Source organism: Quercus lobata, chromosome 1, assembly GCF_001633185.2.
Source record: "Quercus lobata isolate SW786 chromosome 1, ValleyOak3.0 Primary Assembly, whole genome shotgun sequence".
Taxonomy (NCBI): Eukaryota; Viridiplantae; Streptophyta; class Magnoliopsida; order Fagales; family Fagaceae; genus Quercus; species Quercus lobata.
Window position 1 is genome coordinate 1,282,943 of NC_044904.1, and position 122,234 is coordinate 1,405,176.

Below are 122,234 nucleotides of genomic sequence, written 5' to 3' on the forward strand. Positions count from 1 at the left end.
CTTTTCAACTGAATCAACCACCACCTTCTTTCTTCTCTCATATCACTACTCTTATTCTTATATACACACACAAACCCAACCCCATTGGTGCTTCTATCCTCAGCTTCACCAGGTTCTATCTCTGTCTCTCTCTCTCTCTCTCTCTCTCTCTCTCTGTGAATATATATATATGTGTATGCATGGCAGTTGGTAGTTTAATATGTTGATATTCTTATCTATATATGTATGTGATGTTGCTGACTAATTGGACCCATCTAAGATTTTGTTTTTGATTTCTATTTTCGCTTTGTGGGTCTTTCATAAAAGAGATGAATTTAAAGATTGAATGGTTTTTAGGGGGAAAAAAAACAGATTAATGGGTTTAGTCTTGAGTTTGTGTTGGTGGGGATAAGGAAGTGCTTATAACATGTTCGACAAAATGCGGCATAGTGATCTGAAAAACACCTTTTTGAAGAAATCATGTGGAATTCTTAAAATTTGGGTTTTGCGTATATGGGTGGGTGTTGAAAAAAGTTGCATCTGGATTCAATTTATATTGATTGATTGGATAGCTGAAGTTTGACGTTGCCAACAGGCAACTTTGTTTCTTAGTACCTCGTTCTCCCTTTTATTCTTTCAAATGTATCATTCTAATCAAGGCACACACTTCATTAGGAATGTAAAGGCTTATTTGGTGGGTCATACGATTAAATTTGAGCTCAAAAGACCAACTGTTCGGTTAGTTTCTTATGTAAAAAAAATAAAAATTTTAATTTTCTCTCTTCCTTGAACAACCGTAATCGATATATAGTGAATTGTTGATTATGTTTGTATGTCTGTATCATATGTTGTAAGTAAGCCATAATTTTAGGCCCTCTACAATTCAATAGTGCTTGTGGCAGCCAAACAATGGTGGAGCCATGTCTAGCTTTTCCAATGGGCTTAGTTATGATTACAACTGATATTTTGAACACTGAAGCAACTATATAATGTACTTCTTTGAATAGCAAAATATTACATGTTACAGTTCATTAATTAAGTTATGGAATATTGGATATTACAGAACTTTTGACTTGCATTGTTCAATTGAAGCTCTGGCTAATTTTCAATTTCATTGTGTTCTGCTGTATTGTATCGTTACAGAGTCAAGATCAAGCAATACATTCAGTTGCTCTGGGCACACTTGTTCCAATTGATGCCAGCAAGCTCTGTCTGGCAATTGAATTGATTCAATTTATTACTGGAAAGCCTATGTGTCCACAGAGTACATTGAATACAAGTAGAGCCCTAGAGGGCGTCCATGGGGTGCATGTGGTGCCTCATTCACCATTTGCATTGGAAGAGACTACTAAAGATGGAGACTTTCCTCAGTCAAACAATAGAACTTCGATTATTGAAGTGAATCAGAGCCTATTGATGCAGTGAGTGAAAATTTAAGGAATAAAGAGTTGGTTATTGACATATGCTTTAAAGTATTCAGATATTGTTGAGTAATTAGAATAATTTATCAAAGATAGGAAAACTAATTACTAATATGTATAAGTAATTCTTGTGATTCATTCCCCCATTTTTGAAGTCTCATTGCTATCTGCATTTTCCTTTACATAGTGGTTTGCATGCAAAGTTGATGCAGCATGAACCACACTAATTTTTTGTTTACATCTCCAGATGGGTATGGCAGCATAGACCAGCCTGTTTGAGGCCTATCCAGGGATGTATTCAAGGTATTGCAAAGAGAAATACCCTTTTCTCTTACTTTGTTTTTGCATGTCAGGCTGCCCAATCTCTTGTGAAAAAATTAATATGTTTGCTACCTTTTGCTAGGTGATCAGAATCTTTCAGAAACAGTGGCTAATGTGCTCACTTCACTTCCTTTTATAGCTCTTGGAATCCAGGCCCCAAGGTGAAATTTTGCTGCAATTTAGTTGATAAGCATAAAAAAATATATAAAAAAAATTAAAAGAATCTTCTAATATTTGTTTTATTTGCTTGACTGGAATGCAGAAAGAGTATGAGCACTAAGCTGTATGCTAATTCATTAATCGGAGTTGGAGTTGCCTCAAGTTTGTACCACACTTCAAGAGGAAAACTGAGGCAGTATATGAGATGGGCTGATTATACAATGATAGCCACAGCAACAGTAGTAAGTCGAAGTTAATTTATAATTTGAAAGACAACATAGTTTGCTAATCAATCAGAATTTTCAACGTGAAAAAATATGTGGCCGATTGATGTCATCGCATGATTCTATAACATCAGCTAGAATGAAAATTTAAAAGGATTCCTATGCAGAAAAAGTATTGCAGCACACCTGCTTTGAATTGTATAATTTTTTGAGATTCATGAATCTTGACCTTGCATATCAAAATTAGCGGAGCTAATGTGTGTATCAGTGTGTGTATACTTGATGATTCAGTCTTGATCTAGTATTTTCTTTTGACTGATCTGGTTTAGTTTGTGCTAGTCCACATACAAGTTGCTTGTGTGTGTCTCAAAGTAGCGAGAAACATCAACTATAATGCTAAATCAATGTGCCGCATCAACCTATGTGAATTACTTTAACAATTAAACTCAACTTCAGCTTTGAAGTTAACTTAGATCATGCCTTGTCAGTTCTCCCATATGTTAAGTCATTCTCCTTATTTCCTAGAAAAAGATGACTTTCATGATTAATTGCACAAAAATTATTTTATTATGAAAAATGAAGAAATTGGCTTAACTTACCAATGCACATATTTGTACATCTATATAAGAAAACTGAAATAATTTATGCATGCACGTATATGTATGCACACATCACACATTATAAATTTTTTTTTTTTGTTTTTTGCAAACAATTAGCTCCACCAGCTCACATTTTTCTTCAAGTTCTTTCAATTGCTCACTTGTCCATAAAACTGAAAACTGGTTAACATTTTGTCAGTGTCTATCAAGAGCCCTCAGAGATGACAACCCAAAGTTTTTGATGGCAGCATCAGCATTTCTTCTACCTGTCCAGCCTCTAATGGTTTCGGCTGTTCATACAGGGATGATGGAGGTAATTCACCGATTTTGATCTTTGACACTCTTTTTTCATATATCAGACCCCATAATTTTTAGGCTAAATACTATTTACACCCTTAAGTTTGGAACCACTTCTAAATCAGTCCTTTGACTATGAAAACTTGTGTGTTACACGCTTGAGTATTACAACAATGTCAACATGCCTATTCCATTGACATCCATTAGAATCTTTTAATTTCATTAACCAATCCAAAAACAACATCTTTTGGAACCAAAAAACAGGGGAAAAAAGAGAGTCAATTTTAGGCTGGTTAATGGCAAAAATGTGACGGAAAATAATGGAAGGGGCACATGACATCATTATATATAATATTTGATGGAGTAAATTGCAAATTTTGAAAGTTGAGGAACTGAAAATGTAAAGTGCATTTTAGCCTAGTTTTAGTTGTGTGGCTTAGCTGATAAATATCAGTGCTCGAGAGCTTGTTAATCATTTTACAAGGTAATGCAGTTTGGATTTGACCATATTGTTCTGCTGTCAAAGTAACTTCTTTTGGTGGATTACTTATTAATAAAAAATTTGGTTACTTCTTTTGGTGAATTTTGTTTTCTATAATTTTTATAAATACTGTCTAATGTATTCAAAATTAAAACTTTCTTTGTTTAATGACAATCAAAATCCACGTGTAACTTCAACATTTAGGGGTTCATCCACTAATTTGGAACCACAATTTCTGTCGAGTTTTATTTCTGACTATGCACTGTTTTCCTGTGACCTGACCAGATTATAAAATATTTTTGTGATCTACCATCTATGATAGGCTAGTGATCAGTAATCACTAGAGCTGAACATGATTAGCACATTTTGAATGGTATGAAATGTTACACTGAGCTCAAAACCTGACCAGAGAATGAATCCTTGTTGTATGCTACATGGTATGATAGCCTAGTCATTACTACAACTTAACATGACTAATATTCATTATTCAAACAATATGAAGTCAGTTTGAAAAGTGAAAACCCACTACATGCCTCTTAGTTTGTTCACATAAAATTATGTATCCCATATCAGAACTAGCTGACTGAAATGTAGTGGCTATGCATTCAGCATCCATTCTAAAATCTCTACTAGACATAATTTACCAACGTCATCTCATATATTTAATATCCAAATCAGATTATATTTTTATAATTATTATTATTTTAAAATTTCCATCCCCCTGAGCGTTTACTTTCGTTTAGCTAGAATAATTTTGCCTTGTTTTATTCCAGGTAGTATTTGCAAAAAGAGCAGCAAAAGATCCAGATTTGAGGATGGCCCACAATGTGCATAAGATGTCATCACTGTTGGGCGGTGTTCTTTTTGTTGCTGATGATGTTTTTCCTAGGACTCCATACATTCATGCTGCCTGGCATCTCGCTGCAGCAGTTGGTGTTGGCACCTTGAATAAGCTTCTTGAATAGTTGTATATTTTATATATATGAATTCTTTGTATCTAATTCATCCATTGAGCTGCATCATATGTTTAGGAGAAATATTTCCATCTTCAATTGTGAGTAAATCTGCAGGTTGAGAGGGAATGGAGGGATTTGTCGTCTTGATCAGTTAAGTGTAGTCCATGAATTTAAACTGCATCAGTTCTATTATCTTTTGCTCTCCAAATACACTTCCATTTTACTAGAATAGCAATGTAATTATACTGGGATGGAATATTTCTTGTAAAACAGTGGCAACTATTGTACTTAGATCACCATTGACCAATGTCAAAGAGAAGAAATGTTTCTTCTACTTTATTATCTCTTGCAAATTCGGACTATCATTATAAGTTCATCTAGAATATATATTGTATCTATAAGACTGTTAACTCCTAGATGGAAGTATGTCTGTTACATCTTGCATGCTTTTTTAAGACTTCTATGTGGATTAAGGGCAATTCTTCCTCACCATCAAAGATAATAGACCTCCTGCAGAATCAAAAATAAAGTTCAAGGTTTCTGCAAGCCCGCTGGGCAAGTCTATTGGGGATTGAATAGGATCAAATTCCTCCTTGTCAAGTTTGGATTTGAGATTGGATCAAATTCCTACTTTGAAGTGAATGGTATATTTTTTGTAGAACAGTGGCAACTATTGTACTTTAGGTCACAATTGAGCAATGTCAGAGAGAAGAGATGTTTCATCTTTTTGGGAATTCTGTTATCTCTTAAAAATTGGACAATAATTAGAGCATCCACAGCAGCTGTGGCAAAAATTATGCCATTTTACCACACCAAACACCTACTTTATTATTTTACCACATTATTTTACAACATCCTATTTATCAGATGTTTTATCCTTCAATTTTATATATTAAAATAATATATACTACACATTAAAATAATATATTATCTACTCCCTCTCATTACCATCAACAACAACGGCACATCACCACTGCCGCAACAACAGCCACCAACAACCACTGCCGCACCAACAGCCACCACCACCCCACCATCACACACACCCCAGCAAGGCAGAAACCACCAACAAAACAGGAAAGTATATATTGTACATGTAATTGCTAAATGAAAGTATGCTTGTTACATCTTGCATACTTTGTTGAACCCCGCAAAATGTTCTAACTTCTAAATTTAATGTTAATTTCCTTAAAAATGGCCAAGGTTTGGACCCACGACTTCTATATGAATAAAGGACATGTAAATAGAGTCCGGGTCATATTTTATTTCTTGTATCTAATAGAATGTATATGGTGTTACATTATGTGATATTAAATATACATTTAGATTTGTAAAACTTAATTTGAAACTTAGTAAAAATAAATTTATAAAGAAGATCCTGAATCGAAATGTAAAAGCCAACTTGCAAAATCGAAAGGTAAAAGCCAACCTGTTGGGTAGGTCTACAGGGGATTGAATAGGATCAATTTCCTCCTTAATCAAGATTGGACTTTTGAGTGTAAGTAGGGGCTATCTCACGTGCACAAGTTATTAATGGCTTATCATATTCAATTTTATCTCTATGATGCCAGCTCATTCCTAGAGGCTAGGCTAAGCTAACCTTTCCAATAATTTTCTAATCATGGTTTGCGTCACACAAGAGCGTAGACAACAAGTATATATATACATATATGTCAACTATATTTAAGTTAGCAAGTACAAATAATTCAACAGTTATAACGTCCAACCGGAAAAAATCCAACAATAATGATTTCCAGAGATGGTCGATGGACACCAAGACAGAAGCATGCAAAATCATTTTGCCATATTTATGAGTTATGAGTTATGACTATATATAGTTAAGAGTTGGGGAACAAGTCAGGTTGGTGTTGGCTAAGACAAAGAGATAATAAATATGACGAAACATATGGAGTAATGGGAAAACCCTATATGGAACTAATTAGAGAGGCAACACGATCGACAACATCATTGTGTGATTTGGTACCAAGCTTTCCTTTACATTGGACAACCTTATTGCACGGTTAAAAAACACACGTATAGACATTATTGTGAGGATGGAGCTAGCTAGCTCTTTTAGTTCTCAACTTAACACACGTACGCATAGACATTATTGGGATGTCCTCTCATGATTATTTGTATATATATATATATATATATATATATGCCCTCCTAATTCCATATATATATATATATATATTGTACTCCTAACATGGTTATCAAAAATCAAAATTCTTAGTTAAAAATCTTATAATTCAATGACATTATCTGATTCTCTCAATAATAGAAACTTGGATCTGAGTCATTCTTTCTCTTTTATTATTATTATTAGAGAAATGCTAACGGATGTCATTAAGGTAATGGTTAACAATCCATTTAAAAAAAGTTTTTGTGGGAAAAAAAACAATTAATATTTCGATAGTTTTTTTTATTTCCCATAAAAGTGGTGTTAAAAATTTCTTAAAATAAATTGTTAACTGATGATAAATTGATCGTCAGTTGATTATGATCGTCCAGATGAAGCCGTTCCTCGCCAGACCAATCTTCTGCAACCCGTGGACGAACGAAAGGAAGTAGTTCGCCGGCGTTGTGCCTGCAAAAAAGGTCTCCGATGCCAAAGTCAGAGGGATCGACAAAGGAGAACAATGGAAGTGGTTTTCTAGAGTGTTTTCTTACCCTACCCCTTTCGGGGTTCAGTCTTTATATATGTGTGCTTGCAGGTCCTTTCTTCTAGCCGTTGGTGGAGTCTTGATGGAGGCTTTAATCTTAGCCTGGTAACATCCTTGCTGGGTGTTAATGATGAGCTGCCATTCCCAACGGTCTGAAGGTTGATTAATGTCTCGTAACCGTTCCGCGAAGAGTGGGAACGAGTGTTCGGATCTTTGAGAGACGACCTTTTCTCTCTGGACGATTTTAGTAAGATCGTCCCTATCTTGCATTGTATGGACGATTACCATTTTGGTCGGGCTTATCAGCTGCCCCCCTATTCCATGGTCGTCCATTATTTGGACGATTATAGGAATATGAAAAGATTGTTATTTTTGATTTATTTATTTTTCAGTAATGGCGCTTGGAGTTCTGCTCCGCATTGATTGCGTAGTGGCGGCTGTGGCTCCTCTCAGTGCCACGTGTTTGATTTCTACTGGTGGGAGTGCCTCGTTTTCGGTGAGTGCCTTTTCAGTTTTCCCGCAATTTCCAAGGCAGAAACCTTTGATTTCTTTTGGCTTTTCTTTTTTTCATTTCCCCATTCTTTGTGCAGTTGATCTCTCCTACGCGTATTTTGCTCCTCACCTCCTCGGTTTCCTTCCTAATTTCCAGGTACGCCCACCCCCATTTACGCTTCTCTTTCCTTTTTGGTTTTTCCTTGCATTTGTGTCACTTAAGTTTCCTTTTCTTTCTGCACTGGTTTCTCTGAGTAGTGGTGTTAGTTTTCCTTTTCTTTTTCTTTAATGGTGGACACTTTCGAAGTTAGGCGTAACTTCCCTTCCGTAGCTTTTCTCCTTGCCCGCCTAGGTTCTTTGGTAGAGCTTTCTGGTGACCTATTAGGTGCGCCTTCCGTCGCCGGTTCATACCCAGTAGTTGAGGAATTCGTTGATAGGGGTACCGGGTTAGGTCCGGCGTTGGGTGTTTTATACCCTCTTCTGTTGGAGTCTCAGGCTTGGTTTTGGTCTATTAGAGGGCACCTAAGAGAGGAAAATATGGGTTTAAAAGAAGGGTTAGGTGATTTAGAAACGGGTTCGTCCTTAAACGTGGTCGAGGAAGAGGCCGGGATCGGTGCTATGACCACCACTCCTTCCCGTGCTCCCTCGTCCTCCCATTCCCCTGCTCCAGCGACGGCCCGTCGATTTCATGCCCTGAAAGAAAATTGCTCCTTGAAAGTTGAGGTTTTTAGTAAATTTAAGGACAAATTCCAATTTCCAGAGGGAACTAAGGCTCGTCTGCCCAGGAAGGGTGAAAAGGCCTGTGCCTTCGCCCACGGAGAAGTTTGCTTTTACGAGGTTGCTTTTTCGTGTGGCCTCCGATTTCCCGTCCATCCATTCATAATGGAGCTTCTTTACCATTTTAACCTTGCACCGGGGCAACTTATGCCTAACACCTGGAGAATAGTGGTTAGTTGTATGGTGATCTGGACGACCGTTGCCGACAGGGATATGATCTCAGTTAATGAGTTCGTCCACTTGTATCGTCTGAAGGAGTCCAGAGAATTTGGGTACTATGAGTTCGTACCCTGGAGTAGGAAGGCTCGTCTGGTAGCTGACTTTCCATCGTCCTTCCGCTATTGGAAATCAAGATACTTTTTTGTGTCTGGGGACGGTTGGGAAACGTTGCCTGATGATCTGTGGGGGAACGTACCTAGGTTGCTGTGACGATGGGAGACCCCTTTGATTGGTGCGTGTATCCCACTGTTGTTGGCCCCTTTTCTTTCTCTTTTTTTTTTTTTTTTTTTTTTTTTTTTTTTTTTTTTTTTTTTTTTTTTAAATGTCGTCCTTTGCAGTGAAAGACCGTCCAGAGCTAGAGGCCAAGTTTGCCGAGCGAGTGCAGGCTGCCATCAGGTACGCAAGGACGATAGAAGATTTTGGTGAGCTGATTGATCCGCGCACCTTAGCTCGTCACTGTCTGGGCCCAGAACCTTCCCTCTACGTACTCAGTACCCTCGACCGTGAAGAGAGAAAACGTAAGTTGTACTTCACGTCTTTTCTTCGTGTTATTTGAGTTCTTTTTATTTGTCCTCCCATCTCTTTAATTCGTCCTTGGCCTTTTCTTTGTAGAAATGACGTCGAAATTCAACAAAGAGATGTATGACAAAATTAAGGGCAAAAAGAATAAGCCCCTATCCAGCATAGGCCAGAAGAGGCTGAGAATCACAAATAAGGAGAAGGAGAAAGAGGCGGTGGAAAGAGGGTCGTCCACACCTACCCTTGATCTGGAAGAGGGTCTGGTTGCATCTCCTGGGATTTCAATTGAGGAGGTCGCTCGTCCTTCGAAGAGGCAGAAGGCTGCTAATAAAGGGAAAGGGAAAGTTGATGCCAGCGTTTGGTCGGACGCAGGGATGGCCATGGACCGTGCCACCGAGCTTTTTACTCCTGGTGAAATGAGGGAAGTCACGAGCATTCCCTCACACGAGATGGTGAGCCGCCACGTCCATAAACTTGTGCAGGTGAATCATCATATACCTTGTCCCTTTCTTCGTTTTTATCTGCCTGACCATTTTTGTTGTTTTTCATTGAGCTAATTTTTACTAACTCTGTATTCGTCCATAGGTGTTGGGGGAGACCATGCACATCACCACTCAATACCTAGCGAATGAAGAGAAGGCCGTTGTGGCCAACTCGAAGGTAGAAGCTCTGGAGGCTGAGGCTTCTGGTTTACGGAAGGATTTGATCACGACCATGGACTCTCTCAACGTTTCCAAGGAGCAAGTCCGTGTGCTGACGGAGCAGTTGGACGTCGAGAGACAATCCGTGAAGCAGAAGGACGAACTTCTAGCGACGGCTGCTCAGAAGATGAAGGTTGCAGTGGCCAAGGCCGTCACTGCTTTCCAAACCACTGAAGAATATAACACTATTCTCTTCCAGTGGTACTTTAAAGGGTTCGAGCTGCTGCGAAGGTATTTGGTCAAGCATGGTACTGCCGTGAGTCTTGATGATTTAGACTTTGATGCCGTTGATAAGGAGATTGAGGAGGACGAGGCGGCTCAAGCAGGGGCTTCTACCGGTGTTGACCCACCTCAGGCCACTCAGGACGATGATATTGCCCCTCCAGCTTAATTTGCCTTAAGAAAATTTCTCTTTTTTTTTTTTTTTTTTTTTTTTGCACCAAGTCAAGAACAGCTTTTTTTTCCTGTTTTTGGGGCCCCCTATTTTTGCTTCTAGAACAATTAACTTTATGTTTGATTTTATAAATGTCTGTGTTTGCGTTTGCTTTTCTGATTTTGGAAATGTTTCCCATAATCTGACTTTTTGGTCGTCCTGTATGGACGAGATTATGTTGATCAACTTGAAGGGTTTGGCCCTCTTGTTTCTGTACAGACGAGATCATGTTGTGTGATGCACATGGACATCAAGGAAATTTAGCTTTTGAGACGACGTGCATCTACTTAAGGAACTTTTGTCGTCGTGATGCTTTGATGTAATTCGTTCAAAGAATTTTTCCGTCATTAATCTTTTTTAGAGACGATGTACATCCATTTAAGGAATTTTATCGTCATTAAGCTTTTTAGGGACGATGTACATCCATTTAAGGAATTTTATCGTCATTAAGCCTTTTAGGGACGATGTACATCCATTTAAGGAATTTTATCGTCTTTAAGCTTTTTAGGGACGATGTACATCCATTTAAGGAATTTTATCGTCTTTAAGCTTTTTAGGGACAATGTACATCCATTTAAGGAATTTTATCGTCGTTAAGCCTTTTAGGGGACGATCTTCTGTGCTTATCTTTGAAAACAGTGGCGAATGATTTGCTCAATAACACTCAAGGGATGCTGGATAATACTTATAATTCGAACAATTGCTTACATAAGATAGAAGAATCAAATTGGTTTTACAATGAAGTTTATGGTTCCTTTTCGTAATACCTCTTTAGATGTTCGACGTTCCATGGACGAGGTAGTCTTTTTCCTTCTGAATCCTCCAGGTGGTAGCTGCCCTGACGCGAATAATGGACGACTTTGTAGGGTCCTTCCCAGGACGGTCCCAATTTACCATGTGCTGGGTCCTTTGTTGCAGGGGTGACTTTTCTAAGGACGAGGTCACCAATGTTGAATCTTCTTAGCTTCACTCTTTGATTATAGTATTCTGCTATCTTTTGCTGGTACTTTGCCATTCTTTCAGCTGCCTGATCTCTAATCTCGTCCAGGCTGTCTAAGTTTTCCTTCAATTGGTTCTCATTGGTTTGTTCGTCAAAAAATTCCCTCCTTAAGCTTGTGAGACCAACTTCGACTGGTATGACTACTTCTGTGCCGTATGTCAGACTGAACGGTGTTTCTCCAGTTGGTGTCCGTGCTGTCGTCCTATATGCCCATAAGGCGCTTGGCAGTTCTTCAGGCCACATACCTTTTGCCCCCACTAACCGGGACTTGATGATCTTCAGCAGGGTCTGGTTGGTTACTTCCGTCTGTCCATTGGCCTGGGGATGGCCTGGTGATGAATATTTATTTTTGATGCCTAAGCTCGAGCAAAATGACCTGAAGCTTTGGCTGTCAAATTGACGACTGTTGTCTGATATGATCGTCCTTGGTATACCGAACCTGCAAACAATATTTTTCCAAACAAAACTTTGTACCTTTGCTTCGGTGATTGTTGCCAGAGCTTCTGCCTCCACCCATTTTGTAAAGTAGTCGATAGCGACGAGCAGAAACTTCACCTGTCTCTTTCCCTGAGGTAGGGGACCCATGATGTCGATCCTCCACTGTGCGAATGGCCAGGGAGACGATATTGTGGTCATTTTCTCCCCGGGGATTCTTTAAACATTCCCATATCTTTGGCAACTGTCACACGTCCTTACGAAGTCAGCTGCGTCTCGTTGCATTGTTGGCCAAAAGTAGCCAGCTCTCATGATATTTCTAGCGAGGGACTTTGCCCCCGTGTGATCTCCGCAGATCCCACCATGCACTTCTTCAAGGATGTACCTGGCTTCCTCCTTTTCAACACATCTCAAATACGGTTGGAAGTAGCCTCTTTTGTACAGTTCGTCATTAAGTATCGTAAATCTAGCTGCTCGTCTCCTTATCTTTTTAGCTTCCTCCGGATCGTCCGGTAGTCGTCCTTCTTGAAGGAAAGTGACTATCGGGCTCGTACATCCCTGGTCTGTGTGGACGGAGGAAATCTGAAGTTCCAGTATGCTGGGATGGTTTTGTTCTTCCGTCTTCCAATCGGACCTCTTACCTCCGCTGTCCGTTGAGGCACTTCGGGCCACCTCATCAGCTTCTGTGTTCTGGTCCCTGGGGATCTGGACGAACTCTGCGTAATTGAAGGAACTGATCAATTGGTTCGTCAGCTTGAGGTATTTCTGCATCCTTACCTCCTTTGCTTCGTACTCCCCTCTTACTTGTCCAATGACGAGTTGGGAGTCGCTCCTGAGCACAACATTCTCAGCTCCTAGTGCTCGAGCTACTCTCAATCCTGCCAGTAATGCCTCATATTCTGCTTCATTATTGGTCACCGGGAACTTAAGTTGGACTCCATACTTGATGACATTCTTTTCGGGAGAAGTGAGGACGATGCCAGCTCCGCCTCCGCGTTGAGTGGACGACCCGTCAGTATTAACTGTCCAGATGTTCTCTACGTTTTCAGGGACGGTGAACTCTGCTATAAAGTCTGCCAGTGCTTGTGCTTTTATCGCCACCCTTGGACGGTATTTTATATCGAACTGGCTGAGCTCGATTGCCCACTGCACCATTCTTCCTGCTGCTTCGGGCTTGTTCATTGCCTTTTTTATGGGCTGATCCATCATCACGACGATGGGATTGGCTTGAAAATATGGACGAAGTTTCCTTGAAGCCATAATCAGGGCGAAGGTGATCTTCTCCATATGTGGGTACCGTGCCTCGGCGCCCTGGAAGGCCTGGCTAACGTAATACACAGGAAGTTGCAAACCACCATCTTCTCTAATCAATGCCGCGCTGACAGCCGTGATTGAGACAACTAAGTATAGGAATAGCTCTTCACCTTCTTTGGATGGGCTCAGGAGGGGCGGGTTGCTAAGATACCTTTTCAGCTCTTTGAACGCCGCTTCGCATTCTTCCGTCCATGAAAACGCCTTCTTCAAAGTCTTGAAGAACGGGAGGCATTTGTCCGTTGCCTTCGAGACGAACCGATTGAGGGCCGCAATTCTCCCTGTTAGGGACTGCACTTCTTTGACCGTCCTGGGTGAAGACATTTCCAGGATGGCCCTGACCTTCTCGGGATTTGCTTCAATCCCTCTCTGCGATACTACAAACCCGAGAAAATTTCCCGAGGAAACACCAAAGGCACATTTGGACGGGTTTAGTTTCATGCTATACCGTCTGAGAGTATCGAACGTCTCTCTGAGGTCGTCCAGATGGTTTTCTTCTTCCTTGCTCTTGACGAGCATATCGTCAACATAAACCTCCACATTTCTCCCGATTTGCTTCTCGAACATCTGGTTTACCAATCTTTGATAGGTGGCCCCTGCGTTTTTTAGCCCAAAAGGCATGACCCGATAGCAGTAAAGTCTCTGGCTGGTGATAAAAGCGGTCTTCTCCTGGTCTTCTTCAGCCATTTGTATCTGGTTATATCCTGAAAACGCGTCCATAAATGTGAGAAGTTTGTGTCCTGCTGTGGAGTCTACTAGCTGGTCGATCCTGGGCAGCGGGAAGCTATCTTTTGGGCATGCTTAGTTCAGGTCTGTGAAGTCGACACACATCCTCCACTTCCCATTTGACTTTTTGACCATGACTACGTTGGCCAACCATTCCGGGTAGTGGACTTCTCGGATAAATTTTGCTGCAAGCAGCTCTTTTTGACCATGACTACGTTGGCCAACCATTCCGGGTAGTGGACTTCTCGGATAAATTTTGCTGCAAGCAGCTTATTTATCTTGTCCATCACTGCCTTATTTTGCTCGGGAGCAAAGACTCTCCTTTTCTGCTGGACAGGTTTCTTTTCCGGATCAACATTCAGATGATGCTGGATGAGACTTGCTGGGATTCCTGGCATATCCTTGTGGCTCCAGGCGAAAATGTCGAGGTTGCTCTTCAGAAAGCTGACGATTTCGCCTTTCGCCTTTTGACTCATGCTCGTCCCTATTTGGGTCGTCCTGGGAGGGTTCCCGTCAGCCAGATCTACCGTTTCAAGTTTCTCCATAATCTCTGGCGTCTTCTCCTCAATTGTCCACGTATGGTTTTCTTTTAAGGCCAGGACGGCATGGTAGCATTCCCTGGCCAGCACTTGATCTCCCTTAATCTCCCCGATTCCATGTTCTGTTGGGAACTTCACCTTTAAGCAGTAGGTGGAGATAACAGCCTTCCAGCGATTAAGCATTGGTCTGCCAATGATCACATTGTAGGACGAGGGTGAGTCTACTATTAGAAAATTGTGCTGGTTGGTTACCTGGAGGGGGTATGACCCGGTTGTTACTGTTAAGGTTGTGATTCCTCTGGGGTACACTCTGTCCCCGCTGAAACTGACTAGGGGAAACTCAAAAGGACGAAGCCTTTATGGGTCCAGCTTTAGTTGTTGGAAAGCAGGGAGATAGATTATATCTGCTGAACTTCCGCTGTCGACCAGGACTCTTCGCGTGTTGAACCCCTCGATCATGATCATAATGACGAGCGGGTCATCATGGGGTTGCTTCACACTTCTGGCATCTTCCTTAGAGAAATGCAAGTCTTCACTGGTGCGTCTTTGCTTTGACGGTGGTACATTGTGGACGCTGTTTACCTGTCTTTGATATGACTTCCTGAGAGACTTGAATGATCCTCCGGCGGTTGGTCCCCCGGCGATGGTCTTTATCTCCCCTAGCGCGTTCTGTGGACGAGGTTGGGGACGATCTTCGTCTCTTCGTGCACTCACTGGCTGGCTTTTCTGCCCGTACCTACCGAAATCCCCCCTTTTTACATACTGTTGTAGCTTCCCATTACGGATGAGCTCTTCAATCTGCTCTTTTAGGTCCCTACAGTCCTCCGTGTAGTGCCCATGATCCTTATGGAAACGGCAGTATTTCCTCTTGTCACGTAATCCAGGTGCTGAATGGAGTGGCTTTGGCCACTTTAGGGATGGTTCGTCCCTTATTTCTGTTAGAATCTGATCTACTGGCATCACCAGCGGGGTGAACTTTGATGGACGATTGTTTTTATCGTCTCTCCTTCTATTTCCATCGTCATTCCGTCTGTCAGCCCGTTCCCGTTTTAGCCCTCTTCGATCGTCCTCCTTTTCTTTCTTCTTTTCCCTATTCTTATCTGCTCCATCAATAGCTGCCAGGGCTTCCTCCGCGTTCATGTACTTCTGAGCCTTTAACAGTGCCTCGGCCATCGTCTTAGGGGGGTTCTTTGCCAAGGATGCCACAAAATCCCTGGACTTCAATCCTGCTTTGAAGGTTGTGAGATGTACCTTGTCATCTGTCTCGTCTATTTCCAACATTCCTCGGGTAAAGCGTGTCACGTAGGACCTCAGTGGTTCCTTCTCTCCTTGTTTGATGGTAAGTAAGTGGTCGGCAGTTCTCTTAGGTCGCTGTCCCCCCACGAAGTGACGGACAAAGGAGCTGCTCAACTGCTCGAAATTGTCAATGGACGATGTTGGCAACTTGTTGAACCATTCCCTGGCTGCTCCTTTGAGGGTCGTAGGGAATGAGCGACAGAAGATCTCGTTAGGGGCTGTTGGAGGCCTAGGGTCATCCTGAAAGTATTCAAGTGATCCAAAGGGTCTTTCAGCCCGTCGAAAGGTTCCAGCTGGGTTAGACGAAATTTGGAGGGTACAGGGCACTCCTGGACGGCTATGGTAAAGGGCGAATCCGTCTTCCGGACGATCCTCTCCAAATTTTGGTCCGTCTTTCCTTTTATGGCGTTTCTTAGTTCGTCCATCTCTTTCCTCATTTCTCTCAAAAGATCTGAGCTTGCTTCCTCCGGAGTGCTGGTTCGCCTTCTGTTGCTGTCTTCGTCGTCTCCCCTTTCTGCACGATTGCTTTCTTGTAGTAGTCGTTGTTTCATTTCTTGGTTCTGTCTCGTGAGTTCTTCCACGGTTGCTGATAGCGACTGGATTTGTAGGGCCAGCGCAGCAGGATCTGGGTTTGTACTGGATTCCATTTGGACTGGGGACAGATCACGGTTTGAATCGTCGTTCCCACAGACGGCGCCAAGCTGATGATGAATTGATCGTCAGTTGATTATGATCGTCCAGATGAAGCCGTTCCTCGCCAGACCAATCTTCTGCAACCCGTGGACGAACGAAAGGAAGTAGTTCGCCGACGTTGTGCCTGCAAAAAAGGTCTCCAATGCCAAAGTCAGAGGGATCGACAAAGGAGAACAATGGAAGTGGTTTTCTAGAGTGTTTTCTTACCCTACCCCTTTCGGGGTTCAGTCTTTATATAAGTGTGCTTGCAGGTCCTTTCTTCTAGCCGTTGGTGGAGTCTCGATGGAGACTTTAATCTTAGCCTGGTAACGTCCTTGCTGGGTGTTAATGATGAGCTGCCATTCCCAACGGTCTGAAGGTTGATTAATGTCTCGTAACCGTTCCGCGAAGAGTGGGAACGAGTGTTCGGATCTTTGAGAGACGACCTTTTCTCTCTGGACGATTTTAGTAAGATCGTCCCTATCTTGCATTGTATAGACGATTACCATTTTGGTCGGGCTTATCATTAACCATTATCCTAAGGACATTCGTTACCCTAACACTTATTATTATTATTATTATTATTATTATTATAATTATAAAAGGATACACATCCTTGTAGAATAAATTCACCCTCATTTATATGACTGTCGATCTCCATATGTTTTTGGACAATTGTCATCTCAGAAGTCAGAATACCTCTATTATAGCATATTAATTACTTATCTTGTGGTTTGTCGGTTTGAGTCCAAACTTTGATGTTGGAAAGGAAAAGAGATATAAATGTTGTCAGTAATAACATTTCTATCATTATTATGTAAACAATAATAATAATAATGATATGATGAAGATGATATTGAAGAAGAAAATTCAAAAAATTGACTATCATTTGTATGATATGTTTTTTTGATGAAATATCATTTGTATGATATGTGAAAAGAAAATAGCCACAAAAATTATAATGCATGGGGCCCTATCAAACAATTGGGGGGGGGGGGGGGCAATCATCCAACATTTTGTTATACAATATATGGACACAGGCAGAGTTCATGCCTTCACGGATACACGTACAGAATATACTATTGGTAATCTCTGTATGTGTGTGAGAGAGAGAATTGAAGGAGAGAAAATATTGAAGGAAACAGTACGCTGGATTGAGAAGAGTGAAAGGCACAAGACAGTGTAATTAAACAATAATAGTGTGGTGTGTCTTCGAATAGGGCTTTTATGATACAACACTATCATAATGGTCACGTCCTTTTTATACCTCCTCGCCTCCCAATATCTCTCTCGCAGAATTCCAGGCTTCACTGCACCCATTCTTTAGCTTTGTCCTCCTATTGCACACCTCTCTTGTCTCTCTCTCTCTCTCTCTTTTTCTTGTATGTACGAGTTTTGAATCTTTTCTCTCTCTCTCTCTCTCTCTCTCTCTCTCACACACACACACACATATATATATATATATGAAAGCTTGGTCAACCTTGCTACTGTCTTGCTTGCTACTTTACACTTTCTTGTCTCTCATTTGAAACCCAACTTTTTTCATTCTCATTCTTCTTTCTCTTATATACTCCTTTCTCTTTTTTTTGGGGTTGCCAGGATTCATATCTTTTACTCAAACCTTGGAATGTATATGACATTTCTCTAGAGAGAGAGAGAGAGAGAGAGAGGGCACAGCTTCATTGCAGTGATTCACAAAGTGGATAATGGGTTGTGGTGATGGTAAAGAGTTTAACGTGTCTAACTCATTCACTGGTCTTAAACTTCGACCCCTTATTCCAAAGCCTATGTCAGTCAGTCCAATATTAACCCCTCTTTACTGTGATTCCACTCATTACACCAATCTTTGCTCACTGAATCACCATCCAGGTATATGCGACATTATTTTTCTCAATTCTTTCCCATTTTTGTGCTTGTGTGAACAGAACAAAAGGGTTGAATCCATGTCTCTCTCTCTCTCTTTAGAATAATGGTTGAAGAATATAAGTTTCTATAAAAATGGAAAATACCCTAATTTTGAATGTGGTTTGAACTATTAATTTATGTAATTGGAAGTAACAAAAAATTTATTTTAAAAATTTTGAGATAAGTGGTAATTTACTATTCTACAACAATGGGGCATGTCTGTCTTTATTTTTACACGTTCTTTATTCCTACTTTTCCTTATATTTGATGTACTTACATAGTTGTAGCAAGCATTGGTTATTTTCTTTCACTCACATATGACTTTGTTATCCTTACAGCTTATGTAACTCAACAAATTGAGACAAATTTTAACACAAAACCGCTGGCAAGTTCACGGTGGAATCCAACTCCGGAGCAGATACTAGTCCTTCAAGAGTTGTATCAACATGGAACACGAACTCCAACAGCTGATCAGATCCAACAGATTGCAGCATATCTTCGAAGGTTTGGTAAGATTGAAGGGAAGAATGTTTTCTACTGGTTTCAAAATCACAAAGCGAGAGAGAGGCAGAAACGCCGGCGTGAACTGGCTTCACACTTACAAGTGCAACAACATGATTGTAAAAGTCTAGTTAAGAAAGAACCAGGTACCAATTATATATACATTTTTTTATAACCATATCCAATTTTTTCGTCATTTTCTTAGATACCATACCCTTAATGCTCACACAACAATTACATATATATATATATATATATATATAAATTATTGGTAAACAATAACTATCATAGTTTAATATGGTGGTAAAAGTATGAGTTAGAAGGTGATGAGGTTGGACTTATGAAAATCCAAAAATTGAGAAAAAGAAAAAGATGCAGAACTTGTCATTCAATTATGATATTTTTATTGCACCATATATTGATCTAGAACATGGCATCCATCACAATAGTGACCAAGTAAATACAAGGGAACAAGAGAGAGAGAGAGAGAGAGAGAGAGAAGCTAGGCTAAAGGGCTTTCGATTTCCATTAAAAAAAAAAAAAAACAGAAAGTGAACTGTTTTGAGATAATTATTCTTGAAAACATATGCATCTTATTTTCAAGAAAAAAGAATCAAAATAAATAATTTTCCTAAAATAGTTTTAAATTAATAAAAGTATCTTATTTGTGAGTTTTCCTTTTGTCCTCCAAAAATAGTGTTTAAAAACTATTTTATGAAAACACATTAATCCTTAACTTCTTGTCGTTTTTATTTTATTTTATTTGTGGTTTTAATCTTTGAGATGTGTAAAATTGAATTTGCTTTGTTTCTGATTCTGTCTACAGTGATGAGGAGGAAAGTTTATAAAGTTGAGCAGGCAAAGAAGTGGGCACCTCTTTTAAACTGCAGAAGACTTATAGAGGTCCGCCAGTCATTTTTATCTATGTACTTTGTGTAATATTCTTGACTTTAGCTGAAAGTTATACCCAAAAGAAAATTAGATGCCCTATAAATTTATAATTAGAAGCTCAAAGAATAAGAGAAAGAAACAAGACCTTTTGGATGTTGGGAAGTAGAACCTGTATTCCTTACTTTTTGTTGGGGCTGTGTGTAAGATTTTAGAACTTTTTTGGACTAAGTTTTAACTTTTATTGATAAACTATCATTTGTCCAAAAAAATTAAACCATTTAAAAGGAGTAAAAAAAATCAAGATTAAAATATTATTATAAATAATCTATTCTAACCCTAATAAACTATCACGTGCTCCACAAGTTTAAATTAGGTTAAATTGTATATTCGATCCTTAATTTTTATCTTTATTTCAAAATTGTTATTATACTTTAAAATATTTAACTTTAGTCTATATACTTTTGAAATTGTTCAAAACTTTCTTTATTATCATTTGATAGATGAAAAATAGGGTCATATCAAATAAAATTCATGCCGCATAATAGACTTCACATCATCAAATTGACTTAATATCATGAATTCTGTTTTGTCAGTATTTTCTATTCAGCAAATAGCGGTAAGAACCTTTATAGAAATATTTTAAACTATATGGTTTTTGAAACAATGAAAATTATTCATTAAACCATTAACTATCATTCTAACATGTATTATTCGTGATTTTCAGGAATCTGCTTTGATGCATAGAGCAGCAACAGCAGAGAAAATATCACTTGGGTGGATTCAATTTGAGGGGAGAGTATCACAAAAGAGTAGAACAGTAGAAAGGCAAGCTACGAGTCAAGATAAGGAGATGGCTCATGATTTGTCATTAAGGGAAGCTTTCCCCGACCCTGAGGATCAAAGAAGAGAGTTTAAAACCCTTAAACTCTTTCCATTATATGGTGATGATCAATGTGATTGTGATTCCAATATTGGTGTCACAGAAGAGGACATCAAACTAGTGCCTAACAAAACTAGGGACAACGAGCTTGCTCCAAGCCAGTACTTTGAATTTCTGCCTCTGAAGAAATAAACAAAGCTAAGAAGCCCACGTCAAGTGGTCAGATTTGTATGTTAGATTAGATGCATGGTTAATATATATATATATGTGTGTGTGTGTGTGTGTGTGTGTGTGTGTGTGTGTTAGATAGTTACTACATAATGGTGGAAATGGTAACTGGTTAATATATATATGTGTGTTAGATAGTTACTACATTATGGTGGAAATGGTTACTGTTTTTCCTGTTTATTATGGTCTGCATGGTGCACGAGTGAATGACAAAGACATGGGAAAATAATCCCTAGCTGGTTGTACCAAGTTGTAGAGCTCCATTCCATAAAATAAATATATAAAAAAAGAGTTGTAGAGCTCTATCATTTTCTCAAAATAGCATTTTGTTCAGACCATGTTTTTGTTGTGTGCACAGCTGCACATTCGCGTGTTGGAATTGACAGTGAATGTTTCATTAAAAATACAAACAAACAACCAAACAAAGGAAATAATTACAATGAATGTGATAGTACAGTACTATTTGTCTCATGAATGAATAAATGGTGTTGTTTCCTTTGCGATCTTTTTTCCTCTTGGTTTGTGGAAAACGAACCCACGAGAATAATTACTTGCAAGGTAAATATGTGTAGAATCTTTTTTTATGTAATCTTCAGTTAGAGTTATCAGATGGAGTACGTTTTGTCAAAGCTGAAGAAAGATGGTACGAGATAGAGTGATATACTGCGTAAACCTTTATTGGAATTAAATGCCCGGGGGGTGGGGGCATATAAAAAACACTTTCTTTTCCAACCCAAACTATAATGTTAATAGCAACCTTTCTCTTAATTTAGCGAACGCATATAAATAATCTTTTTCTTTATGACAATTGAAAACAGAAAATGTTATAATTATTATCAATTTTACTTTTAAGTTCACAATTTACTAATTTCATGATCAAAATGTGATTGAGTCAGCTATCCAAAAAATAGAAGTGATTGAGCCACTTCAACAACAACATAATATATAAATACTTTAATTACTCTTTTTCTAATTGGTGACACATTATATTGTAAGGTTTATGTAGTAAAATTTGTAATATTTCTAATACAGTCATTAAAAACTATGTATAGGTATATATTGAACATAAGAAATGCTTACATATATAGTCATAAAACCCTAGAGTTGACATTGCTATATAAATCTGCCAATCACCCCCCCCCCCCCCCTCAAACTTAAAATGGGTTACCTAAAATCAACTAGAGTTTAGATACAAAGTCATGAACATGACCTTGATGGATGAGACTTAGTGAAGATGTCTACAAATTAATCCTACAAAGAGACAAAATGAAGTTGTAGCATGCTCAATAGGAGATGTTGCCAAGCAAATGACAATTGATCTCAATATGTTTGTTATACTCATGAAAAACACCATGATACACAACAAGCCATATCTTATAGTAACCAACATAACCGAAGAAACCCAAAGGCACCCATGTATGGACTTTGGCTTGTTATACTATTACTAGCAACGTTAGCACTAGGGTTTTGTGCATATGCTGCCATCATCCAGCAAATTGTGACACCTTCATTTGCCAATATCACCATTCTAACCACGGTACAAACATCCTTCGGCCATTCCAATCATCCTCTGGCTATTATTCTTCGCTGACTGCCACCATCTAGTGTCATCAAAACTCAAGGTCCATCCTGAAATTGAATAGGGATGATAAAAATATTAGTCTAGATTCAACATACATGCACAACTTGTACCATTGCAATACTTATACTGAAATTGAATAGGGATGGTAGAGATATTAGTCTAGATTCAATATATACATTTTATAAGAAAAAAATAATGTTTTTTTACAATTTTTTATATTTCCTTAGTTTCAAAGCTTTTTAAAAATAATTTATTACTAATTGCCCTAAAGAGACCGATTAATATAACCATAATAATAAGAGAGAGGTATTAAATTGGAGATTGATTAGCCCGTCTTGGTGGAAAAGTAATCTGTTGAGAGTTGAGACTTTCGAAAACAATCATGATAAAAGTGCCACTTCAACTCTTGCTGGGTGTCCAGACAAATACTTTGCGGTGATTGCGTACTTAACAAGATAAAAATCTGGCAATCAGTATGTTTGTGAAGACGTCGGGCAATGGGCATGATGAGAAACAGAGAAAGTACCCAAAAGAATAAAACTAACGAGACAAAATCCATGATACAATCAATAAAAACGTAATGTTCCCTCTCAAAAAAAAAAAGAAAGTAACGTCCTACTAGGAAAAGTAATAAGAAGAAAAGAATTTCGGAAGATAATTCAAACCTTTTACATAACAATAAATCTTAGAGAACCAAAAAAATAAATTATAGAAGTATTATTGAACTATTTATGATTGTCCAAGTAGAAATTATTATAAAAAAGTGGTATCAATTATAAGCCTAAATGAGAATCGATAAAAACTTATTAACTCAATTATTATGAAAATTATTGTATCTATGGGACTACTCTTTATGTGATGGAGTCAAAAGACATTACACATCTTCATTAGAAAAATATACTCCAAAAAAAAAAAAAAAAAAACTCTTTTTTGCTTCACATTCAACAAATTAGCTATTGAAAACTAATATATGCCAAATTCACTAGAATTATTGGATTAACAGAATCATTATCATATCATAGATAGAAGTTGAACATGGCTCAAACTTGGACATTTTTAAAACAAAATGATCATTAGAGAGAAAGAAAGAGAGATTACCAGTAATGTACAAAAAAAAAATTATTTGCTTAGTTGTTGAAATTTTGTAAAAGTATAATAATATTTTAAAATATAATATATATATATAGTGGTACTAGCTTCCATTGGTTCGTGCCTTATAAGGCATGAAGAGGAAAGCTTTCCTTCCAATGTGGGACAAGGGAATTCAAGCCAAAAGCAAGGCTAGGCAATCAAGCCAAAAATGCCAAAGCCCTTGGCAAAGAATTCTTAAACTCCTACAATAAAAGGAGAGTACCACTAGCTTGGTAACCAAACTAGTAGTACTCTTCATCCATTGGTTTATGCCTTATAAGGCATGAAGAGGAAAGCTTTCCTTCCAATGTGAGACAAGGGAATTCAAGCCAAAGGCAAGGCTAGGCAATCAAGCCAAAAATACCAAAGCCCTTGGCAAAGAATTCTTAAGCTCCTACATATATATATATATATATATATATAACTTAAACAAAATAAACTTAAAAATTAAAGAGAAAAAACTACTCCAAACAAACAATTGTCTACCATTTGTAACTAAGTTAATGTAATTACTACCTTAAGTTATTATAAAAGTAATTTGATAGCCGCTCACAATTTACAAAATCTCGACAAAGTTTGTGACTTATCTCAACTGCATGGATGAAAGAGATAAACTGTAAGAAGACGGTACGCACGGTACAGCCGAGGGACCAAAGAGACCGACCATGATCTAGGTGAAAATCTTAAGCATTGTCATAAACACTGCCCAACTGTCATTGCCTTCTTCAAAAGTAGGGAGAGGCTGTCTCAGACCTTGACAAATATCTCTCTTTTACTATCTGTACTGCCCTGTCTCCTCAATAAGACAAACAACACCTCACATTTTCAATTTACAGCAATAGAGTTGTTTTGTCCTCTTCATCATCTCATGTACAAATGACACTGTTTACACATTATAGAACTCTTCTATTAATGGGGCCATCTCTGAACTTCCATGTCCCCAACCAAGTCTCAGCTCATTCAAGTTGTTTTCTTTTAATTATTACTCATCATATTAAAGAAGTACTCTATAGAATTACGCTAGCGACACAATTTTTGATACAATTTTGTGTCATAATTCGTCATACGATGAGTTATAATTGGTAAGAATGTGTGCCTACATGATCTACTGACATACTCTTACCAATCATAACTTATCATACGGTGAATTACAACATAAAATTATACCAAAATTTGTGTCTCTAGAATAATTCGTACTCCAGACTGTAAGAGCTAAAAATATCCACCCACACACACAATAATTATGTCCAGTACTCTTTAAGATATTATTGTTGATGTCACCTACAACCAGTGTCCCTTGGGTATTAGATTTGTCCATCCGTACCACATAAATAGAATGTACAGGCCCACCTTGCAGGATCGGAATACTTTTTTTTTTTTTTTTGCTGAATTGCAGGATCGGAATACTTGTGATTTGTGAATCATGATTTATTATGTTTAATATGTTTATCTAATTCTGAATTCATTTTCCACTAAAAATTATCATGAATTACCTTAATACATAGTTCTCGCGGATGAAATCGTATATCCCTGGTTTACTCCACAAGGGTTAGAAACTTAGGATAAGCTATAGACTATAGACATCTTAAAATTTTCTTGAATTATCTTAATACGTAATTTTTTTTTTTTTTAAAGAATCTTAGTACATACTTCTGGCCGATGGAGTTGTGTATCTCTAGTTTTCTCCATAGGGATAGGTCTAAAGGGCAATGGTGAGTTGGGTTTAAGTTACACTTAGGCTGCGTTTGGTTCGTGTAAAAGCATTTCTGGAAAATAGATATTTTCCGGAAATGCTATTTTCCGGAAAAGAAAATATTTTCATGTGTTTGGTTGCATTTCAAAAAAATTTTCGGAAAATATTTTCTGATGTTTGGTTGTGTTCTTGAAAATACCATAGAAAATACATTTTCCACTTGTTGCTCACATTTTCTCACATTTTCTCGATTACCAAACGAATACATTCCTCAAATCACAAACAAAGCCCAGAAAAAAATCATCAAATCCGGACAAACGAAGGCGAGATCGCAATCGGTGAGATCGCAATCTCGATCGGCGCGATCGGTGAGATCGCGATCTCAATCGGTGCGATCGCGATCGGCGAGATCGCGATTGCAATCGAAGCTTCGCGCGATCACGATCGAAGCTTCGTGCGATAGCGATCGCGATTGACGCTTCACGCGATGCGTCGATCGCGATCACGATCGACGCCGATCGGCGCGGTGTCTGGATCAGTCTCTCTCTCTCTCGCTGCGAACGATCTCTCTCTCTCGCTGTGTTTGGTCGTGTGTTTCAAGTGTTTTGGCTGAGTGTGTTTCTCTCACAGCTACGGAAATCGTTTGAAGGTAAAACAAGTATGTAAAATGATTTCCGGGTCAACAAGCGTAAATTTTGGTCAAACGGAAATGATTTTCCGGAAAATCTATTTTCCGTAGCTGCCAAACACATGGATTTTACGGAAAATAATTTCCGGAAATGATTTTCAGTCAATTCAAACACAGCCTTAGTGTAAAACTTTAAGCAATGTTATACTTCTCAATAACTTATTATTGAATTCATATTTTGAAAATACAACTGTTGAACTACATATTCTATACGTTCTTAACATGCATGCCAATTTTTATGCCAATCAGATATAATTTACCATTCGATCCATACACTCATCTTTTATGCATTATTTTAAACTACAAAAACTTGAATTTAAACAATTGATTGATAACATGACTATTAATCTTTGATCATCTTTAAATTTTGTAAGCATGGAGAATATACAAAGATAAAGTAATCCAACAGTAGATTTATCAAAATTCACATATAATTAAAAAAATTAGGTAGTGTAACATTATTTAAAATTACACTAGGTGTAACTTGAACTCAATATATATATATATATATATATTGTAGGCTCAAAAGGGAAAGAAGAAGAACAAGACAAAGCTAAGTTACACAGGCATTGATAAATCATTGAACCCTTCACCTATACTTACAAGGAAAAAACGTATCTTTGAATTTGAATTAGAACTCATTAACATTGATAACAACAAGTTCATAAACTAAAATTGTCTACAATTATTCTTACAAGGAAAGAATGAATCATTTGAATTAGAATTGATCACTATCGGGTTCATAAATTAAAATTTTCTTTCTAGCCTAATAGAATTATACCATAAGATTTAAGTCGTGTTTGCAGTTAATTATTCTTCTTCCTTTCTTTGTTTTGGGGGAGGGGGGAGGAGTTTAGTCCTCATTCAAACCAAAAAAAATGTCTTTTTTAATGTACAAAACTCATACTTTTGATTTGGAAGAGGTCATGGTAGACAATTTTACCCTCAATTTGTTTTGAAGAGGTCGATTTCTAAACTTGAATCCACATGTCAGTTTAGGTAGAAGCAACTTGTCATCACACCAAAATTTGACCTCTAATTCGCAATCAATGATAGTATTCATGGAAAATGGAAAAACCAAGCAAAAAGTCTAATTAAGGGCAAAAAAATATGATAAAGAATCTTCTCCACCCCCCCCCCCCCCCAACAAAATGTCCCCGCTCTAAAAAGCACAGCATAAAAAGGCAGCAGTTGACATGAATAGCCCTTGCTGTCTTGCAGTAGCTATTTGATTTGCTGGATTCTAGAGAACTACCCTATCAAGCCAAAGACATGGAGTACTAACTGATTATCATATATCACGGTTGCTTGTACATCTGATGAGGGTCTAGGATATGTTCAATCATATAAAATAGATTCCTTCGTATATTATCAACAAATGAATTCTAATCTCCACCAATCCTCAGGGTTTTGTGAGTACTCTTTAATTAAGTTCTTGCCTTCTCTGGAGTCTCTAAGAACTAGTTAAGCTTTAACTTTTAATAATAAAACTTTTGCGATTCAGATATTTTTTAACAATGTTTGACAAATTACAATAGATATAGTGTTTTAAAACTTTGACTTTACAAAGCATGAAAAGTAAATTATCGAATTTTTTCCTCCCTAAAAAACTCCAAATTTCAACTTTTCCTTGAAAAGCTTTTGAGGAACTTTTAAAACTCTTTTGTAGAAGCTTTTACAAGACAAACAATGTTTTTTTAGCACTAAGGCTTTGGTTTTACACAGAACAGCATAGCTAGATAGAGCCTAATACTACTAAAATTGGAAAAGATCTGTAAATAAGACCAATAATAGAGAACCAACACACTGCAGGGTTCATCACAAAGGGTTGGCAGTAGGATAGATACATTAGGTACATATTTGGAACGAAACACTTATATGATAGGTACATGCATACAAAATACTTATTGGAAAGGAACATTACAAGACCAAGCATGGCAAGTAATGTAGTATAATGTAGACAAATTTATTCTGATTTCTGGCTACATCTTCATGCGGAGACAGTATGTCATTTGAAGGGAGAGCAAAAATAATAATGAAGAGAGAGAGAGAGAGAGAGAGAGAGAGAGAGAGTTGCTGATGGCCACAAAGACGAACCTAAGAAAACATTACAATTCTTACCAACAAGTATTATAACGATTTTGTTCATGATAATCTTAAATCTTCAGTATCACATTACCCCATTACAAGAAGTTTACTACAGCGTATAAATTATTCTGCTTGATATGCAAAGGTAGCCATTTGTAAAAGACTGTTGATGAAGTGTCTGGAGATATTAAGATACATAGAGGGGCTCTGGCTCCACTTTTCTTCTGATCCTGAAAAATAAATTTAAAAGAAACAACAATGTTTAAAATAAAGTGGTTATAGCTAGGGGTGAATAATTCAAAACCATCTTGTTAACCAGGTGGTTGAGTTCAATAGTGTGTTGAGAAACCAGAGAATTGGGCAGCCGTGAATGGTTAATTGATTTTGACGTATAGATAACACCACCACACCACCACCAAGCAAGCCTTAGTTCCAAAATTTTAAGATCGATTATGAATCCTTAACAAACTAATTAGGGTCATTCACATGTATTCTTTTCCGTCATTCAGAACAAAGTGACTAAATTTTACTCTAGTCATTGACCTACTACAATTTTCCTTTTTCTAGGGTTAGGATTGGCTGTGAACAAAATATACAATAATACGAAGCTATACCAAAGACACTTAGAAAAATATAGAATTGGTTCTTTTTTTTTTTTGAGGGGGGAGGGTTTAACTGACCAATGCAAAAGAAGAAGCAAAAATATTCTGAATATAAATACTGTCCAAACAATCCAAATGTAAAAACCAAACAGTACTGCTTCTTAGTTTAAGTTACACTTGGTGACCAGAAATTGTTCAAAGTTGAACTGGTATTTATTCTAGGTTTGGTTCATTACTAAGTTTATAATTCACTGACAGCCACTTTAAGATCTAGTTGGATTAGTTTATTTCCTCTTTTGTTTTTAGCAATTGGAACAAAGTCTTGCCTCTTCCACCAGAAACAAACCAATAATTTTAGGATGTTTTTAACTATCTTGAATATTTTTCTGTATAACTTCCAATTCTCTGTTGATTAGAAAATGAATTAATTTTATCACCATCAGTGCATGTATTACAGTAAAGGAGACCTCAGAGTGCGTACCAATTATCTGGGGCCCATTTGCAGCCATCAGTATCCACCACATGCAAGCTGTAGGCGTGCCTTGATTTTGGGGACTGATTCTCAAAACTGTAGTCCAAATAATATGAAACGAAAGAAGTAAAAAGAGAGTTTTGAGGCCATCCTGCTATTGGGGAAAAAAGTCTTATTCCATTGTTTCAAAAAGAGTTACAATGAGAAATCCTAACCAACCTTTGATGAATAAGATCCCCATGAATCACAACCATAGACCCAGCTTTCACTTCAATAGGCACAAAATCTTTCTGGTCATACATCGGCAAAGGCCGGTCAAAGGAAACCCCCTCTTCACCTCTAATCATCCTTCTAACAAGCCCATCTGTAAACAACACAAAATAGAACATTAGATTACACCAAACATTTGCCAGGGTTTTTTTTTGCCCTTGTGGTAACGTGTTATCACACTGCACTTTTTCAAAATACAACTTTTTCAAGGTATGGCCTTTTCAAACAACTCCACTTTTGAAAAGCTGAAAAATAACTTGTACCAAACAGGATGGGGGAAAAGGCTACATAGAAGCAAGAATTTTACTTTTTTGAGACCCAGGAATAGCCCAAATGCAACCATTCGTTATTGTTGCATCTTCAAGTGCAAGCCACAGCCCGGTACATGTTGGTGGTTCAGTATAAAGAAATGAGTTATCCTGGTGTGGCACTACTTCGCCTCCAATACCCGGTTGCTGCCAATAAAATAATGCAGATTACTTTGCACATGAATTATACAAAATATGAGCACATTTGAACTCTAAATATGGTGCCAGGGTGATTAATAAAACTATCTGTAGCATATTCTGCTACAAATCTGCATGATAAAGTTTGGAGAAATAAGACTACTGTAGCCTCAGTTTATTGTGGTGTTAGCCTTTGAAACATATCCCAACCAATTATGTACAATATAGGTGTACACATTTTGAAGCATCCACTTGACACACTTGTTTAGAAATACTCAAAAACAAAAACTTAACAAGCCCATTAATCACAAGATCCATCTGATGGAAGGAGAAATGTTCATTGCCAAAAAATAAGCTCAGAGCAAATACTTGTTTTGTTTTAAAAGGTAAGTGTGTATTATCATTGTAACCAGTCCTCTTTTATTGGGGGTGATATCATGTTTTAGGACATGAGGTTTGGCCTTTTCTCTTCACTGGGTAAAAAAAATCTAGAACCAAAAACCAATCAACTATAGTTGCAATTAAAGAAATTATATTGAAAAATAAGTCAACGAATCAAGAACATAGGTGAAATTCATATGATTAATGCTCCACGAAGAAAATGTTCAAAATATGGAAGAAAGAGGTGTTTCCACAACTCGCCAATCTTGTCATTGCATAAGCTCACAAATTGCGGTTAGGGCTGTGAAACAAAGGGAATTAACCAGCCTGAACCCAGCCCTATTAATGCATTCCATCCTCTAAAACAGTTTATATATATATATATATATATATATAAACTTGTTTAAGCAATATAGAAACTTAATAAGAAAAAATGTCCAATGATAGGATATTAGATTAGATGGCAAGTGGAATGAAAATATCTATACCAACATTCAGTATTAAATTCCAAATTCAATTGATGAACCCAAGATGTCTAAATGAAAAGAGCAGGTTAAATCATCAACCCCCACCCCGCCCAACTTCTTTTCCCCTATGGCATAAAGATACACATATACTCATACATATATATACATGTAGAAACATGAATATCAATGTACATCACCAATTTTGGCACATGCTAATTATTCACTTCAAATAACACATCATGAATCATGCATCAACTATCTTACTTTTAACAAGCAGAGAAAAAAACTTGCTTGCAGAAAGGGGGCATACGTTTCTCACTCTTAATTTAAGTTCCCCTCTTTCAATACATAGCATACATTAAAATAAATAAAAAATTAATTAAAAAAATTAAAAGAAAGAAAGAAAGAACAAATAAATTAATTTTCCATCTATTTTTTATGTGCATATAATGTGTTACACACTGCAAGAGCTAATAGTGGACTTTAATATGGAAATGTCTTTCTATAAATTAAGCCTTCTTGATATCTCAACTAAGAAGCCAAAGAGTTTTCATAATGACATCATTTCAAATAAACTCCAAATAGTCAACAAGAAACTGGAATACCTTAAAAATGTACATGGACTGAATGATCACTGGTCTCTTGTAACCCAGGGAGAACATCAAACTAGAAAATTTCTCAGAGCTGGAGAATTTTTTAAAGGCTGGTTCAATCTCATGCAACGCTGCACATATAGATATACAATATATACCAATACCCCATTCATTACAAGATTAGTTTTGATGAAAAAATGAGTAGGCAACTTCCATATAGAAAATATGTCTAAACCGCCACAGAAAATGAGTAGGCAAAAACTTCACAACTTACCATGGCCAACTTTATTGATGGAAAGTTCTTTTGGTTGCCTTAAGTTTCCATCATCCCCAAAAGCTTTCTCTGCCAAAAGTAACAGATACCAATCAGAATAGCATAGTAACAATACCCTTCCATGAGCACCAAACCAAAAGCTCTTACTAGTTAAAGCAAACATAATTTCCAATAAATAAACCTATCAAAAAAAAAAAATTTTGTTATAAAACAACAATTATCCACTAAACTATGAATCTCTCCTCTCCGAGAAAAAGCAATTCAGCACATAACTTAACAAAACCTTTCTAGCCTTGCCAATAAAAGATCAGGACCTAATATTTGGGACTTAAAAATAAGGATCCATAGCGGACCCAAAAATTTGGACTTAAAAAGTACCAAACTCTTTTCTTGATGAACACTGTTCACGAATTCCACAAAACGGAGTACTAAGTGCTCTAATTGTTACAAAATAGAAAACACCAAACTACTCAACTTCCTTTGCAATATTGTCACATAGACAAAAGGCAGCCAATGAAACAACAACCCGAAGGTGCATTTTTTCCCAAGTTTGGTCCCAGGTTAATATTGTAGCTAAAGGTATTTTGAATGCTAAAGTTTCAAGCATACTAAAACAGGGTTCTTGGCACTTCCCTCCAGCAAGTTCTGAAGCAATGGTGCATTTCCAATCTGGGTTACCACAGATTGCTTTTGCTGATGAAGATTCTATTCAGTGGATGATTTCAACATCTAGGAGATTCACTTGCTCCTCTGCTTGGAATGAAATAAGGGTCAAGCATGAGGAGGAGGATTGGTGGAAATTGATATGGCATCATACATCCATTCCTAAAAACTCCTTTATTTGTTGGTTGGCTACTCTAAACAGACTATCAACTCGGGAAAGGCTGGTTAAATGGCATTATGATGGTGAATTCAATGTGTTTTCGGTAGAAACACAATGGAGAGTTGTGATCTTTCTTTTTTTTTTTTTTTTTTTTTAAATGTTAAATGGCCTGCGGAGCTTAATTGGGGATTAGATTCTGTTAAAATGAAAGGGTTCAAATCCATCCTTTGCAGATTGGTGTGAGCTGCATCAATGCTTCAAGTTTGACTATAAGGGAATGCTAGTGTTAAATGGTAGAATTTTATCAGAAGACGCTATCATTCAACTAATTAAGAATGATGTGAGGCAGCATCACGTGTAAGAGGTTGTAAGGCAATTACTAAATCTCTTTGTAATAAAAATCTATGTGGTAGATGGAATTCCAGATTCAGTTGGTATTAGAACAGGGCATGTTTTGTAATTTGGGTTGGTATGGTCCCTGCTGTATGAGTAGCCGGCTTCTGTTGTGGATTGGTGTATCCTACTTTGTTTGATCAATACTATCACTTAATCATCCAAAAAAAAAAAAAATCACAACCAAGTCTTAGTCCAAAATCTCAGCCGGCTATATATTCTTAACAGACTAATAAGAGTCAGTCACATGTATTCCTTTCCACCCAAAAAGGCAACTAATCAATACACACAAAAGCTGAAGATTAACAAGCCAACAACATACATACCCTCAAAGAAAAACGAAACATTCTCAGCACTTTCAAAGAAGTAATTGTCGGTCGACTGTTGCTGAAATAAAAGAACCCAAAAAAATGGTTTTGAATTATTGAGTTCATATAATCAAAAAAAGAATTCAAAGTTATGAAATTGATTTATCAAAATTGAATAAAGAACCTGGTTTTTGGTAGAGAAAATTGAGGTGGAGGAGCAATCAAACTCATGTAACAACTGCTCCATTCTCTTCATCATGGCATCGATTTCTTCGGGGCTCGCAAACGATTCAAGCACAATAAAACCTGCACGAAATTAATATTAAAAAACCAAGTTTTAGAACAAAATGAAAAAATATATATTAAAGGTTTTTTTTTTTTTTTTGGTTTGAAGAAACCAGTTTTAAGGATTGGGGAAGTGGGCTTTGGTTTACCTTGTGAGTTGAAGGAGTGGAGCTGGTCGGAACTGAGGTTTCCGATGATTCCCATGGTGTCAGTTTTTTCTGTGAGGTCAAACGCTTGAACTTTTACGGTATCGAATTAGAGTATGAAATATCTCACATATGACTTTGTGTTTTTTAACGTTGCTATTCAAAAAGGAAAAGAAACAAGGCTTTTTGTTAAATGATTACGTTCTCAATGGAATAAGTGTTACATTAAAAGTTGCGCAATTCTTAAATAAATAATTTAATAATAATAAAAACTGATTCGATTGTAATAAAAAAAAAAAAAAAAATTTACTGTATCCATAAAAAAATAATAATAAAAATTTTACTTCAAGCAATGCAGATGGCTTGTGGGAGTACAGGTTTTATCTAGCTATACTTTGCTTTCTCTTTTTATTTCTTTAAAATATCAATTAAAAATTAAAATTGAACTAAATGAAACAGTAATTTTATTGGATGGATGATCTTGTTTTCCCACCATCTTGCTTTGCATATTTCAAGGATTACTGCGTGAATAACATTTTCCATTTTGCGTGATATAAATAGAATGATGTTGATAAATATTGAATAACGAGTACAAAAATTGACTTTTCAACCATTTCTTCCATGGAGAATTCCTATAACATCTTAATTTTTTTTAAATTAATTCATTTAATAAACTAGATTCATTTTTCGTACATTATAATATACTAATTAGAGCAGCACGTGACTTGCCGTGAAAAAAAATACTAATTAGAGCAGCACGTGACTTGCCGTGAAACAAAAGTAGTGATTAAGATCAATTCTAGATTTTATTTATATCATAAAACGAAGATATAAATCATTTGACTTTTAAAGTATATAGAGATTTACATTAGTCAAAAGAGACATTAATTTTAAAAATTTTGATAATTATGTCATAAAAAGTTATTCTCATTCTTATAAGAATTTTGATCACACAATTTTTTTTTTTTTTAACAAAAGAAATACGATGAACTTTTATTAAGTAATTTCATCTAAACCAGATTGAATGACAGAAAAACAATGTGGTGGAATACTCTCCATCCACACACAAAGTTAGTGTGGGGCCCAATAATTTATGGGCCAGGCACATTTGCTCGTGGAGAGTCTGAAGGCCCAAGCCGAGGAGAGCTATGGCCCAAGCCCGATAACATAGAGCACAAGACAGTTTTTGAATACAGCCGAGGACAGTTCAGTCCTCGGCAGATCCAGAATCCCACCGGAAAAAAAAAGAGTAAAACTGGTATAGGACTAAACTTGAAAAGAGACCTAAAATGTCTTGGAAAAGTTACCCTTATGACCCTTCCCAGATAAGACTCTGCACCTAGCAGAGCCGTATTCTTCAGCTTTATCAATCATCCCCAACAATTCCGGGATTAGACTGATGGGACAAATATCAGTCTTGTAAAGGTTGACCCTACACGTGGACGAAGGACAGCTAACGCAGGCGAGTATAAAATCAAGACCGAAACATCGCCCCGTGCCCAACGGCTAGTTTTTCAAGCTCACTCTCTACAAATCATATTGTGAGGGATCTTTCATGTGCGAGCCCAACATCATTATTAGGCCGCAAAAGAATCGTGTCCTTACAATTGGCGCCGTCTGTGGGAAAACTTGCGCGTTGGCGCAGGTGGCGTTGGAGTCAACTCTCTAGCAAGCAGAAATTCCTGGGGTTTCCTCCGTCTCCGGCGACATACAATTGCTGCTCCGGCGTAAACTTCTGTTAGGAGCTACGCCTTGCAATGCCAAGGGCGTGGGCATCTCTAGGGGCTTCCGACCTCAAGCCAACTTTCCCCGCCCTGGTATAGGGGCTTATGGTCGAAAAATAAACCAAATAAAAAAAAAAAGGGAATCTTACAAGTTTTGGACAGAACCAAGGCCTTGCATGGTCCTCGAACTCAAGCCTATAGGGAAACCAAGTACAAAAAGGAAATCTTACAAGTTTTGGACAGAACCAAGGCCTTGCATGGTCCTCGGACTCAAGCCTATGGGGAAACCAAGTACAAAAAAGAAAAATTACAAGTTTTGGACAGAACCAAGGCCTTGCATGGTCCTCGGACTCAAGCCTATGGGGAAACCAAGTACAAAAAAGAAAATTACAAGTTTTGGACAGAACCAAGGCCTTGCATGGTCCTCGGACTCAAGCCTATGGGGAAACCAAGTACAAAAAAGAAAATTACAAGTTTTGGACAGAACCAAGGCCTTGCATGGTCCTCGGACTCAAGCCTATGGGAAACCAAGTACAAAAAAGAAACTACAAGTTTTGGACAGAACCAAGGCCTTGCATGGTCCTCGGACTCAAGCCTATGGGGAAACCAAGTACAAAAAGAAAGCTCACAAGTTTTGGACAGAACCAAGGCCTTGCATGGTCCTCGGACTCAAGCCTATGGGGAAACCAAGTACAAAAAAGGAAAAATTACAAAGTTTTGGACAGAACCAAGGCCTTGCATGGTCCTCGGACTCTAAGCCTATGGGGAAACCAAGTACAAAAAAGAAATTACAAGTTTTGGACAGAACCAAGGCCTTGCACGGTCCTCGGACTCAAGCCTATGGGGAAACCAAGTTACAGAAGAACCAGAATAAAGCTCTACAAGTTTACAAGTTTGGACAGAACTAAGGCCTTGAAACTACAAAAAAGCAATCTTACTCGGACTCAAGCATGGGAAACCAAGTACAAAAAAGAAAAAATTACAAGTTTTGGAAGAACCAAGGCCTTCCTCGGACTCAAGCCTATGGGAAACCAAGTACAAAAAAAATCTTACATAGTTTTGGACAGAACCCAAGGCCTGCATGGGGAAGTGGGGAAACCAACTATTTAAAAAAAAAAAAAAAAAAAAAAAAAAAAAAAAACTATGGCACATAAACCTCAAAATCCATCCGAAGAGAACTCCTCGTTAACAGTTGGGTTAATCCCTTAATCGCACGGATTCCCCGGTCTACCCTCGGATCCCCAGTACCAAAGGGGTTGATGCGATACGGTGCAAGATATTACCCAAAAGCACAATCAAAGTCCCTCGCTACTCGGCTACCCTCTCGGACGAATTATTTAGAGTTTATCGTTCTCGGACATTGGTCTAGCATGCATCGCGCAGCACTCAGCGGTTATCCCGGTTAGTTCCAAGAGTTTAATTTATTGAGGATTACCCTTGTTATACTTGATAATATTTGTGAGTTTAAACCAGTAGGAATCTGTGTTAAGGCATTTTTCTGCCCGGAATATCATTAAGGGCAAGCTTACATTTAATATTCATGCACAAAGTAGTTGTTGCAGAGAAGAAAAGTATGTATAAAGAAATAAACACATCTTTTATTAAGACAAAGGAACAGTACAGTGTACAATGAAAAGATGAAACAAGCTTACATTAAAGCTAACTACGTAAGTAAAGAAAAATACAAGAGAGTGAAGATAAAGCCGAGGAGGTAGCACAGAGGAGAGGTTGGCTACTGCTTCAAGACCTTATTCTTCCTCAATACTTTTGCATGCCCATAACTCAAGCAGCCAAAGAACCCAACTTGAGCCTCACACCGCTGAAGGAAAGGTGCAGGGAGCCGGAAGTTGAGTAGCCTTCACCAAAAATTTGCCTGCAACAAGGCAGAGGTGCTGGTGGCGGAGAATTTTTCTTCTGACACACCAAAATTCTAGCATGAACAGAACCTGCTTTGGATTTTGACTAAAAGAGGGAGAAACGCCCTTTCCCCTCTGTCGAAACGGAATATTCCCTTGGATTTATGCCTCCTTTGCCCGTACCTCACTATCTTGAGTCTCAGGAGGACACGACGCCTTTGTGGCGGAGAGAGTTCCTTTTCCCCAACCCTCGCCTCAAACATGATGTACTAAGGGAGGAAACTGAAGGATTTGTGCGTAGGTAAAGCAACTTTCTCTCCTATTTATTTAAAAAGATAAGGTGGTGGCATTTAATTCACGCATCGTCCCAAGGAACGCTACAGACAAAATGTCTCCGGCTCGATTTCCAACGCCGTCTGCAACCCTGGGATTAAAGGAGTCTCATGAAGGCGCACCTCGAACACTGGGACGCCAAAAAGTACCGCGTGACCTAAGACTACGAAAATACCTCTTAATTTGTGGGCCCAATAAATTCGCGGCCCAGACCCGTTCTGCATGGGGGCCCAGGGATAGAACCAAGGCCTTGCATGGTCCTCGGACTCAAGCCTATGGGGAAACCAAGTACAAAAAAGGAATCTTACAAGTTTTGGACAGAACCAAGGCCTTGCATGGTCCTCGGACTCAAGCCTATGGGAAAACCAAGTAAAAAAAAAATCTTACAAGTTTTGGACAGAACCAAGGCCTTGCATGGTTCTCGGACTCGAGCCTATGGGGAAACCAAGTAAAAAAAAAAAAAAGAGGAGAAAAATTACAAGTTTTATAAATGCTTGGATGGGGAAAGTTCCCGGCTCAAATACTGTAAAATGTTAAGGCCAATAAAAGTGTTAGGATGATGGTGGGGCACTCCACTATTCGGTAGCCTAAGGGGGCTGTTCATTTTTGCGGGTGATATGTCTTCGAATGATTACTTCCTACACCGAATAGAGCATCCAATTCTAATCTCGGCATTGTTTCGGGCAAGTATCGTTATTCACAGGTACGCACTGCTATGTCAAACAATTCTGTTAAAGTTGTGGTGACATCTTTTTATTAGCAAGTATTTTGGCCTTAGTTGTCATCGATTCAAATGCTATATTATTGTGCCGAGCAGTGTTTGCAAATTTGTAAAAACATAGAGACAGAACATGCGAAGTAAAATAACAACAATTTTTATTAATATGAAAAATTATTACAACGTACAAAGAGGGGCTCAAACAAGCCTATACAAAAGGTGAGCTGCCGAAACAATACTAACATCCGCAGTACAGATAAGCAAACAGCCAGGTGTCTTTTAAACTCGTCTTCAAAGTCTCTCCAATCTCTGCCTCAGTATTGCTCATATCGAAAGAAGAACCTTCTTTGGAAAAAGATGAAGGAGAAGGAAGAAGAATTTGAAGGAGAAGGAAGAAGAGGGTGGAGGAGATGGATGAGGAAGATGGAGGAGATGAATGAGGAAGATGGAGGACATGAGTAAAGAAGGAGGAGAAGAAGAGAGAAGAGATGAAAAGAAAGAAAAATGAGTAAAAGAGGGAGAAGTGAAAGCATCAGGAGGGATCTGGTACTGGGAAGACTAAAAAAGGGAGGTGGAGGGGGCCACCAGTGAACGAAGAGAGGAAGAAGCGGAGACACTTAGTCCCTGCCTCGGTCCTGACTCCTAACACGCTGGGGCCATATTAGGTGAGCTCATAAGAGAGCGGTTGGTTGTGATGACGGGAGTTCTCGACTCAGTTACGCCGAAAGTTAGACGTGATGAGCCCCTGCTTCGGATTTTGGCTGAAGGGAAGGTGAGACAAATCTTAAGTCTCCGCCACCCTTGCCCTGACCGAGCCATTTCGAGTTTTACTAGAACATGGTGCTTTGAGGAGGGGTATGGTTCTTTCATCACTCGTTGTGGTAAACGTATTCTGATTAGGTGTATAACAATTGGGTTAAGTAAACGCTAAGGAAGAGGGGCTGAGGATCTCGGATCTCGGAGAGGCAAAAGGGTCTCTGTACGAAAGTGATGGCCTCCTACTTGCCTTCTTATAGGGAGGCCAAAATGGAAGGTATTAAATTCGTTCTGGTTTCCAAAAGAATCTGAAAAACAAAAGGTGCGTCCGTTCCACTTCCCCACCTCATCAGATGAGCCGTCGGACGTAAATGAGTCTCTTAAAGGGAAGTCATTAAAGGCGCGTTTTGGCCAACCAAACGGCAGGAACGGGTCACGAGCAAATTGAAGGGAGCGCCTAGTAAGCCGATATATTTTCTGGGTAGGTGGAGAAACCGTCAGCATTAATGGAGGGCTAAATTAAAGGAGCTATAATAAAGGCTCGGCATTGCCAAAACCCCCCTTTCCAACTGGGAGGTTGGACAGCCGGGTTTTGAGGGGCTATTGTGGGGCCTAATAATTTATGGGCCAGGCACATTTGCTCGTGGAGAGTCCGAAGGCCCAAGCCGAGGAGAGTTATGGCCCAAGCCCGATAACATGGAGCACAAGACAGTTTTGGAATACAGCCGAGGACAGTTAGTCCTCGGCAGATCCAGAATCCCACCGGAAAAAAAAGGGTAAAACTGGTATAGGACTAAACTTGAAAAGAGACCTAAAATGTCTTGGGAAAGTTACCCTTATGACCCTTTCCAGATAAGACTCTGCACCTAGCAGAGCCGTATTCTTCAGCTTTATCAATCATCCCCAACAATTCCGGGATTAGACTGATGAGACAAATATCAGTCTTGTAAAGGTTGACCCTACACGTGGACGAAGGACAGCTAACGCAGGCGAGTATAAAAGAAAGAAGTAAGTAAATCTAAGGGGAGGCTCATTCCACCTCCAAAAAAAGGGGCTCCATGGGGGAAAACATCAGGAGAACACCTGCACATCACAGAAAAACCCACCGTCGGGTAATCGGGGTAAGACCTTAATGATCCTCGGATCAAGTCCGAGGAGTCCAACCTCATAGGATGCGACACTGTAGGGCTTAAATGTTCAAACCCAACTCCTCTTTCTATATGAATTCCTCTAAAATCAAGACCGGAACATCGCCCCGTGCCCAACGGCTAGCTTTTCAAGCCCACTCTCTACAAATCATATTGTGAGGGATCTTTCATGTGCGAGCCCAACATCATTATTGGGCCGCAAAAGAATCGTGTCCTTACAGTTAGGATAGCTATTTAACATATAAATATCTATTTTACTATAATAGTATGTTAGTACCTATTTGCTAAAAACAATCTATCCACTCACTAAAAACTTCTAAAAATGATAACAAATATCATCATCTTCCAACAATAAGTAACTAAGTTTTGTCAAGAAAAAAAAAATAAAATAACAAAAGGCATGTGTCATCGAATTTTCTATTAAATAAATTATAAGTTTCTAAAATTTATAAACCTGTAAAATCAATGTTGTTTAGATAATAAATAAAACATCTTATATCATCATCATTGGTGGAGCCACGTTGGGGCCGAAAGGCCCCCCCCCCAAATTCTTTCAAAAAAGAAATCATTTATATATATATATATATATATATGAGATCCCGTAATCTATGAAACCAATCTCCCAATATAAGCTCCCGACGCCCCAATCTTGCTATTAAAATTATTTTCCTTTCTAAATTTTCTTTAAAAATAAAAATAAAAATAAAATAATATATTCACAACATTTTTTATAATAAATCTAAGTGATGAGATATTATTGTTTCTAGCGACTGTAGCAAAATAATTTTATAATTTTTAAATGTGTGGTTCCGTGCGATCCATTTTTAATATTTTTAAATGTATGAACAGTACTGTTACAGTGCATAAATAGTACTACTACAGTGCGTAAACAATAATAATTGCCTCTGTGTGATTTTTCTGTTCAAGCGCTTAAAAAAAAAAAAAAAAGGAAACGTGAATTAGAAAACGTAAACTAGAAAACGTAAACGCACAATAATCTCTATCCAAACCGACACCTAATTTATATTTTTTTTACCCACCAATTACATCCAAAATGGCAAATTTATTATGAAAATATTGTGAACATAGTACTTCAAAAACACAAATACAGTAATTATCATAATATCTATACAATAAAGGCACGTATTTATTTTTACAATTATCTCATAAAATAAATGAGACAAAAAGGGGTTTCAATGTTTTGCACTTCCTCATTAACAAAAAATTTACTAGGCTTACTTTGAAATTAAGGTCGAAGGAGGCTGTGTTCCGTGCGCTAGTCTCCATCGACTTCAGAAAACAACACCAGTTTATTTGCATTTGGGCTGATAGGTGGGTCTTTAAAATCTTTTCAGTTTCTCTCCTTTCTGGCTTTCTCTCTCACTCTCTCTTATTAGCTTTTTGTTGTTTTAATTCTACAAGTTTTTCAGTACTGATTGCCAAAGCCTTGGGCCTTTTTACTCTCCAATTCTAAGAGGATGACCTCCACGTGTGGTTAAAATTTAGACACTTCAAAGGTACATAGTAAACACTATTTTATCTACTCTACATGTGGGTGATGTGACTCCTCTTCAATTTCTTATTTTTTTGGGGTTTTTTTTTTTTTTTTTAAAGAAGATCCTTTTTTGTTTTGTTTAATTGTGTGTGTGTGTATATATATATATATATATATATTTTTTTTTGTGTGTTTCCTCCAAACTTTCAATTAGAAACTAATCACTATTCGTGATGGGTGGGCCCATAGCGAGATAAATCGTTAGCCTAGGGAGTTTTTTTCAAAGTGCTGATATCCAGACTTGAATTAGAGAGCTCCTAATCAAACCCAAGACCGCCACTTTGAGACCAAGTGCCCAATTACTCGGCCAACCCCACTGGGTTTATATTTGTTTTGTTTTTTTGTTTTTTTTTTTTTTTTTTGAGAGAGAGAGTTTTAATTTATGGTGTCTGCTTTATATTTTTTTTGTTTAATTATATGTGTTCTATAATATAACATATAAATCACCTAATATATCATATAAGTATATAACTAGAAGTATACATACACAAATAATATTGATTTATATAGACTTATAAAGTACTTAAACTCTGACAAAGACTTTTGATGAAGAAAAAAAAATTATCATTTCATTTTCTAGTTCCCCCCCCCCCTCCACACACATAAAATCCTGGCTCCGTCACTGATCATCATTCCAACTTTCCAAGCATTACTACCATTTAAAACTCAAAATAAGTGAAGAAATTTTTTGGGATATTAAAATTTAGTGAGAGTATTTTAAACGTTACACAATAAAATATTTTCTTCCATGGAGAATTCCTATAATATCTTAAATTTTTTTTAAATTAATTAATTTAATAAACTAGATTCATTTCTCGTACATTATAAAATACTAATTAGAGCAACACGTGACTTGTCATGGAACAAAAGTTGTGATTAAGATCAATTCTAGATTTTATTTATATCACAAAATAAATATATAAATCATTTGGTTTTTAAAGTACATAAAGATTTACATTAATCAAAAGAGACATTAATTTTAAGACTTTTGATAATTATGTCATAAAAAGTTATTCTTATTCCTATAAAGATTTTGATCACACACAAAGTTTTTTGTTTTGTTTTTTTTTTTTTTTTTTTTGAGAAGAAAGACAATGAACTTTTATTAAGTAATTCCATCTAAATCAGCTTGGATGATAGAAAAACAATGTGGTGGAACACCTTCCATCCACACACAAAGTTAGGACAGCTATCTAACATATAAATATCTATTTTACTATAATAATATGTTAGTACCTATTTGCAAAAGACAATATATCCATTCACTAAAAATTTCTAAAAATGATAACAAATATCATCATCTTCCAACAATAAGCAACTGAGTTTTATTAAGAAAAAAAAAAGATAACAAAAGGCATGTGTCATTGAATTTTCCATTAGATAAATTATAAGTTTTGAAAATTTATAAACCTATAAAACCAATGTTGTTTAGATAATAAATAAAACATCCTATATCATCATTCCAACTTTTTAAGTATTATTACCATCTAAAACTCAAAATACGTGAAATTTTTTTTTTTAGATATTAAAATTTAGTAGGAGTATTTTAAAAATTACACAATAAAATATTTTAAGAATCATAAGCTTTCATTAGAGTTTAACTGAGTGAATAACATATAAAATCTTTTTTATTTTCCAAAATATTAAGGGAAAAATTGCTTGAATTTAAAGTTTAAGAAGAAATTGTAAAGTACCCCCAACATATATAAATGATGAAAAGTGTTTGTATCCTAAGTTTTTGTTTTTTTGTATAAAACTATGTGTTTTTACTTTTACTTAAATGGTATGTAAGAAAAAAAAAAAAAAAAACAAAAGTCAACCAAGAAAACTGTATGTGATATGGTGAATTTTGGCTCAACAAAGTTGACTAAACCAACAAAAAAAATTCTAGAAACACAACAAAATGACACAACATTTTCATAATACTTTTATAATTTTGTTATATTTTATTTTGACCTGTAAAGAATTGACTGCTTAGCAGTTTTGAAAATATTGTAATGATAACAAGACATCTTAACATGTTCACAAAGAAATATTATGTCAACAACATTTTCACAACAAATCATAAATAGTAGGTTATTATTGGTGGGCAAAAAAATAATTTCATTGGTAAGTTTAAATTAGAACCAATAACAAGTTATCACTTATGATTTGTTATGAATGTGTTGTGAAACATGTTGTGAATGTAGCACTTACCTTTATTTTTACACAAACCTTTCCTCACAATGCATCACCAAAGTTGACTGAATCAAGAACCTACAAACATTACACTAAGCAAATTATATAATTGTCAATGAAGTAGCTCCTCTTTCTATGCAAACATCTCCTCATAATGCATCACCAAAGTGAACCGAATAAACTAAATGGACTGAAATGGACCGCAATGGACCAAAGTGAACCAAAATAGACCTAATGGATTGAATTGGAGTGAATGGGCCAAAGTGGATCAAAGTGGACCAAATGAATCAAAGTAGACCGAATGAACCAAAGTGAACTGAAATGCTACATTGATGTGGCTCATCATATGCGTGGCAATAATAAATATTACATTTCAACTTTTAGATATATAAATTTTCACATCCTAATTGGGCATTTTGAAAAATAATTAGGAAAAAAAAAGTAAAAGTAAATTCACCTCAAAAATTCCATGTTAATTCACATTTTCTAGCCCCTAAATTTGTTTTGTTTAAGGTTGCCTCCATTGTGAAGTACAACCACGTAAAGCAACTTTCTTTAACTCATCCATTTAATCAAACAAGGGTAGTTCCTGGGGGCGATCCCGTTGTTACCTCTGTCCCTGCCCTATCGCACTAAAAAGCTTCTACTGCCAAAAGGTTTCATTTTCTCAATTCAGGAATAGCTACATGTTTGGACAAGGGCCACCACACAATTTTTACTACCAAGAAGTTGTAAAATTCATATTCTGCATGCTTAAAACAGAAATCAGAAATGCCTCACTTCTGCATGTGCATGGTACTTTCTGCTTTCCAGTAAATTGGATGTCCATAACTAGACATAACAGTATACAATCCTTGGATAATATATATATATATATATATATATATATACATAGAGAGAGAGAGAGAGAGAGAGAGAGAATTCTTGAAGGTAATCTTACGCACCGACAGACACACAGGACATAAGAAGTGTAGAACAATAACATAAAACTAAGTGTAGAACAATAACATAAAACTAAGTTACATTTGTGACCTTGCACAAAAAAGAATGAGGTTGTGATTAAAATAGAATGATAAGTGTGTTGTCTCTAACAAAAGGCATCCTCAAAAGAGGGAGGCCAAAGAAAAAGGAAAGAGCTACAAAAATGATTTTGGAACAAAAAGAATCGTTACCCTGATTTCTGGCAAATGTACAGATGGTTCAACCTGTCTTACAGTCTTACACATGCAGATCAAACTCCAAAAAATGTACAAACATGGCAAAACCGGGGTGTGGTGTGAAGGAATGTGATGCGTCATTTCGCAGCTTGTTAGATACAGCAGCTGCAACTTAACATATGAAACAATGTTCAGTCTACGTCCGGGAAGCTCTGCAATGGGACAACTTCTGGAATGGAAAGAATGTCCTTTCTATGTTCTTTGGCATCATATACAAAAAGAAGCAAGTCCCCTACGGCCCAATCCCGGGAAATAATCAGATCAATGTGACCTCCAACAAAATCCTTGAAGCTCCCAAAATTGATGTGTTTGCCCTCTCACCAAATGGAAAGGGGAAAAAATGAAAGAATTACAACATGGAAAAACGGGGTCAGCAGCAAGATGTGCTCAGAAAGTTACAGGGAGAAGAAACACCAATCGTATTCTCTATTTAGGCAGATCATGTGCTGATGATGATCTTGAATCTTCTGTTTTGTTTGTATGGCACATGCAATCTGGGCATGGAAAGGAATATATCGACTCATTTGGCTTTCTTAATTCAAATCCCTTGGAATCACTATGACCTCGCATATTCAGCATTTGTCGCCTAAAACTTTTCCATCTGGGAACCAAATAAAGAAAAATACATATCAGATAGTGTCACTTCTATTTATTGCAGGTTTAGAGCGCTTTGAATAAGAAAAAGCCAAAAAATATGAGTCCACACTCCACATAATCAAGCATTTTTATTACTGTCTTAGGAATCAATTTAGTATTTACTTAAGGGGAAAAAATTAAAAAAAGAAAGATACTCAAAATTTAGTACCTTAAAATTTGAAAAGCCTATCGAGTTTGTCACTCCAATAGTATCGTTCCATAGAAATGAAAAAAAAAAAAAAAAAAGAAGCTTTCTTAAGGAGTATATATGTCCTAACCAGGTTGTTGAAATTGAAAGATACGTGTGTTGCCTAAAATACATCATTACCCATAATTATTCTGTAAATCTTGGTTCTCGCCTAAACATTCAGCTAAAAACCTAATTTGGAAAGGCCTTTGTCTTGACTACTGAAGTGAAGTTTAGTAAATTTTTCCTCCTTTCAACCATTTCAGTCCACATGAAATGCATTGACCATTTGTAAAATAAAAAGATTAATAAATACATACCCAATATGGGGATTATCAAAGAGTAGCGCTAACTTTCGCTTGTCAGGCCTAATTGTCTTTGCATGTCCACCATACAAGTATCTCCGGTGGCCCATTAGAAAATGAGGAAAGTTTCCACCTTGAGTTGTTACAAAAACCTCACTGTGAAGACAGACAGTGTAGTCTACAGCAGCCATCCTGGAAGAAAAACTCTAGAAGAACTAACTCCAGTCAAAACAATGACATTAAATTAGACCTTAGAGATTGAAGGAGAGACAGAAACAACCACAAATCATTCAAACCTTAAATGGGGCAAGTTCCTCATTTGATGCCAGCATATCCTTAGTTTGCAAATTGGGAAACATTTCCAATAGTGGGGCCATGTATCTTTCAGAATTGTATATCTTTCCAGATGCCAAATAGATATATGTGCTTCTATCAAACCCCATTCCCCTAAGCATCAAGCCTACCTGATGAGATATAAGAAAACATGAGCCTACATTTTTTTTTTTTTGTTTGAGAAAACATATATATACATGCATACATACATATATTAAATACAAATTAAAATTAATAGAAAAGCTCATAATAGCATTCAATGAATTAACTTATGTTCTTTCATCTGTAGCATGAAGAACTCTACAAATGTCACTCTACAGACTGGAAAATCCAGTCAGTTTATATGACAACCTTTGTTTTTCTTCAATCCGGCTTGATAATCACATCAACTATGCTTTTGGCTTGTATAAAAGAGCAGCAAAGGCATTACTACTACTAACCAATGTCTACAAGGTTCATGAGCTTCACAAATGCATTTGTTTCACACAATTGGTCAACTAAAATCTAGCACATCAACCTTACATCTGTCCAGAGTTGACTAAAAATAAGGCACTTGACTGAATGTAGAATTCAAGCCTTCGCTTCTCCTTGGATTTCGTTCACTTTCTAAAACAATCTACAAATTTAAAGAATACAGACATTTCTCTCTTTTTTTGATAAGTGAAGAAGACAGACTTTTCAAGATTCTTGCAGCCTAAATAGTTTACACATTTACCTAAACAGTTTCTAACCAAATGCAATTGCCATGCAATAAGAAAGAATCCAATAGATCAATTTATCAAGATTTTAAGGGAAACAAATCAACATTTGATACATATTGGTTTTAACCCAATGTAGGTAAATCATGATAAAATGAACAATCATTTAAAGCAATTTTCTCTATTTTTGACCTGAACAGTGAACACAATGCATTGATAATAAAATTTTGAAGCATTAGCATCCTATGGCAGGGTAATGCGAAAAGAAGTCCAAGTCTATACATCATTAAATGTAAAAATAGAGCAAGAGATATTACCTCTAAAGGAGTAAGGGGACATTTGCCATTGATCCTGATTGCTCCAGGACGTATAACTCGACCAGGTTTTGTAAATTTCCCTTTCCAACCTTTTTCCCTTGCTGCTCTCATGTCATTCGTTTCTTCCTCTCCACCATCATATACACAGCAAGAGAAAGCAACCATATCCTGCACATGAGAGAATAATTAAAACTTGAAACCAAAATTGAGATGCTAATCTCAATGCTGATGGTTATAACATAAATCTTCTTATTTAACTGAATCTAACCTCCTCAAAGCGAAGATGCACAGAAATGTATTTCCCACCATTATTTGCACTGCGTTCTTTCATTTTTGCAACCAAACTTTCTCCCAATGTTCGTATAGGACTTGAAAACCTTAAGGCTTCATAGTTTGCTAAGCATCTAAGCCGTTGGACAGCTGGAGGAGCATCAATTGACAGTCGATTCGCAAAAGGAGATATTCTTATAACCCTGTTTTATTAAAAATAAATAAATAAACATTTGTTTCAAAGTTGTGCAACATTAAGCATCATTCTGTATTCATGACACAATGATAAGCATTGCATGAGCTCCATGAGTATTTGCCAATGCCATGCCATGACAATTGCTGCCGTTAAATTATCGATTGTCCCAAAAGCTTAGGCTATTAGGTACTTGTGATTTTTCTAATAAGTCAATTAGGATTTCCTACAACAAATAGAACTAGGGTTTAGCAATCCTTTATAAACAAACTATTGTACTCCTTTTTTGGAGTTAGTTGATATTTTTTTGGAGTTAGTTGATATTTTGATGAATGAAAAAAAAAAATGGTCTTTTGGTCAGGTGCTGAATCTAGTTTCATCCTAGGTGCTGACTCCTAGGTCATATCCCTTTTATTTCTTGTCTTTCAATTTTATTGTTCATTTTGTTCTGGTTGTCCTGCATCACCTAAGCTCTTCCACTGTATGCTAAATAAAAATTGGTGACCAATTAACTGAGAAACAAAATGCTCCAAAATCATTTTGTAGTAAAGTTATTAGATTCCATTTAATTGTGTAATTACCACCTAACACTGCCTGTAAAGAATACACCTATAAATATAAGAAAGAATTTTTTTGCAAATACAACTTCAAAAAATTAGTTTTTTTTTTTCCTCTTATGCTTATATAAGAATAGCTTATTTGAAAATAAACTTTCATTGTTTAATAAAATTTTTACCACAATAATAAAAGAAGAGTGGGAACACATGGAAATAGAAAAAACAAAGAGATAAGGATTGATATTTTAACTCACTGTTCTTCAAGTAGCTTTGGAAGGACTGTCTCCCTATAATACTGAATGGGAGACCATGCTTTTATTTTGAAGTTGAAAACATTGCTCAGGTTGTGGTCAAACCGTTCCATGATGTATCCAGGAATCTTGTTAACCACTTGCACATCATTTTCCAGGGCATTGACGAAATAATCATCATCATAAATGTCACTGAATTTGCTGCACAAGTAAAACCTAAAGTCAGATAATCTAGCCCATGTTAGAATAAACACAATGTGGTACTATAAAAGTTCAATGAACTACTGTGATGTTAAATTCATGATGCAACTATATGGTGAGCTGCTGTTAAGACTTATGAAGTAATTTTAGCTTGCAAAAAACAACATTGTAACTAAAGTATACCAACACTTCAATCTCATCATGACTGATATCCAATTAAACCCACTAGCTTAAAATGGTACCTAACAAAGGGTTATGTTATAACCAGTTTATCTTGCATGAAACAACTCCTGTGACATTAAAATGCAAACAGGAGTTGATACCCAATACTTCAATCTTGTCATAAATGGTTAAAAGCTACCAGCTAAATTTTGTAATGCAGTTAGGGTGTCTAACAATAAGAAACAATCCTAATCAACATACCAGGCCATCTATTGATAGATGCCTCTTTTATAAAGTTTAAACCCTCCCCTTTTAGTATAACACAAGTGGGACCAAATAAGAACCATGAGGCTATAAACATCAAAACAGTTTAAGATTATTATTTAAATAGATACTTGGCAAACAATATTACGGCCTATAACGAAGTCAGTCTAAAAATTAGATATCAATAATTGAAGAAGTAGCTTCAACGCATCAAAGAAACCGCTATATACATGCAGCACATGTATGCCTGCTATGTAACAAGAAAATTTCATCAGTTTCATCATGAGAGTTTCAGCCCACGAGTGAATTCTAGAGTCCTAAATAAATTTCATAAGAACAAATGCTTAGAAGTCTAATTCAGTAGCATTATTAATCAGTTACATTTTGCAGCATGATACTGTCATTTAATAGCATTCTCAAGGTGCTATTCTAGTACATGGGGTGTATAAATAATTACATGTAGATATTATATTTGCAATTATTAAAAATATATTACCATTTTAAAGTTAAATATCTTTGAATATTCATACTTCATTTACTACTACTGCACATCAGGCACCTTGGATCCACTCATCCACACACAAAATGTTAAAGAAACATAATTGCAGACAAACCTAGGATCTCTCCAAATGCTATGAAAATGAAAATTAGGGATTACAAGGGTTGCATTAAGGTAGCCCGCGACAGCAACTGCATTGCATATCTACAAACAACCAAAAACCATGTGGGGAAATGTGTCAACATAATTATAAATAAGCAATTTTTATACAAAGAAGCAATAATCGAATTTAAAGCCTCATAGGAGTAAACTACAATTTTGGTCCCTGAACTATATGTCAAAGTCCAAGTTGATTCTGAACTGTCAATTATGTCGATTTACTAATTATTACTTGAAGTTTTGAAAACAATGCGATGTAACCCTAAACAACCCCCCCCCCCCTTTTTTCCGTTTAGAAATTGATGAAATTGTTTTACAAAATGATTCAACCTGTAGTCAATTTTGATCCTTTATTTTGGCAGTAAACTTTGGAGGAAAGTGTGTTATTGAATTGCTTTTAAAACTGCATGAACTAAATTACGATATGGTGGGGATACGTGTATTAATTAATTATTAAATATATATTTTTATATTGTTAAGCATTTATTTTCCATATATTGTTAAGCATATATCAATTCAAGAGCAATAATGGATAATAAAGTGAATCCATTGCCCTTAAATGATGTTTAGAACACAAATCAAGATTCAGAAGAGTAAATAAATGATAGTTAGATGAGTATTTTTCATTGAAACCAATATATATATATATATATATATATATAATATAAATATAAATCTTCACAAATTTGGGCTATCCCTCACTTTATAAGGGGTTGGGTTATGACTGTATTAGGGCCGCATCACAGGTGTATCCCAAACATATTGGTGCCTAAAAAAATGGGACACGCATGCGGGTAAGGGTACATGAGTAAAAGTGGAGTATTTGTGTTTCCTAGACTCTAACTCATAGTTCTTGTACATAAGTTGTTTTTTTTTTTTTTTTTTTGGGTATATATTTCTTTGTCTACTTCATTTCTTTGATTGAGTAGTTTCTTTTTAATACAATTTTTCTTACCTATCAAAAAAAGACTATAACTCATAATTTAAGGACCAAAGTTGTAGTTTGACCATATATATACAAAAAATGAACTTATAAAAGGAATAAAACCAACCGATGTTCTCTGCTGATTCAGGCCACCGTTCGCCTCGACATATATGTAGCCATTTGTTTCAGGCAAACCTATAATGATGTACACAACCATAGATTCAAATTGGAAGAACAAACCACTAGACAAGAATGACCACGTGCATTATGTATAATCGTAAGGAAACATACATAAAACAATTACAGATATGACAAAGATGGCAAAGGGAGGGGGTAAAAATGAAGAATACAACATATTTTAATTGTACTATAAATCAATATGCATAATTTGAATCAAGCAGGATTTACAACATGTATATCAGCAGAAGCACATAACAAGAAATTCAATATGTATTCTGGAGCAGGAAATGTTTTTTGATTCATGATATCATGATGGAAACAGTGATAGTAGTCAAAGTAGTAATGGTAGTGAGGACTGTGGGTTGAGCTGCTAGTAGCTATGGCATTATAGGAAGAGGACAAAGAGATGCATGGTTAGAAGAAGAGGTGACAGGCTAATGACAAAAAGGGAGCTCAAGGTAGTGGTGATGACTGCAATAATAAAAGGTTGCACCTACCATGATGTGCTGGTATGTGGAGATTGTATTTATGAATTGCACATAAACATTGAGAGGCAGTCTGATGGTGGCATTGGCAGTGTAATGGTGAATGTAACAGTGCTTTTGATAGCAAGATGGTGGGTGTTATAAAGTTAAAAACAAAATTATTGTATCCAAAAACAGGATGCTCTTGGAATTTCTTCCTATATCTGACTATGAATGTTCATTTCAATTTGGATTACGTGGAAATAGAGAACAAAAAAACTAAATACAGGAAAGTTTATTGACACTACCCCACAATAAAGAGATGGTAAGCTAAACTTATTGCCAAGATGCAACATCAACAACCAGAAGTGGTCATCCCCAAATATAATATAAACTAGCCATAGAATAATGCTACTTTTCAATCAATGTAGTGAAAAAGGACCCAGGAACCCCCCATTATTATTTATTTTATTTTTTGATGAACAGGAACCCCCCATTATGTAGAAACTGGAGCAAGGGAATATCATCATGAACTCTCCAAAGTAAGAATACAGGTTTCATACCTCCAGAAGATTTTTTAATACATGGTCTCCACTCACCACCTTTATAGGACCGTTTCCATATAGTTGATATCTGATAGGATTTGTTAGCTTGTGTCAGTACAAGTAGCACATGCAAAAAACCAAATGAAATTGCAAAAAATCTATTGCAAAGATATCTAAAAACAAGCTAGCAACAAGCCAAAAGACAGGCTCAACAAAAATATCTACATCCAGAATTACCAGCCAGTATTGAAATGTAGAGAAGTATCAACCTTGCATCTTTTTCTCTCTATTTTTTATTTTATTTTAACTGTTACAACAAGTAGGGGAGGGGTAATTTGAACCCTGGTTTTCCTTATAAAGGAAACCAGACTATGCCACTACGCTACAAGGCTATTGGCTTTAGCCATGCATCGATTCCAACAAAGAATATTGATACAGGTCAATATCTGGATGGAAACCCTTCAATGGAATAATTAATTGTATTGCATTCAAATGATCTTGGAATTAAATATAATAACTAGAACCTAAAGCTGGCACATAGATGCTACCAACATTTTCTCTTCCAAAAATTAATTATATACTTAAGGCCACATGATTGGAAAGAATACATGTAACCGATCCTGATTAGTCTGCTGAGGATCCATAGTCAGACTCCAAAATTTTGGGACTATAGCTTAGTGGTGGTTGTTGATGATGACTGAAAATTAATGATAAGATAACACCAAAAAGTTCTCTGGCATTGTAAAAAAGAAAATGTCCCTTTTCTGTAGGTGTTTTGATAATTTAAAAGTAATATTCATTTCCACTTCCTTTGGAACTTGCAGCATTCCCCACTAGATCGACATGTTCCTACAATCCTCCACAAACTAAGCCTCTAACTCATTTCCATTACTCATTCCGAATTTCTCACAGCCAATACATTAGAACATGACCCAACTAAAGCATCACTACCCTTTTGCATAGAGATTATACTGTTAGTCAGATTGATAGAGTTAGTTGTGCTAGATTTCAAATACAAATCCGTCCACTACATTACCCTACTTTGAATGACCTTAATACAAACAGCTAGACACCCACCGGGCAGGGAAAGATTTCCCCTATTTCATCAGATCCATGTTCTAATTTCCAGCAATAACAGATTAAACTACAATAAATAAAATTAAAAAATCTGGCTTCTAAATCAGAAGTTTTCCATTTTCCTTGGAAAGAGAGACACCACAAAACTAGCTAATAAATTATCCCCTTCTGAACTAGATAACTAAAATCAACAGAAACACAAACGATCATAATGCACCATGAAATGGTACAGTTGAAATTCGTGCACTTCAAACAACTTATAAGAAGCTGTCCAATACAAACACAGGCAGTGCCAAACAACCAGTGCACCATTCCAAGTCTCTCCAAATCAAAATCAAAACAAAAGAAACACCCAAAAGACAAAAATCCTCAGCACCAAATCTCAACAGAAAACCTGGAAATTCAACAGACCCCACTTCCCAAATCCCATTGATTTCACCTCAATCCCCATAATTCACCAAAAACTTTTCCCAAACCAAACCTTACCCACATCCCCAATCCCCAAAAAAGCCAAAAATTTCCACAAACCAAACCACACCCACACCCACAAACCCAACAAAGTCATCAAATTTATTTCTCTAGCAATTGTGGCATTAGAACTAAAAGCTCCAAACCTCATAATTCACCCAAAAATACAATAAATTTTCACAAACCCAACAAAGGCATCAAATTTATTTTCACTAGCAATCATACCATCACAACTAAAAGCTAAAAAATAAATAAATAAAAACTCACCGCATCGGCGGAGGAGTTATCAGAGTCCATATCGGGTTTGAGCTTGAGATATAGTTCCGGGCTACGGTAAACGGAGCCGGTTGCGGGTCTATGAGAAATTACTGGAACGACATCGAAAGAGACGGAACCCATGTAGAGAAGCATGACGGAGATGTAGATTAGAGGAGCGAAGAGGAATATGCCTTGCCTTCTGAGAAGTACAGAGAGGAGCAGCCACGCGAGCCTCTGTGCCAAGGTCCGACCCGGTTGTGATTGGGCCGGCCCGAACCGACCCGACTTCGACGGCTTCCGGTACCGCGGCGAGCGCAACGGCGACGCCGGCGGCGACGGTGTGGTGTGCCCGCTGCTTGGTATTCTATTGTAAGCGTGCATCTTTTTTTCTTTTTTTTCTCTCCCACGTACTGTTTGTGTGTCTCTCTACGACGTCGTTGTATGAGCTGGCTTGGCTTTTCACTATCTCTCTTCTTCTCTCTGAAAGAGAGAAAGAGAGAGAGAAGGGAACGTTTTTTTGTTTTCGGGTTTGAAAAGGGGGTAGGGGGTGCACGTGGTTGTGATAATCATGTGTTTGTTTGGAAGGAAAGTATAATTTTCTCTGTTCTTTTCTGTTCTTCTTTCAATATGGGGGATTCACTCTTCATTTGCAATTGTAGTATTTTTTCTATGTTATCATTTACAACAACGTGATTTTTCCAAAAAAATTAAACAAAAAGTTTGGAAGAATTTTGCCTAACTCGCTTGCCGTGACTATTTATAAAACTGTTGATGTATGTATTATTTAAACAAGTCATTTGACTAATTTAAAAATTCATGTAATTCAAAATATAAGTAAATTGTCTCTTTTACTGCCACGTAGTGAGTTTGAAGAAGTTTCATTTGAACTAATTTTGTGGTAAATTTTCTTTAGTTGGAAAAACTAAACAAAGGTCATCCTAAATAAGTGTTGTGACTAAAAGTATACAAATAATTTTACCAACTGTCACGTAGCAAGTGGAGAAAATTGTGATTGATTTCATAAGGCATTGTGATCGTTTATGTTCACGTTGAGGTGGTTTCTCATCTTTCATATAATCTCTCTCATTCAAAACTAAGTCAAGTCTTTTTCTTCCATTACTAAGTCAACTGACTTTTTATTTTTACTAATCAAGTTGTCAAAATCTTTTCGAGAAGCTAATTACTTGAACCTTACCTATTTATACGAGTTCCACATAAATTATACTTTTTCTTTTCTTTTTAAAAGTACTAAACTTGCAATTAATTGAAAGTGTGTTGAAAGTGTGAAGAGTCTACACATACATCCTTTTTGGCTAAGTTATATATATATATACACACCAATATACCAAAGACCAAAAAATTATCTGCAATCTCATGCGTATTTTACATAGAGTGTGGAACTTATGATTTTATTTTTATTTTTGTTACTAATTTGATGGTCACAATAATAGAAGAAATGAGGACTTGAATCTTGAATGTCTTTTATTAGAAACATTAAAAGATGCCAGTCAATGGTAAAACCAGGATTTCGGCTCAGGAGAGCAACACTAAAAGACAATAATAAAAAATTCAATCATTATATTCATTGAACCATGTTGAATTAAATCAACACTATATTTTTTTTCAAATTCTCTTTGTGGAAGAGTATGGTCAACTAGTTGATAAGGTCCTCATTGTAGATACATTCTTCAAACATGATATCTATCTTAATAAAAACAATTTTTTCTTAAAGAAGGATCCGAAGGAACATTTGCAAAATTTACTTCAATATGAGTTCGTTTAGAATCTCTCGGACTCATTATTACATTTAGGATTCTCCACAATCTTAATTAACTACAAATATATATTTCATATATTAAAACAAATAAACAAAAATAGCTCATCCATAGTCACTAACAATTAAAGTAAGAGATTAATCTAATTTGATTGCTCAAAATAACTTTAGAAAATAGTTCAATCTAAAAGTGTTAAGGGTATAAATAGGAGACTGGGAGGGGCAAAGAACTCAACTATAGCAATACTAAGAGGAATATTCGGTAGAGTCAAGGGGTATACTAATAGATGCCCTTAGTATAAATAGTATTCACATAGTCATTTCTGTATTTCTATTTTATAAAAGACTCATTAGTGATGTAATGTTTAGGAATTCTATAAATGCATCAGATTCCGATCCCTATCAAAGCAAGCTCATAGAGTTTTTTTTTTTTTTTAGCTTGTTTGATCACGCATTTCATGGAGTTACAACTCGAGTACAGGCTGGGAAGGATACCAAATTGGTGCATAAATAAAGAATTGCATGCTGGTGAATGAGTGATGCAATTTCAATTGTCCTTTCAAAGGGTGCACGTGCCCCACCGCCACTGGGAGAGGATACCTCATCATGGGGTGGCCTATCCCTGTGGTTGTGGGTGTTGTTTGAAGACACAGATTTGAATTTTAATATTTTATTACTCTTTAAGTTATACTTGTTTTGGTATTATATATTTTATACTATATCAATTACCAAATGCAGTGTTCTATGTTTTTTTTTTTTTTTTTTAAATTAATTACTTAAAAAAAAATAGTGTTATAAGCCTTGATGGGTAAAATATGAAGTGAAAATGTGAAATAGAAAAATTATCACAAAGGATTTTATTCAACAAATATATGTTCATTTATATTTGGATTGGAACATCTCACAGTTGTCAGTTGACTATCTCATCTCCCCTAGTCCATTGCACATGTGGGTTGGAATGTTGTAAACCGATCTGACGGATTAATGTTTTTTTTTAGGATGTCATGAATATTCAAACCAATTTGTACATTGTGATTTGTGCTGCTACTGGATAAAGAGAATATAAGTTTTTAAAGAATTACCCTTCAGAAAAAAATAAAATAAACGATAAAGGTATATATGAAAGTTTAATAAAAATGTAAATTAAATAATGGTCATTAACTTTGCAAAAGGTGGGTAAGAGTATTGTAGTTTCAACTGGTTGGCATTATTTAGCATAGTTCTAAAAATCAGATCAAAACAGACAGTTCAAAAAAAAAAAAAACAATTTACTTTGGTCTACTTTGGTTCATTTGGATCAGTCCGGTCCATTCAGTCGAGTTCACTGTGATATTGTGCTGCTAGCATTTGCTTCTTAGGTTGGGCAATACTTGATAAAGAGAATATAAGTTTTTAAAGAATTACCCTTTTGAAAAGAAAAAACAAAAAAAATAAAAATAAACTATAAAGGTATAATTGATACTTTAGTAAAAATGTAAAATAACGGTCGTTTACTTTATAAAAGGCGGTTGAGAGTCTTGCAGTTAGTATTTCTTAATATTTACAATGGAGGCATTTAGAATTCAAATCCCCCATCTCCCCTCCCTGGTTGTAACCATGAATTATCAAAGAAAAAAAATACAAAATGTGTGACAGAGGTCATCAATAGCGGTGAAAAAAATATAGAGGTAAACAGGAGGGAAAAAAAAAGTGTTTAGGGATGTGTATATCCAAAAACATTATAAAACTTGAGGAATAAAAATGAAATTTTGTAATATGTGGAACCAAAATGAAAATATTCCAAACATAAAAGGATCAAAAATATAATTTAGTATTTAAAATTGATCCTCCATTTGCATCATTCAAATTTTATGACAAGCAATGGAAAAAAAAAAAATCAAGAATAATGTCAAAAGGTTATGATTAATTATAAAATTATTGCGTGTGAGTGTTTTAAACTTTTAATTCGGACGGCACGGCAACATATATGGAGAGAGAGGGACAGTTCAACACCTTAACTGAAAGCGTGGGCAATTGATTTCTTCGAAGGTCAAGAATCCTTTCTTTTTCTTTAATAATTAACAACTCTATAAGATTAAGATACCAATCCCAACTCTGCAAACTCTAGGTACAGTTTGTAAATTGTAGTAAACTGTGATAGTCAAGGCTTGAAAACAACCTCTCACGACTGATAAAGAGTCACTTGCCAATCGCATTGGCATTCTCTAGTCTCTGCTGCAATGATTTTTATTAAGAATAATGCCATATTACGACACCTCTTAATACATGCACAAAATGTTAAAAAAGTTCAAGTGGGAGGGTTCATGATGTAAGATCAACAACATATTAATGTATATATTTTTAATAACCTATAAAAATAAAATGTTGTCTCCTTGAATAATGTAATATTGGAATGATGACACCATTTCTAACTCACGCTTACCATTTGATTGAAAATGAGTTGCAAACGTAAAATCAACAACAACAAATCAAGTTTCTAAAGCCTGAGTATGCATGTAATATTGATGACAAGATTGCATGGGTTGAAGAAACCCCAAACTTAGTCTGCGTTCAAGTCCATCTTGATGAATATATATAAACCCAATCAATCAATCAATCAACATTTCAAGCACACTAATCAGCAAGCCATCTATTAGATTCTCTAATCAAAGTACACTGGAACACTCCATTCTATTCTTGAAAAAAAAAAAAAAAGTGCAGAGAATGTAGAGAAAAGACACTGAAAAAAAGACCGTCCTTGGCACATCAAGGCACTTTAAAGTGACTTCAAAGCTATACTATAAGAGCATTAGCAGCAGTGAGAATCTTGCTATTCACAAGACTGTAGTCTACAATCACCACTCTAATGATATTGCTATTCACATTTGGGATCAACAAATTTACTTGCTTTGTTATATCTTTGAGTTAGTTTAATCATTTATTTAGTTATGATTAATTTTGTTTCATTGGATGACATTCAAGATTCAACTTTTATAAGTCTTCTTAATTGAGGCAAAAACCAAACACTCAATTCTTGAATGTCTAAATTGAGAGCACATTATTGATTTTGAAAACACGATTTTTGCACTCTCATCATATTTCCAAAACACAATTTTAGTTATATCACATTTTGCACTCAAATCATATTTTGAAAACACAATTTTAGTATAAACACATTTTACACTAAAATTGAGGTACAACTATTATCATTCCAACCAATGACAGAGTCAGGAAGTTTTCTCAAGGGAAACGGTGAATACATTTTTGTGTAATTCTTAGATTTATTACCAAATGTAAATGAAGATTAATGAAAAATTTCAAAAGCTAAGGGGGCCATGCCCCCCTTGGCACCCCCTAGCTTTGCCTATGATTCCAACCAAAGAGGTTGGTGCCGCACAAAAGAAAAACATCAATGGATCTTCCGGTACTCATAGCATTCACCTCACCACATAAAAGAATTAACCTTTTAATCATAAATGTGAATTTGGGAGGAAACATGATGTTTCAACCATATCCATTGAAGGGAAACCAAAAAACAAGGGGGTCCCAAAATTAAAAGGTTTAACCATATCTAAGAATTGAGAATTCTATCATTTGGTAACAATCATCTAAACAAAGACATTCTCAAGACAATATCAATGTAAAATGCATCATATTACAACAATAAATCCCCTTTAACAGAGATTGCAACCCCAAAAACTTAAAATTTATTGAAGCCCATAATCATAATAGGTTCTCGGGATTTTGAGAATTGAGTGATGTAAATTGGAAATGAGTGATAGTTTTGACTAAACCAAACATAGCCTAGATTTCTTTAGTTTTTCAACTTCTTTCTTGTTTTGTTTTGATTGTCATATCCTAGATTTATTGAAGCCCATAATTAATTAATCATAATAGGTTCTCAACATTTTGAGAATTGAGTGATGGAAATTGAGAATGAGTGATGGTTTTGATTAAACCAAACATAGCCAAGATTTCTCAAGTTTTTCAACTTCTTTCTTGTTTTGTTTTGATTGTCAAGAGATGTAGATACAAATTTTTTCATAACTTCGCTGACTGAAGTGACAAGTTGTATCAAGTAGGTCATGGCAGCAATAATTTTAAAAAGAGTTGTAGAAAAAAAAAAATTGTGTCACAGACTTGTTGGTTTCAATTGCAAGAAAAAGTTTTCAATTGTCTTGTCTTGCTGTCTCAGGAACCTATTAACCTACACCATAGTATCATATTAACTTTTGCAACAGAGATCTAATGCAAATAGCAAACCCCAATCATGAATACTAAATTAGAGACTAAAAAGAAAAAAACCATTTCCATTAGCACATTCCAAATCAAACTAACACCAATAGGACAACCCGAATCTCCAATCTCTAATCAATAATCAGTTACATCCAATAAAACCACAATTCCTTCTAAGCCCAAAATAAAATCCCATTGAATGCCAAAAACCAATCAGTCATGAAGAGTGCCCAAGATATCCTCATCCCTGTACAAAATGAACCTGCACAACAAAACCCACATACCAAAACCCAAAAAAAAATATAAATATAAATCCTTAATAGGTTCAAAGTGACCAAAACAGAGCAAAGCAAATACAAAAACATACTCTTTTTCACCAAGCTTGACTTGGGTACCCCCAAACTCAGGCAAAAGAACATTGTCACCCTCCTTCACACTCACAGGTATCAAATTTCCAGCTCTATCACGTGCTCCAGGTCCCACTGCAACCACTTTCCCTGAGTTCAACTACACACCCCAATCACACCAATCACAACCGTTAGATCCCCCAAAAAAAAAAAAAAACAACAACAAAAACAAAGATTCACACACATTGTGTAAAACTGAAAAGTGGAGAGTACCTTAGCCACTTTCTCTGGGAGAAGAATACCAGTGTTAGTTTTGGTGGGGGGCAAGATTTTCTCAATCAGGACACGGTTAAGGCTTGGGATCAGACGCTTTGCCATGGTTTTTTTTGTAGTAAAAGCTCAAAGTTTTGTGCTTTTTCGGTGATTTTTTCACCGACTGAGAGTTGGGTTTGGATGTGCTTTTAAAAATGGGGGTTCAGATTTTTTGGGATTCAAGCTCTGAATGGCAATGGAAGGTTCTAGGTTCTAGGGTTTTTGAAGGGTTTTAGGGTTCGTGGACATGGGTGGGCTTTGTATTCAATGGGCCGTAATGGAGTATAAAGTTTGGACTTCATTTTCTAAATAAGGATGACCCATGTGTAAAAGAGGAGGGAGTGGAAAAAATATGTATGAATAGTGGAAATAGTTATATATATATATCTATTATTTTCGCCATTTGTCGCAACGAAAATTTTGAGATAACAGTTTATTGCAATGATGAATATATTATTACAATAACTTGATATGAATTATTTTTAAATCTATTACAATGACAAATATTAACATATCATAGGAATAACTTGATATAAATTATTTTACAATCTATTGCAATGAAAATTATTGAGATAACATTGCAATAATCTGATATCAATTATTTTACAATAATCTTCGATTTGTCTCTTTGATGACACGTGCTTTCTTTTTCTTTTCTTTGGATAAAAAGTTTTTCATTAAAAATTGAGTAAACTAAACATATGAAAAATTAAGTGAGCTAAACATAAAAGCTAGACGCATAAAATGTAAGAAGGTAAATGAGTAAATATGAATGAAAAATTGTTCATTGTGGATGGCTGTAGTTGTATAATGAAATTCTTCAGCCAAAGCATATATGATATCATTTATTCATGGAATTTAACAATATTGTGGATGGTTACAGATGTTTGATGGAAGTCTTCAATTGAAGCATATCATGTTATTCATTTTTGGTGTAATTATCGTGTCAATGTTTTAGCAAAACTCAACTACTCACAGTCCTGGGCTATGCCTTTTGTTATCACTTTTGGAAGTTTATGGAATTGTACTTTAAGCATATATACATATATGTTAAAATAGCTGCTCTAAGTTAGTAACGGAAGATAGCCTTTACTATCTAATTTCCATCAGCAAAAAGCCTTGTAAGAAATCATATACATGCTTTAGTATGTAAATGGTGTAAGACAGCTGAGACCTCAGAGAACTTGAACAAAACTACCATATTCAGCCACCAAATAAAGGCGATATAGCCTCTTGAAGATGGGAAAAAAGACGTATTATGCCAAATAACGTTGGCTAAGTGGGAGTATACAGGGTGAGGTTAGCAATGAGCGGACTTTAGTTTGACAGTAAAATATGAATAAAGGCAGCTGAAAGGTAGCATAAAAGTGAAAAATAAGGCACACCTCACTTCTTGATCTAGATTCATGTGGAGCACGTAAGGCATGCACATCACCACAAAACTGAGGCAGCTCAACCCATACAAACCAAATCGGCTGTAATATTCACCTCCATTTAAACCTCAGTGGTAAACAAATTAGTAATTATTGAGCAGGCTCTTGACTAAGCTGCTAATCCTAGAAATTTAACGTAACTCATAAATTTGCTATGCTTCACAAAACTTTAAAAAAGCTCTTTAGCTTAAATAGAGATCATCACATGAACGATGTAAGCCTAAATATTCAAGATCTACAAAACCCTAGTAACCTTACCCCTCTCTCAAGTTAAGAAATATAAAGCCACGATTTCTGCAAACTCTCTCTCTCCAGAAGTAGAAAGCCCTAAAGCATTTAAGATCTACAATGCATGGTATAGATTTTAGTTTATAAAGTTCAGTTTTTGTAAGGTTAGTTTTGTTTATATATTAATTAATACATAGTACTTTGTTCACCATTGAATACTCATATAATCAATTTCCAATTCAGTGTTCAAGAATTAAACCAAAATTCTAACTGCGCTATCATAAAATATTATTATTAGTATGAATTTTATGGAGTTGCGGTGTTCAAGAATTAAACCAAAATTCTTTTAAATTATCTATAATATTTTGTCCTCTGAAAATTTTATCTCTTTGATTTTAGTATATTGTGTTTCTTAAGCTATAGAGAGATTTTCTTTGGTTTCTGCAAACTCTCTCTCTCTCCAAATGTAGGAAGCCCTAAACGCACGGTATAGCATTCAAGATCTACAACTCACGGTATAGATTTTAGCTTATAAAGTTCAGCTTTTGTAAGGTTAGTTTGTTTATATATTTAGTCCTTATGTTTAGGTTTAGGTTTAGGTTTTAAGAGATTTATATATTACTACTATGTGGCTGAATTTCCCGTGACATCAGTTTTATGTTTTTTTTTTTTTTAAATTTGTTTTATGTAAGGTTAGTTTGTTTACATCAGTTCTTTATCTCAAAGATAAAGCTTTTATTTCTACCGCAAAAACTATTTAGGTATGTATCCCTTGCAAGCACACATGAACTTAAATTGTCTTTTAATATATGCATATTTTATTATTTTCTAATAGTTTTCCCGTGCATCGCACAGGTTAGCGACTAGTTTATAATAATCTAGCTAGTTGAGTATTTGATCATGTGTGTTAATGTGCTAGTTTTCAGGCAATAGGCAAACCAATTTCAAAAGCAAACCAACATAATTTATGGAAGCTTTTGCATGGAACTAATCTTGAGCAAACAACCATTAAAGAAGGCACAGCCACGCCATCTAAAAGCCAAAAGCAACCATCAACCTCCCATATGGCATAACCAAAAGCCAAAAATGTCCTCTTTAAACACTCATCACCACCACCACCACCACCACCTTTTATCCGTAGTTTTTAAGTTATGATAATGTAGTCATGTTCTCATGACATGACTAATGTTTTTAACTATGGCTCTAAAGTACCATATACAGACTTACTATTTATTTTATTTTTTAATTACTCTTTTTCTTCTACCGTATTCAGTATTCACCTTCTTCAGCATTTGGAAAGAATTTTCTTAAACACAATTACAATCACAATCCAATGAAAATAAGATAACATAATACAAAAATAAAAGGCGTTAGCAGTTAAATGGGCAAAACTAATTGTCAGCAAAAATCTAACATTTTAGCAAATATGGGTGTAAAACTGGATTTTTGCAGAAGAAATTAAGCATTGAGAAGAGAAGACAAACCTTTTTGAGTTTTGAGAGAAAAATTGAACCTTTCGAAAGACCGAGTTACATAAGGCATTGGACTTTGGCAGTATGAGCAGATTTTCAGAGATGCTGGAGAGTTTGTTTAGCAATTGGGTTTGGAATGTGGGAGGGAACGAATGGTGGGTTGGGTTTCACTTTAATTTCAATTTTCATTAGCGTTATTGCAGAGAAAGCTGAAGGCAGCAGGGTTTGGATCCATGGAAGGCTCTTGGAGCGGGCTAAAGGCTCTCAAATTGTATGATCTTTTACTCTCTTTTCTCTTTAAAATAAATAAATAAATAAATTGCATATAACTTGAATAAGTTGTGAGAAGAACCAAGGGTAAAGTTATGAAGGATAAAATTACTTTTTATGTTAGTAAAACTTGTGAAACAATGCTTAGCATATGAATCCTCTTTAAGCCAACATTTTATGATTTTTCATGATTACCAATTTTTTAGTCGGTATAAATTATGAAGGTAAGAAGCCTATAGAAATAAATTTTATTTGTTTCAGTTTAAGACAAACATAATAATGACATTATAAATTTATGAAAAAAATTTCATGCATCACAAGGGGGGCTGCGACTAATTCTATTTGAAATAGGAATATAGGATGCCAAAATTACACTAAAAAAGGGCACGCCTGTACATTGGGCCTTCACCATGTGGGCTAGACCAAGATGTTTTATACACCTCAACAGAATTTTCTTTCAATCAGAGTGCAATGTAACATTACTTCTCACTCCCCGGGCTAAAGTTCATATTTTTCTTAAGTGCTACGGACATTTTAAGGACAACGAGCCTTTACTTTGTCTTAAGCCCCTTGCACCGTTGACATGGAATTTATCTTCTCAAGATGTGGTAGAATGAGCTAAAAAATAGTTTAATCACGCTAGAGTAGTAAAAGGGCTTGATACTATTGGGAAAGAATTGTGAAGGGCAAATAATAATTTTCTCCAGATGCTTTGACAAGTTAAATGTTTATGCAGCCAATATGGGTATACCTCAAGTTCTGTAAGAAATTTGAAAGTACACCCTAAATGACCCTAATTTCTAACCAAAGATTGCATTGGATTTATTGATTCCCTTACCTACACTTATTTGACCAAAAAATCTGATATTTGTGGGCCTCTAAAGGTGCTTACTATACCCCTCATAAGTTAAATTGGGTACATCAATTTTGGATTGGGTTGGTTGTTGCTTTGTGTGAACCGACTAGGTTGAAAGGGTTTGAGTTTTGGTGATTGAGTTGGGCCATAGTTGATGTATGTGCAAGTTTAGAATTTTTTGATGAATGTAGTAGATGAGCTTTCAACCCATCATTCAAAGCCCACAGCTCTGCATCAACAAGATTGCTATTCCTATGGATCTAGTAAGTCCTAATTAGAGTGGGAATTGACTGGGCTCTTGCTAGCTACAGATTTCACCCGACCAGCCCAGAAGAAAAATTCCAAATCCAAATCCAAATTCCTCATCTCTCTAACTAAACAGCTGCTGCCAGTGCTAGGTAAGGTTCACCTTGCTTAAGCCAGTAGCCATGGACCCCCAATGGCAAACGTAAAGAAAACATTATTTTACAATCTATTGCAATGAAAATTACTGAGATAGCATTACAATAATTTGATATCAATTATTTTACAATCTATTGCAATGAAAAATATAAAATAATTATATATTACAATGAATATATCGTTGCAATAATTTGATCTAAATTATTTGCAATCTATTGCAATAAGATTGTCAAGTAATATATTCATGTATAGCTCTTTTTGTCAATGGAGTGGCCTTTAGTAAAGTTTTTGTGATTTAAAGTGATAATATGATCTAGTGTTGTTAAGGCACTATAGCTTTGTTGTTAAGTTTTCTTTAGTTCTGCAAGTGAATTTAGATGCTAAGGTTGTTTTGTTGTTGGATTTCACATCACCTGTTCATTTATTTAATTTCATTTTATTTTTAATTTTTAACTTCTACTATACATTTGTGCTTATAATGCATGTTATAAATATTTAACATGTGAAAATAGTGGATCAATGCATGGGGCATAAAAAGAGAGAGAGAAAAAAAAAAAAAAAAGCTCAAATTTATCAAATCTCTCTTCTCTTCTACAAAACCCACAGATGCATCATCAAACAGCTTCCACATTTCTCACTCTCTGAACTTTTTTTGTATGCATTGGTGGTGAAGATCGTAAATTTCTCGAAATCTGAGGTCTATTCTTTTATATAACAGAATGGACCTCGGATTTCCAGAAACCAAAAAATTCTCTCTCTTTCTCTTCCATTTTTTTGGTTCACATTTTTTGATTCTTCATTGACTCAAAAAATCATTGAAAGTCATTGTAAAGTTGGCACACATAGCTAAAATTTTATATTATATAATCAAAATTGCAATGTTTAAGGGGTCAAAACAAAACGCTCAATCGAAGCCTATAAAATCATAAATTTTTTCATTAAAAAATCCTACTTGTATTAAGATTTCTTCATCTATTTATATTTTAATTAAGTAAAATCATGGATATTTCAAAAGAATAATGATTTGATACCAATTATTTTTGCAATCTATTACAACGAAAATTTTGAAATAATAACTTATTTCAACAAAGATATTACTGCAATAACTTGATATGAATTATTTTTCAATCTGTTGTAATGACAAATATTAACATACTATAGCAATAACTTGATATAAATTATTTTACAATCTATTGTAATGAAAATTATTGAGATAGCATTGCAATAATCTGATATCAATTATTTTACAATCTATTGCAACAACAAATATTAAAATAGCATTGCAATAACATAATATCAATTATTTTACAATCTATTACAATGAAAAATATGAAATAATTATCTATTACAACGAATATATCGTTACAATAATTTGATCCAAATTATTTGCAATCTATTGCAATAAGATTGTCAAGTAATATATTCTTGTATAGCTCTTTTTGTTAATGGAGTGGCTTTTAGTGAAGTCTTTGTGATTTAAAGTGATAATATGATCTAGTGTTGTTAAGGTACTATAGCTTTGTTGTTGAGTTTTCTTTAGTTCTGCAAGTGAATTTAGATGCCAAGGTTGTTTTGTTGTTGGATTTCACATCACCTGTTCATTTATTTAATTTAATTTAATTTTTAATTTTTAACTTCTACTATTCATTTGTGCTTATAATGCATGTTATAAATATTTAACATGTGAAAATAGTGGATCAATCTATGGTGCATAATATGCATACTGGATCTAATTTAGTGAAATTTTTATCGGTATTTGCTTGTTTATTATATATAACTTACCCCTAGGAATTTTTTTTTTTTTTTAATTTTTTTCCGAATAAGTTATTGGTATTTGCTTGATTATTATATTATATAATTATATTTGATCTTTTAGGACTGCCATTAGATGACTGGAAGATAATAGAAGACAAAGACAGAGACAGAACTATCTTCATCTGCTTCTTTGCATCTACTCTAGTTCCTAGATAAGAATACCGCATACCACTAGCGCTTCTTAGATCTAGCTCGTAGCATGTATAATTATTTTATTGAGAAAAATTACAATTCAATTGTTTGGTTTTATCTAACTGCACATATAGAAATTACTATAAAAAAATTAGTTTTGAATCAATTATAAATTGCCGAAAGCCTTATAAATTAATTAACAATTTTTTATATATATATATTTACCTTACCCCTAGGAATTTTTCCTAGTTCCACCACTATCACAAACTATGTTTATGCATTAATCTCCTGTTGTTTTTATTTTCTTTCTTGCATGTACATTTTTGCTTTTAAGCCTACAAATTTATACATTTATTTTAATTCTTAATACAATTCTATCTTTTATATTACAATAATAATTAAGTGAAAATTTTGTTTGTTGAGGATTATGAACATATCTTTGGTGCGGTTGAATTTTAAAATTGTCCTGATTAACTTTCATTTATTTGGTAGTAAGAGATAAATTGGACAAGAAATATAATTTTTACTCTTTCAATATGTATATGGACAAGTGCGGAGTTCTAGTTTATTTGGTATTTTGATGATATTATAATATTAATTGCTTTAACACCGGACTAAAAATGACTATATAGATAAAGGGAAAAGACAAGAAGTTGGGAACCCTTTTTAGTGGGACACAACTTTTTGGCATATTTTAAAACTGAATCTTAGTGTGGGGGGTAAAAGACCGGGAAACCCATGTCAATATCTACATTGGGCCAAGGGCCCAACCTAAGGAAGAACCCCTCCTCATCCATGGGAAGAACTCCTAAAGGGAGCAGCCTACTACTGGGAGTGACACTCCGGGTCATTCCATGGAATAGGGTAGGTACTAAGATAGAAAAGGACAACGGGAAGAATGGAAATATCTAAGGGAAAGCTGCCATTATTGCATTCAGTGTCCCGTACCTGACATAGCCATGCCTCTCTGCTTTTACAGCCACTCCCAACAACTTTAGGGATGAGCGGATGGGACAAGCAGCGCTATGAATCTAAAAATCTATGGGAGGGAGAGGGGATATAAAAAGGATGGAATGGGAGGCAACTGGGGGGGGGGGGGGGGGGGACTCGGGAATCCCTACCACTCAACGCGAACTAGAGAAGGCTCCTCGAATTGTGCCGAGAACCAATTTTCCTTGATAAACTCAGTTACTTCAAAGAAGAATTTAAGTGCTAGACAGAACCAAGGTTTTGCGTGGTCCTCGAACCTCCTGCTTTGTAGAAACTAACACACGCTGACAACCTTCTAAGTGTTTAAACTAAATTCAATCATGCCTCGGTCCTCGGACCAGACACTTAAGGGAAGCTAACGCTATAAACATCATCATAAATGTTGAAAAGAACCATAGCACCCAGTGACCCCCTCAGACTGTTAACTTTAAATTACACGTCCTTGGGCGGTTGCGCTATTCGCAATGTTAAGCACGCGGTTATTTTCCTGATTAGTCCTATATAGTTAACTTATTTAAAGTTAGCAGTGGTGTGCTTGTCCGTTTTGATAAATTTAGGGTGATGACTCTTTACCATCAACGGCACCAATTCTAAATACTATTCGAAAGAAAAGATTCCAACACACCTATTCATAAAACAATTATTACAGAAAAGGAAAGGTATGCAAAATGAAATAAAGTCATCTTTTTATTAGATAAAAAAGAAGTATAGTGTACATAAAAGGGCTTAGACAAGCCTGTTTCAAAAGCTAACTATAAAAAGCAGTCCATGGGAATAATAAATCCCCAATCTTGTTCCAGCAGCAATCGAGCAAGTATGGATGGTACCGGCGATGAGAAATCCAAATCCGCACACGCGTGACACACGACGCTAGATGAAATCCAAATTTTGTCGCACCAAAAATCTAATGTGACCTACGCCTGCTTCAAATTTTGGCTGAAGGAAGAACGACTTCTTTTTTATCCAGTTGAAGGGGAGAAATATCTTTGGCCTCTACTTCCCTTGCCTTAACTGTGTCATTCTGAATCTTGGTGACACCCATGGCTTCTAAAGAGGGCTTGGTCCCTTCACCCTCACCCTTATCCTTGACCATTTCATTCCCTAAATCTCAATCACCACCTTTGTAGGGCCCTTGGGAATATTTGAAGAGTTAAGAGCCTGAAACTCCAGTAGGACTTAAGGATCTACGAATGAAGAAGAACGACCCCCCCCCCCAAAGAAAGAATTACAAGCGAGATAAATCTCGCTTAATTTCCAAAGCAGTTTTTAGCCATTGGATTACGTCACCTCATAAGAAGACCTTAATGAAAGCGCGCCTCGTGTACGGAAACAGTAGGAACGCGACTTGGATAAACTAAAAGAATGTCTCACAACTAGGCATAGTGCAAAACGGGCACGAAAGGACAATCATCATATTGAGATCCTCCTTTCCTCCCATGGGGAAGAAAAGAAGAATCTCGAGGGGCTATTGTGGGTGGTAAAATACCGGGAAACCCATGTCAATATCTACATTGAGCTAAGGGCCCAGCCCAAGGAAGAACCCTTCCTCGGCCATGGGAAGAACCCTCCTCGGCCATGGATGTAGCCGAGGACAAAGAAAGCAGCCTACTACTGGGAGTGACACTCCAGGTCATTCTATGGAATAGGGTAAGTACTAAGACAGAAAAGGACAACAGGAAGAATGGAAATATCTAAGGGAAAGCTGTCATCATTGCATTCAGTGCCCCGTACTTGACATAGCCATGCCTCTCTGCCTTTACAACCACTCCCAACAACTTTGGGGATGGGCAGATGGGACAAGGAGCAACGCTATGAATTTAAAAATCTATGGGAAGGAGAAGGGATAAAAAAAGGATGGAATGGGAGGCAACTTGGGGGGGGGGGGGTCTCAGGAATCCCTACCACTCAACGCAAACTGGAGAAGGCTCCTCGGATTGTGCCGAGGACCAATCTTCCTTGATAAACTCAGTTCATCTCAGCTTGATCATGACAAACACCATATTAACTGTTATACGTGCACTAAAACTTGGCTCTTCGACCTACTCTCTACAAATTTATTGTATTGGGTTCACTGGTCCAAGATCCCATACATCTTGGGCTTGAGCTGAAAAACGTGACCCTACACTTAGTATTTCACAACATCTCTAATCTTTATGAATGCATTAAAAACAAAAACAAAAAATTGTAAAAGATGACAATGCAATTCAGATAAATCATTAGAATTAGTATTATAATATCTTGAGAAATGTATGAAGCTAGAACTCTCTCTTTCTCGAACGTTATAGAAATAGAACTCCTATTAATATGGAAATTTTCCTTATAAAAAATATACTTAATATTTCTAAGAATCACGAATCACTAATTGGCTAATAAAAAAAAACACTAATAAATTTTTATTAAAATTTGGCTTGGTTGGGGTTTTTTACGGCTATATGTTATTAATTATGGAAATCAGTGCTAATTGACTAGAAATTTTATTCAAACATTAGTGACATTTTAAACTATCAATTGATATCTTTTCTTATTAAACATTTCCAAATGTTACTAGTTTAACCTCATTAAAAATGATTTTGAAATGATATTATGGTATGTACAAGTTATTAATAAGAAAACTAATGTAGTATGTGCTTTTTAAAATATTTTTCCTAATATTATACTAATGACATAATTACTTTCCATCCAAGTGAAAGTTAGAATCATGATATAAATTATTTGACTTTACAAGGAAGGAATAATTAGCAATCACTTATATAAATGGTGTTTTAAAGGTTAATAATAAATTTGCTTTTTATCTAATGCAATTGAAGGTTACTTATAGCTATTGTTTTTAACTGAAAACCAAAATGAGAAAGGAGAGGTGTTAATTAAGGATGAAGCAATGAGGAGAGTAATTAATTTGATCTCATTCAACTTTATAGTATTTTTTTTTTTTTTTGTGTGGATAAATTATAGTATTATTAAAATGGTTTCACATAAGAGTATATAATTAAGAATTAATTTTTAAATATTATAAAAGGATATGATTTTGGTAAATAGGAGAAACAAACGATAAGAATATCCTTACCATTAATTTAGATATTCTTTTTATAGTATTATGAATCTTTTTTGTTAAATTTATGAAATTGTGTAATTTTTGTTTTGGTTTTTTTTTTTTCAATTTTTTTAATGGAAGTTCAAAGAGTTTGAATTAACCTTGATAATAAATATAATTTGGCAGTAATTATTCAAGTTATCAATACATTCTTTTTTGTTAATACTTTTGACTTTATAATGTCAAATTAATATTGTACTCAATCAATATGGATATAAAACTCTCTCTATATATATATAAAAGATGCAATTCAAATTTAAAAATCCGGTCAACCAACAATTAAATAATGAATAATAGTATACATTGGGTTAAAATGCTAAATTAGTACTATATTTCTATCTGTTCTTAAAGCAAAAATCACAAGCTAAAATCAAGGACCACTTAAAAACCACCTCTCTAATCTCATGCATGCATACAAAACAAAAATATAGAATTAGATTGCATAGGATGACGTCTGAAGTCTGCAAAATCAATTAAATTAGATACTATAATATAACAATACAATATTATATAATATTTTCATCCTCTATTATATTATAATATAATATAATAGTCTGTTTTACTTCAAAATTTCATGAGCTAAAATGAGGCCAAATTATTAAGTATGCTACTCCAATTCTTAATATTGAGATTCTTTTGAGCTTTAAAGAAAGAGCTTTTAGTTTGCTATTCCTTTCATTAAAAGTTTGCTATTCCATCTGAGTAAGATTAGATTTATGTTTTATTAATTAGGTGGTTTTATTGCAAATTGTAAATGAATATTGGGAAAATATCACTATCATTCTTAATTTTTTTCGGTTCATTTCACATGTTTTATGAATTAGTTTTGCTCGTTTAGTGTGGATATTCTTATTGAAAAATAACTCATAATTATACAAAATTTTGCCTTTATTTAGATTATTAATTAATCGGTTTTTTTATTGCAAATTGTAAATGAATATTGGGAAAATATCACTATCATTCTTAATTTTTTCGGTTCATTTTACATGTTTTATGAATTAGTTTTGCTCGTTTAGTGTGGATATTTTATTGAAAAATAACTCATAATTATACAAAATTTTGCCTTTAGTAGATTACTAATCGTTTTCCTTTTCTTTTTATTATTCAAATGATATGGCGATTCAAGTTCTTTTTCTTCTACTGGCTTGTATCACCATCACCACCACCACCACTACCAACTTCACCTCCTCCCATACCTCCACCTCCACCATTGCCGTCAACGCTAAAATAGGACTAGTTGAGACACAGACCAACCCTAATGATGAGAGAAAATCATGGAAGTTAGAAGTGGTACATAGAGATAGGATTCACCCTAATAGCTTTCAATAGCGCATGAAACGCGATGCCAAAAGGGTGGCAAATCTTATCCACCAATTAGATGAAGATGGAGAGTTTTAAAACATTCCACCTTAGGATAGTAAACTCCATCTTCATCTAATTGGTGGATAAAATTTGCCACCCTTTTGGCATCGCGTTTCATGCGCTATTGAAAGCTATTAGGGTGAATCCTATCTCTATGTACCACTTCTAACTTCCATGATTTTCTCTCATCAGTAGGGTTGGTTTGTGTCTCAACTAGTCCTATTTTAGCATTGAAGGCAATGGTGGAGGTGGAGATATGGGAGGAGGTGAAGTTGGTAGTGGTGGTGGTGGTGATGGTGATACAAGCCAGTAGAAGAAAAAGAACTCGTATCGCCATATCACTTGAATAATAAAAAGAAAAGGAAAACAATTAGTAATCTACTAAAGGCAAAAATTTGTATAATTATAAGTTATTTTTCAATAAAATATCCACACTAAACGAGCAAAACTAATTCATAAAACATGTAAAAGGAACCGAAAAAATTAAGAATGATAGTGATATTTTCCCAATATTCATTCACAATTTGCAATAAAACCACCTAATTAATAAAACATAAATCTAATCTTACTCAGATGGAATAGCAAACTTTTAATGAAAGGAATAGCAAACTAAAAGCTCTTTCTTTAAAGCTCAAAAGAATCTCAATATTAAGAATTGGAGTAGCATACTTAATAATTTGGCCTCATTTTAGCTCATGAAATTTTGAAGTAAAAAAGACTATTATATTATATTATAATATAATAGAGGATGAAAATATTATATAATATTGTATTATTATATTATAGTATCTAATTTAATTGATTTTGCACACGTCAGACGTTATCCTACGCAATCTAATTCTATATTTTTGTTTTGTATGCATGCATGAGATTAGAAAGGTTGTTTTTAAGTGGTCCTTGATTTTAGCTTGTGATTTTTGCTTTAAGAACAGATAGAAATATAGTACTAATTTAGCATTTTAACCCAATGTATACTATTATTCATTATTTAATTGTTGGTTGACCGGATTTTTAAATTTGAATTGCATCTTTTACATAGAGAGAGAGTTTTATATCCATATTGATTGAGTACAATATTAATTTGACATTATAAAGTCAAAAGTATTAACAAAAAACCTATCAAAAAAAAAAAAAGTATTAACAAAAAAGAATGTATTGATAACTTGAATAATTACTGCCAAATTATATTTATTATCAAGGTTAATTCAAACTCTTTGAACTTGCATAAAAAAAAAAAGTGAAAAAAAAAAACCAAAACAAAAATTACACAATTTCATAAATTTAACAAAAAAGATTCATAATGCTATAAAAGGAATATCTAAATTACTGGTAAGGATAATCTTATGGTTTGTTTCTCCTATTTACCAAAATCATATCCTTTTTATAATAAATAAAAATTAATTCTTAATTATATACTCTTATGTGAAACCATTTTAATAATACTATACTTTATCCACACACAAAAATAATACTATATAAAGTTGAATGAGATCAAATTAATTACTCTCCTAATTGTGTAATCCTTAATTAACAACTTTCCTTTCCCATTTTGGTTTTCGGCTAAAAACAATAGCTATAATAAATCTTCAATTGCATTAGATAAAAAGCAAATTTATTATTAACCTTTAAAACACCATTTATATAAGTGATTGCTAATTATTCCTTTTGTAAAGTCAAATAATTTATATCTGATTTCACTTGGGTGGAAAGTAATTATGTCATTAGTATAATATTAGGAAAAATATTTTAAAAAGCACATACTACATTAGTTTTCTTATTAATCACTAATTGATTTTCTTTGTACATATCATAATATCATTTCAAAATCATTTTTATCGAGGATAAACTAGTAACATTTGAAAATGTTTAATAAGAAAAGATATCAATGGATAGTCTAAAAAGTCACTGATGTTTGAAAAAAAGTTCTAGTCAATTAGCACTGATTTCCATAATTAATAACATATAGCCAAAAAAAAAAAAAAAACCCAACTAAGCTAAATATTAATAAAAATTTATTAGCGTTTTTCTTATTAGTCAATTAGTAATTCGTGATTAGTGAGTTTTGATAAGTTTTCTTAGTAATATTAAGTATATTTTTTATAAGGAAAATTTGTTAATAAAGAAAATTTCCATATTAAAAGGAGTTCTATTTCTATAACGTTCTAGAAAGAGAGGGTTCTAGCTTCATACATTTCTCAAGATATTATAATATGTAATTCTAATGATTTATCTGAATTGCATAGTCATCTTTTACAATTTTTTGTTTTTGTTTTTTTAATGTATATATGCATAAAGAGCAGCTATTTTAACATATATACTCCATGCATGTCCATGTGTGCCCTAGTCCCACAAGAGGAAATTCAAATAGAGACTCATATATATATATATATATATATGCTTATACTTTGTTAAAAAATAATCATTGTATTTTGAGAAGGGATTGGGAATTTGGGACTAATAATTATAAGTCTCAGTAACTATTATCATTTTTCACTTAATAAAAAAAATGATCGCAAATTTTTTTGCACGTAGTGCGGATTTAGAGCTAGTGAAATAAAATAAGGGAATCAAATGTAATAAAGTAAAACAATATTTTTTAGGAAATAAATTCTAAAATAAAAAATGAAGAAGAATAAGATGTCCACCCATCATTAATCTCTAATGATGTGGATTGAGGCTTACACTCCACCTCAAATCAAAATAAGTGTAAACCCAAACAATTATGTTGTACTTAGGCCCACACATGTTAGTGACCAGGACCACAAAAGTAAAATTGTGCGTTTTAAGCCCTATATATATATTTATATATATTACCTATTTTTTTCACAGTTCACCCTGCTATACAAAGATGATGTACCCTCGGCCTCGGGTTATATATTTTTGTTCTAATTTATTTGCTAATGTTGTTTAGGTGTTTTTTTAGGTTACACATTAGGGGGTTTCAGAAAAAATGAAATCTAAAAAAGATCACTTACGTGTCAAAAAAAAAAAAAGAAAAAAAGAAGAAGAAGATAAAAGATCATTTACTTGGCTGGGTGAGCGTGGATCGAACACGCGACCCTTCAGATCTTCAGTCTGACCTCTTGAAATGTGTGATGTACTGTAATTAATAAAACGACGAAATGAAATCATACCAAAAACAGCATTAATAGTTTTTTTGAGAAAGAGCATTAATAGTTAATACAATCTTGAAAAACCATTCCTTATTAATTAATCCTATCAAACACCCATACTGATACGGTACTTTAGCAACCACAGTCTTACCATAAGCCCTCCCACTGCCAATCCTTCCTTACCTTCCAATAATTTCATTTCATTCAACACTCCTTGCTCCTTAGTCCTTACCTTCCTCTCTGTCTTTACACAAATAAATTCAGCATCAACCCATCACAACTAAGGAATCCCCACCCAAGTAAGTGATCTTTTTTGTATTTTGATTAATTTTCACAAAATAAATAAAACCCATTCCAATTCAAAACGAACAAAATTCATTTTCGAACCTTAATTCAATCCGAAGATGCAAAATCCCGAACTCTCTTTTGACCCCGGCCCTTTTGGTTTGCTCTGCGTGAGATTAATGGAATTCGATTAACAAAGGTAGAGATGACAAAGGCTAAGGCACTTACTCTAAGGGGTGTGAGATTCTTCCAAAAAATCGAGTGATTTTTATGACCTGGTACAGGGAAGTATTAGTTACTGGTTTAACAATGAAGGTGATAACTAAAATATCAACAAGGCAAGGATCCCTAATGAAGTGCAACAATTTCAAGTTTCTGTATTGACCCCCTTTTTTTTCTTTTCATTTACTTAAATTATTGGTATGTTACGCACAAAGCTGACAGTTTTGAACATAATCTCACCCTTAACCCACATTTGTGACTCTGTGAGAGGATGAAGTGTCACTTGAGCCTGGGCTCATAGGAACTTGACTTTTTCATATTCAAACTTGCTAAAAGCATTTTTCAACCATTTGGTTGAGGTGGGGATTGCCACAAATTACATGAAACATTTGTGTTGGCAGTGGATTCAATTTTAGAGAAACAAAAGCAGAGGAAATGTACTTTGGATTTTTAATTTGGAGGTCTTCTCAAAAGAATGTCTAACATACTTGCTCTGTTTTTATCTATAAAGAAACTTCCTGAGTAAAATTGAAAGTATCAGAGATTCTTTCTTAATTTGAACATCAAAGAATGAAATGAGTTCCAACAACATGCATGCAGCGAGAGAAAGAGAGAGAGAGAGAGAGAGAGAGAAACCTCCGCCGTTGAATTTGATGGCGCTCTGCAATTGGACGATGGAAGAGGAATCGGCCTTGGCGAGGGCCTGGTCGAGCTGCTCGAGCGCCTTGTTGTAGTTGGTGATGTAGGTCTGGTGGTGCTTCTGATGGTGGAGTTGCATGATCTCTCCGCTAATCACTGGCTCCAGAGCACCATAGTCGCAAGGCAGCTCAGGCAGCGAGAAGCTCTGCAATCCACGAACATGGCCAACCGCTAGCCCTATATATAGAGATTTTCTACTCACAACTCGAAGTGCCACACGCTTTTATTGGTATTAGTAATTAATAATTATTGCTTACTCGCGTCTGTCTGTCTTTCTTTTTCTTTTTCTTTTCCTTTTTGTCTTTTTCTTTTCTTTTCTTTTTCATTTTCTTTTCCTTTTTTCTTTTTCTTTTTCTTTTCCTTTTCCTTTTCCTACTTATAGTAAGAATTCTTTTTCTTTTACTTTTTCTATTTGCAGTAAAAGAAAACAATGAATAATAAAAATAAAGTGAAAGAGAAGAATAAGAAGGAGAGTCTAACACACAATGAGATGAGTAAAAGAAGTACCAGAAGAAAAGAGCAATAGCGAGTGGAGGAGATGGAGAGATAGAGTGAGATACTGAGATTCTGGTTTGTGTAAGCCAAGCCGGTCTTTGTCTTTTTCATGGTTTTAAAATATTCAAATTAAACATATATATAAAATTTTAAAAATAATGTGAGTTTAGTTTTTGTGTATTAAATTTAGGAAATAAAAATAACAAAATCCACAATCCATATATAAAATTTTATAAGAGCATCCACATTAGTACTTCTAAATTTTCTGTCTATTTTACATGAAAAAAACTTACTTTTTCTATTTTACACTATCACTTATATAAGACACCCACATCAGTTCTTCTATTTTACAAGATATTTCAATAAAATATTCATTCTTCTCCATTTTTTTATTATTTCTCTCAACTGCCCTTGCCTACGTACGCGCGCGCTCTCTCTCTCTTTCTCTCTTTACTCATTTTTCCTGAACTGAACACCTCTCTCTCTTTCGTTGTCTCTCTCTTTTCTCCCTTCTCTCATTCTTTCTCAAAAACTACCAACTCAGATCACTTCTTCGAAGAGCTACACGCTTTTATTGGTGTTAGTAATTAATAATTATTGCTTACTGACGTCTGTCTTTCTTTTTCTTTTCCTTTTTTCTTTTTCTTTTTCTTTTCCTTTTCCTTCACTTCTTCTTTTATTGGTGTTAGTAATTAATAATTATTGCTTACTGACGTCTGTCTTTCTTTTTCTTTTCCTTTTTTCTTTTTTTTTTTTCTTTTCCTTTTCCTTTTTCTATTTATAGTAAGAATTCTTTTTCTTTTACTTTTTCTATTTGCAGTAAAAGAAAACAATGAATAATAAAAATAAAGCGAAAGAGAAGAATAAGAAGAAGAGTCTAACACAGAATGAGATGAGTAAAATAAGTACCAGGAGAAAAGAGCAACAGCGAGCGGAGGAGATGGAGAGACGGAGTAAGATATTGAGATTCCGGTTTGTACAAGCCAAGCCGGTCTTTGTCTTTTTCATGATTTTAAAATATTCAAGTTAAACATATATATATAATTTTAAAAATAATGTGAGTTTAGTTTTTGTGTATTAAATTTAGGAAATAAAAATAACAAAATCCACAGTCCATATTTAAAATTTTATAAGAGCATCCACATTAGTTCTTCTAAATTTTCTGTCTATTTTACACGAAAAAACCTACTTTTTCTATTTTATACTATCACTTATATAAGACACCCACATCAGTTCTTCTATTTTACAAGATATTTCAATAAAATATTCATTCTTCTCCATTTTTTTTTTAATTTCTCTCAACTGCCCTTGCCTACGTACGTGCGCTCTCTCTCTCCCTCTCTCTGTTTACTCATTTTTCCTGAACTGAACACCTCTCTCTCTTTCTCTGTCTCTCTCTTTTCTCCCTTCTCTCATTCTTTCTCAAAAACTACCAACCCAAATCACTTCTTCGAAGAGCCACACACTTTTATTGGTGTTAGTAATTAAAAATTATTGCTTACTGATGTCTGTCTTTCTTTTTCTTTTCCTTTTTTCTTTTTCTTTTTCTTTTCCTTTTCCTTTTTCTATTTATAGTAAGAATTCTTTTTCTTTTACTTTTTCTATTTGCAGTAAAAGAAAACGATGAATAATAAAAATAAAGCGAAAGAGAAGAATAAGAAGGAGAGTCTAACATAGAATGAGATGAGTAAAAGAAGTACCAGGAGAAAAAAGCAGAAGCGAGCGGAGGAGATGGAGAGATGGAGTGAGATACTGAGATTCCGGTTTGTACAAGCCAAGCCGGTCTTTGTCTTTTTCATGATTTTAAAATATTCAAGTTAAACATATATATAAAATTTTAAAAATAATGTGAGTTTAGTTTTTGTGTATTAAATTTAGGAAATAAAAATAACAAAATCCACAGTCCATATATAAAATTTTATAAGAGCATCCATATTAGTTCTTCTAAATTTTCTGTCTATTTTACACGAAAAAACCTACTTTTTCTATTTTACACTATCACTTATATAAGACACCCACATCAGTTCTTCTATTTTACAAGATATTTCAATAAAATATTCATTCTTCTCCATTTTTTTATTATTTCTCTCAACTGCCCTTGCCTACGTACGCGCGCGCTCTCTCTCTCTCTACTCATTTTTCCTGAACTGAACACCTCTCTCTCTTTCTCTGTCTCTCTCTTTTCTCCCTTCTCTCATTCTTTCTCAAAAAGTACCAACCCAGATCACTTCTTCATCGGGTCCTTTCTTCACCGCTCGATCCAGATTCTTTCTTCACCGGCCGATCCACGAACCAAGCTCCGGCAACCCAGATCCTTTCTTCACCGGTCGATCCTTTCTTCACCGGCGACCCAAATCCTTTCTTTCTCAAAAACTACCAACCTAGATCACTTCTTCACCGGGTCCTTTCTTCACCGGCCGATCCAGATCCTTTCTTCACCGGCCGATCTACGAACCAAGCTCCGGTGACCCAGATTCTTTCTTCACTGGCCGATCCACGAACCAAGCTCTGGCGACCCAGATCCTTTCTTCACCGGCCGATCCACGAACCAAGCTCTGGCGACCCATATCCTTTCTTCACCGGCCGATCCACGAACCAAGCTCTGGCGACCCAGATCCTTTCTTCACCGGCCGATCCACGAACCAAGCTCCGACAACCCATATCCTTTCTTCATCAGCCAATCCACGAACCAAGCTCCACAACCTAGATCCTTTCTTCACCAGCCGATCCACGAACCAAGCTCCGGCGACCCATATCCTTTATTCATCGGCGACCCATATCTGTCTGTTGGTTTGTCTGTGTGGGTTTGTTTGTGTGTGGGTGTGTTTCTGTGTTGATTTGTTTGTGTGGATGTGTTTGTGTGCATCTGAGGAAAAGAAGATGAGGAGTTGAGGTCGTTGTGCACGAAGAAGAGAGAGAAAAATTGGTGCGAATGAAAATTAATAAAATAATAAATACACATGCTACAGTAACTGTGTAAATATACACGGTTACTGTAGCTCATGAATATATACACACATTTTTACACATCTTTACACCCACTGATGTGGGTGATTTTTTGCTCAAAATTTGTAAAACTTGCACATTTTTTTATTTTAGAAGAATTTACATAAGTTGATGGAGATGCTCTAACAATAAAAAATCAAATTAACAATGTATAATGTATATTTGTTATTATTATTATAATATATTTAATACTTATATATATATATATATATACATATACTAAGTGTTGACATGACATGACCCTTTTTTTTTTTTAACCTTTCCTTTAACCTTTTTTTTTTTTTTTTTGAATCTACTTTTCCCTTACCTTTATTGAGTTGTCTTGTAAAATTGCTGAATATACACACACATACATACTAAGTACTGACATGAACATGCCCCTTTTCTTTTTAACCTTTCCCTTACGAGAGTTGTCTTGTAAAATTGCTCCTTTCAAGGACTTGTAACATGGCTCTAGGAGTTGTGAGTCAAATAAGATACAAAAAAAAAAAAAAACAAAAACAATAAAAGTGATTCACCTACTCCTACTTTTCATTAATATTTCACCTACCCATTCTTTCAGACTTCCATTCATCCTTTCAAACTTAGTCCCATCCGAAAGTTAAAGCCATTTTTCTCTTTTGTTTTAACTTTGAAGTCTCTTACATTACAGTCTCACACTCTCACTCTCTCGATCTCAAGGTATTTTTACTACAAAATAAAAAATTTCAGAAAGTTGATGCTGCCAAGGTAATTCATACTTACCAAAAAAATAAAAATCAAGAATCACATTTTAATCTTTAGTTCTTTACCTCTCTCTTTTCATTGAGTTTTTCTTCCTTCCCACAGTTTTGGACCATCATTCTTATGAGTTTTAGGCTAGATTTGAAGGGAAAAAAAATGCAACTTTTTGAAAAAAAAATGTGCACTTTTAGTTTTCAACACAACCGGTCAATAACTGGTTCAACCATACTGGTTCCCAGTTTTAGGGTTGAACCGGCCGGTTCTCAATTTTTTCGGTTTTTAGTGTTTTTCGGTTTTTAGTCATAATCGAATCGAATCGAATTAATGGCCGGTTCTCGGTTGAACTGGTCAGACTGGCCAGTTCGATCCGATTTTTAAAACCATGGTCTTTCTTTCTTTTTCTTTTTCTTTTTCTTTTCCTTTTTCTTTTTTCTATTTATAGTAAGAAATCTTTTTCTTTTATTAGAATCCATGTGCTGAAGTGACAAAAAGATAGAAAGTCATGTGAAAATTGAAATACTTTAACTCTTTCCAAAGCAACATGGTCACTTCTTTTATTAAATTCCAATGAACAGAATCGGGGAAGAAAAAAAGCATTAGGGGCCTACCTCCTTTTTTTTCAAATGACACACCTTCCTAGTTTGTGATCCACACCGTAGATACTCCCAAAGAACCACTTAAATGCCATTATTCTCTATCCTATAATACAATCCCAATATTAGAATCTATGTGCTGAAGTGACAAAAAGATTGAAAGTCATGTGAAATACTTAAATTTTTCAAAAGCAACATGGTCACTTCTTTTATTAAATTCCAATGAACAAAATCGGGGAAGAAAAAAAGTATCAGGGGCCTACCTCCTTTTTTTTCAAATGACACACCTTCCTAGTTTGTGATCCACACCGTAGATACACCCAAAGAACCACTTAAATGCCATTATTCTCTATCATGTAATACAATCCCAATATTAGAATCCATGTGATGAAGTGAAAAAAAGATTGAAAATCATGTGAAATACTTTAACTCTTTAAAAAGCAACATGGTCACTTCTTTTATTAAATTCCAATGAACAGAATCGGGGAAGAAAAAAAGAATCAGGGGCTTACCTCTTTTTTTTTTCAAATGACACACCTTCCTAGTTCGTGATCCACACCGTAGATACACCCAAAGAACCACTTCAATGCCATTATAAAGTGTTACAAAATATTGTTTTTTTTATTAAGCGAGGATTTACTTTAGTCAAGTAGTGAAACTGTGAAGGAATAAAGTAATATTATGACATTATTAAACTGCTCTTACATGAGTTGTTAAGAAAAGATAATTTGTCCATAGAAGAGGGGAGAGTGATAATTTTCCTGTTATGGAGAATGTTAACTAGGAAGTACAAATATATATATATATATATATATTTATATTTATATATTTATATGCTCTGAAAAATAAAATTTAAATATTTTTGACAATCAAAAGAGGGGAGAAAAAAAGGACAATCTATAAGGCCCTTAAAGTCCAGTCTTGATTTATTTCATCAACGCCTGCATTGAGTTTCAATTTGGGCATCATATGAAGGACATGAGCCTAAACCCAATTATTATTCTTATATGCCTATTTTTATTTACCCATAATATAGTAATTCAGAATAAGGCTTATCTCGGCATCAAACTTAGCAAAGCACAACTAAATCAAGTTTGCATCATAATTCTAACAGTGAAAATCATACCAAAAATTTATTAGAGGGGTGGATACTTTGTTCATCCAAATAAGGGAGATCTAGCTTGAAGGAATAAAATCTTGGTGAAAATGCACTTTTGGTCCCTACATTTTGGGCCTATTCTCAATTTTGGTCCCTAAATTGATTTAACTCCTAGGTCAGTTCTTGATTTTCAAAAATCGTTTTTAAAATAGTCCCTACCGTCAACCTAGTGACAGAAAATGCTGAGGTGGCAAACGGAAGTGCCAGGTGGCATGTTAGATCTGATGTGGCTAATAAAATAATAATAAAAAAATTTATTTGGCTTTTAAAAAATAACACATCAGCATTTTAATAATAAAAAATTCATGTGAGAAAATTTAAAAATAAAATAAAATAAAAAAAAACAAAACCTTAAATCTCATTAAATTAAATAATTAAATTTGTATTTTTTTTAATTGCTTTTCATTGTTTTTTTGGAAGAACATAAGAACATGTTCTTCCCTAACATAACTAACACAATCAAACTCAACAAATTCTAACACAATCAACACCAAATTCTACAGCAAATCAAACCCATAAACTCAAAAAAAAAAAAAAAAAAACAAACAAACTAATCTCCAACAAACCCAAACCTAGAAAATTTCTTGGGAAACAAACACATAAAAAAATAAAAAAAAAATAAAAAAAATAAAAAAAAACCCAAAAAATTCAACAAAGACCCATGCCCGAATCTCCATAGCTTTTTCAGTTTAAATCTGGGTTTCGTTTGGATCCGTGATTGACCGAAGCTCCATCGGTGTTGGCGTTTTGTTTGGGTCATCTTGCTTCAACGGAATCACCTCCATCGTTGTCCCACCAGCCACAACCACAAACCACAACAGCCACAACCTAACAACCTTCCTCTTCCACCACTTCTCAATTTGCAACCACCAACCATAGCCAAAAAAAAACCCATGAACCAAATCAACCAAATCAGCCACGACCCACGGCCAAATCAGCCACAATCCATGGCAAAAAAAAAAAAAAAAAAAAAAACCCACGAACCATGAACCAGTCGGACCTATGAACCGATCGAAACCATCGAAGCACAGTCACCCACAACCTGTGGCCAAACCGACAACAACACCATCGAGCACATCCTCACCCATGAATATGACCACCACAAAGTTCAAACCCATATCATAGCCAACAAAAACCCACGAAATCAGACCCACAACCCGCCGGAGCACAACCACAAAATCAAACCCACGAATCGTCGGAGCACAACCACGAAACCACCAAGAACAATCGCAAGTCACGGGAGTGAGAGAAGGGAAATAGAAGGGTAGAGAGAGAAAGAAGAGTCGGAGTGCATGAGAGCTAGAGAGAGAGAGTGAGGGTTGAAGAGAAGAGAGGTTATGTGTGGAGAAGAGAAATTATAAGCCATGGGTTTGATTTACTGGATGTTTATGGGTTTGATTTCTTGGATTTATTGGGTTTGATTTGGGGAAGAACATGAAGCATATGAAGTTCATGTCCTGGGGAAGAAGAAGAACAATGTTCTTCTGAAAAAGTTTTTTCTTTTTTTGTTTTTGATTTTGAATTTTTTCAGTTTAATATTTTTAAAATTATTTTTATTTTTTTATTAATTAAAATGCTGACTTGTCATTAAAATGCTGACATGGATGCTGACGTGGTATTTATTAATGTTATTTTATTAGCCACGTCAGATCTAACATGTCACCTGGCACTTCCGTTTACCACCTCAGCATTTTCTGTCACTAGGTTGACAGTAGGGACTATTTTAAAAACGATTTTTGAAAATTAAGGACTGACCTAGAAGCAAAATCAATTTAGGGACCAAATTGAGAATAGGCCAAAAATGTAGGGACCAAAAGTGCATTTTCGCCTAAAATCTTCTCCATTCTTTTTGGTAGGATGATCCTTCATTTAAATAAAACTAGTAAATAGTCTTGTGCATATACACAGGTACAATTGAAAAAATTACAATTATATGATTCAAATTAAACTCTTTTTTAGATGAAGTTCAAATTATACACATGGTATTAGCTTATACTTTTTTTAAATCATACATTTCTAAAATATGTAATGGTTTCTCATTTTATATATATATATATATGTGTGTGTGTGTGTGTGTGTGTGTGTGTGTGTGTGTGCGCGTGCGCGCGCGTACCCAACCTCTTCTTAACGGACCGGGCATAGAGTTGGGCTCACAACTTACTTGTAGAGTGGGCCTAATGTTTCCTACTAAGGGCAGTTCCTCTCCAAGTGACACTATGACACCCCTTAGCCCCAGTAAACATCCTTACTTTCCTCTCTGTGTTGCTCTCCCCCTTGGTATTGCTAGCTCTCTCTTTCTCTCCCTATTTTCTCTTTAGAATTGCCAACCACTTCTTCTCATTCCATTCTCCTATTTATAGCTTGAGGTGGGTGGAGGCATTATAATTACTTTCTGATCTCACTTGTGTGGGTGGGGTCCAATCTAATTATTCCTGATGAGAATATGCTCTATTGGGAATGGTGGTAATGGCATCGGAACTGGTTCCAACTTCCAAAAAACTGCTCGGCAGCGATATTCCCCAAGGCAATATCAAGCTGTCGAGAACACAGGTTGTCCTAAGCAAGCACATTCTCGATCAAGTTAAAATTGATCGGCAGGGGCTTGCCTCTAATACGTTTAAGACAAGATGAACTCATTATGGTACTTGAGCTTAGCTTGGGCCTTAAAGTGCGTCCGGCCCAAGACTAAAGGTCCAGTGAGAATGGGATCATGCGCTATACCATAAGGCCTGGGCCCAAGGCTTAATGGGTTTGGGACCATTATATATATAAATATATATATATATATATATATATTTTAGAATTTAACTGGTTTTATATTTTTCGGTATTTGCACCCAATAATTTACTTGCCACAAAAATTAAAAACTTAAATGGACACGTTGCGAAAAATTGGATTTCAATTAAAATCCAATTTTGAATCTAATTAGATTTGAACTCTTATTTTTACACTCAATTAATCAATTGACACTAAATTAAAAATTAAATAGAACATGTAACACATAATTGAGAATCCAATTAAAATCTAATTGTATTTACTCTAATTTTTAGCTATTAATATATATATATATATATAAATAAATAAATAAATAAATAAATAAAAAGAGAGAGTTTATGTTACCCTTAAAATTAAATTTTATTTTGTATATTATAATGCACATGGGATTGGTGTCTCTCTATACTCTCCATATTATTACCTTAACCACAAACCTAATCTAAACTAGAATAGATGAAACAGACAAAAAGCTGTGTGAGAGATGAAGAAAGAAGATCGATCACTTTTTCTTTTTCTTTTTTGGTTTGTGCCTTTCAAAAAACGTTTGGCACCAGAGAAAGTATGTCTATCTTCTTTTTTGGTTTATAATGCGTTTATCTCATTGTTGAGAAAAAGGAGATATGATGCTCTCCTTCTCTCAATAACATTTACTTTTTCTGAAACTTCTTTTTATGCTCTTTCCTTTCCTTTCCTTCTAGTTGTTGATCTTCCTCTGCCTCTACTTTGCTTTAATCCACATTTATCATCTTCGCTTATATATAGGAAGGGAGATCAAAATTAAATACTACTTTATTAACATTATCAGCGTAGAATAATAATAATAATATCTATTAATAATAATCATTTTTAATAAATACAATTTTCCACCTGTAAAAGATCATATACTAGAGGAATCAGATAAATATGTCATGTGCCAGCCATTATTCTTTCCTGTAGTTAGATATTGTTGATTTTCTAAGAGATAAAATATGAACAACAAAGATGACCAGATAAAGTAGACCGTGAATAGAAACAGTTGATTAATGTAACATAAAGAAATAGACCGAGCATATAATGTATTATAGACATGCACAAAGGTAAATAAACACGTAAAGGTACATAAAAGATGTCTTCATAACATCACTAAAAGATGTCTTCATAACATCACTATCAGGTTTACTCCACATATGCAAGCAAGGGAGAAGAAAATCATAGTTTACAAGGCTTCGGTTAGAAACTATAATCAAGAAAATTAGCAAGTATTTTTTTTTTTTTTTTTTGAGAATCCGGCTTGTCAAGTCTTTTATTGAAAAATATTGGCTAAATCAACCTGAAATACAACATAAGAAAGTGGAGAAACAGACTCCATCCACACTACATAATTTGAAACATGAATAACGTGTTTAGCTAATCCATGAACTACCTTGTCATCTTCCCCCTTTGTATGAGAGTAAAGTAATGTACAAAACTAGTTGAAGAAACTTTAAATCCTCCACCAACAACCCAAACGGAGACAAGGACTGTTCACCCCTTGTTAAAGCATGATGGACAAGGCAAGAGTCTCCTTCCAAAATGGCATCAGTAATCCCAATTTCCCTTGCAAATTCCAGTGCCCTGGTAGCTGCAATTGCCTCCATGTCTGCTACATGGTAAGCACGGGGAATCAGCTATGACAGAGATGCAATGGCCGCCCCATGTGAGTCTCCAATAATTACTCCTATCCCAGACTTTCCCTCATGCTCGAAAGTGGCACCGTCATAGTTGATTTTATACAAATCACAGGGAGGGGGCTGCCAGGAGACACGTGGGTTGCGCTGAGGTAGATTTGCAACGGGCTGGGCTGCAATAAACTCGTCCAATCTTGCCCTTGCCGAGGAAGCAATTTGAGACAGCGTGCTGTGTGGCTTATTTAGTCGAGTTTGGTTTTTCTGAGTCCAGACCGACCACACCGTCATTGCAAATAGCTCCGCATTCTTCTATTCTTGTATCACCCATGAGAGCAGCTCTTTGAAGTCCATAAAACTCCATTGATCCGATCCTGTCCAGACCTCATCCAATTTGGGGCACGTCCACACTGCATGTAGTGTAGTCTCAGGGAGCTGTTTGCACCGATCACATAGAGCGTTTGTGATGATAATATGCTGCATCAGGTTTTGTTTCGTGGGCAATGAGTCACGACACGCTCTCCATACGTGGTTCTTGACCATGTTCGGAACTTCAAGCATCCATAACTTCTTCCACAGCTGGGTTTCAAAGGCAACCTGTGTCCTTTCAAGAGCTGATTCTGCTTCTTCCTTTAGAAAGCGGTATCCTGATTTGCAAGTGTACCTACCATCATGAGATAAAGGCCAGTAGAGATTATCTTCCGTTTCGTTTCAGGAAAGTGGTATATTTTTTATGATTTCAGCTTCCTGAGGGGTGAAGAGGCCCTCCAATATGGCATTATTCCATTGTTTCGTGTCTGTGTCAATTAAGACATCTACTATTGCCTCCTCCATTGTTTCCACCACTGGAGACATAATCATACCATGGTTCTTTTGAGGCAACCACTGTGTTTGTATATTTGGACTGTTTTTCCATTCCCAATATGCCACTTAGCCCCCCTGAGGATTACATCTCTGCCATGGAGGATACTCTTTCATGCCTAAGAGCTTGATCTCGATTCCTCCGCTTCCATGATGGTACAATGAGGAAAAAACCTTGCTTTGAAAATTCTATAGAACAACGAGTCTTTATCTGTCAAAAGTCGTCATGCCTGTTTTGCCAAAAGTGAATCATTGTACATTGCCAAATCTTTGAATCCCATTCCACCCACCATTTTTGATTTTGTCATTTCATCCCATTTGAGCCAATGAATCTTTCGCTTATTTCCCCTTTCACCCCACCAAAACTTTCTAATCAACACTTCAATTTTATTACATAGTCCTATCGGTATTTTGAAGCAACCCATAGCAAAAGAAGGGATCGCTTGAATAACCGATTTAATAAACACCTCCCGCCTAGCTTGTGATAGTAATTTTCCTTCCCACCCTTGCAATTTCTTCCACACCTTTTCCTTGGTGTAGCTAAAACTAGCTTTTTTGCATTTTCCTACCAAAGAAGGAAGGCCCAAATACTTCTCATAATGCTGAATTTCCTACACCCCCAGTAGGCCTCTAATAATTTCTTTAGTAGCATCCAGAGTGGATTTACTAAAGAAGAGTGTTGTCTTCCTTCTATTTATCAGCAAGTTTCATTTAAAAAAAAACCAACATTAGAGAATTAATACCTATTATAAACTTTTTATAATTATCAGCAATAATCAATCACAAGGTTATCTAGGGCTCTAATCAAGCCCAGTGATTAAACAAGCCCAACCCTTACTAACAAAGCATAAATATGTGTTTTTCTAAATTTTACTAAGTTGCTAAAATACCCTTTACTGACTAAAAATAGAAAACTAAAATTTCTAAATCTTAGAATTATCGATAACTAATTACATCCTCCTTGTTGCTCTTGCATCAAACCCATTACTTGAAGTGCTTCCCAAGATAGGATGTCATAAACATTTATAAAACAAAAGAGTAATTGCAAAAGTACAACTTTTGGCCCTTAAAATTTAGGGTTGTTTTCATATTGGTCCTTCAAATTTCAAAATTTCAGCCTTCATGTTTGATTCATTTTCATGTCGGCTTTTTAAGTTTCCAAAGTTTCATTTTGGCCTTGATGATTCATCCAGTTCTCTGCTTTGGCCCTTTACGTTTCAAAATTTTCATTTCCATGAAATGCTAAAATGAATGGTCAAAATAAATGTCAAGAGCCAAATAGAAAACCAAGTCAAAAGGGCCAAAATGAAAACTATCACAAACTTTAAGGGCAAAAAGTCTATTTTAGTCAATACAAATTTAGAACACCCTCATATATCTAATTATTTATATGCTCTTGGAAGTAAACTTGTAAAAATCATATCAATAATGACAACATTTAGACTGTGTTTCCCGTGCAAAGAGTTACATCAACAAGCTCTTACAAGTTGCATTCCAAAATTGCAGGAAACCGGGGAAAAAAACAAAGTATCCCATTTTAAGAAAACTCACATTGCTTACACGACAAATCGCGAAGGAAGTCTCCAAGAAATTCAATAAATTAATCAGCATATACCAAGGTAGTCTCTTAGCCATTTCAACAGAAACTTTTCCAACAGAGTCAGAATTATAATCTAACAAGGAATGGGCAGTCACAAGCCTAACGGAGGCGCAAATTAAAGCATCAATAGAAGATTTGCATAATTCTGATTCACTGTCCTAACAGCAGCATAAGCCTACAAATACAAACTCATAATTCCAAGCTACATGCAAATTCGACATATAGTATCACATAAACCATAATTTAGTCTTTACACAATTAGATGCAACCATTAGGCCTTGAACCCACAAGCATCAATTGTTTCAATTTAGTTCTTGAAGTTTTAAAAACACCACAATGTCAATGTCACCCTTACTCACAACCAAAAATGTATGCAATTGCTTTCTATAAAAAAAAGAAAAAAGAAAAAGAAAGGTAAAGCAACTAATTCACACAAATGTTAATATTTTACCTTATTAGTTATACTAGTTTTGTTTGTGGTGTCTGATAGTGAAGAGTTCCCTCCAACCTCACTCTACAACGTCTTTTATTATGACCTAATTTACCACAGGCATTGCATTGCTTGGAGATACTAGGTTTATGATTTTTTGGTTCATTAGATTCCCTTGCTCTTTTCTTCTTAGACCTACCATGAGGTCTTCTTTTGATGGGAGGCTATATAGGTTGGACACCATTGGGTCTCCACACATTCTACCCATTAATAGGTGCTATGATTGGCTCATAGCAGGCCTTGTATGTAGAGAGTTGGAAACACTTATTAACACACTGCTCAGTATCTTGTTTGTTGAAAAATATGCATGCAATTGCATAGGAACATGATATGCCAGTTATATCTCACTTCCTATAACTGCAATGTGATACAACTAAGTACACAGTGAAGCTTTATAGACCATATTTTATTTCAAACTTTGTCTGTCCTGCCTAACAAGGAAGCCACCTACTGCATGCCATCTTTTCTTTATGCAACCTCTTCATAACTTTGGGTCATATCTCTGATTCAACTTTCATAATCTTCTCTTTATTTTCTTGAAACCTAATCATTACATATAACTTCATGCATTCAAGCTCCAATCACATACAAATACAATCAAATAATGAATTAAATTCACCTAAACAATTGAATCTGACTAAATGTAGGTAAATAAAAAGATTCATACCATGCTAATTATAAGCTTAAATCTGAATTTCAATATTCTGTTGTTGAAACTCACACATATTGTTCAGTATTGTATTAGTTAAACCATCCCCCTTAACATGTGTCTGGCCCATATTGTTGCTGAATGAGCTTGCAACCAATTGTGTGCATCAACATCAATTTCTTTAAGTTCATCCATCACCCTATCATATTCTTCTTTATATGTTGCTTTGGCTGCTCTCCAAAACATATCTCTAATAAGAACACTAGGATGATTCTTCCTGAAGTTATTGTAGAGATGTCTGCAAAAAATCCTATGTTCATATTGTGGCCAATTATCAATGAGGTAGAAGTAGAACCATGATTGAGGTATAGTTGGTCAAATTTTTTTAATAGCGATGCAAACTTTTTTTTTTTAGTTGTTGATCCATGGCAGCTAGTTCTCGCTGAAATATTTATGAATTATGATCATAATCACGTGATTGTTTTTCAAGGGACCGTTGTAAGTTGAAAGTGAGAGTTTTTTTTTTTTTTTTGGATTAATTTACAACTATTCACAGGTACCAAAGTACATGTAAGATATGATAGATTCATCTTGAATTATGATATGGCTAGAAAATTTTATAGTATTATTTAAAGATGTGTTCTATTTATCCATTTGAAAACACTTGGGTGGTGAGTTTAATGGACTTAAAGGACATGTCGTAAACTTGAAAGTCTTAAGTTTCATTCATCACACTATGATCAATGGAGTCTTCAGAGTGTCTTATGGACAGGGAATTGACTAATCTCTCTAAAAATTGAGACTAATTCCTTATATATATATGTGTGTGTGTGTGTGTGTGTGTATTTGTTTTAATAATATTTTTGCCAATAGCCTTATAGCTCAATTGTTATGGTGTTATCTATATTTCCAACATAGTTGGATATATCTAGAATTCAAATCCTCCCACCTCCAACTATTAAATTATCATTAATAATAATAATAATAATAATAATACAACACCCACAACTATCAAATTATTTGTGAATAATAATATTTATATGAGTAGATTAGCATGTTACTTGCCATAAAGGGGCCCAGCTAGCATTGGGCCAGAATAATACAACCTCCTCAATGGTCTGCCTTCCTGAGTAAAGCGCCAACGGCCTGGGTTATTGGGCTAAGCAACAGGGATTGCCCTCTGCTTGCCTAACCCCTTTTCAACCATTGTTGCCTAAACTCAAAAATAAGACTTAAAAATTCCACTTAACATAAATTTTTTTTTCTCCCAATGAATGAATTTCACTGACATAGTTACACTTGACAAGAGGGGGAATATATCATTACCACCACGCACTAGACCAACAGTGGCACTTGTTCTCTTGTTTATGCATCACTAAATGCTAGTTTGGATAGACTTAATTACTTAAATTTTTGGTAGCTTATTGGTTTATTTGTTTAAAGTCTTTAGTGAGGTAGAAAATTGTTGTAACTAAAAGGTATATAAATATATTTTTTGTTGCATTGGTCAATACACTATGTGTTGGAGAATCTAATACATATGGAAGCATATCTAAGTTTTGTCCTAAACCAAATATGCTAATAGTTGCAGCTTTCTTTGAGTTATATAATCTATATCACGTTCAGCAAATAAGTGGAAGTGCACCAATATGTGTTTCTAGATATGAGGCACACTCAACTCAACACCAGTTAAAGCCCAAAAAGCACACCAAAAATTGATATTTTAATTTATTACTTGATTAACAAATAAGACTAGAAGATAGTGGCACACACTGCTGAGTGCTAAACAAGAGGCAAATCAGCTTATGGTCTGTGACATGCTTAATTATTTGACGCGCACTCAAACCCCTTCAATTCCTAGTCAAACACAACCACTCAAGGGCCAAGGCTTGAAAGTTGGAGATACACAATTGACACTTTGACACTATTAGTATGAGAAGCTATTTTTATGCTCTGCCAGTGATCCGACATTAATAAAAAAAGTAAGCTTACAAGGAAGCAAGTTTCTTCTTTGCCAATACCATTATGCACCAATGTATTAAAAAGGGTGATGCTACATTTAGTACAAATTTGGTGTGTCAACTTTTAATTACAAAACAAAAAAATAATTCAGAAATTTAATTATTATGTTATTGATTTGAAATTAACATCAATTATATTCATTGTTATGTTAATTTGTAAACATTTTGTGGTAAATTGATAGCAAATTTAACAAGGAAAAGAACCCCACATCTTGAAATGGTATCACCTTTGACCATTTAATATGAAAATTCAAACTTCATGAATACAAGTAGGTTAGGTTGCTGATGTCCTCTCCAGTTACTTGATGTAAGCAACGCACCTCACAACTTTTATTGCGTAATCACCTTTGATTATTTATTGTGATGCGCATTGGACGATCAGACCTAAAGTCATGGAACTTCTTTTGTTTGGTTTTGGTGTTTTGTTGTTTCTAGTAATGCTCTGTTGATAGCCTTTTGGGGTCTTCTGTCAATTGCATTGTAATTTGTAAGTTACTTAATCCTCTGATAAAGTATGTGTTCAATATTAATTTCTTTGAGAGAATAGGCAAAGTTCAACCAACAAAAAGCTTACAACCTTTTCAACTAACTAGCAAACCTGATTCCAAAAAAAAAAAAAAAAAGGAAATACAGATATTCCAAATGGTACAAAGAAATCTATTCCTAATAGATTTGGGTACTCTCTTCATTGTATCTAATCAGAATCTAACAGAAGCCATGACTGATTGGACCAAAACCTCTTGACTTTTTACCCCACTTTTTTGAACTCAAACATTTTTGGTCTAGCCAGATTAACTAAATGGTTGCAGCCTAACATTAAGACTCTTAACCTTCAAAGAGCTTACTGCTTGATTGAACTTTCATTCAATCATTTACATCTATCTTGATCAAACATGTGCTGAAAACATTCTTCTATACTCGGTTGGTAAAGAAGCATTCAAAGAAAATATGGTTGCAACTCTCAAGCTAACTTCTGCAGTGAGTACATAAGACAATTTTCCATGTGCTAGAATTTATTGTCAAGTCAAGAAATACAAGAATGCTGAGAAATAGCTATGCTAAACCAGACTAGATTCTATCAGTTACTTGAGGCAACTTTCTTTGCATTACATCTCATGTCTTGGAAAAAGTGAAACTACTGGTTTTGGGAGGAAACTAGACAATTGCATAATGCAAAGTTAGGGATCCTACTTTGAATTTCTACCAGATCATTTTATCTAGCTGGAGGCCATAACCACATCTCTCTTTTATCACACACTAGATACCATCAATCTGTCCATACTTTAGCTTGCAGTGAACTTGCTGAATCATACAAGACCCTATGGTCATATTTCGAATATAGTGGTCCAGCATGGTGCCATTGATCATGCTAGAGATAAATTGAATTCCCTTTCCTTACTTTAGACTGTCAATAAAAGTTGAGCAATGCTCTTTAGCTGAAAAATATTCTTTCAAGTTTCAACCCCATGTACTATGCAGTAGAATAAGTTAAAACCCAAAATTTACTTGATCATTGCTACTACTCATTTCATAGCTGACTATTGGTAACTCCAACTAACATGTACCTAATTCCTATAGTTAGCAAGGATGATAAAATTAATAACACAACAGCCGATTTTTGTCCTCTTTTAATTTTTTCAATTGTCCTTGTTTAGATAAATTCTATTACTTAGGGGACTCGTATATAATTTTTGTTTATTTCTTGAGTTTTTAAAAATATTTTACCTTGTTGAGGTTAAGATTTTTAGTGATCCTAATATATAGTGTTTAGATTCATTCTGCAATCTATTATCACTAAAATTTTAGTCAATATATTATCTTTTCAGTGACAAATTTCAAACATTAGGCATGTAATTAGGCTTCAGTCATTGCAATCTCTAACAAAGTTCAAATTTTGAAATGAAAACAGAATGTAATGGTAATACCTTCTTGTGCAGACCATGAAAAGAACAACACCCTTAGTCCCTAACAATGTGACATTCTCCTTTAACAATGTAAAGCAAAGTTAGCAATGTGACATTAACATCTTTAACTATGTGACATTCTCCATTAACTATGTAAAAAGCAAAGCTATGCAATTACACACGTCATGGCTTCAAATTGTTGGAGCTTAGCAAAAGCATGTGTCAAATGTTCCTCATCTCCACAAATTGTTTTTTTTCTACCACAAAAAGGATCTTTAACATATTCATCGACTTTTTGAAATATGGTTGACATTCACAGGACCACATTTCTTACACCATCATTCATCGCTTTGTCATCCCAATAGCATATTTTCTTTGTGGTTCAAAAGGACTCCGTAGAAAAAGGAAACCTGTAATTGCTTTAGGACCATTTATATCACCTTGGTGAAAGAATGTTGGACAGTGGCTTATTATCTTCTAAAAGTAAAGACAAAGACAGTGCCTTTTACCATTATGTTGCGCTTACTTTTCATGCAGATTCTTGCTTTAATATACAAATTTTAAATAGAATACTCACTTGAGTCTAGAAGATAATTTCTAGCACCTTTTCTGTTCAGAGAGATATGCTTGCTTGGATAACTATGATTTGCTTTTACCAAAAAGATAGAAAATTAATCGGTAGCTAAAACCATCATTATAAGAGACATATTGCATGTTTATGGTGTGACAATTAACCACTCACTTACATGCCTCATGTCATAGAATTCCAAGCCTCCTTGAATTCATTTTTTTGGTCCTTGAAATTTTCACATACTGACAAAAGTTTAATCATTATCCTCTTTTGCCTGATTTGTTGTGATTTCAGAATTATTGATAATTTTGCAATAAGAATAAAATACATTTTAGAGGGTTGACTCCTAAGCACGTTTGTGTGATATCAACTCGGTATTCCCACAGCAATCAACTGTTCTTTGCGTTGTCTCTTTGAAGATGCAACTATTTGACATAAATCCTCTGAAATTTAAAGACAGTAGTATATTTCCACAAAGTTTAGAATAAAAACAAAGAGATACCCTCCGCGATAATTTATTATATATAAGTTTCAACTACTATGAAGTATGAACTATTTGTAATTATATGTTAATAGGAAATAGCTTCTTTTTATTGGCGGGACGGATCATGTGATTGTCCCCCATTATATTGAGAACAATTTCATCACTTGTCCTTGATCTTTTTTAAAAAGGGAAAAAATTGCGTTCATAATTATTTTTGTATTAAAACGGTCATGATAATATGTTATTATGTAGTATACGGTGAGGCATTTAAAATCTTGTGATTAGCATATTTTAGAAAGAAAGAAAAAAAAAAAAAAAAAAAAAACCCTCAAGTCTGCAAGTTTTCTATTATTTTTTCGATTCTTTTATCATTTTTCTTTTGATGAAGTTCTTAGATGATCAAAGACAAGATGCACGTTTCCTACTTTCACTTTCAGAACTGCAACTTGCCAAGCATGTTAGAGATCCAAATCTTGTCTATTTCCCATTAGATTTGGCACTTTATCATGTAACCTTATTATTTATAATTAATCAGCTCCTGTGATAGTCGTATAATGATTTTTCTTGACCGACCTTTTTTTTGTTATTTTTATGTAATTCTCATTGGATTTATAAGTATAATCTCTTCTTTATAGAAAGTGTGTTCCTCCAATGGAATGTCACTATTGTGCCTCTCCTGCACTTTACTTTGAGATATACACTTGGTGGGTCCTTCTCTGGTCCAATAATAGGCTCACCAGTTCCATAATATCTAATATCTACTACATGTCGGTTACAAATTAGAACAACAAGGTGGGCGTGCCGGAGTGGTTATCGGGCATGACTAGAAATCATGTGGGCTTTGCCCGCGCAGGTTCGAATCCTGCCGCCCACGATTTTTAATTATTATTATCATTTTTTACTTTTTGCTAATTTATATGTAATTAATTAAAAGCATAGTTTAGTTCCAAGACTGTACCCAATGTTTCTTTTTCTAGTGCTCATTTCTTCTTTTAATTTTATACTTTTTGCTAATTCATTTGTAGTTAAAAGTTAAAACATAGTAATTTGTCCAACATGTTTAAATGTCCAACATGTTTTCGACCATTCAACAAAAATAAAAATAAAAATAAAAATTAATAAGAATTTGTCCAACATGTTTAAATGGCCAAATTAGTAATTTAATATTCTTTTTTTTTTTTTTTTTTGTGCCTATCAAAACAGAAAAAGTAATTTCCAATACCGATTGTGTTCTTCTACCTAAAAAGTGAGAAAAAGAAATAAAGAAAAGTTTCCATCAATGGATTCGAATCCAAATTTTTTTTTCTTTATGCATTTTCTTCCTTCTTCTTCTTCTTCTTCTTCTTCTTCTCTCTCTCTCTCTCTCTCTCTCTCTCTCTCTCTCTCTCTCTCTCTCTCTCTCTCTCTCTCTCTCTCTCTCTCTCAATTGTAGATTCCTACAAGTTGCTACTTGTAGTGTTACTTGACCTTGACTAGTCTGAAGCCCTGAAGGTCATGGTCTATAAGCCTCCTATCAGATTCAGACCTCTCAATTGGGATAGCTTAAGATCTAATTTAGCTATAGATTGAACAAGTCTGAATTTCTAAGCAAAATGAATTGGATGGTTAACTCTCATTTAATTAGACAAAAACTTCAAGACTTCTCCTACTTCCTATTTCCTAATGATATCCACTAGAAGGTGCTTTGTGACATAAAATAATTGGTATGGCTTCTTTGTTCTTATATAAGACTAGAGTCTTATACTTCATAATTGATTAATGCTAAATCAAAGAAGCCATCTTCTATTGCATATGTCACCAACAGACTAAGACCAATCTTGCTTGTTTTTCACATGGATTTTCCACATTGGTCCAAACCCATAATATGCATGGCAATAATTATACACAAGCACAAATTGGCAGCAACCACAATCTGATTTTGCAATTAGTACTGAACTACTATAGACAAGGATAATTCTGGTACCACAACTTATGCCACAACTTGCCCATGTGACGAGTTGTGGTTGGTAGAGACGTGTCCCCACATAGACCCACCATCACCCCTCCACTAACCACAACTCGCCACATGGGCGAGTTGTGGTACTAGCATTGCTCCTATAAACAATGGCCCATTTTAGAAGAGCAATGTGTGCAAGCACAAAAAAATTTCACAATAATTAAATTAACAAGTTTGATTCTTATTTAAATCCACTATTGATATTATTATTTTTACCTATCAAGAAACAATCTATAAACTTTCTCATTTTAGAACGTTGAGTGGCTTGAATCAAATAAATGATGACAAGCATCTTTTTTTCATTGAAAAAAAAATAATCTATATTCTTTCTTCTTCACTTTCACTCTTATGTCTCCCATGACATTCCATTCTAAAACAAATGATGGTTTTCCTTCCCAATATTTTCTCCTATCTCTTCTCTTCATTCTTAAATTATAAGTAAGGAAAAGAAAAAGAAAAAGAATAGAATAGAAAAAAAAAATCACATTGTAAGAGAATCTTTTTTTGATGAAAACATTGTAAGAGAATCTTAATGGAATTCTTGCTAGGAAAAGTATATGATACCTTTAAGGCTATGACAATTGCAAGGCCCACTTATCTTGTTGAATCATTAACCTTAAGTATAAATGAAGTATGAGGCTATCAAATGTATATATATCGAATATTAAAAAACAAATAAAATAAAATAAAATAACTTTATTTCACTTTTAATGTTCTACTTTATATTTTGTAAAATAATATTTTATTTTATTTCTGTAAATTGTATTATGTTATCAAAATTCCAGACGTTTGGATATATACTTTACAATGGTAAAAAAAAAAAAAAAAAAAAAAAAAAAAAAAAAAAAAGGATGTGTGACAACTTGACAGACAATGATTAATAGAACATAAAATAGTTCAACACTCAATATAGAACAAATGATTTTTATATTCAAGTTAAATGAGTTGATTGGGTGGAATTCAGCATGTTGTTGTGCATTAGGGCATATTAAGGCATATATATATATATACACACACATATATGGGTAAGCTAACTCACACATATTTCAATGATAAAGACAAACAAAGTCTGCTAATGGTTGGGAAATAGAAACCAAAATTTTAAAATTGCTCAGGACAGAGAGTAGTGACATGTGGCCAAAATTGGGAATTAAGCTCATTTTCCCAACTATATAGTTAGTAGGCACGGTCGTAAAAGTATATATTTTACTAACCTTTCGAGTCTCAAAGACTCAATTTTGGCCTATAAATCGAGTCTCAAATACTCGGTTTCTATGGTTTGATCACCTCTGATGTAGCGTTTTTTTCACGTGGCATCCACCTGGAAATCAATTCTCTAAGACTCGATTTATAAACCAAAAAAATTTTAAGTCTTAAGTCTCTCATGCATGGGTCGCTCAAGTCTCAAGTCTCAAGTCGCTCACCTCACCTCGTCGAGTTAATCCCTAGGTCACGCAGCCTAGGTTGCACTGCCTGGGTCACGCGACCTAGGTTTCGTGCTGTGGTGGCGTGGTCTGGCTGGATCGGGCGACTATGGGTTTTTTGGTGGGTTTTGTGGTTTTTGGTTTGATGAAAAGTTGGGGTAGGGTGAATGGTTTGTAGTGTAAGGAGGCTGAATATGCAGGTTGGGCTTATAAATTGAGTCTTAAAGACTCGATTTTCAGGTGGTCACCACGTGGAAAAAATACCACATCAGACGTGATCAAACCATGGAAATCGAATATTTGAAACTCGATTTATAAGCCCTAAATTGAGTCTTTTAAACTCGAAATGTTAATAAAAAATATAGTTTGAAAACAGTGCCTACTAATTATATTATTTGGCAAATGGTGTTAATTTCCAATTTTGGCCAGTGACATGTACTCTCAACTCAATACTTCTCCACATATATTAAAATGGTTACTGCCATAGCCATGGCACCTCTGCACCGAATAAGCAAATTCTTATCTTCTCAAACTCATAGCCAACATAGCACTATGGAGGTGGTATATTTTTCATGAATACGTCACAATATTTTTCAATATTGCTAATATGGTATGTTGTGATCGAAATAATATCATTTTTGCATAAATCTATCATTAACACTACTTTTATTATTATGCATCAGTTATAACAGCATATGCTAAATGTGAAAAAGTTTGTATATGAGGGTTTGAGTAAGGAGTTAGGTCATGCATGTATTGTGGCATATCACTGCCATGTGGTTGCATATGCTTGGTCACATTAGGCTTAAAACAATACTTTATGTTATGACATATATATGATTTGGTTTATCCACATAAAGGTACTGCCTTAGCATCACATAATACCGACTAGATTTCACTTTCTCTCTCCCTCTCTCTTCCATTTCTGATCTGTATTTAACACTAAAACCATCCTCATAAAATTCATAAACAGCCTAGAGAAGTGAACCACCATTCCTTAATGAGAGAGAACTGAAGAAAGGAGGGAATATTCGACCAAAATATTCCATTTTCTGGTTAGCAACAAATGCCACACAACTAATTCCATGGCACACTGGTTTATGTACCTTCAATGTTGTTCACACCTCTTCCCCTCTATTTACCTTGTGTGCATATTTCTTAATGATTTTTGAGAACTCAACAAGCGGCAACCCTTCATAATCAATCATATGTGGCCAAATTGACCAATTTCCATAGACAAGGCCCGTCAACGTGCCCAAAAAGTAAGTGGCCTCAACTACCACAACATTGCTATTTTGATAAGCCTTAACATAAAATCTCATATATATATATATATATATATATATATCTATCTGTGTGTGTGTATAGTAGCCAAGTATTACTACTGCTTTGTATTTTAGCGGTCTTGGAAAGGTTGATTGATGGGGTGGAGACTCACATAAAAAGAGAGCTTGCAAGCTAGCTCGGATTTGATCAAAGGTAAAACATACCACTTTCTCTTAGCAAAAAAAAAACATTCCACTTTCTTTCCAATGGAAGCCAAAGCTAGTACCATGCACTCTCACTGCTTGGAAATAGCCATGGAAGCACACAAGGTTGTAACACCACCCCCTATGAGCACCTTACAGAAGCTGAAGATCAGACTCAAGGAAACCTTTTTCCCTGATGACCCTTTGCGCCAATTCAAAGGCCAACCAACGAAGAAGAAATTAATACTTGGAGCTCAGTATATCTTTCCTATTCTTCAATGGGGTCCTAATTACAGCCTCAAACTCTTCAAATCTGACATTGTTGCTGGTCTCACCATTGCTAGCTTAGCCATTCCCCAGGTTACTCATCTCACTTGCTGTATTCTTTTTCACATTTCCTTTCATTTCATACTTTTTTAGTCTGAGCTTTTTAAAGTGAAATAATGAAATGCCATGCATTGATTGAACCTGTTTCCTTTATGACCCTTTTTTCTTTACAGGGCATCAGTTATGCTAAGCTTGCTAATCTGCCTCCTATTGTGGGTCTATGTGAGTATATGTATATCCTTTTTTCAACTTCTTTTATACCTTAATTTAAATCAAATACTGTTCTATTGTTTCTGACTCACTCCTCTTTCTTTTGTTGGTTTTACACTACATAAAGATTCCAGCTTTGTCCCTCCACTTGTGTATGCTGTTCTTGGGAGTTCTAGGGACCTAGCAGTAGGACCTGTTTCCATTGCTTCTCTTATACTAGGATCCATGCTTAGGCAAGAAGTGTCTCCAAGCAATGACCCCCTCTTGTTTCTTCAACTAGCCTTTTCTTCAACCTTCTTTGCTGGTCTCTTCCAAGCTTCTTTAGGATTATTAAGGTGATCTCTTTTTTCTTCATCTTCTTCTTCTTCTATATATCTTTCCACCCCAAAAAAAAAGTTTTTTCCTTTCCTTAATGAAAAGTTGTACTAATTGCAGGTTTGGTTTTTTTTTTTTTTTTTTTTGGTTTGAATTGTAGGCTTGGATTTATTATTGACTTTCTTTCGAAAGCTACTCTTATTGGCTTCATGGCTGGAGCTGCTATCATAGTCTCTCTGCAACAGCTTAAGAGCCTCCTTGGAATCACTAATTTCACCAAACAAATGGGTTTGGTTCCTGTTTTAAGCTCTGTTTTCCACAACATAAAAGAGGTATTACTGGTTTCTCAAAAAAAAAAGAAAAAGAAAAGAAGTATTACTTTCTTATCAATAAATACTAATTAACTGACACATTCAATATTGGAAAAGGCCTACAGTTACTTAACCAGGATTATATATAACACTCTTCTAAAAATAATAATTAATCATTTTTTTATAGGAATAATTAATAATTATAACACCATTAATTACACTCTTAAAAAGGACATGATTATTTGTTAGTAAACTTTCCAAATTTATTCGATAATACCATATCATTGTACTTTCAAAATACCAAATAAATTATTCAATACTCGTACGTAGCATTATATTATAGTACATGTTTATTATAATTTTTTTATTGTATAATTTTGTTATGGTAATTGATGCAAGCAGCCAACCACCACCAATCCTTTGCTATTCTGTGCTAAATGACCTCAGTATTGATGTTATATATCATCTTATGTTTATAAAAGTTTATAAACAACACAATAAAAAGAGTACAGTGGGAATTGTGCAGAACGTAATATTCCCTTCTGTTACTTTCTGACTTCTGCCACTAATGAGCATAATAAATATAAGAAGAGAGAGTTTGATAATAAAAAATAATCCTAATTTCTTATTATTATAATAATAAAATTTTTTAAAATCTCATTACCAACTTTCTACAAACATGCAAATAGATTTTTTAACAAAAAGTTAATCTAAGTTTACGACTCAAGTTTTATTTTAAAATCAAAATATTAATATCTTTCATTTTGCTGCTATATTCATTGTTGTACTTTCAACAAATATGCAAATAAACGATTTAACAAAGAGTTAATCTAAATTCAAGAAGTTGTGACTCAAATCTTCTTTTAAAACTATGGTACTTTGCAGCTAATATTTATGCATTAGGTACTAATGTAATTCATTGTTTTCCTGCAGTGGTCATGGCAAACTATAGTCATGGGATTTTGCTTCCTTGTCTTACTATTATTGGCAAGACACGTGGTACGTTATTCCCCTTCACTCTCTTTTTCTGCAAGTATTACTTATTTCCACACACACACAAAAAAAAAAAAAAAAAAAGATGAAACAAAATATGCAGTAGAGGATAATTTCATTGATTCGATCTCGATGTGTATTTATTATGATAGATTGTTTTTACCAATTTTATAGTTCATACAATTGACGGTTGCATGGAATCATGGATCACAAACTTTCCCTAGAAAAACACAAACATAAACACACACACAAGTGGGGTCAACAAGAAAATTATAAGTTACTGTCATACTATGACCCAAAACCTTTTTTCTTGGTAAGTAAATATGACCCATAAACCTTCAAATATCTTTCACAATTGCGGTAGTAATTGCCTAGGGATAAAGCATAGGCAAAAGCAAACCGAAAGGAAGTTTGTCTTGGCTATATATGGCTCACGTTATAGTAATTGCAAAGACTCGTACACGTACTCGTTTGGATGGTAATATGCATGTATAACTCGTGTCATTTGTTGCCATGATTGAGTTTTTTTTAGTTGGTTCAATTTTTTTAATACCGATGCAAACTTTTTTATTAGTTGTTGATCCACGGCAGCTAGTTCTCGCTCAAACCCTCCAAATAATCAATTATATAATTGATCTTGTGGATAAAGCAAATCATATACATCTCATAACATAAAATATTGTTTTAAGACTAATGCGACCAAGCATAGATATCTCTCTCTCCCTCAACCCTTTGTAGCAAATATCTAGCTACGTACCATCTAGATTTTTATAGCAAAAAGATTTTAATAATTAATTAAGTTGACGGTTTTCATAGGGTTTCTACTTTCTATAGCAAAAAGAATTCTATAACATAACACAATTATATTTTAACCCATAATTTAATAATTAAAACAACTAAACAAGTAGAAATATTGTGGATTTGGAACCGACCTATTTTTGTATTATAAAATTCAATTGTAAGCATAAATTAGCACAAGTCGCTAACTGGGTCATATCATGTTTATGTTTAAACATTAAATAAGTAAGTTTTGGCTCCAAAAAGAGAAGAAGGGAGAGGTTCCAAATTAAACAGGTTTTGGCTCGTAAAAGAGGGGAAGGGAGAGGGGAAGGGAAAATTCGAAATTTCGAATGATTTGTTAAATTATAAATTATTCCAAAATTTTAAGTTATTAGAATATAGTAAATTTAATCATTTAATCAAATACTTCTAACACTCCTTTCACGTGTGAGCTCAAGTGGAGGAGACAAAATCGAACTCATGATTTCCTGCTCTGCTCTGATACCATATTAAATTGCTATTTGTTCTAAAACTTTAATATAGTAAATTTAATCATTTAATCAAATACTTCTAACACTCCTTTCACGTGTGAGTTCAAGTGGAGGAGACAAAATCGAACTCATGATTTTCTGCTCTGCTCTGATACCATATTAAATTGCTATTTGTTCTAAAAATTTAAGTTATTGAGATATGATAAATTTAATCTTTTAATCACATTTTTTTTACATCACTACATTTGCTAAAGCATACGTATCTCCAACAATTGTCCTAACTCTTAAGGTTAATTAACAATTGTCCTAACTCTTAAGGTTAATTAGGTACTTTTTTCTTCTTTTTTCTGGAATAAGAAAGGTAAGGTGGGATGACCTTATCCTTATGTGACTATCCTAGTTGAACATGATAATAGTAGCTTTCTATGGATAGGAATCATACCTTGGGAGTGTAGCTAGATAATAAGAAAGTCACATGTGCTCTCTTAAGTAATAAGCTGAGCAATAATTTGACCTGAGTCCCATCTTGAGAAAGATTATTTTAAATAGGGGAGGTTTGAGTCACAATGAATTTTAACATATTACGTTTCTAGATCTAAGATCGTCAAAATGAATCTCTCTCTCTCTCTCTCTCTCTCTCTTCTTGTATATTTGTGTTTCCAATTAATTATTGGATTGTAGTCTAGCTTGTAGTAACATAATTGTTTTAATATAACTCTCATTTGACCCTTTACAATGTTCACTCTCATTAGCTTCAAACGCCTCTCTTTTCTCTCTTCAAAGCCTTCAAGAAATATTGTGATTATTATAACTTTCTTAAAAGTTAAACACTGTGATTATTATAGCTTTCTTAAAAGTTGAGCTTAAATTATAGTTTTATACAGAAAATTATATGAAATGAAAAAAAAAAATCAAAAATAAAAACTAAGCGTAAAACTTTGACCTTTGAAAATTTTGACACACTCACGTACTTCCTTTTTATTTTATTTCATTATTATATCATTATTTTCTGTATTTAATTTATTAATCTAGAATATTTGCAAAAATTTGGAAAAAAAAAATATTCCTTAAGTAATTAATTGGGAATAAAATAATGGTCTTTCAAAAAAATAATTTCCAACATAGACGTTAAGAATTAAAATCCTTCCACCCAATAATTAAATTATAAAAATAAAAAATAAAAACCTATAATTAAAAAAAAAATGAAAGATCAAGTCACTTTTGTGGCATTAATAATAATAGCTGTTTAAGTCGGCGTGGCAATTTTTTTTGTAACAGACTACTAGTACGCAACTTATTATAAACTTTTGTTAAATCTGCACCATGACTAATAGTAAATCATATTCCAACTCAATTTATTTATGGTAAAATCCAGTTATCATTGAGTCGGCTTTGACTCACGATGTATGAAATTCATCTTCATCTTAATATAAATTGCTAGTCCTTTTCATCAAAAAGAAAAATTTTATTTCCGGATTTTTTATTATTCTTTTCTGACTCATTATACAATGACACAAATTATATATGCTCTTTTTCTTTATGGTAGGCCTTACCAATTATTGAGGTACATACTGTCCTAACTATACACCATATTTTAACTTAATTGTCCAATATTGGATACTGGCTATTTCCTGATTGAATGGTCTAGACCTATACTACTATGTGTATAATATCTTTATTCTTTTCTTCTTCGTCTTTCTTCTTCTTCTTCTTCTTCTTTTTTTTAATGAACCTTTTGTTCTTCATTTTTGTCCAGGGGCCATGTGTATATATATATATATATATAAACATTTTGTTAATATGGTCAAGGATATGGGCCATATTAAAAAAAAAAAAAGTTAATATGGCCCCTATCCTTGACCCATATGGAAAAATATTCTAACATATTTGTTATTGCTGCTCCCATATGGAAAAATATTCGTACACATTTGTTATTGTGCTCCGTATATATTTTGAAAAACACTATTTTAGTTAAAATTGTGAGATTATGTTCACTATTTTAATTAAAATCACATTTTTAAAATATAATTTAAGCCAATGTGACCGTATATATATGGTGGTGTAATAAAGAGTGTGCGATAATTATACTTCAGACCTGGTATATAACATTTTTCTTTGACAAATCAATAATTGACTACTATTGATCGAGATGCGTGCCATGCAGAGCATGAAAAGGCCAAAGCTGTTCTGGGTTTCAGCTGGAGCACCACTTGTGTCTGTGATCGTCTCAACTCTCCTAGTCTTTGCATCCAAGGCTAATAATCATGGCATCAGTGTGGTAAGTTCATGCATGAATTATGAATACCCCCAAACAGAAAAAGTTCGTAACTAGTAAAATGTTTCACTATCATTACTAAAGTTTTCGATTGGTTCTGTTTGGCAGATTGGAAAATTACAAGAAGGATTGAACCCACCTTCATGGCACATGTTGCACTTCCATGGCAGCCACCTGGGGCTGGTAATGAAAACCGGGCTTGTCACTGGCATTTTATCCCTCACTGTAAGATTCTCTGTCGGTTACTTATTTGTTACATGACTTACAACATAACCAGAACAATTTTCTTTATTACTCTATGTAGTTTTAATAAATGATAGAATTCATGAAGTCTATTCTTTTTTATTTATGGAATGATAACATTCTATTTAATGTTACTTATTTGAGTATCATTAGAGAATTTATTAATAAACTCTTAAGTGAAAATTAGTGTTCGGTTATTGAGTATCATTAGAGAATTTATTAATAAATCATTTTAAGAAAATTTTAATATTACTCTAATAGAAATATAAAAAACTGTAAAAAAAAATAAGGATATGTTTGATAACTGTTTTTTCTCCTTATTTTTTGTTTCCAAAAACAATTTTCTATTTTTAAGACTAAAAAACTTATTTGACAACTCAAAATGGACAAAAAACAAAAACTGTTCTCAAAATTCAATTTGTGAAGGAAACTGAAAACATGCAAAATAGTGTTTTCAGTTTCTAATTTTCAGAAGTCAATGAAAACATGCATTTAATTTAATGAATCTATCTCATTTAATGAGTTAGCATTAAAATTCAAATTCTAGTAACAACATATTTTAGTATTTTTTTTTTTCAAAAAACTATCTTTTTAATTTCAACTAACCAAATATGCTTTTGATTTCAAAAATACAAAAAAAAAATTGTTTTTCTTTATATTTCCAAAAACTAGTTTTTAAAAATAGAAAACAAAGACTGTTACCAAACACATAACCTTAGATTGCTTGCCTTTTTCCATTCCCATAAAAAGTTTATAAACGTAATATTTCTTAAATGAATACTCTTAGGGTATTTATTAACAAAATCCAAGTATTGTTTAACATTTCCCCCCTTAATTAATAAGTCTTATTATTATGTAAGAGGGGGGATTTTGTTACAAGTTAAAGAATGTTAAATGTTAAATTATAAATTGCAGTATAGTTTTTCAAAAGAAAAAAAAAATACATTTATAATGATTTATTAATACTTTAAAAAAAAATTCATGTACTTTTATTGATATTTGTGTATAATTTAACTCTATAATTTTTTTTAAATAAAAAATCATTTAATGAAGTAGCAAATGCCTTTTAACTTTTCCCTTTAATTCATTGGTTAACAAAAGACTATAGGATGTTTGCTACAAATAATTAATGTGCCAAACACACTACATTTTAATAAAAATATCATCATTAATTGTTATTATAATTTTTTTGGGAACAGGAAGGTATTGCAGTGGGAAGGACTTTTGCTGCTTTAAAGGATTACCAAGTGGATGGAAATAAGGAGATGATAGCAATTGGGTTGATGAATGTTGTTGGCTCCTCTACTTCTTGCTACGTTACAACAGGTGCATAGTTACCCCTTCATAATTCAAAAGTGAATACTAGTATTATAAAATTTAAATAACTTGAAACTATTTATGTTGTCAAATTCAAAAAATAAAATCTTAACCATGAAATAAATTTTAGTTGAAATGAAGAGGAAGATAATCCTATTCCTTAAGCTTTTTTCCTAAAGTTTCAAGACTTTGCTTCACATCAAAATAGATATTTCTAATACAGCATTGAATTGCAGGTGCATTCTCAAGATCAGCTGTCAATCATAATGCAGGAGCAAAAACAGCAGCCTCTAACATAGTAATGTCAGTGACAGTTATGGTGACACTTCTCCTCCTTATGCCTTTGTTCCAATACACACCAAATGTTGTACTGGGTGCAATCATAGTCTCGGCAGTAGTTGGTCTCATTGATATCCCAGCTGCCTATCAAATTTGGAAGGTTGACAAATTCGATTTTATCGTATTGTTATGTGCATTCTTGGGTGTTATTTTCATCTCTGTCCAAGATGGCCTTGCCTTTGCGGTATGTATAAGTTTCTGCAACTTCTAGAAAATACATTGTTAGGTTCTATACTTATTTAAAAACATCATCTTTGGATTAGCTTTGTGGTTTGTGTCACAATTAAGCATCTTCTTTGCTCATTGAATTGGCTTAGGATGTTGTACTAGACATCATTTTAACTCTTAGTAGTTAATCTAAAATCTTCTTTCAGTAAAGAATATGGCACTGTCTAACTAGTAGTCTAGTATAAAGATGAAGGCATCTAAAAAAGTGTTAATTATATTGCACGCATGACAGACACATAATTGTTGGGGAGATAACACCTTTGAGAGACTAGGAACACTGTTTAACCCAAAAGCTCAAGTGTTATGCGTGTTATGGGATTGAGCCCCGTTATGTTATATTAGTTCCCCAACTTCTTTAATTTATTTTATCTGTACGTGGGACTTCTACTTACACGTGTATACCAAACAAGAATGACAATGATGTTGATGGTCAGGTTGGACTATCCATTTTCAAGATCCTGCTGCAAATTACAAGGCCAAAAATAGTGATGTTGGGGAATATACCTGGGACACACATATATCGAAATCTGCACCATTACAAGGAAGCTGTAAGAGTCCCTGGATTCCTCATTTTAAGCATTGAAGCTCCCATCAACTTTGCTAATATCACATATCTCAATGAAAGGTTGGTTGTTACTCTATAATCTTATATTAACAAACCAAGTCAGTTTATGTAGTTATTTTGATCAATCCTTTTTGTTATACAACAAAGGATTTTGAGATGGATTGAAGAATTTGAAGCAGAAGAAGATAGTAAAAAACAGTCAAGCCTCCAATTTGTGATTTTGGATATGTCAGGTAAAGTTAATTTTAGAATGAGTTCAATTTTAGAATTATGTTTTCAAATTGATGTTGTTCGCTTCAGCCAATAAGCACTTTCTACTAATGGTGGTTATTGTCATTCTGGAGCAACAATTTATCATTTTTTGTTCAAGCCTATTGAACAAAGTCAAATGCAATTTACAAAATATAACACACATAATCTTTACACTATCAGCTGTGAGTGCTATAGACACAAGTGGAGTCTCTCTCTTCAAGGATTTGAGAAAAGCAATGGAAAAGAAAGGTGTTGAGGCAAGTGCATAAAATCTCTTATATGGTTCTTTTATATCCTTTTGTTGCTGATAGTCTCATACTTCAATTGTTATTAATTGGCTTCACAGCTTGTATTGGTGAATCCTCTAGGTGAGGTAATGGAAAAACTCCTGAAGGTAGATGAAGCTCAGGATTTCATGAGACCGGATAGCCTTTACTTGACAGTTGGAGAGGCTATAGCTTCACTCTCATCAACAATGAAAGATCAATCATCAACCATGTAAAATGAAGGGGCACATACAAAGTATTGCTCACTATGAATTACGTGTTTGACAAGAAACCCTGATAAAATTAATATTACATATAAATAAAGCATTATAGTTTCCACATATTTAAATGGTACATTTCATTTGCCTACTGGAAGTATTGGTGGCTGTAAATTTTACCTGCGAGTTCAATTCCAAAGTCTATGAATGTTACTTCAACAAGGATCAGAACAAATTAGGCAAGGTTGTTCGATCTCTTCTTTACAGATTTCCTTTTATGATAACATATGGGCTGGATATAGGTTTGTGGTTTCACCCACAAAGGATATGGAAAAAGGCATTAAGGGTATGGAATGTGAAGGCTATATATCAAGCATTACTAGATCCCTTGGTATTAAGAACATTCTTCTTCTTAGTGAAATAGCTTCTTTGTTAGGTAGTATTGGAATAATCAAATATTATTTGCAGAAAACCTGCTGATGGTCTTTATGGCTCTTGTCTTGAGCGTGTAGCTCATCCCATCAACCATTCCTCTAGTTGCAAGAGTTTGGTTAAGTTCAAAAGAAGATACATCTATTAATCCTATGTTTTTGGAGTATGATGCTACCAAAATCAAATTGATGAAATCTGAAGTTAAATGCAGTCGGGGAAAAAAAAAATTTTGTTTACATATATAATGTACAGAGGACCAATCCATTTTTTTAGTTTTCAAATAATGCACGGCTATATCTTTCATATACGATAAAGTAAAGATAGAGTATTTAAAGGATCTATTGGAGATAGATTATGTGCACATGTGCTTTACACTACATTTGGGCCTCTTGTGTCATTAGGCCCATTACATATCGAATCAATCTTTTATTATTTAGCAGCCCCTCAAACTCAAGGTAGAGGTTTGATGAAGCATTGAGTTACGAATAAAGTTTGTGAAGATACCTCAAAGAAATATTAAATGATTCCTTGAAAATGTTCTTGAAAGTGACCTGATTGGTTGGACATGGATCAGCCATAATAGAGGAAGATTTATGGAAATTGGGATGATTACTTCAAAGGAATGCTAGAAGAAGGTTGCAAAGGCTTGATAATGGCTGCACCGATGACCAAGGAAGAGTTGCTATGGCTTGACAAGGGTCGAAGAACGGCTAAACTAATGGCCTGAGAAAAATTGGCGAAGGACATCATGATAAAGCACATGTGAGTGAGTTAGCGACTTTTGCATATACAAGGTACAAATGGATCAATTTGAGTGATTTAGGGGTTTTAAACAAACAAATGGAACCTAAAATCAAAATATGTGGGAAAAAAAAAAGATGGATTAGGGAAAATGCCATGTCCAAGCAAAACAATAGTCGAAAGTAGGATATTGACAAGACATTTGATCATGTAGCATGTTTTGAGGTTGACGTGATTGCATCTATCGATGCAATGGAGTCTAAATCTTCTGTACCACTTTCTGTATATCACTCTATATTCCTCCAATTACTACTTGTCATGTTTTCATTTTTCTTTCCTTATAGAATAACTGAAGTTTAAAATGGAAAGCAATCATACACATAGTAAGTAGTCATTGGTGGAACATAGAGTGGTACACAAAAATGGTATAGAGAATTTGGACTCGATGCAATATGGGAGCTTTATGAGAAAATTGGTTTGTGTTAAGGTGGGTTGGCTCACATGTAAACAAAAGAGTGCCAACCATTGCATAAATAAGATAAGGAAAAAGCTTGACTTCAAAAATGGGTTGGAATTTCTTCAAGGAGAAAATTGGTATATTCTTTTAGGAGAAAATTGATATTTTTTTTAGGTTAAAAGATTACCCGTGATTGTGTTGATAGTTTGTTTGTTGTGAGTGAGTGTGAGAAAGTAATTTGGTGTATTAGGGTGTTGAGTTTATGAGCTAGTTTGTGTTTGTGATAGGTTTTTTTTTTTTTTTTTTTTTTTATTGGTGAGATTTGTGAGTGTTGTTTGTGAGTTGTGAGTGATGATTAATCTTGTTGAAATTCATTTCGTTGACAATGGTTTTTAGTTGACGTTACTCATGGATGTAGGCATGGAATTAGCCGAACCACATTATCTCATAAGCATGTTTTATTTTCTTGTTTGTGTATATGCACTTCCGCTAGTCCCAAATTACTACGGTTAATGTTAAAGCTTATGTTGTTGCACAAAACCAACAAAATTCAATAAAAATAAATTGCATAATTATAAGAATTTAGCCATATATTTATAATTAATATTAAAATGCACCAATAATGGTGCATACCTATAAGATAACAACAATGTACCTTGTTAAAGTAAGGAACCATAGCATATTTATTTGGAATAGATTCCATTTTGTGAGACTTGAAAAAGCATTGTCTCATTGAAAGGGTATACATCTCTATCCTTTCTCAACACATTTCTTTAAACAAAACTTTGCTTTTTTCCTTCTCATTTTTTTTTAATGTGTTTTTTTTTTAGGTGGAAAGGTTCACATTTAGTTCCTTCAAAATTGACAATTTGTTGAGTTCCAAAATTGTTTGCAATTAGTAAATAACTCTACGGTGGCTGCCTTATTGTATCTTGGAGACATGCCTAAAATTTTTGTTGCCTTGGTTGATAAAATATCCTACAAATGATGCATATAATTTCAAAAGGTCAATGTAGTCTACGCGTTGGTCATCCTTAATCCTATAGATAACAATAACAATAATATTTTATGTTCTAAGATATGTCGAAATACCAACAAAGTAAAACTTACTAATTTTTTTTCTCTATTTTGAGATGAAATATAACTTTGCGAAAATATTTTTATTATAAGTAAAATTTTGTAAATTATGAGCTTCATTTTATTTATTAATTTGTGTTCATAGGAACAACATTTGTTAAAGGTGATAAGTCTAAAATATTATAGAACATACATTTTACTTAGGATGCGTTTGTATAAATTGTTGGAAAACTATGTTTTGAGTTTAAAATAAGCGTTTGTAAAAATATTATGAGGAGTTGTAGTTGCAAAACAAAATTTTGAGCTTTTAAAATACTCTTTTAATTTTCTAAAATGTCTAACCAAACAAACCTCTGATATAAACTTGTCATTACAACTCAAAAAAAAAAAATTTGAAAATTTTGTTGGTTTCTAGTCCAAACATGGCAGTTTCAATGTTTTAGGCACCAAATTATTTTAAAAACCAAGAATGAGGTTTAAGGTTTTGAGGGTTAGAGCAAGGTTTGACTGAAAGTGAAACCATAATATTGAGTCAAGTCAATCAAGTTATGATCATATATTTATTGGACTAAAATGGGTTACTATTCCTATAACTTTTACTCCATCTTCTTAGGTTGGGTCAACCCAAAAAAAAATTGTATTTTATACACATGTAAAAATAAATAATAAATAAAAAACCTTTTAACATACTTTATCACCTTTTTTTTCCTTGTATTTATGTTAATACAAATAAAGAAACAATCAAATAAAAAAATTTAAATATATATATATATATATATAAATCTTTTAGTTTATATTCCAATAATTAATTTTAATGGTTTACTAGTCTAATAATTACAAGAAAGAAGGAAAAAAAAACACTTTAAATCACATGAAATAAATTTAAATCACATTTAAATTTAGTGTGCATTTGGATTAGATTTTTGCCGAAAACTTTCTTGTTTATTTGTCTATTTGTTGAAAGTTAGTAAAAATATAATTGTACTTGAAAAAATTGAAATTTTTGAAAGGTTGTACATAAGAAAATGAATTAAAAAATCAAAAGAAAAAAGAATTAGTCCGTACTTATACAAAATATATAGCTCTAAGAACAAATAAAAAGTTACAAAGAATACATATAATGAACTTACAAATAAAATACTTAAATGTTGGTAGTAGATCCGATATTGAAAAAAATTTTATTTGAAAACTGGTGAAGTTAATCAGTATCATTTTACAATATAGAAATTATAATATAACTTTTTTTTTTAGAACAAAAATATAATATAACTTAACTATATAAACATTCATTGAAATGAGTTAATGAAAGATTATGTTTAAAATTATATAATAAAGGCTTGATTAGTAGGTAATTAAGTTAGGTTGGGTACATGTTTGACCCAACCAAATTGGGTCAAAATTAGATGCAAGTCAAAAATTTATTGGACTAAAACTATAAAATCATAAACTAGTAACAATTCCCCTAATTTTTTTTTCATTTGAAATTAGGCCAATTAACAAGTACATGACTATAGTTGACATGTCATGAGTGATATTAATGGGGCAGGAGGTTAGAGGGTGAATCACCATGTCATCTATGTGAATTTTTAAACTTTGAAGGCCATGACTAGTTCTCTCAGCTTTGTGCCTTCTCTTCACAATTTATACTCTCTCCTTACTTAACCGTTTAGTCTAGTCCGTCTCCCATTCTAAATGGTTATTAATTTCCTTCTTTTTTTCCCTCCTCCACCCCTCATTCATTCAATAGCAAGAAAAAGGCAAACAACAAGATGATATTATCACATGGCTCAACAAGGTTGCATTACAAAAAATAAAAGAAGCAGAGAGTAAAAAACAAAAACAAAAAAATTGAAGAAAGGTAATTTCCGATTATAAAGTGCCTTTTCTTTTTCTTTCTTTCCCATTCCAATTTAATTCCAACTCTAAGTTAATATTGGTATTTGTTTTCCTTCTCTCTAATTCTAACTATTATTCTCTTTCCATCCATTTTCCTTTTTCACTTTCTCCTTCACCATCATGTAAGAGCAAGAGAAAAAGCAAACAATGTGGTAAGGATACATCACAAAACAAAGAAAGAAAACAATGAGTAGGGGAAAAAAAGAATTCAAGAAAGGTGTGCCAATTTCCGATTACAAATTGTTCTTTATTTCTTTCCGATCCAAATCTTTATTGCTCTTGTTTTCCTTCTCTCTAATTCTAATTGTTACTCCTTTTCGTTTTTGTTTTTTCCTTTCCCAAGAAAACTAAAATAGGAAGGAAGTTGAGGGCCACTCTATTTGCACTCATTGTGCTTTGAAATTTGACAGTATGGAAGAATTGAAAACACATGCATTAAGAATGCATAAGAAGTATAAATTTGCACAAGACTTGTTAGGAACCCAGTAGTTCCTAATGGAGACAAGTGGGAATTGTAGGGAAGTGTATAGGAATAATGGGAAAATTGACTTTATTCAAGTTAGTCATCCTCCATAGAAAAATATTAAGAGAGAGATAGAGGAAATGCACTAAGCAATGAGTTGATTATTTCTTCAATAATGAAAATGTGATTACAAGTAGGTATTTATAGAACTATAAAACTATTCTATTGGCCCACATGGTCTTATCCTAATGGTTTTATTATTCCTAATGTGCATTAATAATTTCAAAATGTTTTAAATGTGATTAACATGCTCGGAATTGTAAGTGACTAAATGCAATATTACAACAATTATTATCTATATAAGGGTTCCTATCATTTCCAAATCTTGATAATATATTTTACATGTTGTTCTATTTATTTTTGTTTAGAGGATTAGAAGGTGGATCATTATGCGTTCACTATGACATAATGTTTGAATCTTCTGAACATTTGCGCATCTATACTATAAAGTTGTGATTTTCAATTCTTGTATATTGACATTAATTTTGTGTCAAATTTGATTGTAATTTATTCAATCATTTACCTGTGTTTTTGGGGGATTAAATGTAATGTGTATAATGTTCAATTTGGTGAAGAACTATGAAGAATAAGGGATTTCGCGACTTGCTCGCGATTGTTACAATGCGCGAAAGGCCACGTGAGAAGCATATGCTGGAAGTTCAAACAACTAATGTGTCAAAGGTATCACGCAGTTTTCCTCTTCAATAACACATAGTGGTGTTATCTTGTGTTTGCTCCCTTCTTACCTTACTACTTATGCTTTTACTTAATTGTTAATTATGTCTATCCATGCATAAGTTAGTAGTCCCAATTGATTACGTGTTTATCTCTCTTATTCTGCATTGTTTAGAGTAGATTAAAAGTAATCTAACCGTAATTTAAATTTTGGGGTCTAAACTCATTACCATATTTATACTAGTGAGCTTTCACATACCTTCAACAAGCATGAGAAATACAAGTATCACTGCCAATGCCAAAATGCATTCCCTACAAAAGCTGCAATGGACCAACATTTCAATGAGTTGTAAACTTAGTAAATTCCTTTTCTTTTCTTCCTCTCTTCTTCAAATATTTGATTCAAAAGACATATTTTTATTTTATTTTTTTGGTTTATAGGAAAGTTACTTCATTTTAAAGTGAGGAAGAAGAACAACAAAAGAAGACCTACTTAGGCAAGTGGAGGGTATAAATTTTTATTTGTGTACTGTGCGTATATTTGGGGTTGTATAATTTTGGTTGTGGGGAATAACGTTCCAAAACAAGATTAAATCCAAAATTAGTTATTTTGTTAGTTGTTTGTTGGAAAGCACGAGTGCAACTAATTGGTAGTTGTACCAGTGTTGGACTTGTATGCGAAGTGGGCAACAACTTGGACGCAGCTGCATGTGCGTCCCATATGCTTTTTTTTTTTTTTTAAATCTGATATGGCTGGGTCACGACCCAAATAAATTTGGGACATGGGATCACAGCAATTTATTTTTTTAAAAGACTGAAACGCACTGATTTTTTGGGCAGAAGTTAAAAACAAACTACCCAAAACCTAAACCTAAAATCTCAAAAATCTATCTTGATCACTTTCCTTCTCTCACTCTTGGTCTCTCTCCTACCGCGAAAGCAACAGTCAACGGTGGCAAGGGCGACAACAAAGGTACTTTTCTAGGCCTTTCTCTTTGGCTAGATTGGTCTCTCTCTTTGGCGCACTCTCTATCTGTCACTCAATCTCCCTCTATTCTCCTTTCTTGAGTTCATGAGCTACTTTCCTATGTTATTTCCTATCTTTTATTCAATTTTAGTTCAAACTTTCGATCTTGTATTATAATTTCTAAACATCATGTAATGGTTATGTATTCATTTTATTATCTACTGTTACTCTTAAATTGATATATGTTGACCATTATATGAAAAAAAAAATTCTTGGAAATATATAGAAATAAAAATAAAAATATATTTAATAATTAAGTAATAAATGTATCATTGCCCGCACCCATGTCCTACTTTTTCAAAAATTGTCATATCGTCATATTGCACCCGCACTCACACTTATATCCGTGTAGGTGTAGGTGAAGGTACATGTAATTTCAATTTGCATTTTAATCGAATTTTTTGTTCATTCCAATATGAAATGTGTTTAGTTATGTTAGTTCCATTTTGACAAATGCATATATCTTCACCAATGATGTAGAATTGTTTAATTTAACCAACTTGGAGGTCCTCATCTTGGGTGCTAATCGCCTCAATGGAACCCTTCCATTCAAGGGTAAACATTTCAACATCTATTGTCAATGGCTACAATAATTTTCTTGTGATTAGATAATTCTTTTAGTATAAACCAATTAGCAATATTAAAAATTTTCTTTTGACAAAATTTCTTGTCAATTCTCTTAATAGATATAGCAAGTCTCAGCAATTTGAAGATTTTAAATTTGAGCCGAAACCATTTCACTTGAAGTATTTCTCCACATATTGCAACACTATCTTCTCTCAAGGCTATATCATTACAAGCCAAGAGTCTAAATGGAACTTTAAATCAAGGTAAGAATCTACCAAATTGACTTGTCTTGTTGATTCTTGCGGTGGCACATATTTAGCATAGACATTACTAATCCTATTGCTTTTGACAAAATTGTGCTCACGAAAGAAACTTGAAGAGTTAATTCTTTCTTCTAATTACTTTGAAGGGATCCTTCCTCCCTGCTTAAACAACTTGACATCTCTTACGTTGTTCAATATATCAAACAACTAGTTCAATGGAATCATGTCTTCATCTTCAATAGCTAATCTGACAACCCTCAAGTTCATTGAACTAAGTAATAATCTCTTTGGTAGAAATTGATCTCCAATAGATAGCATGACATCCCTTGAGTACATTGATTTGAGTTACAAATTTTTTGAAGGTTTATTCTCTTTTAGCTTATTTTCTAATCTCTCCAAGATTAAGGTGATTCAATTATTGAGTGATAACAACAACAAACTTGACATAGAAACTGAAAACCCCAACTGGGACCCTTTGTTTCAATTACAAGTCTTAGTACTATCTAATCTAAACAATCCTACTGGAAACATTCCCAAGTTTCTCTTAGGTCAACGTGAGTTGAGAGCACTTGTTTTGTCTCAAAGTATGTTGAAATGCAGCTTCCCTAGTTGGTTGCTTAAAAACAATACTATACTACAATTGTTGAATCTTCAAAGTAACTCTATCATGGGTCCATTTTGTTTGCCATCAAATCACAGCATAGATCTCAATTGGTTGGATGTCTTTGATAATAACTTTGATAGGCAGCTTCAAGAAAATATAGGAAAATTTATTCCGAAATCAGGTTATCTAAATTTATCCAACAATTATTATGAAGGTAGACTCCCATCCTTAATTGGTGACATGAGTAGTTTGAGAATATTAGATTTGTTATACAGTAATATTTCTAGAGAGTTACCAATGAAAGTCGTTGCCAATTGCACCCTATTGTCGATTTTGAGGTTATCAAATAACTACTTTCAAGGTGAAATTTTCTCAAAGCACTTCAACCTATCCTCACTATTAGGTTTGGAATTGAGCAATAATCATTTCATAGGTTCTTTTCCAATGGTACCCTTAAAGTACTTGCTATACATAGATTTTAGCAACAATCACAACAATTCCTGAATGAATAGGAGGAAATCATAATTCATACTATAAAAGTACAGACAATTATTAACTTGAGTAGTAACTATTTTGAAGGTCAGATTCCATGTGGAGTAAGTGAATTTCCTATAATAGACATTTCCTAGAACTTACTTTCTGGATTGTTACAGTCTTGCTTGAATTTACAGAAGGTTCTTTCTCATATTCTTTGCTTATTTGATTGAATTTTTGGATTTTTGAGTTTTTCCTTGTTGGTTGCTTTACTTGCAATGTTTGATCATGAAGATTTTTAGGGACACAAATGAAGGAAGAGGACGCTTTTTGGGGCTTATAATTGGCATTTGTAAGAGTCTGTCTGAGTGATTTCCAAGCTCAAGCTAAGTCTTCTATAATCTTTTTCATTCTTATAATCTAAAATTCTGACTTTATTTGTGTTTGAAATAGCTATGTAAAAGTAAATTTCTTTGTTGGGTTGTCTCATATTTTACATACCCAATTGGGTTTGGCCTTGTAGCACTCACCATTTGTTATTTCTCATATCCTCAATAGGATGCTTGATAATTACTGATATAAAGTCCATTTGCTAACATATAGTGGATTCAATAGTTGTTTCATTGCCAAAGACCTTGTAGCTGAATTGGAACATCCCTATGCACAAAGTGCTTAGGGATTTAAGGAGGAAAGGGTTGGAGTTGCAGGATTAGCAACATATTGTAATTATCTCTAAAAAAAAATAATTGTTTCATTAATAGGTGAAGCAAAATGCAATATTCTGCTATCATGTAAATGCCCAACATCAAAACACACCCATATCTTTAAAAATAAAGCAGTATTGAAATATAATCTTACAAAGGATTTGAAGTAAAAACACATAAAGAAAGATGATCAGGTGGCTCTCGGAAGAGACAAGTGAAATAACACTAAACAAATTAAAAGTTTCTTCTTCTTCTTCTTTTTCCCCAAAAAGTTCTGAAATGAACATAATTCTACAACTTTTTGTCCCACTTTTTCTCTTGGCCTTGGAACCTGATACAACATAAAGGGAAAAAAAGCTATTACTTCATTCTTAACTCAAGCATAAACCGGGAAAAAAAAAAAAAAGGTTACAAAGCAAGGAGAGAACATGGAAGATTAAATGTTGTATATGCAACAATAGTTCTACTTTTAATTATTGGCTAAACAAATCATTAAAAAAAATAAAAATAAAAATAAACTTTACATCTAGCTAGTCTAAGTTGCTTGGATAATTAAATCACATTCATATTTAGATTGCAATAATCAAGGAGACAACTATCTTAATTGATAGCCTTGGTAGTCAACAATTGAAAAAGTTGACTGGCTTTAGTGAAACCTTGGACAACAGAGAAAATAGGAGAAGACATAGGGGGTGTTTGGTATACTCACTCAAACACACATTTTCAGTTTTTAAACAATATCACATGTATTTTCATATACTTTTTCACCCACATGTATTTCCACACATGTTTTCAAACAATAAAACACTTGTTTTTAAACACATATACCAAACACCCCCTTAATTTTTAGGATTTTGCAAGAGAAAAAAGGAAGTTCTACATCTTTCTTCATCATGATTTCCAAACCATGGTGATGTGTTTTGCTAATGCAAATATGCACAACTTCTCACTTTTTCTGAGGTATGGATTTTACTTCTTGTGCTTGATGGATTTAATTTCATAGGTTTGTTCAATTTAAGTTTATGTGATTTTTACACATGTTATTTTTTTTTATTATGTGAATGTGTCAGTTAGCGAAACTGCGTATGTTTGCCTTTTTTGTTTCAATTTTTTTTTTTAATCATTGTTGGAAAGTTAGAATAGTTATATAAGGTCTTCTACTTGTTACCTAGAAAACAATGATTTACTAGGTTTTAATCTTCTGCACCTATAATCTTATCTAATGGAAACTTTGAAGACCCATATATGTCTTTCATTATCTTGTTCTTTTTTATTCATTTTCTTATGCACAAGGGAGTTCATTAAGAACTAAGGAAGCTAAATATCATAGCTAGATAAGATAACGAAGGAAGTATGAATAACACAATTTTCATTGTGAATGGTTGCAAGTGTTTGATGAAAAGTTTCAATTGCAGCATACGACATTGCACATTTCAGAATTTTAATTATCATGACAATGTCATAGCAAAACTTAGTTGATTATTGTTGGAAGGTACGATATTTGTTATCATTTTTAAAAACTATTAGTCAATAGATATTACCTTTAACAATGGGGTTCTAAGAGACTATCATAGTAAAAAAAAAAATCATTTATTAATTTGCTACTCTGAGTTTTTATGTAATCAATATTCTTATAAAGGAGATTAGTATTGTATGACGTACCTTTTTTATTGGGTAAACTACATATTTGATCCTTATATTTTACAGCATATTTCAATTTGATCCATAACCTTTCAATTGTGTCAATTTGATCATTAACCTTTTTGTGTCATGTCAATTTAGTCCATATTGTTATATCTTAAATGAAAATTGATAACATGTCAAATGGCCAAAATAAAATTTTAGTGTATTATACTATTATCACATCAACTAAAGTTAATTTTTTTATTTTGGCCATTAGACATGTCATCAATTTTCATTCAAAAAAATAACGGCATGGATTAAATTGGCACAGTGCTGAAAGGTTAAAGACCAAATTGACATAATTTAAAGGTTAGGGACCAAATTGAAATATAGTATATAGAATAGGAACTAAATACGTAATTTATCTTTTTTTTATTTTTTATTAGGAAATGCTAACGAATGCCCTTAGGGTATTGGTTAATAATCCATTTAAAAAAAGTTCTTATAGGGAAAAAAAATTAATATTTTGACAGCTTTTTCATTTCCCATAAAAGTGGTATCAAAACTTTCTTAAAATAAATTGTTAACCAATGCCCTTAGAGTATTAGCAGCAGTGAAGCTAAATACCTATATAGCTATTTTAGTTTTACCAAAACACAAAAATGCATGTCACCATAGTGGTGCCATAGCTAAATAGCTGTGCACTAAGCAAGAAGCTAAATAAATAAATATATATATATATATATATATTTTATTAAACTTCTCTATCTTCTCTCATTAAAAAAATATTTTCTCTTTTTCTTTCTTTCTCTCTCTCTTCAGCATCCCTCATCTCCTCTCTGCTTCACTGGCCAGCTCGCCGACGGTGGTGCTCATAAAATCCATATAAAAACCCACCAAATTAGACACCCAACCACCAGAAAAACACCGGATCAGACCACTGCCACCAAAGCAATGCTGATCCACCAAACCCACGGATCATTAAACCCATCCCCACAACCCACCCCCGCCACCAACAAAGAACACCCACCGCTACCACCACCACCTGCAATAAGTGACCCACCACAAACTTGCACATCCACAACCACCACAAAACACAAACCTACATCACAAATCACAAACCCATGGCAAATCGGTTAGAGTAGAGAGAAAGATCACAAGCCCATGGCATAACCCACAAACCTAGGCCAGCACAACCCACAACCCACAGGATCCTCGAGAGCTTCAACGATTTTGTCTTTGGCGCCAACGAGGAAGGTTTCGGGATGGTGATGGGTGGGAAGGAGAGAGCGGCGACGAGATAGAGAGAAGTGAGAGTGAGGCACGGCATGCATAGAGATAGAGAGAAAGAAAGTTTTTTTTTTTTTTTTGAGAAAGAGAAAGAAAGAAATTAATAAAATAATGTAGTAGATATATTATTTTATTATGATATTTATATTATTTTATTGTGTTAGAAGCT

The 122,234-nt window shown here is 34.4% G+C and overlaps 8 protein-coding genes and 1 non-coding gene across 10 annotated transcripts in view; 4 read left to right on the forward strand and 5 right to left on the reverse strand.

Annotated features, from left to right (window-relative positions):
- The window catches only part of LOC115972329, a 4,962-nt gene extending 172 nt beyond the window's left edge, over positions 1 to 4,790 (forward strand). The window contains exons 1-7 of the mRNA XM_031092626.1: positions 1 to 112; positions 1,123 to 1,400; positions 1,648 to 1,703; positions 1,804 to 1,882; positions 1,984 to 2,122; positions 2,903 to 3,016; positions 4,255 to 4,790. The exon at positions 1 to 112 is cut by the window's left edge and continues 172 nt beyond it. Coding sequence (XP_030948486.1) covers positions 1,231 to 1,400; positions 1,648 to 1,703; positions 1,804 to 1,882; positions 1,984 to 2,122; positions 2,903 to 3,016; positions 4,255 to 4,446 — 750 coding nt within the window. The 5' untranslated portion in view covers positions 1 to 112; positions 1,123 to 1,230 and the 3' untranslated portion in view covers positions 4,447 to 4,790. The remainder of the gene's footprint in view (positions 113 to 1,122; positions 1,401 to 1,647; positions 1,704 to 1,803; positions 1,883 to 1,983; positions 2,123 to 2,902; positions 3,017 to 4,254) is intronic.
- A 9,819-nt stretch (positions 4,791 to 14,609) lies between these two features.
- LOC115993118 lies at positions 14,610 to 16,195 on the reverse strand. Its single transcript, XM_031117399.1, has 2 exons — positions 15,869 to 16,195; positions 14,610 to 15,788 (listed from the first exon to the last, which is right to left on the reverse strand). Exons 1-2 carry the CDS (start codon positions 16,193 to 16,195, stop codon positions 14,610 to 14,612), a joined length of 1,506 nt encoding a protein of 501 aa, XP_030973259.1.
- Positions 16,196 to 17,671: 1,476 nt separating this feature from the next.
- LOC115976930 (WUSCHEL-related homeobox 1-like) lies at positions 17,672 to 20,906 on the forward strand. The gene is made up of 4 exons (XM_031098901.1): positions 17,672 to 18,089; positions 18,464 to 18,772; positions 19,453 to 19,529; positions 20,242 to 20,906. The coding sequence occupies exons 1-4, from the start codon at positions 17,927 to 17,929 to the stop codon at positions 20,587 to 20,589; spliced, it is 897 nt and encodes a 298-aa protein (XP_030954761.1). The 5' UTR covers positions 17,672 to 17,926; the 3' UTR covers positions 20,590 to 20,906.
- A 6,672-nt stretch (positions 20,907 to 27,578) lies between these two features.
- LOC115972416 (phytanoyl-CoA dioxygenase) lies at positions 27,579 to 33,436 on the reverse strand. Its single transcript, XM_031092736.1, has 9 exons — positions 33,271 to 33,436; positions 33,021 to 33,142; positions 32,855 to 32,915; positions 31,313 to 31,381; positions 31,051 to 31,169; positions 29,459 to 29,606; positions 29,101 to 29,245; positions 28,891 to 28,977; positions 27,579 to 28,037 (listed from the first exon to the last, which is right to left on the reverse strand). Exons 1-9 carry the CDS (start codon positions 33,323 to 33,325, stop codon positions 27,995 to 27,997), a joined length of 849 nt encoding a protein of 282 aa, XP_030948596.1. The 5' UTR covers positions 33,326 to 33,436; the 3' UTR covers positions 27,579 to 27,994.
- An 11,132-nt stretch (positions 33,437 to 44,568) lies between these two features.
- On the reverse strand, positions 44,569 to 54,329 carry LOC115972502 (protein ESMERALDA 1). The gene is made up of 10 exons (XM_031092850.1): positions 53,711 to 54,329; positions 51,917 to 51,986; positions 50,837 to 50,904; positions 49,741 to 49,829; positions 48,503 to 48,700; positions 47,497 to 47,701; positions 47,229 to 47,396; positions 46,177 to 46,344; positions 45,896 to 46,086; positions 44,569 to 45,353 (listed from the first exon to the last, which is right to left on the reverse strand). Exons 1-10 carry the CDS (start codon positions 54,080 to 54,082, stop codon positions 45,179 to 45,181), a joined length of 1,704 nt encoding a protein of 567 aa, XP_030948710.1. The 5' UTR covers positions 54,083 to 54,329; the 3' UTR covers positions 44,569 to 45,178.
- Positions 54,330 to 59,744: 5,415 nt separating this feature from the next.
- LOC115977680 (10 kDa chaperonin-like) lies at positions 59,745 to 60,564 on the reverse strand. Its single transcript, XM_031100009.1, has 3 exons — positions 60,311 to 60,564; positions 60,058 to 60,197; positions 59,745 to 59,952 (listed from the first exon to the last, which is right to left on the reverse strand). The coding sequence occupies exons 1-3, from the start codon at positions 60,413 to 60,415 to the stop codon at positions 59,904 to 59,906; spliced, it is 294 nt and encodes a 97-aa protein (XP_030955869.1). The 5' UTR covers positions 60,416 to 60,564; the 3' UTR covers positions 59,745 to 59,903.
- Positions 60,565 to 75,567: 15,003 nt separating this feature from the next.
- LOC115993128 (superoxide dismutase [Mn], mitochondrial-like) lies at positions 75,568 to 87,086 on the reverse strand. The gene is made up of 4 exons (XM_031117412.1): positions 86,978 to 87,086; positions 76,657 to 76,896; positions 75,901 to 75,964; positions 75,568 to 75,753 (listed from the first exon to the last, which is right to left on the reverse strand). Exons 1-4 carry the CDS (start codon positions 87,084 to 87,086, stop codon positions 75,735 to 75,737), a joined length of 432 nt encoding a protein of 143 aa, XP_030973272.1. The 3' UTR covers positions 75,568 to 75,734.
- A 9,399-nt stretch (positions 87,087 to 96,485) lies between these two features.
- On the forward strand, positions 96,486 to 96,567 carry TRNAS-AGA. Its single transcript has one exon. It is a non-coding gene; the product is annotated as a tRNA-Ser (tRNA).
- A 3,922-nt stretch (positions 96,568 to 100,489) lies between these two features.
- On the forward strand, positions 100,490 to 109,835 carry LOC115972589 (probable sulfate transporter 3.3). 2 transcript variants are annotated; one of them, XM_031092953.1, is made up of 13 exons: positions 100,490 to 100,942; positions 101,083 to 101,131; positions 101,247 to 101,454; positions 101,595 to 101,766; positions 102,679 to 102,744; positions 106,174 to 106,287; positions 106,393 to 106,509; positions 107,727 to 107,853; positions 108,081 to 108,367; positions 108,846 to 109,036; positions 109,124 to 109,209; positions 109,409 to 109,485; positions 109,575 to 109,835. In XM_031092953.1, the coding sequence occupies exons 1-13, from the start codon at positions 100,646 to 100,648 to the stop codon at positions 109,728 to 109,730; spliced, it is 1,947 nt and encodes a 648-aa protein (XP_030948813.1). In that variant the 5' UTR covers positions 100,490 to 100,645; the 3' UTR covers positions 109,731 to 109,835. The 2 variants fall into 2 exon arrangements, with proteins under 2 accessions (XP_030948813.1, XP_030948842.1); XM_031092982.1 differs by having other exon boundaries at positions 109,597 to 109,681.
- Positions 109,836 to 122,234: the final 12,399 nt, after the last annotated feature.

Bases quoted from the DNA above. Each gene is read 5' to 3' on its own strand.
- LOC115972589 (XM_031092953.1), top strand. From the start codon at position 100,646: ATGGAAGCCAAAGCTAGTACCATGCACTCTCACTGCTTGGAAATAGCC. The intron at 101,767-102,678 runs GTATTACTGGTT...GTTTTCCTGCAG, and splicing joins TTTTCCACAACATAAAAGAG to TGGTCATGGCAAACTATAGT. The intron at 107,854-108,080 runs GTGCATAGTTAC...ATTGAATTGCAG, and splicing joins TTCTTGCTACGTTACAACAG to GTGCATTCTCAAGATCAGCT.
- LOC115972416 (XM_031092736.1), bottom strand. From the start codon at position 33,325: ATGGGAATCATCGGAAACCTCAGTTCCGACCAGCTCCACTCCTTCAAC. The intron at 29,246-29,458 runs GTAAAATTCTTG...TGTTGTTTACAG, and splicing joins TATTCCTGGGTCTCAAAAAA to ATGGGCTTGTTAGAAGGATG. The intron at 28,978-29,100 runs GTTGGTTAGGAT...TTTGGACTACAG, and splicing joins GGGGATCTTATTCATCAAAG to TTTTGAGAATCAGTCCCCAA.
- LOC115972502 (XM_031092850.1), bottom strand. From the start codon at position 54,082: ATGCACGCTTACAATAGAATACCAAGCAGCGGGCACACCACACCGTCG. The intron at 51,987-53,710 runs GTGAGTTTTTAT...AAATCCTATCAG, and splicing joins ATAACTCCTCCGCCGATGCG to ATATCAACTATATGGAAACG. The intron at 46,087-46,176 runs GTTTGAATGATT...TAGTTCTTCTAG, and splicing joins AGGAACTTGCCCCATTTAAG to AGTTTTTCTTCCAGGATGGC.
- LOC115993128 (XM_031117412.1), bottom strand. From the start codon at position 87,086: ATGGAGGCAATTGCAGCTACCAGGGCACTGGAATTTGCAAGGGAAATT. The intron at 76,897-86,977 runs GTGAACAGTCCT...CTCTATATATAG, and splicing joins CCATCATGCTTTAACAAGGG to GGCTAGCGGTTGGCCATGTT. The intron at 75,965-76,656 runs GTTTCTCTCTCT...AATCTCACGCAG, and splicing joins CATCAAATTCAACGGCGGAG to AGCAAACCAAAAGGGCCGGG.
- LOC115993118 (XM_031117399.1), bottom strand. From the start codon at position 16,195: ATGGAATCCAGTACAAACCCAGATCCTGCTGCGCTGGCCCTACAAATC. The intron at 15,789-15,868 runs GTACCCTCCAAA...GAATACTTTCAG, and splicing joins TAGCCGTCCAGGAGTGCCCT to GATGACCCTAGGCCTCCAAC.
- LOC115976930 (XM_031098901.1), top strand. From the start codon at position 17,927: ATGGGTTGTGGTGATGGTAAAGAGTTTAACGTGTCTAACTCATTCACT. The intron at 18,090-18,463 runs GTATATGCGACA...TTATCCTTACAG, and splicing joins CTCACTGAATCACCATCCAG to CTTATGTAACTCAACAAATT. The intron at 18,773-19,452 runs GTACCAATTATA...TTCTGTCTACAG, and splicing joins TCTAGTTAAGAAAGAACCAG to TGATGAGGAGGAAAGTTTAT.
- LOC115977680 (XM_031100009.1), bottom strand. From the start codon at position 60,415: ATGGCAAAGCGTCTGATCCCAAGCCTTAACCGTGTCCTGATTGAGAAA. The intron at 60,198-60,310 runs GTACTCTCCACT...TGGGGTGTGTAG, and splicing joins TCCCAGAGAAAGTGGCTAAG to TTGAACTCAGGGAAAGTGGT. The intron at 59,953-60,057 runs GTATGTTTTTGT...TTTGTTGTGCAG, and splicing joins GTCAAGCTTGGTGAAAAAGA to GTTCATTTTGTACAGGGATG.